This window comes from Schistocerca gregaria, chromosome 11 (assembly GCF_023897955.1).
Source record: "Schistocerca gregaria isolate iqSchGreg1 chromosome 11, iqSchGreg1.2, whole genome shotgun sequence".
NCBI classification, from domain to species: Eukaryota; Metazoa; Arthropoda; class Insecta; order Orthoptera; family Acrididae; genus Schistocerca; species Schistocerca gregaria.
The window spans coordinates 108,725,787-108,869,965 of record NC_064930.1 but is presented as its reverse complement, the minus strand read 5'-3'; the positions used below and the strand labels follow the sequence as shown (position 1 = coordinate 108,869,965).

The 144,179-nt window shown below is 42.1% G+C and overlaps 1 protein-coding gene across 5 annotated transcripts; it reads right to left on the bottom strand.

The window, feature by feature from the left end:
• Window positions 1-24,898: 24,898 nt before the first annotated feature.
• Window positions 24,899-112,082, bottom strand: LOC126295376 (zinc finger protein 239-like). Of its 5 annotated transcripts, none has more exons than XM_049987857.1 (10): window positions 111,732-112,034; window positions 111,435-111,504; window positions 94,157-94,234; window positions 84,555-84,623; window positions 83,552-83,608; window positions 79,059-79,127; window positions 77,589-77,645; window positions 66,712-66,771; window positions 41,742-41,779; window positions 24,899-27,430 (listed from the first exon to the last, which is right to left on the bottom strand). In XM_049987857.1, exons 2-10 carry the CDS (start codon window positions 111,501-111,503, stop codon window positions 26,752-26,754), a joined length of 1,176 nt encoding a protein of 391 aa, XP_049843814.1. In that variant the 5' UTR covers window position 111,504; window positions 111,732-112,034; the 3' UTR covers window positions 24,899-26,751. The 5 variants fall into 5 exon arrangements, with proteins under 5 accessions (XP_049843814.1, XP_049843813.1, XP_049843815.1 ...); XM_049987856.1 differs by having other exon boundaries at window positions 24,963-27,430; window positions 111,827-112,074; XM_049987855.1 differs by lacking the exon at window positions 111,732-112,034 and adding an exon at window positions 111,661-111,686 and having other exon boundaries at window positions 25,479-27,430.
• Window positions 112,083-144,179: the final 32,097 nt, after the last annotated feature.

Genomic DNA, 144,179 nt, shown 5'->3' with positions numbered 1-144,179 from the left:
TGAAGTCAGTGAATCTTCCCACTGAGTTCGGAGCCCTGCGTGACCTGCTGAAGAAAGTATTTGAGAGAAGAGGTGAAGAGTTCAAGCTGGACGAAATTTACGCACAGGCTGTCCTAGCTAATGGTAGAATTGCATCCGACTTTAACAAACCATGGCCTGAATGTTACTTTCACACTTATTTTCCTTAATGACAACCCTAAATTCAATCACGGTAGGGCAGCTAAACACTCATAATAGTCGGCTGGTCATGCAGGAACTCCGGAAAGTAGTGGAGGAGAGGAGACTAGATGTAGTCTGTCTACAGGAGCCATACTACTGGGCCGGGCAAATATCATTCATGTCGACAACATGGCAAACCATCTTTACAGGAGAGGAGCCAAGGGCGTTAATAGTAATAACAAATAAGGCCCTTAGAGCCACAAAAATAGCGCAACTCTCTGATTGCCACTGTAACGTCATCGAGTTGCAGTCACCCGCCGGGATATTATATATTGTTAATATGTACTTTCAGTACGGGGGAAATTTCGAACATTTCATAGAACATCTCTCTAGGGTAATGATGGCGTTACGTGGGCGTAAGGTAATAGTCACAGCAGACATGAATGCGAAATCCCCCCTATGGTACAGCGGCACCAGGGACGAAAATGGTGAAAGGGCAGAGGAAGCAATAATGGCGTCTCAGCTGGTGGTAGTAAATAAAGCAGGGAACCCCCCACCTATGCGGGAGGAGGGGGACAAGGCACCAACATCGACGTGACGTTAGCAACACCGAATGCCATAAACCTCATCCACAGCTGGAATGTGATAGAGCACGCTACCACAAGCGATCACAACTTGATTACTTTTTGCATAGGAGATGAAGAGTGCCGCTGGGGCCTGGGGTGGGAGATTCAATACAACTTTCACAAGACAAATTGGGAATGCCTGGCTCAGGAGTGTGATGTTCCTCCGTTGCCTGAGGGTGGCCTGGATGTCGACAGGTACGCCGAAGAACTGGTAGGCTCCATCGTTAGGGCGGTAAAGGTCGCTGTGCCAACCAGGAGGAGGGCCGTGGCGGCCTCACCATCACCATGGACTGCCGAACTGGAAAGTATGCGTCGGTCTGTTAGACGGGCGAGGAGGTATTACCAGCGAAGTGCCGTCTGGCAAGAGAAGCAATACTGGTTGCAGCGTTACAGAGATGAAAAAGAAAATTTTCAAAGGGAATTAAAGGAAGTAAGAACAAGGAGTTGGGAGAAGTATGTGCTAAATCAGCTCGATACCGATCCCTGGGGAATACCCTACAAACTTGTAAGGGAAAAGGTTAAATCCCCCGCGGTTCTCTCGACCATCCGAGATGGAGACCGAGTGACAGAGTCGTGGCAGGAAACTGCTGAAGTTCTCCTGCGCACTCTGTTACCGGACGATGACGAACATGATGATGATGACTCTCAAAGGCAAATCCGCAGGGAGGATTCTCTAGAATATACCAATGATACTAGAGTGTACCCTTTCTCGGAAGCAGAAGTCGCAGCACACATCAAATTATTAAAGAAGGGGAAGGCGCCAGGACCAGACGGCATTGTAGCGGAGGTGGTACAGTTCCTCGCCCCACAGCTGGTGGCTCCTCTAACGCAGCTCTTCAATGAGTGTCTCACAGCTGGGAAATTTCCGAGAGTATGGAAGACAGCAAATTTAGTAATCATACAAAAAGGAAAGGACAAGGACCCCATGGATCCCAAATCCTACAGACCTATATGCCTGTTAGACATCATGGGGAAGCTGCTGGAGAGGCTGCTGGCGGACAGACTGACCGCACACAGGATGCTGCGTGGAATGAGTGACAGGCAGTTCGGCTTTAGGCCGGGGCGATCAGCGTCTGACGCAATTGCCCTGGCGGCTGAGGTCTGTGGCTCATCCACGTACAAGTATGTCGTAGGCATCATGGTGGACATCAGTGGCGCCTTTGACAACCTCTGGTGGCCCTCGCTCTTCTCGCGCTTGCGTGAGATGGAGTGTCCGGCGCCCCTTTATGGCTGTCTGAGGAGCTATTGCATGGACAGGGAGGTTTGGCTATCATCGCCTAGCGGGAGAGTAAGTAAGACCTGTACGAAGGGGTGCCCCCAGGGATCGGTCCTGGGGCCACTCTTTTGGGACGTAAACATAGAGCCCCTGTTAGACAGATTACAACAATGTAGAGATGTGCCAGACGTGATAGCCTACGCTGACGACCTCCTCCTGCTGGTAGGTGGCCGTAGCCGAGAAGACTTAGAGCCAAAAGTGGAAAGGTCAATACAAGTTCTCCAGGAATGGTGCCGAGAGGCAAAAATGAAAATTGCACCACACAAATCAACATATCTTCTACTAAAAGGCAGTCTGATAAGAAATCCAACTGTCAGGATTGCGGGAGCCCCAGTTCTTCGGCGACGCGAAGTTAGGTATCTTGGAGTAGTAATAGACGAAAAATGGAATTACGCAACGCACATAGAAACGATTGCACAGCGCGCGATAGAAATCCTTAATAACTTAATAAACATAGGACATAAAAGATATCACTTACCCCCCCACCTTATAAAATTATATCACAATAGTATGCTGACTTCCTTAGTAGGGTATGCCAGCGGGGTCTGGGCACACAGGCTCACGAGGGTGGCGCCTGCCATGGCCGTGAGGAGGGTGCAGCGAAGTATGTTACTAAGGTCTGCTGGGGCATATAGAACTACTCCTGGGGGGGGCGCTGCTAGTTATTATGGGATTATGTCCCCTTGATATAAAAATTAGGGAGCAGGCAGCGTGGTATTGGGTAACAAAGGGGAAAATTGAAAAGACTAGGGAAATCATGGGTGTGCAAGTAGGGGACAAATATGCAATCAAGAGAAGGGGGGAGGAACTATGGCAAAGTCAGTGGGAAGGGGAAGGAACAGGGAGACGAGTTTTTGAGTTACTTCCAGATGTCGCAGAAAGGTTAAAAATGGGACACTTTCAGCCAAGTAGGGGTCTGCTGCACTTCCTGACAGGACATGGGCCATATCCGGCATACCTTTGCTGATTTGGTAAACAGGCGACACCAGCGTGTGACTGTGGTGCTCCGGAAGGAACACCCGAACACGTCATCTACAACTGCACGTTGTATGATGGCGTGGCAAGTGAACTTAGAGCGCAACTTCCTAGCCAAGATACATATACCTTGCTGCGGCGTGCCGACACATTCAAAGTCCTCAACAGTCTGGCAAATGAGATCTCGATGAAAGTCATGAGGGACTTTATTAGGGCAAGAAATTAATCAAGTACCAAACCGAACTTGACCAAGCTGCACCTGCACTACCGCCAGGCGCGGATCTGGCCAGCCATTTCGTGGCTGGAATCCGCCGCGTCTTTGGACAAGGACGGCAGGTGCATTACCCGGACTTGGAAATATCGCACAACTCTTTTTGATTAGAAAGTAGCTTTAGCAAGAACTAGAAATACTAACATACTAACAAGGTAGGGACTGCAGTGAAGTAAGAGTCGTAGCCAGCCCAGTGCCAGGGGCACGCCCACTGGGGTTAGCTCGGTGGGCAGGCAAAATAACAGTAGGTTTATATGCATAACTTCTGGCACATACTGTAACACTGCAGATCACACTAGTTAGTCATGTAGGGTAGTCTAACAAGTAGCTTATTAATCATGCCCGTAGTTAGTGCCGTAAAAGTAATACACTGCCAAGTAGTAGTATGTATTAAGGACCCACTAATTATTTGAGGTAGTGGGTTAATAGTATGAGAATAGTTTTTTGTATTTGACTTTTGTATCATTTTTATTTATATATATTAAGATGTTGTATAATTAAAATTAATGTTGTGTCGTATTATTAATAAAGGTTTAAAAAAAAAAAAAAAAAAAAAAAAAAAAAAAAAAAAAAAAAAAAAAAAAAGCTACACTGCTTGAGGACCCTGCCGGGCCAAGACACAAGCGTTAAAAGAATCCAGGAGCTATTCACGACTACTGTGGACCCTGTAAAAGAGAAAATGAAGATCAAAAGAATTAAACCAAGTAAGAATTCAGTAATAGTGGAAGTCGCATCCGAAGAGGACAAAGAAAAAATATTGAACAACCAGAAACTAAATTCAGTAATCAAGTGTGAGCCTCCAAGGAAAAGAAACCCTCTCGTGATTCTGTACGATGTTCCAACAGTAATGAGCAATGAAGAGTTATGCGACACAATCAGAAAACAAAACTTTGAGCATCTGAGTGAAGAAGAGTTCAAAGACTGTTTTAAACTCAGATTCAAGACAGGTCCACGGGGTCGAGATGATGTACATCACGTCGCTGAGGTTACAGCGCGGATGTGGAAAAGCATTACGACAATGGGCAAAATATATGTCGGCTTTCATGCCATCAACACTAGGGACTATGTCGTGGTACCTCGTTGCCACAACTGTGGCGACTTGGACCACATTCTCAGGCTGTGCACCAGGGAGTCGGCCTGCACAAAATGTGGAGAGAACGGTCACAACCGTAAAGACTGCAAGGCAGCGGCAATCTGCATACCATGCAGGAACCGAGGCAAGAAATCATGCGGAGCCACAGGTCGAAACTGCCCAACATACAGGATGCTAGAACAAAGACTGATTTCCAGGATTGATTATGGGTGAGCCCGGCATACTGAACAGGATGCCGAAACATAAGTCCCCGAGCAAAAGGAGGAGGGATGCTATGAGGGCTAACAAGTTTAAGTTGTTCTTAAGGTCGCTTACGAGCACCGAGAAAACTGAAAACAGAGCCACACAGACTGAGATCTATATGATAAATATGGCAATACAGACAGACCCCCCCATAGCTGCAGCTCCCTCCTCCGAAAGCCGGGGAGCAGAGCTGACAGAACACCAGAAACGGCAAGGGCATCCTGTGGCTGTGGCAGTTTCCAGAGAGGAGCAGAAAAAAGTCATTCAACCAATACAGGAAAACTTGGTAACCAGTAGCTCTAGTACAAGTTCTCCGACACAGGGTACTCCAGTAGTTAGACTACCACCTGTGGACCCTGTAAGAGTGTACCCCAACTTGGAGTACACCATGCAATTAGCAAGACTTGAGCAGCCGGCTACCCTGACCACTGCCCTGAGACATGTGGTTCGTGTAGGACACGAAGAGGGACGAAAGATAACCTTCTCGGTGATGGAGGCTGTGGACAGAATTCAACTAAAATCAGTGAATCTCCCCACTGACTTCGGAGCCCTGCGAGACTTGTTAAGAAAGGTGTTTGAAAGAAGGGGCGAGAAATTCGACCTAAACGACATCTATGAACAGGCAGTATTGGCAAACGGACGAACTGCGTTCGACTGGACTAAGACCTGGCCAAATGACCGAGTACACACCTACTTTCCATAATGACCAAAATAAACATAGGACAACTAAACACTCACAATAGTCGACTTGTGATGCAGGAACTCCGAAGGGAGGTGGAGGAGAGGAGATTGGATGTGCTCTGTCTGCAGGAGCCGTACTCCCAAGCTGGGAAAGTCGCATTTGCTGCCGCCACATGGCAAGTAATCAGCAGAGGAGAAGACCCAAGGGCGGCAATTATAATTACAAACAAACTCATGAGAGTTACCACACTCTCTCAGTTTACAACTCCCCATTGCAACGTCGTGGAGCTCCAATCTCCAGCAGGAATCATCACCATCATTAATATGTACTTCCAGTATGGAGATGACATCGAAATACACCTAGACCACCTGATGAGGGTGACCACGGCGTTGCGGGGAAGGAAAATTGTACTAACAGCTGATATTAATGCCAAGTCCCCCCTATGGTTCAGTGGCACAAGAGACGCAAATGGAGAAAAGGTGGAAGAATACATTATGGCGTCGCAACTCGTGGTGGCCAACAGGCCTGGTAATCCTCCTGCCTACACGGCAGGAGGAGGGCAGGGTACAAATATTGATGTCACTCTCGTGACACCAAATGTAACAAACATCATACAAAATTGGAAAGTAATAGGAAACGCCACCACTAGCGACCATAACTTAATAACTTTCACAGTAGGGGAGAGAGAGTGCCGCTGGGCCATGGGGTGGGAAATACAATTTAACTACAGGAAAGCTGACTGGGAACGCCTGGCGAGGGAGTGCGACATTCCTCCATTACCGGAAGATGACATACAACAAGACATAAACGTAGACAACAGAGCAGATGAACTAGTAACTGCAGTAACCAGGGCGGTGAGGGCTGCTGTACCAATCAGGAGGAAGGCCATGGCGGCTTCTCCGTCACCGTGGTCGCCTGAACTGGAAGATCTACGCCAATCTGTCAGGAGGCTAAGGAGGCACTACCAGCGCAGTGTCGTCTGGCAGGAGAGACAAAGGTGGCAATTGCAGTACAGGGAGGCAAAACAGAGGTTCCAGAGTGAACTACGCGAAGTCAGAAGGCGAAGCTGGGAACACTATGTGCTCAGCCAGCTAGCACTGGATCCATGGGGACTCCCCTATAAATTAGTCAGGGAGAAAATCCGCTCTCCTATGGAGCTATCTACAGTCAGGCACGGGGACAGGATGACGGAGTCCTGGCAGGAGACTGCTGGGGTCCTCCTCCAGTCCCTGCTGCCTGATGACAATGCGGATGGGGAGACAGAGGGACAGCGGCAATTGCGAGAACAAGACCGTGAAATATATAATAATGACACGGCGGTCTACCCCTTCTCGGAAGAGGAGGTGGCGACCCACATAAAGCAACTTAAAAGAGGCAAAGCTCCTGGGCCAGACGGCATTGTGGTGGAGGTGGTGCAATTCCTGGCACCCCAGCTGGTTGCGCCGCTTACCCACCTCTATAATGAGTGCCTGAGGCAACAACAGTTCCCAAGAAGGTGGAAAACTGGGAACGTCGTCATTATTAAGAAGGGACCAGACAAGGATCCTGCAGAAGTAAAGTCGTACAGGCAGATCTGCCTGTTAGATTTGTTTGGAAAAATCTTGGAAAAACTGCTGGCTGACAGATTGGCAGCACACAGAGTATTGTGCGGGATGAGCAGCAGGCAATTCGGTTTCAGGCCGGGGCGGTCGGCATCTGATGCAATCGCCCTGGCGGCCGAGGTCTGTGGCTCGACCCCGCACAAATACGTGGTGGGCATCATGGTGGACATCAGTGGCGCCTTCGACAGCCTGTGGTGGCCCTCGCTCTTCTCCTGCTTGTGGGAGAAAGAGTGTCCAGGGCCGCTATATGGCTGCCTGAGGAGCTACTGTGAGGATCGGGAGGTCTGGCTATCATCCCCTAGCGAAAGGGTAGGGAAAGCTGTCACGAAAGGATGTCCCCAAGGATCGGTCCTAGGGCCGCTCTTTTGGGACATCCACATGGAGCCATTACTAGACAGCCTGCAACGAAGTGAAGATGTGCTAGAGGTGATAGCCTACGCTGATGACCTCCTCCTGATGGTCGGTGGCCGCAGCCGAGAGGACATAGAACCTAAAATAGAGAGAGCAATAGACAGACTCCTACAGTGGTGCCACACCACGAAAATGACCATATCACCAAGCAAATCGACATACTTACTACTTAAAGGACAACTAATCAGGAACCCCACGGTCAGAATTGACGGCACACCGGTACTGCGAAGACGAGACACACGTTACCTAGGAGTCATCATTGATGAGAAATGGAACTTCGGAAAACACATTGAAACTGTAACCCAAAAAGCTCTGCAAATATTAAACAACCTCATTTCCATAGGACACAAAAGATTTCACCTACCTCCACATCTCATTAAACTTTATCACAATAGTATCTTAACTTCAGTAGTGGGTTACGGCTCCGGGGTCTGGGCGCACAGACTCACGAGGGTTGTGCCCGCCATGGCAGTGAGAAGGGTTCAGAGAAGCATGGTTCTAAGATCTGTGGGCGCTTATAGAACATCTCCAGGAGGGGCCCTATTAGTCATAATGGGGCTCTGCCCACTTGACATCAAGATTAGGGAGCAAGCAGCCTGGTATTGGGCGAAAAAAGGGAACCAGGGGAAAATAGAAGAAATCATGGGTGTGAGGGTAGAGGACAAAAGGGGGATTAAAAGAAGGGGGGAAGAACTTTGGCAGGGGTCCTGGGAGACAGAAGAAACCGGTCGCAGAACCTTTCAGTTCTTGCCGGACGTGAGGGAGCGTTTAGAAATGAAGCACTTTCAGCCAACACGGGGACTGATCCATTTTCTCACTGGACATGGACCCTACCCGACATACTTATGTCGGTTTGGGAAGAGGGCTACGCCCGCGTGTGACTGTGGCGCGCCGGAAGGCACTCCGGATCATGTGATTTACGAGTGCCCTCTCTTCAATGATGTAGCGACCACACTTCGAGACGGACTTCCGAACCATGACACGTATCAACTCCTCAGACGTGAAGACACTTTTCAGATGATTAATACTCTGGCCAACGAGGTATCACGGAAAGTGTTAAATGAATATCTGAGGGAGATAAACTAAGAACGCGAAAATGAACACCGATATTGTCTAGATCCCTTTTCCCATACCGCCAGCGCGCGGACTGGCCGACTTCACATCTCAGTTGGGATCCGCCGCGCGCAGGATTAGGGGGAGGAGGGGTCAATCTCACCGACTTAGAGATGCACCGGATTTGACTTAGGATAAGTTAGTTTCGTAGGACTTAGAATAGGATATTATGTTAGGTTAGGGAACTGCAGCGAGTTAACATCTTGGCCTGCCCAGTGGCAGGGGCAAGCTCTTTGGGGTTAGCTCGAAGAGCAAGGCTTGCAAAGTAGGTTTATATATCCTACTGGCACATATGTGACGCTGCAGGTGTAGAAATTAGCAATTAGTGACAGTAATAGTTTCTTAACTAGTAGGGATAGTTAGTACAGTGCCCATTGTTGTAGTAACCTGTAGCACATCATATTTTGTAGTATGCTGCATTGTAATAATAATAAATGTATTAATATTATGACCCACTAATGCTATTAAGGAAGTGGGTTAACATTGTATAATTATTATTATTGATGTTGAATAAAGTTTTTTTTTTTTTAAAAAAAAAGCTACACTGCTTCACTCACAATGCGGAGCCAGTGAAGCAGCTGAAGGTGTTTTTCCGCCGCCTCCCACTGAAAATGGAGACCGAGCATCTGAAGAGTGAACTAGCTGGGCTGCTATACATGGCTAGCTCGTTCACACTCATGAAGTCTCCCAGGACGAGGAGACCCATGCCACTGTTCTTGGTCGTCCTTCCAGACAACTTCGAAAAACGGGAGATATTTCAGTTACAGATGGTGGCCAGAATCGGAGTGGAGGTGGAGCCGCTCAAGGCCAAGGGGAGGCGCGCCCAGAGCTTCTCCTGCCAAGGCCTCGACCACGTGGCGCGCTACTGCACGATGCCGGCCCGCTGCATCAACTGCGCCGACTCCCACCAGAGTCGGGACTGCACTAAGGAGGAGGCGCCCAAGTGCTGCAACTATAGCGAGCCACATGTGGCGAGTTACAGAGGCTGCGCCTTCCACGACATCAAGGACGTGCGGTACACGCACGACAGGTGCAACCAGGCACCAGCTCGCCTCTGCCACCAAGGGGGAGTCTTCGGGCGCCCCCGAAATCTGCCTCCTATCCGGGACGCAATACGGGAGAAGAACCGACTCTTCCGGGAGTGGCAGCTCACCCGTCAACCCGCGACGAAACGGCGCCTTAACCGCATGCGGAAAGACATCAAAGCGGCGGCTGAGACGCACAGGAACAAAGTCTGGACGGACTTCGTCGCCTCCCTCAACCCCGAGGACGGCAGCAGGTGGCGGACAGTGAAGTCCTTTCTACGCAGAAGACAGCGCATCCCTCCTCTGCTCGTCGAACAAGACATCGTCTGCAGCCCTGACGGCAAAGCAGGCGACCCGGCGGACCACTTCGAGCTGTCTTTCACCCCGGTGGATGACAACATAGATGAAGAACACCTCCACTGGCTTGAAGAGCAGCTCCCTGTGTTCCTGGAAGCCAGGGACGACGTGGACGAGATCTACCCCATCTCCGACGAGGAGGTGGCCACGCAGATAATGGCGCTCAACACCAAAAAGGCTGGCGGTGATGAAGGCACCACCAACCATCTGCTGCTGAGCCTGCCGGCAGCACCACACCCGTTCCTGGCAGGTATCTTCAATCAGATCCTTCGCTCTGGGGTCTACCCCTCTGTATGGAAACACGCAGAGGTGGTGGCAATCCCCAAGGCGAACAAGGACCCACGGGAGGCCGCCAACTACAGGCCCATCATCCTGCTGCCGGCACTCTCGAAGGTGTTCGAGCGCCTGTACGGCAGACGCCTGCTCCGCCACGGGACAGCAGAACACGACATACCCGACGAGCAGTTCGGCTTCAGGAGGGGACATTCCACCATCCACCAGCTGATGCCGCTGGTAGAAGAGGCCATGCGCGCCCTGGAGACTCGGAAATACCTTGGGGGCAGTGTTCCTGGACGTCTCCAGGGCATTCAACTCGATGTGGCACGAGGGCCTCGTGTACAATCTTTTTGTGCACGGGGTCCCAACATTGCACAGAGTCCTCCTCCGTTCATACCTAGCCGAGCGGTCCTTTCAGGTCAGGCTGGACGACAGGACATCCGCACATCGACACATCGACACATCCGTGCTGGAGTGCCGCAGGGGTCCGTCTTTGGGCCCCTACTGTACTCCCTATACACCGCAAACGCTCCGCGCGTGACGCCGGTGAAGTTGGCGCTATATGCCGACGACACTGCGCTGTTCGTGTGGAGCACGATGGCAGTCGAGATGCGCCGTCTTCTCCGACGAGGTTGCGAGGCCCTTGGCGCCTGGTCGACCAAGTGGCGCCTCAAGCAAAACGGGGCGAAGAGCCAGCCGGTGGTGGTCACGAGACGACCACTGCCACCCGATCTTCCGCAAGTCACCATCATGGGCAGCCCCGTCCCATGGAGCAAGACTGGCCGCTACCTGGGAGTCACGCTGGACCACAAGCTGACATGGAAGCCGCACTTCGAGGACGTCAGGGGCATAGCAATAGGGCGCCTACGTGTTCTGTACCCTCTGCTCAATCCTTCGTCTGCACTGCCGCGTCTCCACGGCATCACGCTCTACCTGGCGCTGGTACGTCCAGTGCTGGAATACGCGGCTGTGGTGTGGGGCAACGCGGCCGAAATACACATCAGCAAGCTGCAGACGGTGCAGAACAGGGCGCTCAAGCTCGCTCTGCACGTGCCGAGGTTCTACTCGACCGCTCGGCTACACGAGCATACCGGAATCTCCCTCCTCCGCGACCGCTTCAAGCAGTCAGCGCGGGACTTCTATGAGCGGGCCGAACGGTCCGAAAACCGGCCCATCAGGGGTTTGGGCCACCCTGCACACCATAGGCCTACAACACGTTGACCTGACCTGCTGCGGGAGTGAAACTTAAGCAACAGAGACAGGACATCTCCATCTAGGAAAACCTGGAGGCCAATCCATGAAGAGAGGCAGTCATACCGAAACGTAAGGTTTGCGCAGGAATAGCAGTAGACTGCTTAGCCTGCTCCTGCACGGGTCAGGGCAGACCCGTAAGGTAGAAGAGTGAGCTACAGCTCAGATGCTGACAAGAAGCCGAAGCAGCCACTTCGGTGGCAAGCTGTCTCCCCCAGCTCTCATCTCCTCTACGAATGGCGAGAAGAAGAGGAAGACTAAGAAGAAGAAGTAGTCGGCGCTGAAGAACCTGCAGCATCCAACCACACAACCTGTGTGGAAAGCAGAATTGTGTCGTGTAAGAGTCTTCTGACTCGCAGGTCCTGCATCTTGCTGCAACTTCTTCCTACGCGACTGCACTTTGTCAGGACAATCTGCAGTTCACTTGGCGCGGTTGAGTTGGGAATTGTTCAGCAACAATTCACAGAGCACCTAGGGACCGTTAGGGAACGACGTGATCTGGGGCCCCCTTCGTGTGGGATCAGCCCGTGGTCTCTAGGCCAGATAGCTCTATTTTCTGTAGCCCCCACCTCTACACACCACCAGACAGGGACACACTAAAACCTCCCTAACCTTCTCCTGATGACTATCTAGAAGACCAGAAACAACTCCTCAGTGTTCCACAGGAAACTGCCGCGACAGAAGAAGTAGAATCACCGAACTGCTTCAGGTACGCCTCGGGGATCTACCCCAACCTGGCGCTTACTGCAGAAGAAGAAGCAGCAGCAGCAGCAGTCACAGAGCCTCGACTGGCGCAAGCCGACAACGGGGCGACCACCGGCACGGACAAGCAGCTTGCAGCTGCCAGCACCAGTCAGCCAGCCAGCTAGCCAGCCAGCCAGAGCCCACAGCCGCAACCCCAATGGACATCGAGAGGGAATCACGAAAAAGGGAGAACGAGAGTGCGCCCGCCGTCCCAGAGATGGAAGACAAACCAGTGGGCAACTGGCAAGAGAGCCAAGGGGACAACCGACTCCGAGGGCTTCACTATGGCCACCAGAATGGCGCCACCCCGGCGCTGTCACGACCGCCGACCCGCCCCCACTTAGGAATGTCTTCCAGCCACTGGACACAAGCGAGCAGACGAACGGCAATACACTGCCGGCTGCAAGCGCACCCAGCAAGTCCAGGACACCCCCCCCCCCCCCCCCCCCTCCCCCAATCATGTTCAAGTACGAGAATCCGTACATTGAGCTACATGAGGTGATCCAGGAACTCATCAACGAACCAATCTGGTTCAAAGTAGCAGGCAATGACATATATCGCCTCTATGCCAGAACGCTAGACGATTTCACTCGGGTCATAGGAGAACTGAAGGAGAAAAAGCTAGAATACTTCACCTACTGCACTGAACCCGTGAAAACAATCTAGTCACGAGAGGGCTCCCTTACAGGTTTACCGTCTAAAAGCTACAAGCTACGAGGGTTGGTCAAAAGTAATGCCTCCCATTTTTTTTCTACTTAAAAAAATTAAGTTAAGTGAAAAATTTGAATTTGGCGCCATTCCTCAAACCTTCTTCTGCAATCCACTGCAGTAGTAACTTTCTGTGTCAACAGGTGGCAGCACAGCAGAAGTTTGTAAGATGGCCGACATCGATGTTCGTTTGAGACAGCGTTGTGTGATTGAATTCTTGAATGCAGAAGGTGAAACGCCCATACGCATCCATGAAAGACTGAAGAAGGTGTATGGTGTTGTGACAGTGGATGTCAGCACTGTTAGACGATGGGTTCGTCGTCGTAAGGAAGCTGAAGGGCAAACACCGTTGACTGACGAAAAGCGGAGCGGCAGGCCAGTGAGTGCAGTGACTCCACACAACATTCAGCAAGTTGATGACATCATTCGTGGTGACCGTCGGGTGACTGCAGATGAAGTGTGTCGCATTATTTCTCTTAGTAAAGGCAGTGTGATCACGATTATTACGAGTAAACAATTGGGGTACTCAAAAGTTTGTGCACGGTGGGTTCCAAGAATGTTAACCGATCAGAATAAAGAGGCAAGGAAAACAATAGCCTCCCAACACTTGCAGCGCTTCCGTTTGGAGAGAGATGAGTTACTGAAAAAAATTGTGACCGGGGACGAAACATGGGTGCAAAAAACTTGAAGCACGTCTTCAGCGAGTTCGCCCAACAAAATCAATGGCAGATGTTGATCTTTTGCATGACAATGCAAGACCACACACCAGTCGTCACACCTCTGACGAGATTGTCAAAATTGGATGGGAAGTTTTGCCTCATCCCCCATACAGCCCTGACCTGGCACCATCAGACTTCCATCTGTTCGGGCCACTAAAAGAAGCTCATCGTGGGATTCATTTTGAAGATGAGGAGGCCGTCAAAACATCCGTGCGTCAATGGCTTAGGAAGCAGAGCTGTGATTTTTACCGTGCTGGGATACATGCCCTTGTTCAAAGATGGACCAAAACTGTAGAGATGGGCGGAGATTACATTGAAAAATGACAAAATGATCCTCAATGTTGTGGTTTTCAACCTATGTAATTGCATTTAAATTTCCTGACAAATGTAGAAAAAAAAATAGGAGGCATTACTTTTTGACTGACCCTCGTAAAGTGACACGTCAAAAAATCCGGACATCCCGGATATTTTTGTCGTAAAAAAACTTCGCTCTCGATGCGACAGTCACTGTGCACCACGAGCTGAACTCCGATCACAATCCGGTCGTTTTGGACATAGCCAGTGTCGAAGACGATGCCGAGAGGATGGCAAAAACAAATGTAATAACTAACTGGAGCCGGTATAAATGCCTGGTGGGTTAGCACGTGAAGGAAATCCCGCTGACGGAGACGACAGAAGACGTAGACTACGCGATAGCGAACTCCACAGACATCCTCCATGGCCGTGCTCGCGCTACGAGCGTCAGGCTCACCACAGAGCCAGGCGCCACGGACCTGTCCCCTGACATCTGGGACCTCAGAGTCGCCACACACAGGCTGCGTAAGCAGTGGCAGCACCACCGCGACCCACCTGACCGCCGCCTGCTGCGGAGGCTCGAGCTCCGGGTGAAACTCCGACTACATGAGCACAGAAACCGCTGCTGGGAGGAAATGTTGCAACTGCCGAAACAGACAGAAGTAAACGCAAGCTCTGGCGGATAACCCGGCAGTGGAAAGCCCCCACCAGAGAGAACAGGCGACTCCACAGAGAGAACGGTCTAGTATACGAAGACCGAGATAAGGCGGAAATAATGGCACAATCACTAGAAGCACAATTCCGAACTCACGTCACCGACGATAACGACAGTGACAGGCAGGAAAGAATAGTCATCAGACAAGTGACTCTTAAGAAATTCGCGGCCAAACACAGAATTTGTGCCGTTAACGAGCCGATAATAAGTGCACTCATCAAGCGACAGGGAAACCGCGAGGCTCCTGGCCCTGACCGCATCCGCACCCCACTCCTGAAACACCTCCCGCCATAAAATTCCTGGCAAGCGTCTTGCCTAAAATTCACCTACTTCCCCTCAGCGTGGAGAACTGCTAAGGTAATCACACTCCCCAAACTTAATAAAAACCTTCTCCTACCCGAAAGCTACAGACCAATTTCCTTACTTACTGGCACGAGTAAAATCCTTGAGCTGCTAATCCTCACACCCCTCCAGCGATTCCTTACTGACAACATCCTGTTGCCTGACCAGTTTGGATTCCGCACTGAGCACTCCACAGTCCAGCAATGCCTGTGCTTGGCAGAGCACGTTTGTCTGGCCAGGGCAAAGACAGAAACCACAGGAGCAGTATTCCTGGACACAGAGAAAGCATTCGACCACGTCTGGCATGATGGCCTAATATACAAACTATATCACATAGGGTACCTAGAACATATAAAGATTATTGACTCATTTCTTGCGGAGAGTCACTTCTTTGTAAGAAATGAGACAAGATCGAGCCAGATGGGACCGATTGCGGCCGGCGTTCCCCAAGGTTCGGTTTTAGGTCCCATCCTGTATTCAATTTACACAAACGACATACCTAAGCAGGTCGGCGGAGAGAGCGCTCTCTACGCCGATGACACATCGATCTAGAGGAGTAGCCGCAACCTCGATTTCGTACGGCGAAAGCCGCAAGCCCACCTCAACTCCGTAACATAGTGGTGCAATTTGTGGAAAATTTAAGTAGATCCGAGAAAAACCCAAGCGATATACTTCACAAGCAGGATAAAACTTCCAGACCGACAACTAACAATTGGTGGTCCGGACCTAGCCTGGCGAAATTGCATTACCTACCTCGGGACAGAGATCGACAACCACCTCATGTGGAGACAACACGTCAATAAAGCGGCACACAAAGGGTGCGTGCTCCTGTCCCAACTGTACCCCCTTCTGAAGGGTGAAGGACTCACCTCGAAATGCAAAATGCTCCTCTGGCGCCAACTCGTGCTTCCGGTTATCTCATACGGCTCGGAAGTGTGGTCAATGGTGTCAGACACCTCACTCGCAAAGCTACAATGGCTACAAAATAAAACCTTCCGTGTAGTCACAGGTGCTGACATATGTCCGCAACACACAAATCAGAGAATTCTTAGATCACCCCACCATTTATTTCCTCATAAAGGAAAAATCTACCAGACTTTACTTAGGCTGCGAACATCCAGACCTTTAGCACAAACGACCTAAACTAACCCTTACACTCCACTTTAGGGACATGTAAAACACACACACACACACACACACACACACACACACACACACACACACACACTTACACAAAAATATGCACACAAACCAAACTATCATCTTCACGAACCCCCTAGCGCATGCCTAGAAGCCAGACGGGCACAGCCCAGTGGCACTTCAGTGCAAGAGAACAAACAGAAAGCCCGTGCCTTGCACTCTCGTGTCGGGCTACCTACTTGCTACGTCGACTTCGCATCCAGGAACAACACTACACTGTGCTACGACTGTTTACCGTACCAGACTTAGTCGAGAGCAGCGACTGGGCTGCAGAGTCCGAGCACCAAGTTGTGTTAGTACTGTGGAACTGTTTGCAATAAACAGATTTTGGAACTCGCTGTGAGGTAACGAGCAAGTTGTGGCACCCTGCAAATATTCTAAGTTCAGAGTTGGCGTGGTCACTTTGCAAGCCGGGGCTTGTCAGCAACCGCGCGGTGCCGAACATTGAGTGGAGTGGGAGGGGTAGCCCCAGCGCACGGTCCAGACCGATCCCGTGGCTGGGAATTCCATGTTGACGCTGTGTCGAGGACTGTCCTTTGTGTCGCTGAAGGTGATTTGTATGCCAGGAGCAGACATTTCGTAGTTCATGTAGAAATTAAATAGCCAGAGGAATCGTGATACCTTCAAACGAAACATGAACATTACCATTATCTGCACAACAATAGTGATGGTGTAATCAGATTTTCAATATCTTTATTAGTTTAAAGTTCACTATGTGACTCTAAATTATACAAGTAACATTGAGCGACAAGTTGCCAAAATCTAAACGGTTGTCAATCGACATGTCTTTAGAAAGCTATTAGTGTAAAACTAAATTGGTATGAATTACAGGCATGTAACTTTAATAGCACATGAGTTATTGGAGGTCAAAGTGGCCAATTACTATTGATCGCGTCAGGCCATAAGTACTCCACAGTTACACAAACAAATGGTAGCAGCACGCTTATAAATGTATTTATTCATCTATGTCTTTGTTTATGTCTGATATATATACTATTCATTAAGAAATTGGTGGTCAATTATTTACGGTGTATTAGAAAGCACAGACACATTAGGCTACTGGCCTACCTTTTGTTCTATGCCTTTGATATATGTTCGTTTAATTTGTTTATGTATTTAATAATGTGTGTTAGAGTATATTTATGGTGCAGCTGTAGGAATATTTATTTAATTTCAAGTTATTTAAATGTAAATCCAGTATTTCATATGGGTTTCAATATGTTTGTGAGTGTGCATTGGCTTGGAGACATGGCGGGAGCAATCTAGTCAGTCACAGCACTACTTACTATGGTAGGCGACTACCGAAGTCAATGGAGAGACTTTGTGGAAGTGGGTGAGGAGCATCGGGTCGCACAGGACACGGGAGTGCTGAGCGGGAATGTGTGATGGATGGCGGCAGGAAATACTTGGAGAGTGTTGAGCAGTTTGTACACAGTCGCGGGAGATATAAATATTGCATAGCGCCGACTTGTGCACTTGTGAGATTTCCGTGGCTTCTGCAGTGAAGACTTGTATGAATTTAGAAGTGATTATCTCACAAGCTATGTTGTTCATAACTAATTACGGGAAGTAGGAATCTATTGTTTCCCTGTTATTCAACTTATCTTTTATTTAATTGCTGGACCATCGACACCAATGAGTGCTTTGCAGTAATAAACGGCATTCTTAAAGGTACTTCTGCTATCGTACTCCTCATTTAAAGTCATTAAAAATAGTACCTGCAGATTTTATTTAATTGCAATCTCTAATTTTAAATTTCTATGTTACGTTGAAAATTCGCAATTGCCGAGTGGTAGGAACCTTCGACCATTCGATTCATGTGTATATTCATATTGTAGACTCGGCAGTATTTGGCTTTCAATGCAGCAACTACATATTCCAGCCCCTAGGCAACAAAACCCGCCAAAACTTAATATTTCAACACTTAGTATGAGGGTCACTTTTTTTTTTGAAAGCTCGCAGACACTTGCAAACACTGAGGTCATTCTTTCACTATTACATTGTTTCTCACAGTGAAAAAGTTAAGCACTAAAGAGGAAACAACATTATAGACAAGATATGTTTCAATTACTAAGCAAGTAATGTCACGAAGAAGAAGAGATTAGAAATCGTGTGTATGTAACTTTGCAGGAACTTCAGAGGCACAGTGGACAGCGAGTGAAGTTTGTGAACCAAACACGACAATGTCATTTGCTTAAGTTCATCTACAAATATGAGAATGCAATTCTCCCTGATTTAGTTCACACAGTGTTGGCCAGGCTTAAAACATCCTTGCTGTAAGACCACATTCCCAGAATTAATCATATTATTTGAAGTCCAAAAAAGGTTGCAGACAGACAGCTCTCTCAGCAAATACTTAATGAAAGATTCCTTTCTATTGAGCTAATGTAGACTGAGCTACTAAATGTAGTAACGGCATATACATATATTGTATTTTTCAAATAGATAGTTATTGTTACAGGCAATGTCAAACTGCTGGATATGGACACGGAAAAACTGCACAATAGACTGCTGTGTGATGCCCATTTTGATGACAAGTCATTCATGAACAGGATGAAACAAGAACTTCTACACACAACAGTTCCTTTAAAATTTACATCTGATACTGGTTCTTCAGAAGTATGTGGGGGAACTTGTGATACGAAAGTAAATATTCCAAGGAGAACACACAGTGCAGTGTGAACCATATCCAGACCTGAAAGAAATCATAAAAATGCCTGCTAGACAAGTTAAAAGAAAACTCTGTATGGTATGTGATGATACTACTAGAAAGAAAAAAATTGAACTGAAAATCCATAATATGAACAGATCATTGAAAAATAAAACTTCCTACTTGTCAAAAGTTAAGCATATATTGTTGCATTGTAGGATCTCAAATAATATTGCACATGTGCTCAGCAGTTTCTGTTTCCCACCTGATACTCCAGGGCACTGGCTGCAATTCAGCGCAAGAGCAAAAAAGAGTCCATGGTCTTCTATTGAGAAAAATCTCTGTAATGTTTTACAAATCTCCTGCAGCATATAAATCTTTACGAAAATTGGGTACCTTATTACCTGGACTGTCCATTATTAGACGATCGATTGGCATCACAATATTTTTACCAGGGTTTAACAAGAACCTTTTTAGTCAACTTAGCAAGAAATCTGAGGCACAAACCTATTTAGAAAAGGCATGTGTTGTATCTTTTGACGAGATGTCAATGTGTCACCTGGAATATGCAAAAGATCTCTATCTAGTAGACGGTCTAGAAGATTTGGATGACAGGGAAAGGAAATCACTTCCTGCAAATTATGCACTTGTTTTATGATTAGACGGCTCTACAGTAACTTGAAACTACCCATTTCATATTTTTTGTCTAATTCAGGAGTAAAACATACAGATTTTGTTGGATCTCTTAGAGGAACTATTTATTTTATTGCAAAATGCAAACCTAGAACCAAAATTAGTCATTTGTGATCAGATAGCTAGTCAGTTAGTTACACCTGAAAGACTTCACTGTAAATGGACAGAGACTGTTTTATATTTACCATGTCACACATTTATTCAAACGCAAACGAAACAATCTGCTTAGTGGCGACTTCATTTTCAACAATTGTGTTGTTTCATTCAAAGAAGTCAGGAAAACATATTACATCAATATGAAGAACAAAGAAAGCAGATTGTTGTTAAAGCTCACCGACAGTCATTTGCATCCCGATTCATTCCAGAAAATGAGTATGAAAATGGCAGCCCAGGCCCTCAGCCACTCTGTTGCTGCAGCTTTCAGAACTAAGAACTAGAAAACGAAAGAATTGCAGGGTGGTACAGCAGCAAACACAGCTACTTTTATAGAATTTACGAACTATTTGTTTGACTTTTGAATAGCGGGACATCATTTTCCTCTACTCAATATAGGAGTATCAGAACAATGTCCAGTAGTAATGGAAATGCTACAGAATGCAAAGGATGTCTTAAGTCCCATAAATAAAATTGACAAAAGGCACTTAAAATAACGACACCACCACGCATTACGGGTTTACTCCAGACTGTTAATGCTATTGCTCAGTTTTTTTCTTGAGGAACAAATTGTTGGCATTAAATTTTTACTGACCAGCAGACTGAATGAAGATGCTCTTGAGAATTTATTTTCTGTGTACCGCCAGAAAGGAGGCTACAACCGTAATCCAACAGATAGAACACTAAGGTGCTTGTTCCGAACAAGCACTATTAACTCACTAATGAAGTGTTCTGATGCTTCAAATTGTGAGAATGACACTGACAAGATGCTGTTACTGAACAACTGTGTGTTGCAAAAAGAAGGTGATGAATCTCAGCTGTTTGAGAGCTCTGGAAACGTCTGAATTCCAAACACTCCTGGTTCCTCTAGGGATGAAGGGAGTATCATCGAGGCTGACGATTATTTTTCTTTCTCACGGCAAGACCTTTCCTCTGTACGGTGTTCAGTAGCAGACTTTGCTGGCTACTTAGCACAAACATGCATCGAAAAGTATGACTGTTTGAAATACACACACTTACTTGCTGTGGTGAGCTTCAAGAGAAGAAGGAAATATGAGGTTCATTCAAATGATACCTGGTCAGTGCGCCTACCTTTGCCTTACACGTAAGGTGGCACCACATAACTGCGGGTATGGTGGTGCCTTCTATTGGCAGGGAGACTGACACGTGTGCACTGTTTGATGTTGCATAGTGCCAGAGTTGTTTCACATCGAAGAGGAGGTGGTCACACAAGTTATCGGCCGCTACCAAATGTGCAGGCGAATTGCAGGAACAACGAGGAGCGATTCGATTTTTGGCAGCGGAGGGAGTTGGAGGTGGTGTAATGTATCGACAGACGAAGGATGTGTATGGTGAGTACAGTCCGAGTTGTTCAAGTGTTGTGGAATGGCGCAAATGATTACTCGAGGGGGCGTGAGTCACTGGAAGATGATGCTCGTCCTGGACATCACAGCAGTTTCAGTGGGAAACTGCTGCAACATCCATTTTACAGTCCCGACCTTTCATCGTGTGACTCGTGTCTGAACCTCTAAAACAAGCTATTCGCGGACATCGATTCGCAATGGACGACAAAGTGTGTGACTGGGTCCAGGCCTAGATCTAACAGCAGCCTACTAACTTCTGGAAGGATAGAATCGACCAGCTTGTGTCACAATGGGATAAATGTGCCAACAATTTGGCAGCTATTTTTGAGTATGTGTACTGTGTATAAGTACATTTTTAATTTAATAAAATTGTTACCGTTACTTTACACTAGTGACCGGGTTTCATTTGAATGCTCTAAGGGATCCATGATCCCACAAACATAGATATTAGTATTAAACACATAGGTCGATGGACTTTATCCAGCTGGATGATGGGCCACGATTCTGAACTTTTGGAGACCAGGCAAACAAAACTGACTGTTTCACCTTTCCATATGTGTCTGCCTCCAACCGTCAGCCAAACGAATACAACAGCATGTCCCACTGGTAAAGCTGCTTCAATCACTAACTAGCCTTTCAAGAAATCACTTTAAGAAGCAATTGCAAGGCCCAACCGACAAGCCTAGACCTAAACCAGGTCAATCAAACAAAATCAGCCAGAGCCCTGTCAGAATGTTCATCTTTGGAAAGGTCAACGCTGCAGATCAAGAACGCCTGAAACAAGACGGAAATAAGGAAACAAAAGGCAGTGTTACTCATCTTGCTCCTCATCTGAGGACAACTGTATTCCTCTCATCTCCACTGATGACGAAGACAGTGTGGACGAGGAGTGCCTATATTGCAATCATACTTACAAATTACACCCAAGTAGTGAACAGTGAATCCGTTGCACAAAATATCTTCGTTGGGCACACGTACCGTGTTCTGGCATTGCCAAGAAGGGATGGAAAGCATTTGTATGTGATCATTGTAATAAATTAAACAAGTACTGCATGGTAAACAAATGAATAGCATCTCTATGTTGTTTAAGTAAGGTTTTTGTATGTTATGTATTAAAAGTATTTATTCTGATATCAAATTGTACTTAATCGTGACTTATCAGATAATAGGTACCCGAATTTAACCCTTTCGCGGCTACGGGCATACATGTATGCCCGGCAGTTAGAAGACCAGACGGCTACGGGCGTAGATGTATGCCCAGCCGGCGGGAAGTCCAGGCGGCTACGGGCATACATCTACGCCCGGCAGGCGGGAATACCAGACGGCTAATGGCATACATATACGCCCGGGCTCGGGAACAGGTAAACGTTCACAATAGAGCGGCTGCTGGCTGTTGTCCACTTTTCAGACAACACTTTCATTGTCTGGTCTTCTTTGTAAAGTGAGAAAGCACTTTAGTTTTCCCCTCCCCTGCACACTTTCTGCTTACGAGTCTAACAATCGGCCAGTCCGTTTTTCGCTTCTGGTGAGACGACAGCGTTCGCGTGTGTAGACTTTGCCATGTCGGGACACAGTTTATCGGACAAGGAAATCATGGATATCCTCATGAATAGCAGTGACGAAGATTGTAGTGATACTTCGGAGCTTTCTTCCGATGAAGAGTTGGATGCTCCTGGACTTATTGCTGAATCCTCGGTATCACGAACAGAAGATTCTTCCTCTGAAGACGGAAAAGAAGATAGAGTAAGTGAAACTTCGTCAGGAAAAAGAAAGTATGACTGGACGGAGAATCATCCTGTGCCGAAACGACACCGTTTTGTGAACACATTTAGCGGGTTAAAGGTGGACTTCGAAGAGTCAGCAAGTCATTTAGATTTCTTTTTGTACTTCATGTCCATGGAATTTGTTTCTGCCATTTGTACACAGATCAATAATTATTATAAATTTATTACTGAAAAAATGACGACAGTGCCCAGTAGATTAGCACGCTGGAAGCATATAGAGCCATCAGAATTTTATTGTTTCCTAGCATGTTCTCTGCTTATGCCTAGAAGTAAAAAGTTAGAAGTGAATGAATATTGGTCGACAGATTCTTTGCTTCAGACACCAATATTTTCTAACATAATGGCCAGGGACCGGTACAAATTGATTCTGCGTTTATTGCACTTCTGTGACAATTCCACCGCGTCTCAAGATATTCTTGTAAAGATACGTCTCATTGTAGGTCACACAAGAAATAAATTCCGCGAGGCAGTAGTACCCTTTGAAAACCTAGTGATCGACGAAAGTTTGCTACTTTTCAAGGGAAGGCTCCGATTCAAGCAGTACATACCAAATAAACGTAGTCGTTTTGGCATTAAAATTTTCGTCCTTTGTGACGTAGAAACGAATTATATTCTGGATTATATTATCTACACTGGTGCTGCCACGGAAATAGAATCTGGAAATTCTGATTGGGGAAAATCAGGCGATGTTGTTGTGAGTTTGTTATTGCCATACCTCAACAAAGGTCATACCATTTATTTGGACAATTGGTACTCGAGCCCAGAATTATTTCTATGGCTCCACAAAAAATGTACAAACGCCGTCGGAACAGTACGAAAAAACAGGAAACATCTACCACCGTTACCAGACAAGCTGAAAAAAGGGGAAGTACAGTTCAAATCTTGTGGAACATTAATGGCACTAAAATGGATGGACAAGAAAGAAGTGTGGATGCTTTCGACCGTAAATGGACCAGAGTTTGTGGAGACACAGAAGAAAGAACATAGAACAGGCCAAAACAAATTGAAACCCACCTGTGTCGTCAGCTATAATAAGTCAATGGGTGCAGTGGATAAGACAGACATGCTATTATCTTCTGTACAGTGCATCCGAAAGACACTGAAGTGGTACAAGAAAGTATTCTTTCATTTGACTGACTTGTGTGTGCTGAACGCAAAAACTGTTTTTGAAATACAAAAGCAACAGAAGATACCACTAGCGAAATACCACTTGGAGCTAATCCGTCAATTGCTTGACAGATTTCATAGTCAAACGTGTAAAAGTGCGATCCCACGGACAACCAAAGAAGAAAGCCCTTTCCGACTGCAGAATAAAGAGGGACATTATCCAGGGTTCCTCGTAGCAACGGAGAAAAAGGAGATTCCCCAGAGACGCTGTGTAGTATGCACTGCTCATTCACAACGAAAAATGACATGCATAAGATGCAAAAAGTGCGATGTGGCTCTCTGCATGGTGCCATGTTTCGAAAATTACCACACGCTAAAGAAATATTAGCACGTTTTAGTAACTTTGTACGTTTCAAATAGATAAAAGTAAAAAATAAAAAAATAAAAATAAAAAGCAGATGATGATGATGAGTCCCATACTCCGTTTACCGAGCGTAGGGGAGCGACGCGGGAGACCCGCGCCGCCATACTAGGCAAGGTCCTAGTGGAGGTGGTTTGCCATTGCCTTCCTCCGACCGTAATGGGGATGATTGATGATGATGATGAAGACGACACAAACACCCAGTCATCACGAGGCAGGTGAAAAATCCCTGACCCCGCCGGGAATCGAACCCGGGACCCCGTGCTCGGGAAGCGAGAACGCTACCGCGAGACCACGAGCTGCGGACAAAAAAAAGCAGATAAAAGTAAAAAAAATGGTTTTTAACTCAGCCAGCGGCAGTCCAAAGCCTGCGTCGAAAATGAGGATGGGAAACCATTAAAGTAAACCGTACTGAACGTGACGGGCTGAAAAAGAAGACAGCGAGCTAGAAGAAGGTAGGCGTTTACTATCCAATTTCTTACTGTGGAGAATCGACTTTAGGTTTTAATTACAAACGAAGGCAAGGGCCTATCGCAAAATGAGTTATGCAGATATATTCCTTGTTTAACTTTTAGTCCGATTGCATGACAAAATTAGGTTTTAAATTTCTGTAATTATTATCTATTTAAGACCGTAGTAAGAATATTGTTCGAGATTTGGGCGTTTTCGCTACGCACAACTCTATTTAAAACTATATATCTTGAAATACATTCATGTGATGATAGTGGAATTTTAATATGTTTTAGGCACATACATTGACGGTGTAAATCTCTAGTTAGAGGATTTTGGAATTACTATTAAAAAAGTTCCTATCATTTTTCTAAACCAACCATTTTTCAGCCCATAATAAACATATAACTGAAAGTGTTGGCTATTTTCGAAGCTCTCTTTCGTTGTTATCAGAAACTATAACCAAAGTGACCATACAGAGTATAGTGTTTTTTTAAGGCGCTGCTGAACAGTGGTTCTGTGCACGCGGCAACACGCGGGAAGCCTGCGGCGGCCGTAGCCTGCAGCGGCCACAGGGCTGCGACAGCCGCCGCCGGCCAGGCGCGCAGTGCGCTCGTCCCTGTCACCCGGCCAGGCAGGCAGGACGCTCAGCCTTCCAGCCGCGAAAGGGTTAAAAACACCAAAATGCTTGTAAGTCAGACAATGTACATTTTGTGACCAAAATAATATCAATAATGAAAATCTTGATAAGATATGTTTTATTAGGATGCTTGTGGCATGCAAAAGTGTATTTTATTTTAAAATAGCATGAAATAAAGTATGTCAAATATAATCGTAAAGAAAAGTAACCGATAATTGGGCACTCTCGCCTATACTGCTAACAGTTAGCAAGCATTTCATTAATTTTCTGCAAATGATATAGGCACTAGAGCAAATTGAGTGAAACACTGCATTCAAATACCACCCAGCTTTGTAAAATACTATGTAAATACTATGTGTAAGCATGGAAACTACTGGCTTTAAGGCTTAGATAAAACCCAAGACTCGGCAAAAGCCATGCTGCTGTGTATGTTATGAATGTAAATTAGTCACAGCTCCAAAACCAAGCACTACAAATACTTTTTTCCCCCTAATTTTGGAAGTTAGAACTAAGGATAGTCCTGGTCCGCCATGAAACAATGGCCAGTGGGAAAAATATTCTTTGAAAAACAGTATGTATCTACTATAACACAGATATACACTGTAGTGCATGTCCCAGTAGAAATTTTACAACCAGGATATCCCTCCCAAAGATAGTGGACAAAACTTCCGTTGCCATTTAAGCAGCACGGCTTATTCACAACCACCTCATCACATGCATTTCTCAATAAGCTGCGATGACAGCCAACACACTCAAAATAGAAAAAATATATAGTTTCTTGTAACAAAACCCTTATTAATTGTAATAAACATACTATTTTATGTTTTGTTTTGCAACCACACTGCCCTCCACACCACTGCTTGAGTGGCACATTATGAGATCCAAGTGAGTGAGTTAAATCACACATCAATTGCAATCTAAAGTAGCAGAATCCCGCCACTTAAAATAACGTGCCCTTTCCGAATACTTAACTGTTGGCCCTTGTTGCTTGGGCTTTGCACAACACGATTTTAATGACATGAATGTAATGAAAATCAAAATACATACTATACTACCATCAGCTACTGGGCAAAGCCTTTACATTGCTACCACTCCAAATTATGGAAACACACATCCAAACACGAGGAGTTTTTGAAGTGATAGTATTACTGTCAATAGGTACACTACGTTCAACCGCACACTGTGCAGTATAAAAAACATTCACTTCACAACAAAATCTCCGACACAAAATCCGAACAATCGGGCACGTTACAAACATCTCTCAGAAACATACAAACGCTTTAGAAGTATCCAGAAGTTTGTAACAACCCTTTGTTACTGACATGTTTGGACCTCCTGAACAAGCAGCGGAGGATGGTGCCATACGATTTTGTGTAAGCTGCGGGAAAATACGACGAAGACCACCTCTCTAGCGCCGCGCCTTCCTCCGCCTCTGGCGAAATCCCGTATGGACGCGCGCGTGCAACTTGAGGTGGGTGCGGCGGTAGAACAGCTTGCCGCAGACCTCGCAGCCGTGTCGCCTCTCGCCGGTGTGCAGGCGCGCGTGCACGCGCCGGTGCGCCGCCTGCGTGAACGACTTACCGCAGACGTGGCAGGCGAACGGCCGCTCTCCCGTGTGGACGCGCAGGTGGTCTCGCAGGTAGCCGCGCACCCGGAACGCCCTGCCGCAGACGTCGCAGCGGAAGCGCCGCTCCCCCGCGTGCAGCAGCGCGTGCCGCTGCAGCTGTCTCGGCTGCGAGAACACGCTCCCGCACACGTCGCAGCCGTAGCTCTCCCCCCCGTGCAGCCGCTCGTGCTCTCTCAAGTTGTCGGAGCGCCCGAAACACTTCCCGCACTGGCCGCAACAGTACCTCTTCGATTCGGAATGCGTAGCCACGTGCCTCCTCAAATATCCGATCCGGGTGAAACCTCTGCCGCATATATCGCAGTACAGCTCGAAGGATTTACCACAGACAGTGCCGCGGTCCGATTTTCTTCTTCTTCCGTCGTGAGAAGAATTCCGTACCCGCACCTTCTTTCTGAATTTGCACACCGGAGATTCGTCGGTGGGGCTTTCCGACAGGTCATCTAGAGAAAAACGTTGACACCTGTGAAATAAAAACAGAGGAAATTGTTTAACAGAGTGCTTGCCTCTTATTCCGGGTCTATACGTGGACAAGGAAAAGAAAATCCCGGATTTCCCGGTTAAAAACACACTTTCTCCCGGATGAAAATACACTTTTCCGTGTTAAGCAACATTATACTTCTCCTCGGAACTGTAAAACTTATCAATTTGTCGACATTTCAACGTGCTTTCGTAAGCCAGTCGTAGCTCACGTCACGTGATCTCGCCAGCCGATACAGCGGGTATTCAAAGCATAGGACACGTCATGTCGTCAGCCAATAGCGGTATCACTTGTAAGTAGCGCGTATACACCAACAGGAAAAGTTAATGCGTTAAATTAATATACATACTGTTGCTACAAGAAAAGCAAAGCTTTCACATACAATATTGGTACCAACGATTAATAAGCTGCAACAGAAGCTAAACTTACAGGTATAACGTTGATCATCTTTGTGCGTGTTACACTAAGATACATCACACGAATGTGCCAGTAAAATTTTTAACAACAACATAAATGTCTGATGATCTGGGCTCGAAATTTTTCTAAATCGTCATTCTCAAAGAGTTGATTTTTAAATGAGAGTCAAACGCTCTGTGATTAAAGAAATTCGTCGCACATAGTTCATCTAGGGTAAACGGAAATTTACTTTGAAAGTAACGCTTTTGAACCAATCATTCGCGATATTTTCCCGCGACCTGTTAGAAAGAGGTTCGTTTCAGCAGTTGCCAGAGGACGCCGGATAACAGGTCTCAAACCGCTTGCGCAGCTACGATGACGCAAGAAGCCCGTATGTTTGTACGTGTAAAACATTAAAAAGATTTTACGTTACGTCGTAAAAGAAACAAGACATCGAGCATCGGAACTTCGTGGGCCATAATAACGTCCATAATTCAGTTTAAAGTGCACACTCATACGTCCAGATTCGGTTGTAAATTTTCTTGGATTACCAGTACTGTATTATTTCATTTTTGGTTCTTTATTATGACATAATGCCATACTTGCAAGAAGATGAAAACATGCTCTTTTGAAATGCAGAGAACAGTTGAAACTGGCCAATAGTGTGGAATTAAATATTTCGTTACAAATAGACTGCCTCAGCTGAAAAGATTAATGAAAACCACATTTCTTTAGCAAACCGACAAAAATAACTTCATTGTTCTACAAAGCGATTAATGCTTGACTGAAATTGCCGCCCGGGGCAGATACACCGGTTCGTTCACAGCGAATATGGCAGCTTGCGCGCGACAGTAAAATTTTTCCGAGTAGCATCTTGCTACTGCCTATACAGCTAACAGCCACACTTTTGTAGCCAGAAGTGGGAAAAGGTACTACACATACGCGACTCAACTGCATGGGCCCGCACGAAACTGCTCACACGAATCCAATGTAAACAGTTTAAACAGTTATGACGTTACGCTCATAGGAGGCAATTTGTTGTCATGAAACATTGCGTAGTCTTCTTAAAACCTTTGACACATTTTGCTGCTGGCAGATGCTTGTGTGAGCACTGTGTTTAGTTGTTGTACATGGCGCATTTCCTTTGCACCTTAATTTTTATTTTAGTTTTTTCTCTTGTTCATGATTTATTGCTGCAGTATTATTCTGCAGCAGTGAGGTACACTACTATCCTTTGTTTGAATATTTCTTACCATTCTAAATAACAAAAATTTAACCGAAAACTAAAACAAAAAAATCCCGGAATTCTAAAAAATTCCCGGGTTTTTCCCAGATGTCCCGGTTCGTATACACCCTGTTATTGTAAATAACTATTCTCATAGTACAGAATCAAGCATCATATAATAAACCTTCGTGCCCAGTACTATGATGTGATAGTTTTCTATCGACCGGAAATCCGAGTCAACGCGACCGAATCTCTCTGCAAACCGCTGTAGACTATAGCGAGTATCTGGGTCTCGCTGACATTCACGTATAGCAAGAGAATGACTACTTAAATTCCTTTTTGCGCACTGGAATTGTTTTATCTTTTAACAGGCCAATAGGAGCAAGACTTATGGAGTTGTATATTTCTACAAGGTGTGTAACTGCTTCCGCCGTTTGCCGATAGGTGCTGACAACGGTAAGTAGCAGTCGAAAGAAACAGATCGCAGACGTCAGGCAGTTAGCTTGGACCTCTGTCAACATAACCGCATTCAAACATTTGTCGATTTGTGTCTGCATAATAAAATTGTTCTTGATTGTAGATGTAAGTTTACGAGCCTAATTCTCGTCATTTGCGGGAGGTGTTACTGTTTTGTTTCGGTGTGAAGAAAACAGCCGCTGAGTCTCATTGAATACTCTCAGATGCGTATGTTACGGACGATATTAGTGAAAGAATGTGTCTTGAGTGGTTTCAACACTTCAAGAACGGTGATTTTAATGTCTTCGACCGGCATAGTGGTGGAAGAGAGAATGTGTTCGAAGATGCAGAACTGGAGACATTGCCGAGTGAAGACTCACGTCAAACTCAGGAAGAATTGGCACGATTAGTGGGAGTGACACAGCAATTTCAAAACGTCTCAAGCCTATGGGCGTAATTCTGAAAGGAGGACTTGGGTCCCGTGTGAGCTGAAACAAAGAGAAGTTGAACGGCATTTGTGTGTTTGTGAACAGTTGCTACAGAACAAAAACGGAAGGGATTTCTGCATCACATTGTTACCGGGGATGAAAAACGGGTTCATTGTGATAGCCCTAAATGCAAAAAATCATGGGGATATCCCGGCCATGCTTCCACGTTGACGGCCAAACCGAATATTCACGGCTCCAAGATCGTGCTCTGCATTTGGTGGGACCAGCTCGGCGTTCTGTACTATGAGGTGTTAAAACTGAGTGAAACAATCACAGGTGCTCGTTATCGAACGCAATTAATGCGTTTGAGCAGATCATTAAAAGACAAATGGCCGCAATACAGCGAGAGGTACGATACACTGGTTTTGCAGCACGACAACACTCGATCTCCCATTGCGAAAGAGGTCAAAACATAGTTGGAAACGTTAAAATGGGAAGTCCTACCCCACCCGCCGTATTCTCCAGACTCTCCAGACATTGCTCCCTCTGACTATCACCAGTTTAGATCAATGGTGCATGGCCTGGCTGACCAACACTTCCGATCTCACGAAGTAGTCACAAATTGGAAAGATTCACGAAGTAGTCACAAATTGGAAAGATTCGAGGATCGCTTCAAAAGATGAACAATTTTTTCTAGCAGGATTAGTACACTCCCCAAAAGATGGGATAAAGTAGTTGCCAGCGATGGAAAATACTTTGAGTGATACACGGGTAACCAATTTGTTTCATTAAAGCCTAAAATGTTCGGGAAAAAGACTTTAGCCCCATTTGGTACAGGTCCTCCACTCTTGAGCAGTAGTCTTAAATGGGCTGCTCCATTGTTTAGTCGTCAGTATACTCCCAGTATCCAACCAATGAAGTCAAGTCTGACAATATTGCTCGACACAATCTACAGAAAATACTCATATAGGAACATTATAAGTAGGGGTTAATCAATATTTACTTAATTTGTCTGCCCAACTGATCTTAGGTGCTTGTATGATGTGTGTCAGGCTCATAGGCATCAGGGAACCAGTTAAATGCAACCAATAGGCATGTAACAATTTTGCTAGTTCTTTTATCACTGTTTACACAGTGGTTACAGGTCACCTACAATGCACTCACAGAAAACCATTAACTACTAACGAGGAAACGACAACACTTCGCCAATTCTATGTTTTAAAAATTCAATCTGTGTTTATCAGTACTATGGGAACAACATGTTACATACCAGACACTGGTTGACAGTCAATATTAGCAGATGAAAAGCACATACACTATGTGATCAAAAGTATCCAGACACCCCAAAAACACACATTTTTCATATTAGTTGCATTGTGCTGCCACCTACTGCCAGGAGTACTCCATATCAGCGACCTCAGTAGTCATTATATATCGTGAGAGTGGAATGGGGCGCTCCACAGAATCGCACACTTCGAATGTGGACACGTGATTGGATGTCACTTGTGCTGTACAGCTGTATGCAAGATTCCCACACTCCTGAACATCACTAGGTCCACCGATTCAGACTTCATAGTGAAGTGGAAATGTGAAGGGACACACCCAGCACAAAAGCGTACAGGCCAACCTCATCTGCTGACTGACGGAGACTGCCGACAGTTGAGGGTCGTAATGTGTAATAGGCCGACATCTAACCAGACGATCACACAGGAATTCCAAATTGCATCAGGTTCCACTGCAACTACTATGTCAATTAGGCAGGAGGTGAGAAAACTGATTTCTTGGCCGAACAGCTGCTCATAAGCCACACATCATGCCGGTAAATGCCAAATGATGCCTCGCATGGTGTAAGGAGCATACACATTGGACGATTGAACAGTGGAAAAATGTTGTGTGGAGTGACGAATCATGGTACACAATGTGGTGATCCAATGGCAGGGTGTGGGTATGGTGAATGCTCGGTGAAAGTCATCAGCCACCGTGTGTAGTGCCAACAGTAAAACTCCGAGGCAATGCTGTTATGGTGTGGTCGTGGAGGGGGGAGGGGGGCCTTGCACCCCTTGTTGTTTTCCATGGCATCACCACAGAGCAGGCCTACACTGATGCTGTAAGCACCTTCTTGCTTTCCACGGTTGTAGAGCAATTCGGGGATGGCCACGGCATCTTTCAACACAATCGAGCACCTGTCCATAATTCACGGCCTGTGGCGGAGTTGTTACACGACAATAACATTCCTGTAATGGACTGGCGTGCACAGAGTCCTGAGATAAATCCTACAGAACACCTTTGAGATGTTTCGAAATGCCGAAACCGTACCAGGCCTCACCGACCGACATCGATACCTCTCCTCAGTGCAGCACTCTGAAGAATGGGCTGACATTCCCCAAGAAACCTTCCAGCACCAGATTGAACATATGCCTGCAAGAGTGGAAGCTGTCATCGAGGCTAACGGTTGACCAACACCATATTGAAATCCAGCATCACCGATGGAGGGGCATCACGAACATTTAAGTCATTTTCAGCCAGGTGTCTGGATACTTTTGATCACGTAGTGTACTATTACAATTCTTGCATGGGGGGTAGGTTATTTTGTATGTTTAAAGTGAGCCCCATTAGCAGGCAAACAATGTTAATGCTGCTGAACTGTTTGCCAAACTGCTGCTGTCAGTTTTGCTGCTTTGACAGCCACACTGGATGCCTCAATAGTTTCTCACAGCTCGTTCAGTGTTCAGTGTAACTGGCTTTGTTGAAACCTTCATTTTTCGAGGTCCCCCACAGGTAGAAGTCAAAGGTGTAACATCTGGAGACCACAGTGGATACTGAACAACTCCTCTTTGATGATCTATCATCCAGGTAGATTTACATCCACGCGAGTTCTGACGTCTCTGGGGTAGTGAGGCAGAGCACTATCTTGCTGTACGTAAAGTCTTATGTTTACAAACACCTCTCGGCTGGTAGGTAAAATGTGTGTTTGCAACATATGAAGATACACCGCAACATTTATGGTACCTTGAAAGCAAATGAGAAAATCAAACCGTGCAATGACAGACCACACCTTACATTAACACACAACTGATTGACTTGTTTGTCCACGTGAACAAGAAAGTTTTCAGGATCCCAGTACATGCAGTTGTGGCTGCTTTCAGTGCTGTTCAGCTTAAATTGTGCCTCGTCAGACGACATAGCCATCCCTGCAGACTGTTCACGCTCACAAAGCATCCCTTCAAACCACTCTCAGTACTCTATCGCTCAATCTGGGTCATCCTCGTTTATAGCATTCAGCAATCTTGGAATGTACACTTTCCACTCAGAATTCATTGTACACTTGATTGGTTTAACCCACTTTCATGTGCGCCCTGCTTTGCAGATTTCTGAGGTGACCTAATAAAATTTTGCAACACAGCAGCACTGGAAGCTGGACTTGTTTATGTTTTTGGTCAGCCACACCTTTCCTTATGCACATCATGAAGACTACCATTGGCTCCAAATTTATCACAAATACGATAAATTGTTGTACATGATGGTGGCCACACACATTTTGCCACTGTCGTACTTCCATTACGTTTTCATGCTTCTAGTAGTCCTTCAATACGACCTTGTCTTCTGCTGAAAGACCCATGTCACCCTCTGATGAGGAAACTACACACTATGTCACAGCACAAAATTGCGATAATATGTCATGTTCCTAAGATATTAACTGTCAAAGAGTGTGTCTACTTAATCTGGACCCCTCTGTATACAAACAACAACCTTTTTATTTACTGCTACTTCTTGTACAAAAGTAGTAGTAGTAGTAGTAGTAGTAGTAGTAGTAGTAGTTGTTGTTGTTGTTGTTGTTGTTGTTGTCTTCAGTCCTGAGACTGGTTTGATGCAGCTCTCCATGCTACTCTATCCTGTGCAAGCTTTTTCTTGTAACGTACATCCTTCTAAATCTGCTTAGTGTATTCATCTTTTGGTCTCCCTCTACGATTTTTACCCTCCACACTGCCCTCCAACGCTAAATTTGTGATCTCTTGATGCCTCAGAACATAGCCTACCAACCGGTCCCTTCTTCTAGTCAAGTTGTGCCACAAGCTCCTCTTCTCCCCAATTCTATTCAATACCTCCTCATTAGTTATGTGATCTACCCATCTGATCTTCAGCATTCTTCTGTAGCACCACATTTCGAAAGCTTCTATTCTCTTCTCGTGCAAGCCATTTATCGCCCATGTCTCACTTCCATAGGCACTACATGGCTACACCCCATACAAATACTTTCAGAAACGACTTCCTGACATTTAGATTTATACTTTATGTTAACAAATTTCTCTTCTTCGGAAACACTTTCCGTTGCCAGACTACATTTTATATCCTCTCTACTTTGACCAGCATCAGTTATTTTACTCCCAAAATAGTAAATTAATTTTGCTATTTCAAGTGTTTCATTTCCTAATATAATTCTCTCAGCATCACCCGACTTAACTCTACTACATTCCATTATACTAGTTTTGTTTTTGTTGATGTTCATCGTACAGTCTCCTTTCAAGACACTATCAATTCCATTCAGCCGCTTTTCCAAATCTTTTGCTGTCTCTGACAGAATTACAATGTCATCGGCAAACCTCAAAGTTTTTATTTCTTCTCCATGGATTTTAATACCTACTCCGAATTTTTCTTTTGTTTCCTTTACTGCTTGCTGAATATACAGATTGAATAATATCGGGGAGAGACTACAACCCTCTCTCACTCCCTTCCCAACCACTGCTTCCCTTTCATGTCCCTCGACTCTTGTAACTCCCATCTGGTTTCTGTACAAATTGTAAATAGCCTTTCGCTCCCTGTATTTTACCCCTGTCACCTTTAGAATTTGAAAGAGTATTCCAGTCAACATTGTCAAATGATTTTTCTAATCTACAAATGCCAGAAACGTAGGTTTGCCTTTCCTTAATCTTTCTCCTAAGATAAGTCTAAAGGTCAGCAATGCTTCACGAGTTTAAACATTTCTACGAAATCCAAACTGATCTTCGCCGAGGAGTTTTTCCATTCGTCTGTAAAGAATTCGTGTTAGTATTTCGCAGCTGTGGCTTATTAAACTGATAGTTCGGTAATTTTCACATCTGTCAACACCTGCTTTCTTTGGGATTGGAATTATTATATTCTTCTTGAAGTCTGAGGGTATTTCACCGGTCTCATACATCTTGCTCAGCAGATGGCAGAGTTTTGTCAGGACTGGCTCCCCCAAGGCTGTCAGTAGTTCCAATGGAATGTTGTCTACTCCGGGGCCCTTGTTTCGACTCAGGTCTTTCAGTGCTCTGTCAAACTCTTCACGCAATAACATAACTCCCATTTCATCTTTTTCTACATCCTCTTCCATTTCCATAATATTGTCCTCAAGTACATCACCGTTGTATAGACCCTCTCTATACTCCTTCCACCTTTCTGCTATCCTTTCTTTGCTTAGAACTGGATTTCCATATCAGCTGTTGATATTCATACAAGTGGTTCTCTTTTCTCCAAAGGTCTCTTTAATTTTCCTGTAGGCAGTATCTATCTTACCCCTAGTGAGATAAGCCTCTACATCCTTACATTTGTTCTCTAGCCATGCCTGCTTAGCCATTTTGCACTTCCTGTCGATCTCATTTTTGAGACGTTTGTATTCCTTTTTGCCTGCTTCATTTACTGCATTTTTATATTTTCTCCTTTCATCAATTAAATTCAATATTTCTTCTGTTACCCAAGGATTTCTACTAGCCCTCGTCTTTTTACCTACTCGATCCTCTGCTGCCTTCACTACTTCATCCCTCAAAGCTACCCATTCCTCTTCTAAAGCATTTCTTTCCCACAGTCCTGTCAATTGTCCCCTTATGCTCTCCCTGAAACTCTGTACAACCTCTGGCTCTTTCAGTTTATCCAGGTCCCATCTCCTTAAATTCACACCTTTTTGCAGCTTCTTCAGTTTTAATCTACTGTTCATAACCAATAGATCGTGATCAGAGTCCACATCTGCCCCTGGAAATGTCTTACAATTTAAAACCTGGTTCCTAAATCCCTGTCTTACCATTACATCATCTATCTGATACCTTTCAGTATCTCCAGGATTCTTCCATGTATATAACCTTCTTTTATGATTCTTGAACCAAGAGTTAGCTATGATTAAGTTATGCTCTGTGTGCAAAATCCTACAAGACGGCTTCCCCTTTCATTTCTCTCCCCCAATCCATATTCACCCACTATGTTTCCTTCTCTACCTTTCCCTACTCTGGAATTCCAGTCACCCATGACTATTAAATTTTGTTCACCCTTCACTACCTGAATAATTTCTTTTATCTCATCATACATTTCATCAATTTCTTTATCATCTGCAGATCTAGTTGACATATTAACTTTTACTACTGTAATACGCGTGGGCTTCATGTGTCTTGGCCACAATAATACTTTCACTATGCTGTTTGTAGCAGCTTACCCACACACCTATTTTTTAAATTAATTTTTAAGTCTACTGCTGCATTACCCCTATTTGATTTTGATTTTGTATTCATAACCCTATATTCATGTGACCAAAAGTCTTGTTACTCCTGCCACCGAACTTCACTAATTCCCACTATAACTTTAACCTATCCATTTCCCTTTTTAAAGTTTTTAACCTACTTGCCTGATTAAGAGGTCTGACATTCTACTCTCCAATCCCCAGAACGCCAGTTTTCTTTCTCCTGATAACAACGTCCTCTTGAGTAGTCCCCGCCCGGGGATCCGAATGGGGGAACTATTCCGGAGGTAAAATATTTTACCCAAGAGGACGCCATCATCATTGAACCATACAGTAAAGCTTTGTAAACAAAGATGCTATAAATTTATTTTATACAACTGAGTGGCAAAAATGTGTTAGGACAACATTTTAGATTATAATTTTGGATGACGTCTGATGGCCCAGAATTACGTATTTCTGAAATTACATTCAATAAAAAGGAAGGTGCCTGTATCGTATATACAGATGGAGGCAGGGTCAGCAAGAGAAACCGATCCAAAAGAAATAATCTTGTGCAAAATTAGAATGTTGGATTGCAATTTCATTCTGGACTAAAATTTAGTTTAGGAACTGCTTTTTGTTTAAATGTGGCTTAAGCTACCAGTAGTCTAAACGTTATTAAAGGTACCAAAGGTACCTGTCCTTTCATTGCCTCCAACATTTATTTAATACCTGATGAGATAATATTTTGAGGGTTTCGGCTGTATCCAGTGATTTTACAGGGTGGCCAAATAAACTGTGTTGCAAAATACTTATAAAACTGACAAGGAATTAACCCTTGTTAATGAATAGGAGATCTGTTTTTAGATCATGGTACATAAGATCAATGATTGTATGGACATTTTCACTGACTAGAGGACAATCAGCCAAGACAGTGCCATCTCTTGGTCACTTCTATTGCCATCTTTCTCTCCCTGGTGATATTTACCACATGACCGGAAGGGGCCTTATCAAGAAATCAAAAAATGTAGGATTCCTGAATACAATTACATTCAGTGGCAAGTGTGAAGAGTTAATTAACTTAATGGATGGGAGGAAGAAAAATTTATTAGGAGTAAGTGGACAAAACGGAAGGGGGTGAAATCACAGTACGTGAGGAATGGTTACAACCTATACAGGCATGTTAAGGAAAAGGAAGCTAAGAATGGAGTTTGTTTTGTGCTGCACAAATATACTGAAACCATAACAGACACTGCATACATAAATGGAAGACTCCTCACAGCCAGAGTGAAATTAGGTGATAATCTCACAGTAATCCACTTATATGCCGCAGTATAGGGTGTGATTGTAGCAAGAAAGAGGAGATTTTTGAAAGTATGAATTGAAGGGGATCACTGTGAGCTGCTGCAGCTGACAGCACGATCCCCTTCCCTTTACATAGAAATGTTTCACAGCTGCGGATTCCGCGTAGTTTGTGTTCTTCCAGACACATTTGAAAGAACAGATGCCACAAATTCATATAACACGGGACATAACTGCTCGAGCTGGAGTCTGCACATCAGACTACGAAAATGTAATGCCCCTTTCAGATGGGAAAGACAATGTTTGAGGCGAGAATGTCAGACTTCTGTGCCAAAAATAAACCAATGGTATAAAATACCTTCTTCAAGATACAAGATGGCCATAAAATAACTAGGTAGGGCTAGGACAGAAGATCTAGAACAGTTACCGACTATGTTATAAGAGACAGATAAAGTATTACACAACACAAACTACTGGAAGCTGTGCTCAAATTTGACGTATAAAGTGCTGAGCATTCAATGCTTCAAAATACCACAAAAGAAGAATTTTTTAGCCACACTGTCACTGGAGATGAAACGTGAACAGCTCCTGTTACATTAGAATCTAAACAACATTCCACAGAATGGAGGCATTTCATATCACTGAAGAAAGCAGAGTTAAGGCAAGCAATGTCAGCCCAAAATAATGTGTACTAGATTTGGGGAAGGCTGGGGATGGTGCTTGTGGATATGCACAGTCCTCGTATGCACCGACATCCCTCACCACAGTACTGTAGCATGCCGCTGAACAAGCCAAAGCAAAATGCCACAGGGGATATCGTGCAGTGATTCATTATCTGCATCTGAAGGGGGACAATGCTGCAACAACCTGTGCCAAGTTGGCACAAGTTTACATTAACTGTGCAGTGGTTAGGTGATGTGGATGCTTCCAAGGAGTTCAAGTAAGTCTGAACGACTAAGAATGAAGTGGCAGACCATTTTACTGTGAAGAACCAGAAGCCCCAACAGAAGTGGAAGCACAGTACTCTATGACTAGCACACCATAAATCAAGGGGGATAGTTGAGAAACTGAAAAATCAGACAGAGGACAGTTTGTTGCACGACATTTTGTACGTTACGAATGTTGGCATAAGCCGAGTTCCATTAATGCTCGCACTCTTTCAAAAAACCCACCACCGATGTAATAACGGAAAAGCGAGCCAATCTAGATTACATCCTCTGCTGCTCGATAATTGTGGGCTAGTTGTGGCTACACCACTGTGAGCGAGAGTCCAATGGGCAGAGGAAGCAGTGGAAATGTGCAAATTCACCATACCGGGGAAGATCGAGACCAAACTGTCATACGACAAAGTGATGCCGGGTGTGTCTTGGGACTGTCGCTATGTGGGGATAACATTATTCCCATATGGGGCAAACTGTCACAGGAGCATACTATCAAAATCTCATCACGAGGTTACGGGAGGCTATCAAGACAATGCGTTACAGGAAAATGACTGAGCGGGAGTTTTATCTCGACAAGAATGTTCCATCTAATTCTGCAATGCACACAGCCTCACAGGTTGCTTGTTTGGGCAATCAAATTTTGTCCCATCTCACACATTCTCCTGACACAGCACCTCAGGCAAAAAGCCATTGCATGACAGCGATTTACCAAATGGTGATTACGTGGCTTTTGGGGTGGAATGTTTCCCAAATAGCAAAATGCAGACTCCTACAACTGGGGCCTCATCAAGTCATCCAGTACCGGGAAAATGTGTTGCACAAAAATGACTCTGTAGAGAGCAACCGACACCCTCAGTGTGTCTCGTGGCTTTAACTCAATATTTCTGATGCGATAATTAAAATTATCAGTACACCTCATTTCGTGAAACATCAACTAAACTGTGCTGGGTAATTGAACAAGATGTTTGGCAAGCTCTAGGGAGGGACTTTTTTGGTTCCCGATAATGACCAGCCACATACAGCTCAGAAACAGTTGAGACCAGCTTTATCACTTCCTGTACAGCCCCGCTCTGCCACCCAGCACTTAAGGAAGCATTTAAGTGGTCAGCAGTGTAATGACAGCCTCACCATGACTGTTGAACAAGTAGTTGCCTAATAAGGTAGCAGCTTTCTTATGATAATGGAATAAAGAAGTTGGCTGGTTGTGATAATATATTCAAAAGCACATTCACGAATAAGCTTCCATGTGGTACTGAAACAGTTTTACACAAATACAACTGTAGGTCTGATGTAAGGAAACTGTTTAAAAACACACATCTGTTAACCCATCACTACCGGTGAAACTCTTACAGCTTCTAATGGAAGCCTCCATCACCCGCGTGTCACCCACACCTCCAGAAATCGTCCCCACAAAACTCTTCTCTTATATTCTATCCATTCCCACCACTGCCATCAATCTGACCTCTACGAAGGTCTCACTTCAGAATAATGGCCTCACAATACGGCACTCCGGAAATACCTGCTTGTCTTCATTTGTTTCCTCCTACAGCACCCAATCTTCAGAGTCAATAGAAGTGAGTAGGTAACAAAAATGCTCTCCATATCTCCATCTTTCGTATCCACAGTGGTTGAGATTACAATCTGGTAAACTACTTTAACCTGTTTAGTATGCTGGAGCTTTGTCCGTAAACTAGTATGTGGCCTGAGTTTTCATTTGTTGAAGTAACATCTCTTAGAGGACCGAAAATGTCTAAGCCGGCTATGACCACATTTTTATACAAAATTAAAATGAACATAGATAAATTAACAGATTTTACACCGAGACATTACACTATAGCGATAAACAATTGTCAGACCATAAAGCCATCATTTAAATTGTTGCGGCGTTCTAGAGAAGCCTTTTTCTCACTTAACACCTGTTTTCAATAATTACCTGCCTCGAGTTGCCACAATCCTGCACAACTCAACGAGATGCTCAACACACTGGTTCATAGGGCATACTCGACATCAGACGAACAAAGTCTGCCCAAAGAACTCAAACACCTAGAAAATGTGTTTCGCGGGAACGGATACAGCAAACGACAGATCCAGACAGCCCTCAGACGACGGAAACACTGCAGAAACCCAGATGAAGAACTGGCTAAAGATGAGGAAACAAGCCTTGCCTTTCTACTGTATTCAGGCAACGTGACATCAAAAATTGTGAGACTGCTAAAACAACACAAAATTGACACGGTCTTCCTACCACCATCCAAGATACAGGCCATACTGGGGACAGTTAAAGACTGATCTGGCCTCAAGAAAGCGGGCGTATATAATATTCCATGTGGTTGCAGCAAATCCTACATCAGTCAAACAATCCGAACAGTCGAGACCACTGCAAAGAACACCAATGCCACACACGCCTAGGCCAGCCCACCAAATCGGCACTGGCAGAACACTGATTGCAAACTGGACACAACTCTAAATACGAAGAGACCAAGATTGTGGCCCTTACCAGTTTCTACTGGGACAGAATCTTCAAGCAGGCCATTGAAATTCACGTAACGGTCAATCTCATAAACCGAGACACAGGTTTTCAACTAAGCAAGGCGTGGCAACCATTACTTAACTCCATCAAGGAGTCACGCCACAAGTGGACACAAGACCCTTCTAAGACGGCTGCAGAGGACACTCCACGGGATTCTGCATCTTTCACCATCCAGCGCGATGCCGCAGATGGTGCGGACCTGGGGCGGCGGCCGTAATCGAAGCCTTGGCACTCACAAACTGAATATCAGCGGGTGCAATCGGACCATCGGCTCAGGGAATCTAAACCTGACTGATGGACATAAATAACGCTGACAATGAGCAGACAGACCATTCCATCAGAACCACTTGATGATGCCGGAAATGTTATTTGCCAAAATATCGTAGGACTTCAACAATCGCGTCCGGCTGGACACACGAGAGCCCTGGAAACAACACAATGGATGCTGACCAGTAGCACGTTTTATGTAGGAGGAAAACTGCTATGTCTAAATTCGACAGCTTGCACCTGCCTCCCAACACCCACCCCCCTAAAAAAAAATTAATATTATTGTCTAGGCACAGAACTTACCTCCTCCTTGATGACCTCCTGAGTGTTGGACCTGGTACCTGCAACAATTTGCAAAATTAGTTCAGTCTTATGATGACAGACAACAAGCATATCTCACTAAAAATGCACATAAGACACGAATGCAGCCTCTCTCCCATGTTCTGGAAGTGAAATTAAAATTCAGGGTGCAAGGACACCAATGCTACTAATTGATGATGGCACTGCTCTGTTCAGTTTTATACAAAAGAATTACAGGATTTGTTAAATAAACCTAACACAGTGAGCACAGGGTACGCAAAGAGTAAGCCACAGAAAGGTGAGTCATGAAAAGTACTAGAAATGTGGTTAGCATTAAACTTAACATTTTTTATTTGTTTTAACATTTCAAAGAAAGAGAGACATTTTTGAAATTACATAAGAAAGTATCAATTTCATTCATTTTTCCATGCTGAACGAACTGTGTCAACACTATCATTTTCTCCACAAAACAAAGTTTGTCTTTTGTAAGCCATACCACACTAGCGGCTAAGCCTTCAGTGCCCAGACTAACAGCAAATGACTGAAGCTTCTCAAGCACACCAGCTCGAAGAGATTTTTTTTGTCCTCCACTCCCATAAGGATTCTTCAGGAAACAAAAACTTCTCATGGGGTTCACTTCCTTGCTGCTTATGATAAACACAGGATTAGTTTGATTTATTGGAGTTTTTTCTAGGGAAGCAATGACAAGTTCGATTAATGATAAATTTCATTTATCGAGGTTTGAATTAAACCAACTGTTCTCTGGAAGGAGCATAATGCATGTCGGATGAAGCAAGGAGAACATAAGAAATACATTAACAGGACATGTACACAAGGGGGAGACCCAAAGGAAATGGAATTTTTGTTATAAAACATTCATTTGTGAACCTTTACACAATTCCTTCAGGCACCTTCAAAGCACTCTCCATCAGATGCCAATGCACTTGTCAATTCTTTTTCCCCACTGCTTGAAGCATGTCTGGAACTCTTTCAACTTTGACATCGTCCAGTGCCATTTGTGAAGTTGTTTTTGCTACCTCCACATCATAACACTTCCTTTTTAACTTTTTCCATTTGCAGGACTAGGAAAAAGTTGCACGGGGCTAGGTGTGAGGAATATGAAAGGTGGAGTGACAGACCATCCATCAAATGCCAAAGAGTGTGACTAGACTGTACTGTGAAACAAAAAGGGACTGTGTAAAAATTGGGACACTGTACAGGTGCTGTTGATCGCGCAGCTGAACACCCCACAAACCAAACATCAACATCATCAAATGCCAAATAGTGGGTCATTCGTAAGGGCATGTGTGTGGGAACAGTGTCACGCCGAACGAACCAGTCACCGAACTGCCAGTGTTTCGAGCATTTCCTCCACACAGCCTCTCGCAGGTGTCTCAAAACTTCCAAATAAAACTAATGGTTAACAGTCTACCCAGAGAGTACAAATTCTCAATGCACAATTTCACGAACAACAAAGAAGACAACGATCATCATCTTCAAATTCAACCTCACTTGCCAAGGTTACTTCTTTGGTCTAGGAGAGTTGGGAGACCTCCACTGGTTTCATGATTGCTATGTTTCTGGGTCATACATGTAACACGAACTCCCATCACCTGGAAAGATTTTGTTCTTTGTTCAAAAAGTTTGGATCACTTTCAGTCTCTTATCAAGTCCTGGTACACATTCAAGTACGTGGTTTTTTGCTCCTGTGTGAGGAGACATGCAACAAATTTAGTGGCAGGTCGTCTCTTGTGCAGATTTTCACTCAAATTTCACTGGCACAAGCTCCAACCCACACACACCTGACGAAATTTGGTCGCTCGTGAAACACTGCTTGCCAATCTTATCAGATTTTTCCAACACTTCCCCTCATTTCGCTGTGTTGCAGGAAATCCAGAATGAGTTTGCTCTTCAGCACTTGTCTCTTCAAGTCAAAAGTGCCGAAAACGTTGATGTGGCTCTTAGAATCATCCTGGAAAGCCACTTTAAGCATTTTGTGAGTCTCCGTTGCCGATTTTTTAAAGCAGGAAACAAAATTTCATACACACTATCGTCTCTTAAAGTTGCCGTAAAATTCATAAGCAGAGTACACCGACAGTCAGAGAAACACTACGCTCACATGTTCAGCTACACACTGATGCTGTCTGTACAGTCAATTTGTAAAGGCCTCTACTAACTCTGTCTGCTGGGAGAACTCTGCACTACGAATGGTATCACACTCTCAGTCCAGTTTTTTTTGTGTTACCTCGTACTACCAAGTGACTACCCCAGTACCTGCAAACCAGTAATAGCTGCAATCACTCTGCCGATCTAATGGCTTCCAGGTGCAACAAATATTTTATTTTCAATATTTTGCATGATTATTGACTGAATTTAAATATTTAAAAGGCTATCATACTTCATGATTAAGAAATTCAGGAGATATGACCTCAGACATTGAGATGCTTGGAAACTAACTACTGCTTAAAATGACTCACGGCAAAACTTCAATGTCAGGAACAAAGTTTTAATTTATTACTTCTTTACTACTAACTGTATTCGCAAAACGCTTTGCATGCAGTATCTACACATCACTGAACAAATCTGAAAAATTATATTGTTGTAAGAGACAAATTAGGAGACAGGACATCAAACAATAAGATGCCTGAAGAATGGGAGAGTAAACTATCCTGACCGTATTATTCATCCAGTGTTTCTAATAAGAGTACTTAGCAACTTTCAACAAACTTTAAGCATAATTTCAAACCTTTTCTAAAGTTTTTTCTCACTCACATGTGTAATACCAAGTATTTTAACACACTGATGCACAGGTTTGAAACTGCTGCTTTGCTGCATAGGAGTCCGACTCTTCAAAGAATTGGGTGGTTCACTGGTTTCCCACTAAAAGGAGTCGATAAGTATCTAACACAGGTCTTAATTACAGAAAGAAATTCCTAAGAACGTATATTTGGAGCACAGCATTAGTGAACCGTGGACTATAAGGAAGAAAGGAATATAGAACTTGTGATGTGGTGTTACAGGAGAATGCTGAAAATAAAGTGAGACTCCTAAGATAAGAAAGGCTCTCCACATAACTGGCAGAGAAAGGAGTGTGTAGACAAGGATGAGCTGCAGGACGATAGGATGTGTTAAGGCATCAGGGAATAACTTCTGTGGTACTAGTGGTAGATGTAGAGGGTAAAAACTGTAGAAAGTAGATATTTGAGCATATCCAACACACACCTGAACATGATGGGCGCAAGTGTTACTCTGACATGATTAGATTGAATCAGACCAGTGGGAAAAGTGATGGTAATTTACGTTTAACTAACGGTTACACATTTCATTATGGCAGCAAACTGCCAATATGTGTTGTCCCAGTAAATGTTGGAAAATGTGACAGAAGCTACAAAATATCATGCTTCTAAGTAACATTTTCCATTGTGGATGAGAGGGGTTAATGAAGAGATAAAAACTAAGATTGAAATTATTTAAGATGTATCTTTAAGTTTTGGTGATAAGCAGCTGGTTAAATACTACTGTTAACAGGTTGTGAAGTGCCAAATCCTAATTAATTCTCTTTTCACCCACCTCTCACGATTTGTTTTCATCATACACTGATTGCACATTTAAGCTACATTTACAATTGCAATTTTGTGTTGTGATAATGTCAGAATTCATCAACAGAACAAATATTAGTGGGCTTTGTCCCCAGTCTTTCCTTTTTAAACCACCTCCAATCTATCCCCATCTCCTCCCCGAAGAAGGAACTAATAGTTCTGAAAGAGAGAACCTTTTCTTGTACTTTTATGTGTGTATTGTTGATACTAAGTTTTTGTCTCTTGAAGATATGCATTGGCTAGCAACTCTGTACCTTAATATTAAAGATAAGTAGCTTTCTCTGACAAGAACATACACACCTTTGCTTACTGTATGTTAACTGCAGCTTTATGATTTCCTGCTGACCTGTACTGACAGGACACAGCTTCATATATTTCAGAACAAATGGTTACTTCTAATTCCCAACAACTGTAGCAATACCAAGGAATTAACGAGGCCATTTCTCATATCTAGTGATATCTGCATCTACAGGGTCTGCCTCGTAAGAGTCATCGAGCACATTTTCTCTAGTATATCAGACAATACACGCAACTGTATTTTTGCAATAAGTAGCTGGAATCAGGCAAGCAAATATTGGTCATCACATCTTACATGCGACGGCCAGCATCTATGGAAAGCAGCGGTTTCTTTCCCGTTTTAGACAAATTAATTTGTAAAGCAGAATTTTACATGTTCATTCAATAGGGTAGTCTCAAATTAATATACCGCAATTTTTGTTATATTAACACGTATTGACAGGGACAGTGAGACACGAGGAATAACCAGTGCTCCACTAGTGACTGGGCAGTGCTGCTGCACGGCGGCAGCAGTCAGTATAGGCCAGGGTGGAGCTGTCACTGCTGGACTACTGGTTATACTTCCCGTTTTTGTTTCCGTTAATACACCAATGGCCATTAAAATTGCTATACCTAGAAAAAATGCAGATGATAAACAGGTATTCATTGGACAAATATATTATACTACAACTTACATGTGATTACATTTTCAATCAATTTGGGTGCATAGATCCTGAGAAATCAGTACCCAGAACAACCACCTCTGGCCATAATAATGGCCTTGATATGCCTGGGCATTGAGTCAGACAGAGCTCGGATGGCGTGTACAGGTACAGCTGCCCATGTGGCTTTAACACGATACCACAGTTCATCGAGTAGTGACTGGCGTATAGTGAAGAGCCAGGTGCTTGGCCACCACTGATCAGACGTTTTCAATTGGTGAGAGATCTGGAGAATGTGCTGGCCAGGGCAGCAGTGTAACATTTTCTGTATCCAGAAAGGCCCGTACAAGACCTGCAACTTGCGGTCGTGCATTATCCTGCTGAAATGTAGGGTTTCGCATCGATCGAATGAAGGGTAGAGCCACAGGCCGTAACACATCTGAAATTTAAGTTCCACTGTTCACAGTGCCGTCAATGCAAACAAGAGGTGACCGAGACGTGTAACCGATGGCACCTCATACCATCACGCTGGTGATACTCCAGTATAGCGATGATGAATACATGCTTCCAAAGTGCATTCACCCCAATGTCGGCAAACACGGATGCGACCATCATGATGCTGTCCAACAGAACCTGGTTTCATAAAAAAAAAAAAATGACATTTTGCCATTCGTGCACCCAGGTTCGTCGTTGAGTACACCATCGCAGGCGCTCCTGTCTGTGATGCAGCATGAAGGGTAACTGCAGCCACGGTCTCCGAGCTGATAGTCTATGCTGCTGCAAACGTCGTCGAACTGTTCTTGCCGATTGTCGTCTTGCAAACGTCCCCATCTGCTGACTCAGGGATCGAGACGTGGCTGCACGATCCGTTGCAGCCGTGCGGATAAGATGCCTGTCATCTCAACTGCCAGTAATACGAGCCATTGGGATCAAGCACGTCGCTCTGTATTACCCTCCTGAACCCACCGATTCCATATTCTGCTGACAGGCATTGGATCTCTACCAACGTGAGCAGCCATGTCACGATACAATAACCCGCAATCGTGATAGGCTACAATCCGACCTTTATCAAAGTCGGTAACGTGATGGTACGCATTGCTCCTCCTTACACGAGCCATAACAATGTTTCACCAGGCAACGCCGGTCAACTGCTGGTTGTGTATGAGAAATCGGTTGTAAGCTTTCCTCATGTGAGCACGTTGTAGGTGTTGCCACCGGCGCCAACCTTGTGTGAATGCTCTGAAAAGCTAGTCATTTGCATATCACAGCATCATCTTCCTGTCGGTTAAATTTCATGTCTGTAGCACGTCATCTTCGTGGTGTAGCAATTTCAATGGCCAGTGGTGTAAATATCAATAAAACAGATATCACACTAGATTCACTTAAGACTGCTCTATTGGCTGGACACATGAAATACTGGCTTAAAATAATTTTGTTTGTAAAGGGAAACAGACCAATACCTTCAGTCAACACTCGGTGACACGTGAAAGATGTAATGAACACTTTGTTTGGGCTTACTCCAGCTACACTACACTACAGAAACAAAACTGCAAATTTCGACGGAAACCCCAGAGAAAATACGCCCGGTGATTCCTAGCCGAGAGACCCTCTGTCCTCCAGAAGATAGCTTACGTAATATGGCAGAGAATACTTAATTTGCCAATACCATCTTCACCCTAGACTGTTCCATTTGAGAACAGTCTACTGGAAATGCATCAGTCAATAAGCCCTCATACAAGCTCTAATTTCACAAATTTTTATCAGCAGCATCGTTCCTGGAGAAATGTGTGGGAGAAAGAAATATGTTACTAAAGTACTCAGAAGGTAGGATCAGAAATATAACATCAAATCTCTGATTTACAGTCTCTGACTAGTATCCCATTAAAAACCTATTCCTCTTTTTTGTATGTTTATCTCCACCAGCAATCCTACCTGGTAAGGCACTAATGAGCAATACTAAAATTTCTGTAACGAACATGGCTCAGAAACAAAATGCACAGCAAACCACCCACAATGGAGATAGCCAGTATTTTAACTTGTGCAGTTCTGCTGAAGTCCAGATAAACCAGCCAACTTATTCTTGCACCAATTACTGTCGAGGTAAAACTTAGAGAAAACTATTAATAGTGGAGTGGGATGTACCTGAAAAATTGATCTTTAATGTATTAAGTATCGAATCCACAGTTTTTGAGATGGCTGTGTTGAATGTTAAGTCCTGATAACAGGAGTGCTGGTAGGAATGAATGGCACCAGGAAATGCTTAGCATCCCAAGAAGTGGGTCTGAGGGCGCAGTACAAAAAGGAGTTACATGTAAGCTCAGCTCTGGAAAGCGTGGAGAAATTTATACTACACTTTGCACACTAAAGTACTATTATGTGCTATATCACACACTTGGTTACAGGACCAAGGATTTCTCGATAGGGGAAAAAAGCAGTGAGTTGACTCGAATGGAGAATCATTGACGTAAGTAGAAATAACATAGTGCTTGGTGCAGGGAAGTGTGTTGGGACCCTTGCAATTCCTGCTGTAAATAATGACTTCCCAGACACTATAGTAGCAACTTCAGACTATTTGTAGGATGCTGTTACCTTTAATGATACTATTTGCATATAATTGCAAAAATATCTAATCATTTCATGATACGATTTTGAAATGGTGCAGACACTGCCATTACAGTTTAAATGTTCAATAATGTAAAATCACGCCCTACACACTACAAAAAGTATTATCTTATGACTACATCATTGAGTCACAATACAAGTCTGATTAACTCATAGGAAATGGGTCAATCACGTAGGCTCAGTTATAGGTAAGGCACAAGGTACGACCTTGCATTATCCCAGTGTCTTGGCAGTTAACCGGACAGTCCACAAAGTAAATACGTTACAAACCACTTGAGGGCCCCATTGTAGGATGCTGCTGCTGATGATTGGTTTTTGGGGTGTTCAACTGTGTGGTCATGAGCACCCATTCAAAGTTTCAATTTTTAAACAGTCCACATTTTTTCCACAGTCCAATCTAGTCACTGTCTAGAATGACGAAGATGAAATGATGAGAACAACATGAACACCCAGTCCCCGAGCAGAGAAAATCCCTAACTGGGCCGGGAATCGAATTCGGGACCCCAAGATCCAGAGGCAGCTATGCACACTAAACCACGAGCTGCGGACAGAATACTGTTGAAGTGTGTCTGACCCGTGTTGGTTACTACCAGCAGCAGATGCAAAACACATAGGAACACTGGCAACACAAATGGTCACAGGTTTGTTACACCCATGGAGGAACGTCATGGAGACCATTAAGAAACAGAAATAGCAGGTTCTTTAAGACAGATGCAAATTATGCGGTAAAAAGATGCCATGGCAAGAGACTAAACCCTAACATGCAGTAACATGCTAATTCCCCTGTGCTAGGCACTATGGTGGTTTACATAGTATGTACAAAGATGTAAATAAACATGAGACTTACTACGTAGGAAAAAATACTGTGAGGCCTGGGATACACTTAGCACTTCAATTTGTGGGATCAAGCGTGTAATGAAAACACCTGCAGTAATTTTAACCACATTTGGTATGTATACAACATATTTTAATACCAAGTGTATAAGGCACCCCTGGCACCATTAGGAATGACAAACGACACACATACGAGTGTGGGCAAGCAAAGAGATGGCTTTCACAAGTAGTAGTTATTTACAGAAGCTCAAAACTTAGCCCAAACTTCAGTGCAAGCTAGTTTGCACTGTGAAATTTTGTTTCGAAAGTTGGCAGAAAATCCAATGAGATTTTGCTGTACGACGTATACCAAATGGCAAGACGGAACCGATACCTTCACTGCAAAGTAGTAACGGTAATGTTACCAATGACAGCATCACTAAAGCGGAATTACTTAAGATGTGTTGCTGAAATTCCACCACCAAAGACGAAGTAGTATATATTCCAGAATTCAAGTCAAGAACAGCTGCTAAAATAACTCCTTTAAAAGTAAATATCTTCAGTAAGCACAGCAACCGAAGTCACTTACACACAAATCTTTTCCAAAGTGTAATCCAATTAGGTCCCTTTCAGAGTGTGGCGATGAAACAATGTCATTTTTAGCTGTTAAATACCACTGCTTGCTCTACAAAATGTGTGTACCCGCTGACTGGAAAGACACACAGGTCACATCAATAAGCAGGAAAGGAAACATGAGTAATCCAGTTAATTACGCATTACTATCACTGACATAAATTTACAATAGTGTTTTAGAACAAAATGTTCAAAGATTACAAAAACTGACTAAGAAAGTTACTGACACATAACCATCATGAATTGCAAAATGAATTGGACAAGATACCAGCATGGTGCAAAAAGCAGTAATTGCCCTAAATATAAGCAATCTGATGTCCTCCATATGAGCACTAAAAGAAATTCCATTAGGAATCATTTACATGTAAATAAAAAATATAATGGTTGTAGATTTAAGTAAATTCCTCAGGATAACTGTTACAAACAACTTTAAACTGGAAGCATCATATACAAATTGTAGGGATGGCATTTCACTGGCAGGGCACTATGATGCTACAAACAACTTAATATAGAGACTGCCTACAATACCCTGGTCTGTCCTCTTCTGGAGTACTGCTGTTCATGTAGTGTGTTCAGTAGATGAGGGCACTGAGAAATTTCAAAGAAGAGCAACTTGTTCTGTACTGCCACAAAGTAGAGGAGAGAGTATCACAGACATGTTAGTTGGTATGACAATCATCAAAGCAAAGAAGTTTCTTGTTGTGGCAAGATTTTCTCACAAAATTCCAGTCGCCAACTTTCTCCCACAAAAATGAAAATATTTTGTTAACCCACATTTATACAGGGATAAGTTGCCATTCGAATAAAGTAAGAGAAATCAGAGCTCTCATGGAAGGATTTAAAATCCTTATGTTTTGAATGCTCCACTCTATAACAGCAAATGGGTTCTAAGAACCCTGTGCCAAGCAAGTAAATGTGAAATGCAGTGAACTTTAGTCATGTAGATACAGAAAATGTAGATAAATTTCATTCTTTTCACCATCTAATGTAACACAAATAGTTAAGAAACTTGACAACTGGCTAAGAATCCAAGATATAGTATTACGAGTGACCTGGATGAAATAGGAGCAGAAACTGGGCACACAAATGTGGGGTTTGTGGAAGTCTTTCAGTGCCGTGATCGGCCCTGAAACACTGAGCTGAACAGGGTTCTCCAGATACCAGCAAAATCTCGCAGAAGTGTTGTTCCTGTTGATTCTATTGGTAGGTGGAAATACACTGCACGCAGCCTGCACCTAAATAGAAAGGGGGAAGATAAGTTAGCTTCTCTACTAGCAGATACAGTAAGGGGGGTCACAGTCACACAAGGGATGATCCCTGTGGTTAATGGGACCAGGCAGACAGGTTTTTAGGTTAAAGCCAAAGTCCACAGAGACAACAGCCAAGGAAAATAAAATAAAATAAAAGAAGCTTTATGTACTCTAAATAGGGACAAAGCAAAGGGTAGTATCAATTCACTTCATCAAAATATCAGGAGAATAAAAAATAAAATAGATGAGCTGTTAGTGTGTTTAGATGATGTCAAAAATCAGAATGACGTTTATATACTTTGTCTGAACAACACTTAACTGTGCGAATGGAAATGACAGTATAAATGGGTATAATTTAGAGTCTTACACTTGCAGATCTAGCGAGGATGAAGGAGGAGTTGCTATTGACGCAAAACGTGGATATAAGTACAAAATTGTAGGAGTAAGTAAATTTTGTGGCGATCAGCACTTTGAAGTTTGTGCATTTGAACTACAGCTACATAATGTAGTGTTGATATTACCAACAGTGTACAAGTCCCCATTAGAAGATTGGAAACTATTCATAAAAAAGTAGACTCCATATTATGCTGTGTGTCAGACAAAATAAAGTTATTAATCTGCAATGATTTCAATGTAAACTTTCTGGGCATTCTGATAGGTAAAGTGAACTAGAAGTGTTATTAATGACCTATAATTTAGAATAAGTGATCAACTTTCCAACAAGTATAGCTCAAGACCGTAGATAATGTATTTGTACAGCATGATGCACAATTTATTAACTTATAAAACCTAGCAGAATGTACAGTTCAGAAACCTAGGATAATGGAATTAGTCTAATTAAATCAGGTGATGCTGAGGGAGTTAGATTAGACAATGAGACACTTAAAGTAGTAAAGGAGTTTTGCTATTTGGTGAGCAAAATAACTGATGATGGCCGAAGTAGAGTGGATATAAAACGTAGACTGGCAATGGCAAGGAAAGCATTTCTGAAGAAGAGAAATTTGTTAACATCGAGTATAGATTTAAGTGTCAGCAAGTCATTTCTGAAAGTATTTGTATGGAGTATAGCCATGTATGGAAGTGAAACGTGGATAATAAATTTAAACAAGAAGAGAATAGAAGCTTTCGGAATGTGATGCTATAGAAGAATGGTGAAGATTAGATGGGTAGATCACATAACTAATGTGGAGGTACTGAACAGAATTGGGGGGGGGGGGGGGGGGGGAAGAACAATTTGTGACTCAACTTGACCAGAAGAAGGGATCGGTTGTTAGGACACGTTCTGAGCCATCAGGGAATCACCAATTTAGTATTGGAGGCAGCGTGCAGGGTAAAAATTGAAAAGGGAGACCAAGAGACAAATACACTAAGCAGATTCAGCAGGATGTAGGTTGCAGTAGGTACTGGGAGATGATGAAGCTTGCACAGGATAGAGTAGCATGGAGAGCTGCATTAAACCAGTCTTTGGACTGAAGAGATCACCACCACCAACAAAGCCCCCACATTCAGGAGAACGAATTTATTCTGTTAACTGACTCTCAGCAAGGACAAAAAAATTACAATGATATGATGAGAATTTTCAAGAAGATGAAGATTTGTCGTTGTACAGTATGAAAGTAATTTTTCCCAAACACACTCTGCTAGTGCTGTATGATATCTATTTTTATCATCAGGTAAGGATTTTGATCAAGAAACTTCAAATCTGTTCTTATCTCATCACGAGATTTGGCAAAATTAAGCATTACACATGGTTCATTGACAACGTGTGATAAGAAAGAATCTTTTATGAATGCAACCCAAGTATGTTTTACTACAGAAATGTTTTGAATCAACACCATAATTGTAAATATGTCACATTCATAAAGTGCGCAAGATGCTCAGAAAATTACTGCTTCCTGTTTTGTCCCAACACGTCTAAACCAACAACTGCAAAATAATCCACATAAATAAAAATTAAATGTTTGTCAGTAAGCACATCAATTGAGAACAGCAGAAAAAGGGTTCATAATAGCCCAATAAGGTTTTTAGGGAAAGAAAAATTGGAGAAGTTGCTCAGAAAATTCAGGAAAACATGAAACGGCTTGTTCCCATTGGATATTTCTATGAACTCAAGGCTAAAACTCACGATTCAAATGATGGATATGTGTAATTCTTTTTTTTATTTTTTATAGTGATCCTGGAAAAGTTTTCAGGGTAATAAATTTGGGACAACGGCAAAGGAATGTCTGAAAATTTGAACAAATTTCTGTATGCACACTAGCTTAACTGATGGGCTACACGATGACTTATGACTTACCTGGTTGATGCTTTTTTTGTTTTGTTCAATGTACTCCTGGAATGGAAATAACTTATCGGAGCAGCTTGCATTCGCAATGACAAACTATTCACAAGGGCAGTCATTGAGTATTTGCGGCATTAACCCGGAAAGTCCACACTTCTCACACGGGCAATTGTATGTTGTCTGCTGCGATGCCAGAAAATCATCAGATTTGTTTGTTTTCACAGCAGACAACAAAACAAAAAAAAATTTGTGTATCATAAAGCACAGCAATGGATGATACGTCAGAGGAAGCCAATCGAAGCAAGAGATTTCTGTGTGTTAGTTATTTATTTTAACATTGATATTGCAGCCCAAATCTGAGTGATATTCATTGAGACTTCATATTTAATGGAAGAAAATAAATCATTTGTTTGACATTAAATTCTGACTTAATTCAATTGAGACTTCAATGAAACAAAATCGTGTGGTTCCAGATTGACCACATCCCAACTGCATGACAAATTTGAAACTGGAATACTTCTGAATGTGCTACTCCTCAAAATGAGTATCCATGGTGACAATCATTGATATAATGATTACTCAAAAATGCTTTTTCCTACATTTTAATTTTGTTTACACATTTCCAATAGCTTTTCACAAATCCACAAAAGACTGCAAATAAATTCACTGAAATTTGGACAGGCCAACGTCTGTTGGGGCAGCTAATCAATACGAAATTCCTGTGTACATCTTTCAATGCCAAATTTTTCTTCATCTTTCCTTTTCATGCCTTATTAAAGAATTACTAAATACAGTACACTGAGGATAATTTTGGTTATTTGTAGTGGAACAGAAAAATTAAATATTAAAACAAAGTTCCTGCACAGTGACTAAACCCAATGACACACTGACTACTGTTCTGTAGTTTTTCTGCTGCACCATCTGCTGCCTACAAACTATGCCAACATAAATGGCTCATGCTTCACCCAACATGCACTAAAAATGTTACTTTCTTGTTTTAAGTACTTGGCCATCTGGAGCTCCCATTTCTGTCACTCATTTCCCACAACTAGTCTTTAGTCCTACCACAAGATTCACCTGCCTCCTGTTCAAGCTCACGATTGCAAGACTTCTCTTCAAACATAGTTTCGGCATCATTGGCTTCCATGTTTTTGGTTTGGGATTGTAGTCCAATATTCCGCATGTTGCCTCCTAATGTGGTTTCTACTTTACCGCTGCCTCAGTGAAGGTTAGGATGTGTTCCAATCTAACAAACTGAACATCTTCCCTGTCCCAACAAGCCTACCAGCTTGTTCACTGCCATGTTTTCCGAGTGACCGGGGACACCACATCAGGTTTACCATGTTGTTTTCCCATAGCCTCACACCGGTTGCGTGGCATTCTGCAACAACCTCTGATCTTGCTGCAGGCGGTGGTGGAGACGTCAGAGTTGCTCGGTTGTCCAAACGAATGTAGATGCCACAATTTTTGTAGAAAAGATGTAGATTTTCCTTCACACAAGCTGACAGCAAATATTTCCACCTGAACTACCGTGCCCAGCTTCTCTAGAGAGACTGCTCTTTCTAGTCTAGGCTGTATCCCCTATCCCAGCCCTGGCACCCAAGTGTGCTTTCCATCTGTCAATAAACCAGAATGTCTTCTGTGTAGTACCATTGTTCATTGCACCACTACACACTCTTGACTGTTACTTAGAAAGATTTATTTAAGCAGCTGGAAGTTACTGTACAGTCACCCAACTTTCCCCGACCGTACCCTATTTCTCACTACCACTATTTTATGTGAGATTCTGGATATCCTACAGGTTTTCAGTTTTTAGCCTGTGTGCCAGTGCTGCCGCCTCAACTGTGGCGACGGCGTAACAGGGACATGTCCGGCCGGCACGGTGTCCGTCCCAGCAGTGGGTGTGCTGTGAATTCCACCTGTTACAGATAAGGAGGCCAGTCTCTGCATCTTCCCAAAATCCTTAGCAGGCACCTGTTGTTCTGTTGTATTCCACCATACTATAGCCCCACGAATTAACATAAGACATATTACAGATGTCAATATCCAGTACATGCTCCTGGTGATTAGAAACCTGTTTTTACCACTTCCCAAAGAATTTAAACATTAAATGGATAACAGAAGATGATACTGAAGGATTTTACACAGCCCAGCAACACTTATCCTTAAGCAGATGCACCTATGTGTGTGCCAACTGAAATAAATTTTCTTGTACCATTCAGTTCTTGTTTGACATTTGTGAGCCCAAAGTTACTCTGTCAGAATTCCAAGTCAGCAGTGGCAATATAAAACAAACAGTGAGATAGGCGAGGAAAAAATTTACAATTTGTGTGAGAAAACAACCTAGATTACAAGCTAGCAGCGCAATCCCATAACCATTCAGTTGTCTACAAGATAATTAGCAATCTAGTAAGTGGTTGGCTGGGATCTGATGCAACTGCACTGTTTAATGCTTCAAGTGGATCAGTGAGTGGTATAACTTTAACGTGGCAAAAGACTGATATAATAAAAGTTTATTTTGTTTGTTATTGTTGTCTTCAGTCCAAAGATCGGGTTGCTTCAGCTCTCCTCCATGCTACTCTATCCTGTGCAAGCCTCTTCATCTCTGAGTAACTACTGCAACCTACACCCTTCTGAATCTGCTTAGTGTATTTATCTCTTGGTCTCCATCTACAATTTTTACCCTCCACGCTGCCCTCCACTACTAAAATGGCCATGCCTTGATGCCTCAGAACGTGTCCTACCAACCAGTCCCTTCTTCTGATCAAGTTATGCCACAAGTTCCTCTTCTCCGCAATTCTATTCAATACCACCTCATTTGTTATGTGACCTACCCATCTAATCTTCAGCATTCTTCTGTAGCACCACATTTCAAAGGCTTCTATTTTCCTCTTGTCTAAACTATTAATCATCCATGCTTCACTTCCATGCATGGCTACACTTCACACAAATATTTTCAGCAAGGACTTTCTGACACTTAAAGCTATACTCCATGTTAAATTTCCCGTCAAAAATGCTTTTCTTGCAATTGGCAGTCTACATTTTATATCCCCCCTACTTTGACCCTTGAATTATTTTGCTTCGTAAATAGCAAAATTCATTTACTACTTTAAGTGTGCCATTTCCTAATCTAATTCCCTCAGAATCACTAGATTTAATTATACTACATTCCTCCCCCCATCAACCATGGACCTTGCCGTTGGTGCGGAGGCTTGTGTGCCTCAGCGATACAGATAGCCGTACCGTAGGTGCAACCACAACGGAAGGGTATCTGTTGAGAGACCAGACAAACGTGTGGTTCCTGAAGAAGGGCAGCAGCCTTTTCAGTAGTTGCAGGGGCAACAGTCTGGATAATTGACTGATCTGGCCTTTTAACAATTACCAAAATGGCCTTGCTGTGCTGGTACTGCGAACGGCTGAAAGTAAGGGGAAACTACGGCCGTAATCTTTCCCAGGGCATGCAGCTTTACTGTATGATTAAATGATGGCGTCCTCTTGGGTAAAATATTCCGGAGGTAAAATAGTCCCCCATTTGGATCTCCGGGCGGGGACTACTCAAGAGGACATTGTTATCAGAAGAAAGAAAACTGGCGTTTTACGGATCGGAGCGTGGAATGTCAGATCCCTTAATCGGGCAGGTAGGTTAGAAAATTTAAAAAGGGAAATGGATAGGTTAAAGTTAGATATAGTGGGAATTAGTGAAGTTCGGTGGCAGGAGGAACAAGACTTCTGGTCAGGTGACTACAGGGTTATAAACACAAAATCAAATAGGGGTAATGCAGGAGTAGCTTTAATAATGAATAGGGAAATAGGAATGCGGGTAAGCTACTACAAAAAGCATAGTGAACACATTACTGTGGCAAAGATAGATACCAAGCCCACACCTACTACAGTAGTACAAGTTTATATGCCAACTAGCTCTGCAGATGACGAAGAAATTGAAGAAATGTATGATCAAATAAAAGAAATTATTGAGATAGTGAAGGGAGATGAAAATTTAATAGTCATGGGTGACTGGAATTCGGTAGTAGGGAAAGGGAGAGAAGGAAACATAGTAGGTGAATATGGACTGGGGCAAAGAAATGAAAGAGAAAGCCACCTGGTAGAATTTTGCACAGAGCACAACTTAATCATAGCTAACACTTGGTTCAAGAATCATAAAAGAAGGCTGTATACATGGAAGAAGCCTGGAGATACTAAAAAGTATCAGATAGATTATATAATGGTAAGACAGAGATTTAGGAACCAGGTTTTAAATTGTAAGAAATTTCCAGGGGGCAGATGTGGACTCTGACCACAATCTATTGGTTATGACCTGTAGATTAAAACTGAAGAAACTGCAAAAAGGAGGGAACTTTAGGAGATATGACCTGGATAAACTGAAAGAACCAGAGGTTGTACAGAGTTTCAGGGAGAGCATAAGGGAGCAACTGACAGGAATGGGGGAAAGAAATACAGTAGAAGAAGAATGGGTCGCTTTGAGGGATGAAGTAGTGAAGACAGCAGAGGATCAAGTAGGTAAGAAGACGAGGGCTAGTAGAAACCCTTGGGTAACAGAAGAAATATTGAATTTAATTGATGAAAGGAGAAAATATAAAAATGCAGTAAATGAAGCAGGCAAAAAGGAATACAGACGTCTCAAAAATGAGATCGACAGGAAGTGCAAAATGGCTAAGCAGGGACGGCTATAGGACAAATGTAAGGATGTAGAGGCTTATCTCACTAGGGGTAAGATAGATACTGCCTACAGGAAAATGAAACAGACCTTTGGAGATAAGAGAACCACTTGTATGAACATCAAGAGCTCAGATGGAAACCCAGTTCTAAGCAAAGAAGGGAAAGCAGAAAGGTGGAAGGAGTATATAGAGGGTCTATACAAGGGCGATGTACTTGAGGACAATATTATGGAAATGGAAGAGGATGTAGATGAAGGTGAAATGGGAGATACGATACTGCGTGTAGAGTTTGACAGAGCACTGAAAGACCTGAGTCTAAACAAGGCCCCCAGAGTAAACAACATTCCATTGGAACTACTGACGGCCTCGGGAGAGCCAGTCCTGACAAAACTCTACCATCTGGTGAGCGAGATGTATGAGACAGGCAAAATACCCTCAGACTTCAAGAAGAATATAATAATTCCAATCCCACAGAAAGCAGGTGTTGACAGATGTGAAAATTACCGAACTATCAGTTTAATAAGTCACAGCTGCAAAATACTAACACGAATTCTTTACAGTCGAATGGAAAAACTAGTAGAAGCCGACTTCGGGGAAGATCAGTTTGGCTTCCATAGAAATGTTGGAACACGTGAGGCAATACTGACCCTACGACTTATCTTAGAAGAAAGATTAAGGAAAGGCAAACCTATGTTTCTAGCATTTGTAGACTTAGAGAAAGCTTTTGAAAATGTTGGCTGGAATACTCTCTTTCAAATTCTGAATGTAGCAGGGGTAAACTACAGGGAGCGATAGGCTATTTACAATTTGTACAGAAACCAGATGGCAATTATAAAAGTCGGGGGGCATGAAAGGAAAGCAGTGGTAGGGAAGGGACTGAGACAGGGTTGTAGTCTCACCCCGATGTTATTCAATCTGTATATTGAGCAAGCAGTAAAGGAAACAAAAGAAAAATTTGGAGGAGGTATTAAAATCTATGGAGAAGAAATAAAAACCTTGAGGTTCACCGATGACATCGTAATTCTGTCAGAGACAGCGAAGGACTTGGAAGAGCAGTTGAATGGAATGGATAGTGTCTTTAAAGGAGGATATAAAATGAACATCAACAAAAGCAAAACGATGATAATGGAATGTAGTCGAATTAAGTCGGGTGATGCTGAGGCAATTAGATTAGGAAATGAGACACTTCAAGTAGTAAATGAGTTTTGCTATTTGGGGAGCAAAATAACTGATGATGGTCGAAGTAGAGAGGATATAAAATTTAAACTGGCAATGGCAAGGAAAGCGTTTCTGAAGAAGAGAAATTTGCTAACATCGAGTATAGATTTAAGTGTCAGGAAGTCGTTTATGAAAGTATTTGTATGGAGTGTAGCCATGTATGGAAGTGAACCATGGACGATAAATAGTTTAGACTAGGAGAGAATAGAAGCTTTCAAAATATTATGGTGCTCCAGAAGAATGCTGAAGATTAGATGGGTAGATCGCATAACTAATGACGAAGTATTGAATAGGATTGGGGAGAAGAGGAGCTTGTGGCACAACTTGACAAGAAGAAGGGATCGGTTGGTAGGACATGTCCTGAGGCATCAAGGGATTACCAATTTAGTATTGGAGTGCAGCGTGGAGGGTAAAAATCGTAGAGGGAGACCAAGAGATGACTACACTAAGCAGATTCAGAAGGACGTAGGTTGCAGTAGGTACTGGGAGATGATGAAGCTTGCACAGGATAGAGTAGCATGGAGAGCTGCATCAAACCAGTCTCAGGACTGAAAACCACAACAACAACAACAACATTCCATTATTATCGTTTTGTTGATGTTCATCTTATATCCTCCTTTCAAGATGCTCTCCAGCCCATTAAACTGTTCTTCCAAGTCCTTTGCTGTCTCTGAAAAAATTACAATGTCATTGTCAAATCTCAAAGTTTTTATTTCTACTCCCTAAACTTTAATTCCTACTCCAAATTTTTTCTTTACTGCTTGCTCAAAATACAGACTGAACGACATTGGGGATAGGCTACAACCCTGTGTCACTCCCTTCTCAACCACTGCTTCCCTTTCATACCCCTTGGATGTTACGACTGTACAAATTATACATAGCCTTTCGTTCCCTGTATTTTACTCTCCCATCTTTAGAATTGGAAAGAGAGTGATATAGTCAACATTATCAAAAGCTTTCTCCAAGCCTATAAATGCTATATAAGTAGGTTTGCCTTTCCTTAACCTATTTTTAAAGTTTATTTTATTATTGTTTGATTAAACAGTGCTTTAGCTCATAATATAAGCTTATTTTATCATTGTTAAATTAGGCTAAGATTGAAGTGTGATTTGTGCATAAATTTTTACCTCGGTAACAAAGGCAGCTATTCTTAACACGAGTACGAATATGCCACGCACCCACACTCTTTACGAAAAAATGGTGCACCTGCTCAAGGATTAATGTGAACCCCCCATTGTCAATGTCAGCATGCAACAATACTCACAGGTGGCAGATGACAGCACTAGCAGGGGATGGTATATGAAGTGTGTCGGGGGATGTGGAAAACAGTGCAGCAATTGTCATAATGCAGGAACACAGCAGTTAATCTGATGACCAAGAGCAAATGTTCATTTGCTTTCAGGCCAAGAGTGTAAGGGTTTTCAAAACAGCCAAGTTTGCAATCCGGTTCCATGCCACCATGGTTAAAGTATCCTGTGCATGGCAAAATTCCAAAACCAGCATTTGGTAACTGTGGTGCACCACAGACAACAGGAGCAAATAACAGCTGAGGAGATATATACAGGTGAGTCAATGAGCAAATGACCACCCAGGTGAACAAAGCGGCTATGGACAGTGTGTCTCCTCAATGATTGTTCAGTGAACACTGCTGCAAATTGGCCTCCACAGTCGGTGCCTGGTTCGTGCACCCAAGTTGTCTTCTGTTCATCGGAGACAAATGCTGGAAATTGCACACAAATACTGCAATTGGAAGTCCAAGGAGTGATGATAGGTGGCCGCCTCAGATGAATCGGCATTTTATGCTCCGTCGGATAGGTGGCCATTAGGGTGTACTATCGGAAGAGTCGAAGTCACAGGAAGGAGTGGTGTTATCTGGGAATATTTTCATGGCATTCCCTGGATGATCTTGCCATTCTGTGGCGGTTCCACCTGCTTTTAATTTTTTGTCGACAGTTGTTTGTTGTCCTCAGTGTCGATGTACTGTGTAGCTACACTGGCTGAAAAATGGGTTGTGGATTCAGACACTGACTACTTTAAATGATGTAGCTGACATATCCACAGTTACGTTTTACAGCACTTTAATTTCATTGTTCACAGCTCCCTAATAATGCACAGTTATACGGCCAGTGCACTACTGTTTAACTTGCAATAAACCTCATTAATATTTTGCCGTCGAAACTCTACATACTCCTACAATAGTTTCTTGTCGAACGTCTATGAGCAGTATAACCGAACCGCAAAGTTCACAGTTTTTTAAGAAAAATCAGGTACGTACGGAGCAGACACTCATCGGTTTACGCACGGCATAATCGTTTAACACTTATTACACTGTTAAGTTGAAGCATTATTGTTATTCTAACCGGTACAGATTACTAGTCCGATTCTCGTCCGTGGACTGACTGTTTCATGGCCAAAAATCGGGCTTTATATATTAACAAATATAGTTATGCAAACAATACTTTTGACAAAACCGTTAATTAGTTTGGAATTAATGAAGAGCAGGTTTTGCTAACATGTTTTTGAAGAGAAGTAAATAGATATTTTAAGATTAATAGCATTTCATCTTCCAAATATTTACAATTATTATAGCATTATATTTGTTTATATGTCAACAATAGAATTTAAGTTACAAAACAATTACTGAGTTTGCCCTATAATGAAAGTTATTAGGAATAACCAAAATAAATTAGAAAATCAAACAAATACATAAAACTAAGCACAAAATTAGATCTGGTATTAAATCCTTTAGAACTGAGGGCCAACCTCTCTCTTATGAAAATACACATTATACTCACGTGCGCTAATGGGGGAACAGTTAAAAGTAACAAAATGAATTTACGGAGAGGCAGATGGCAAAACAAGAGAGGAATTAAAAATATTCCAGCTTGCTTCGTCACAATTCAGGAAGGGACAACAGACCGACAAGTACATATCTATTGTCAGTAACAATGTCAATGTGTACATGCAGTTTGTTTTTTCTCTGACACAATGACATTTACCAGCAGGACAATGCAACAAGTCACACAGCTTACTGCACTGAAAATGTGTGGGTCGAAGAGACCAGGTGAGTTTACCATATTCCCCTGCCCACCAATCACACTGAATTTAAATCCGATATAGAATCTGGAGGACCAACTCAATCGGGCCATTTGAGCCGTGGATCCTCAACCGAGAAAGCGTGCACAGCTGGTCACGGCACTAGAGTCAGCTTAACTCCACATCCCCCTCAACACATTCCAGTACCTCACGGACCCTTCCTGCATGTCCTTTCTGCAAGAGGTGGTTATTCAGGCTTCTGACAGTCGGTAACAATAAAGCGACTGGACTGTTTGTGACTGATTAGAAACTGAATATCCATCCAGTATATCTAGATAACTGACAGTTACTCTGTTACTAGTCCTTAACTATAGAGCAATACAGACAATGTAAAAATAGTTTTGCCCTCTAACTTTGGACGACCAAATCTTACCTCTTAAATGCATACTAAATGAGTATGCTACTCTGTCACATTGTTCATGTAATTTTGATCAGGTTACTTCAATGTCAGGTAAACTGCAGTAACTAACTGTAAATGGTAGTAATAAGTGGGTAGTCCACATGTAACGTTCAAGCTGAGTTCCCTAAGAGCACTGGAAACGGACTTACAGTACAGCACCTATTATCGCAACATAGGTCAACTGAACAACTGCTTAAGCAAATTGACTGAACTGCTACTTGGTCGTATTTTTCAGTTTGTAATTGTCCAAAGCTGTTAATTACAAATATTCTTTGTTTCTTTGTGTAATAAGATGATGATGGCATCATTTGTCTAAGAGGAGCAATATGTGGTGTAATATCACATTGAGAAAGTGGTGTTACCCCTTTTTTACCTAATCGACGAATGGTGTTTGTGACATTTAGAAGTATTTTTATTTGTTAAGAGATGCGTTTGGAAGTGACTCCTGTTTGGAAATTTATTCATATTTGTGGATGTACAAAGGTCTGAATGGAAGCAGTATATTTACAACGTGGGACAATGGTAGCACATTTTCTGCACATTGCAGTACCTGTTGGTTAGGTGGTTTATTCTGTGCCACCATGTCCTGGCTCGGGCACGCTCTATGTGCCACGGAACATTGAATACCGTGACAATGCGGTGACTTCACAGACGACTGCCTGAGATTAGCTTTCAGATTTTGTACCGAGCTGCACACAGTGAACATCTTACAGATTAAGTGTAAAGATCGATTAATGTTCACATAGTTTATAAGAAGTGATTCCATGTTGTAATGGAAAGAGCAATGTATCAGTACCTATGAAGAGGTGCTTTCTATTGTTTAGTAGAGAGATGAAGTTCAAGAAAACTTTGCAAATTCCAACGCAGGAAAAGTTGCAGACGTGAAGAACCCCATAGCACAAAGAAAAAAATTTAATGCCATTATCCTGAATGTTGGGTCAAGAAGTAACAGTTCAGGATATATTTATGATAATCATAATCCAAACACACACACACACACACACACACACACACACACACACACAAAATATAGACGTAGAGATCATTACAAGACCAGCTCAAGGGATGATATGTACTTCAAGTTAAGACAGGAATTGTAGAGAAGTATCTGTGCAAATGGCCCTGTGAATCACTGGTCCATGCTGGAGCAGCATATTATCCAAAAAATAAATGGAGGCAAACATAAATGACTAATGAGTTTGAAAAAACAAATTAACATTTTATTGCACATTTTTTGTCCTCCTGTATTTTTAACTAGTTGTTATATGAAGAATACTATAATGATTTTGAGAACAAATGAAACATGTACAAGAAGTGTCAGTAAAATTACTGAAGGAAAGCAGGAATAGTTTTATGCCATTGCCATCCAACATACGCTGCATGATAAGAAGAACATCTCTTCAATTGCTGCATCTACAATTACAGTCTACATGGAAGACTGAGGTAAGCAGAATAATGAACGATTTCCACCAACTGAGGTAAGCAAACTCCAAACTTCAAAGTCTGACAGGACCGTTACACAACAACACTGGCTTAGCCATACATGTTCACATCGTGGCAACTCTTGTTGCAAATGTCTATTTTTTCTCCTGTCTTTCCCAAGATCCTTACAGTTCAAACCAAGCTAAACGGACCAAATTTAAGCCGACAGCACACTCAAGCTCTACCAGGTGTACAAATAAGAAACAGATTGTTTGGTCTAAAATACATATTAAATTCAGAAGACTGATAAATAGTGCTTTATTCAAAGTATGCTCCATCATTTGTTATACGTTGTCCCATCTTTCGAGCAATTTGTGAAAACTAAATCAGCAAAAATTTTCCCCTTTTGCTGCGAACCATTCATTGAGCCATTTCTTCACATCTCCACAAGAACCAAAGCACTGCTCAGCAAGTGCGTGGCCCTTCAATGCAAACAACTGGTACCCAGAAGGAACCAAGTCTGGTGAGTATGCCATAAGCCGCATGGTGTAGAACATTCAGGCTGAGTTTTGCCATATGTGAACAAGCACTTGTCATGAAGAAAAGTGACTCATCTCTTCAGGTAATGTGTCCTCGTTTCAAGCAGTGAATGGTTCAAATCAGTCAACTATTTCCAGAATGAGATTTTCACTCTGCAGTGGAGTGTGCGCTGATATGAAACTTCCTGGCAGATTAAAACTGTGTGCCGGACCGAGACTCGAACTTGGGACCTTTGCCTTTCGAGCTGTGGCGACGGAGCGCGAGTCGTGCTCGGGTAGCTCAGTCTGTAGAGCACTTGCCCGCGAAAGGCAAAGCTCCCGAGTTCGAGTCTCGGTCCGGCACAGTTTTAATCCGCCAGGAAGTTTCAGTCAACTATTGTTGGTAATGTTTAATATGAACTGTTTCCCCAAGTTTTAACAGCTCTGGTGCTTCCAGACACAAAGCATTGTCTTTCTGCTAGAGTGATTCAGTCCCGTTTTCAATATGGATGGTGTGCTCCCTTCACAATTTTTGGCACTTGGGATTCTCATTGTAAATCCACTTTACATCCCCTGAAGTATACAATGCCAAAATGACTTCCTTTTGTACCGAGCAATCAAAATCACTCAAGTTTTTGTGCTTTTCCTTTTGCCTGTCATTCAACCCATTTCTCGTACCCGATTGGGAACAGCTTGTCGACTAACACCCAATTGCGCAACAAGTTGTCACTATGTTTGTGAATCATCTTCGTTCGATGATGCTCACAATTCCACTTTTTTTTTCTTTCTTTTTTTGGTTTTCCCCATTCTTTGTCTGCAAGAGTGAAGCCACCATTTTTGAAATGTCGAAACTATCACTGACACTTATCTTCTGATGGAGCATGTTTACTGTAAGTTTCTGAAGCAATCACTTTGATTCAACAGCAGTTTTCTTCATACGAAAACAAAAAGTTATTGCTGTATGTGAATGCTCTTTGTTTGGAATAAATTTCAACAAATTGAAAACAACAACACAAGGTTATGCACACACTTTTCCAATTTATCACTTGTGTGCATCTGACACTTGGTGATAACAAAATGGCAGAGTGTCAAATCTTTAACTGCATTGGTGCGACATCTGTTGTCTAAAATTCACATTTAATATTTGTATTCTATGATGTATTTCTGTACTATTTTTAAACTCTTCGGCTTTGTAGAAAGGTTGCATTTTATCTATATCCTACTGAAGACCTGAAATGTGTATCCTGCTTTAATTAGGACGGATCCCATGTGTTTTTACACATTATATCCCCACCAATTATTACAATCAGTTATTTGTATGACTTTACTCTTACTGATGTTCTTTGCTGGCTTGATAATTTTTATTTACAGTTCTATACATAAAATGAGACCAAAACGTTATGCAGCAGTAACCACAGAAAGCCAAAGCAGTTACAGTACATGTAACACACAGAAAAGAAAAGCCTTAAAATAGAGGTCATCAGGGACCTTTCAAATGAGAACTCACCTCATCTGCAAAATGCGGAGAATCCAAGTCGTTGACAGAGCCGTTGTCAATGTCACAATCCTGCAACAAACAATGTCTCAATACATCTAACAACAACCAAAATTTCAGGTGCTTCAACATAAACCCAAACTAGGTTTCTCAGCGGATTGAAACAACTTAAGTGCTATGTATGGAGTGAAAACTTCAAGCGGGTTCAATATTTTTCTTTCAATGGAAGCCGAGTTCTGCACCTTGGATGCAAATTCATGTTTAATTTTCTTCTGGCAAAGAATTCTAATTAAATTGTGTGTCAAAATTCTGGTGAAACATTAGTCTGACAACACTTTTCCAGCTGTACGCGTCACATAGTGCCAGTGTCACATCACGATTTTGCTTTGTAGGAGTATTTCCCTTCAGCTCGACACGCAACAAACAAATGCAAACCATTTGTCGGTTTAGCACAGCAGTAGAAGAGTTATACTACTTCCCTCAAACAAGAAAAGGAAATGGTATCAAAATATGGCCATAAAAATTGGTTGACACAAGCATAGTAAATATAGTTTGCATTTTCAATGACATTTTAAATAAAAGTTGTGTGTTAGTTAGTTCAAAGAATGCACAGATCAAAAGTTAAAAGGTGTTAGCGTAAATTATCACGATATTCACACACAACTACAACAAGTAACGTCCCACCACCCAAAAGACAAGTAGGGAAGATGCTGAAAAAGACGAAAATGTGCAAGAGTCCATGAATATGCAGATAAAATTCTCATTTTGTTTTACTATTCTATTCGAGTGTCACAGACAGATTCAGATGGCAAAAATCCACATCATAACAAGCGCCGCACAAAGCTACTGACACCGTACAGAGTGCTGAGTGGGACATCTAAGTACTCTGATCTCCTCTCTACTTCCATTTAGGTAATACAAATCACGCTTGCTTTCTCTGCTCGGTATCTGTTCCTTCACACCCAAAAGAACAAACATCGAGCATTCGTATAATTGATTTGCCTCTGGGGGCCACAAATCCACCACCTTCAGTGCGGAAGCACAATTACGTCAGACCTCGGCAGAAATCTCAAACTAGCGAGTGTGGAGGACACTGACGAGGACTGCAGATAAGTGGCATCCTGTGGGAACGTGGGTTGGTATTGAGGTGTGCCAAAACAGTGCCTAGTAAGCAGGAGATACTGGGGACAACTCTCAGTCTGGTACACACGTTAACTCGTCGCCGCCAATTTCACGTAAAGCATTGGTGCGACTGACAATAATTCCTACCCTTTCCTTTCTCCCCCCTCCACCTTACTTTACATAATGTCTATTACAGGTGTGGATTCCATGTGATGTCTGTTACTTCAGACATGCCCAAAAGAACAGGCACTGTGCATTCATATACACTACTGACCATCAAAATTCCAGCAACAAGAGGAAATGCAGATGATAAACGGGTACTCATTGGACAAATAGATGATACTAGAACTGACATGCGATTACATTTTCACACAATTTGGTTGCATAGATCCTGAGAAACCAGTACCCAGAACAACCACCTCTGGCCCTAATAACGGCATTGATACGCCTGGGCATCGAGTCAAACAGAGCTCGGATGGTGTGTACAGGTACAGCTGCCCATGCAGTTTGAACACCATACCACAGTTCATCGAGATTAGTGACTGGTGTATTGTGACAAGTCAGTTGCTCGGCCACCATCGACCGGATGTTTTCAATTGGTGAGAGATCTGGAGAATGTGCTGGTCAGGGCAGCAGTCTAACATTTTCTGTATCCAGAAAGGCCCGTACAGGACCTGCAACGTGCTGTCGTGCATTATCCTGCTGAAATGTAGGGTTTTGCAGGGATCGAACGAAGGGTAGAGCCACGGGTCTTAACACATCTGAAATGTGATGTCCACTGTTCAAAATGCTGTCAATGCGAACAAGATGTGACCGAGACCTGTAACCAATGGCACCCCATACCATCACGCCAGGTGATACGCCAGTATGGAAATGGCAAATACACGCTTCCAATGTGCGTTCACCGCGTTGTCGCCAAACACGGATGCAACCATCCTGATGCTGTAAACAGAACCTAGATTCATCCGAAAAAATGACGTTTTGCCATTCGTGCACCCAGGTTCGTCGCTTAAGACACCATCGCAGTAGCTCCTGCCCTGATGCAGCGTCAAGGGTAACTGCAGCCACAGTCTCCAAGCTCTAAAAAGCTAATCGTTTGCATATCACAGCATCTTCTTCCCATCTCTTAAATTTCGCGTCTGTAGCATGTCATCTCCATGGTGTAGTTATTTTCATGGCCAGTAGTGTAATTATCAGGTTACATTATAGCAACTTTGACATTAACTTATGAACTACTGCTACCATAGACGGCATATTTTCACATGTGCACTCATTTTTCTCTTTGCAATGACGTTACCAACTTTTCTGAGCCGTGCCGGCTTTGCAGCTATCTATATTCCTTCAGAGGTGCAAACTTTTCGGCACTTGTGGGTCTGTCGCGAGGCAGTGCGGCAGTGAGCGGATCGACGGGTGAGCGCAATAGCAGTTTTGGATGGGGATAGGAGGTGGTGTCTTATGAGGGGAGGTAACCTGGTCGGCGAAGATGTGTTTTGTAAAGAAACTGTAGAGGTGACAATTGTAACGGCTGTGTCTCGAGACGATCTGCGCAGCCAAGCCGTTGGTGGCCGTTAACCGATTACATTTTATTGCGAGATTGAACTGGTGTCGCACTTCTCTGATGCTGCTGGACAATCATTTCGCTGACCTTATAAGGTGACATCTTTCTATTTATTTCTTTCACTGGCCACGCACCTTCTGCCTTCCGTATTGGAAATGTACCTCACCTGACACTAAACTATCAGTGAGTGCTCACTTATGAAAATCTGTTAGTAATCCATGTTGTGGTCAGACACTATGCAATTTGTTGTACCATTCTGATCGACCCGTTGTTGCTCGGTGTCTAGTGGCTTCACCATTCTGCCTTACTATCCAAGCCGTGGGGATTATTGCATATAATTTTTTAAAACTGAGTGTTCCGTTTGATCCAGACAATATTGTGGAGCTCCAACTGCACGATGTACCCGAGTACGCTAACTCCGTGGTACATTTATGCAGAGGTTCGAATGTTGGCACCCACCGAGGCCTCAATTATCGTGGTGGGTCCGGGCTACAGCTACATCTGCATCTACATCCATACTCCGCAAGCCACCTGACCGCGTGTGGTGGAGGGTACCCTAACTACCTCTATCGGTTCTCCCTTCTATTCCAGTCTCGTATTGTTCATGAAAAGAAGGATTGTCGGTATACTTCTGTGTGGGCTCTAATCTCTCTGATTTTATCCTCACGGTCTCTTCGCAAGATATATGTAAGAGGGAGCAATATACTGCTCGACTCTTCGGTGAAGCTAAGTTCCCAAAACTTTAACAAAAGCCCGTACCGAGCTACTGAGTGTCTCTCCTGCAGAGTCTTCCACTGGAGTTTATCTATCATCTCCGTAACGCTTTCGCGATTACTAAATGATCCTGTAACAAAGCGTGCTGCTCTCCGTTGGATCTTCTCTGTCTCTTCTATCAACCCTATCTGGTACGGATCCCACTCTGCTGAGCAGTATTCGAGCAGTGGGCAAACAAGCGTACTGTAACCTACTTCCTTTGTTTTCGGATTGCACTTCCTTAGGATTCTTCCAATGAATCTCAGTCTGGCATCTGCTTTACCAACGATCAACTTTATATGATCATTCCATTTTAAATCACTCCTAATGCGTACTCCCAGATGATTTATGGAATTAACTGCTTCCAGTTGCTGACCTGCCATTTTGTAGCTAAATGATAAGTCAACTCTCTTTCTATGTATTCGCAGCACATTACACTTGTCTACATTGAGATTCTATTGCCATTCCCTGCACTATGCGTCAATTCGCTGCAGATCCTCCTGCATTTCAATACAATTTTCCATTGTTACAATCTCTCGATATACCACAGCATCATCCGCAAAAAGCCTCAGTGAACTTCCAATGTCATCCACAAGGTCATTTGTGTGTATTGTGAATACCAACGGTCCTACGACACTCCCCTGCGGCACACCTGAAATCACTCTTACTTTGGAAGACTTCAACATGCTACGTTCTGTTATCTAGGAACTCTTCAGTCCAATCACACAGTTGGTCTGATAGTCCTTATGCTCTTACTTTGTTCATTAAACGACTGTGGGGAACTGTATTTTACGCCTTGTGGAAGTCAAGAAACACGGCATCATACCTGTGAACCCGTGTCTATGGCCCTCTGAGTCTTGTGGACGAATAGCGCGAGCTGGGTTTCATAGGATCACCTTTTTCGAAACCCGTGCTGATTTCTACAGACTAGATTTCTAGTCTCCAGAAAAGTCATACTCGAACATAATACGTATTCCAAAATTCTCCAACTGATCGACGTTAGAGATATAGGTCTATAGTTCTGCAGATCTGTTCGACGTACCTTCTTGAAAATGGGGATGATCTGTGCCATTTCCAATCCTTTGGAACGCTACGCTCTTCTGCAGACCTACGGTACACCGCTGCAAGGAGGAGGGCAAGTTCCTTCGTGTACTCTGTGTAAAATCGAACTGGTATCCCATCAGGTCCAGCGGCCTTTCCTCTTTTGAGCGATTTTAATTGTTTCTCTATCCCTCTGTCGTCTATTTCAATATCTATCATTTTGTCATCTGTGGGACAATGTAGAAAAGGAACTACAGTGCAGTCTTCCTCTGTGAAACAGCTTTGGAAGAAGACATTTAGTATTTCGGCCTTTAGTCTGTCATCCTCTGTTTCAGTACCATTTTGGTCACAGAGTGTCTGGACATTTTATTTTGAACCACCTACCGCTCCTACATAAGACCAAAATTTCTTACAATTTTCTGCCAAGACAGTACATAGAACTTTACTTTCGAATTCATTGGACACCTCTCGCATAGCCCTCCTGACACTACATTTAGCATCGCGTAATTTTTGTCTGTCTGCAAGGCTTTGGCTATGTTTATGTTTGCTGTGAAGTTCCCCTTGCTTCCGCAGCAGTTTTCTAACTCGGTTGTTGTACCACGGTGGCTCTTTTCCATCTCTTACGATCTTGCTTGGCACATACTCATCTAACGCATATGGTACGGTGATTTTGAACTTTGTCCACTGATCCACAACACTATCTGTACTTGAGACAAAACTTTTGTGTCGAGCCGTCAGGTACTCTGTAATCTGCTTTTTGTCACTTTTGCTAGCAGAAAAATCTCCCTACCTTTTTTAATATTTCTATTTACGGCTGAAATCATCATTGCAATAACCGCTTTATGGTCGCTGATTCCCTGTTCTGTGTTAACTGTTTCAAATAGTTCGGGTCTGCTAGTCACCAGAAGGTCTAATATGTTATCGCCATGAGTCGGTTCTCTGTTTAACTGCTCAAGGTAGTTTTCAGATAAAGCACTTTAAAAAATTTCACTGGATTCTTTGTCCCTGCTGCCTCTTATGAAAGTTTGAGTATCCCAGTCTATATCCGGCAAATTAGAATCTCCACCCAGAACTATAACACGGTGGGGAAACCTACTCGAAATATTTTCCAAATTATCCTTCAGGTGCTCAGCCACAACAGCTGCTGAGCTAGGGGGCCTATAGAGGCATCCAATTACCATGTCTGAACCTGCTTTAACCATGACCTTCACCCAAACTATTGCACATTTCGGATCTCTGTCAATTTCCTTCAATACTATTGCACTTCTTATCGCTATAAACACACCTCCCCCTGCACTGTCCAGCCTGTCTCTGTGGTATACATGCCAATCTGAGTTTAGGATTTCATTACTGTTAACATCTGGTTTCAGCCAAGTTTCTGTCCGTAGTACTATATGGGTGTTGTGACCGTTTATTAATGACAGCAATTCTGGGACCTTTCTATAGACGCTCCTGCAGTTAACAATTAGCACATTAATATTGTTATTCCCTGTTGCACTTTGCCTACCTTGCCACATCTCAGGAGGCGTCTTCTCGGGCCTAGGGAGGGAACCCTCTAAACTAAAAAACCCACATGTGCACTCCACTACCCTTTTAGCTGCTTCCAGCGTGTAGTGCACTTGCTCTTGCATCTGACGCAATTGAATGTTCCATTAAGGTCTAAGTGCACACAATGACAGCCCTCTGAGTTCACCATTTGGGGGAAGTTACGTCAGATGCACCTACTGTACTTCGCGCCCTCTGTCAGACCGATAAATCAGGCCCGAGCAGCACAACCAGGTGTGGTCCGTGTCGGCTGCTCCGCAGGACATATATGTCCGCACTTTGCCAATGCCGTGAGCTGGGAACTATTTGTAAGAGTAGTGTGTGATGTAAATTACTGCCTGTCTAGTTTGGAGTTCATATGTAAGGTTACTGTTTCTTTTAAGCAAATATATTTGGGCAAGGTTTTGAAACTGCCTGTAAGTAAACTTACAATGGCCCTCTAGGCATCGAGTGTATTCTATTTTCTAAAAAATGGTATTCCCTTTCGCATTTGAGAAGTTGTTATGCTTTGAAACTTCCAGAATGAGAATTTCACTCTGCAGCGGACTGTGAAACTTCCTAGCAGATTAAAACAGTGTTCTGGACCAAGATGCAAACTCAGGACCTTTGCCTTTTGCAGCCAAGTGCTCTACCAACTGAGCTACCCAAGCACGACTCACGACCCGTCCTCACAGCTTTAATTCTGCCAGGAAACACATTCTGAAAAACCTTTGATGTGCAGCATCTTGTACGCTGCATATTTCCGTATTATGAAGGTATAAATTTGAATTCCACCAAATACCGTATGTCACTTTCCAAAGCATTGAAATCGAGATTGTGACGCACTTTTGTAATCCAGTCATAGCTCATGTCATGTGATCTCGCCAGCTGATGACAGCATAGGACACATGACGTAGTCAGCCAATAGCAATAACACTCTTAAGTAGTGCGAACACACAAATAAGAGAAGTTAATTGTTTAAATTAATATACATAGCATTCACATATAATATTGGTCTCTAAGATTAACAAGTTGGAAGAGAGGCTAAGTTTCCGTATATAATGTTGATCTCTTATTGCGCGTGTTACACTTTTAGACAGATCACACAAATGTGCCAGTAAAATTTGTAATAACGGCGTAAATGTTTGATCTTCTGTGCTCAAAATTCTCCTAAATGGTTGTTTTCAAAGAGTTGATTTTTAAGTGAGTCAAACGCTTTGTGATTTTAGAAATTCATCGTACATTCTCGCATATAGTTCATCTTGCATAAAAGGAAATTTGGTTTCAAACCACTGTTCGCAATATTTTCCCATGACCTGTTAGAAATAGGTTCATTTCAGTAGTTGTCAGAGAGCACCAGATACTAGATGTTACCACACTTGCGCAGCTACGATGATGTAGGAGGCCAGTATGTTCGTACGCGTAAAACATAAAAAGATCTCTCATTATGTCATAAAAGAAACAAGACATCAGAGGATACTTCAAGACCATCGGAAATTCGTGAACCATACTAAAATGCATAATTCGGCTTAAAATGCATATTCGTATGTCCAGATATGTAGATTTCCTTGGAGTACCAGTACTGTATTATCTTATGTTTTGTTCTTTATTATGGTATAATGCCATATGAGCACTTTAAATGTAGCGAACAGTTGAAACTAGCCAATAGTGTGAAATTAAACACTGTTTCAAATAAATTGACTACCTGGTGGAAAAGATTAATAAAAATCAAATCTCTTTAGAAAACCGAGAAAAATAACTTAATTGTTCTGCAAGGCAATTAATGCTTCACGGTTAGGAAGGTGGAAATAAAATCTAAAACTAGTAACATACTTTACCTTCCGTAATTATTCGAACGTATTTTACTTCATTTGACAGCTACCTGCCACAAAAATCAGTTTATTATTATTTAACGTGAGAGCAATAAATGAAGAGGAAACAACACAATCATTGAACGTAAACACAGGTCACGTGGAGACGACCCACCTCTCCACAACTCTGACTGCTCTGTGCATCAACCCCAGATTTACTATATTTCCGAACTGAGGCAATATTAGATAGTGGTGCCCAGCCACACTTCTGTAACCAGAAGCGAGAGAAGGTACTGCTCATGTGAGACTCAATTGTGCATGCGCAAGAGGCTGCCCACAACTGCTCAAACGAATCTAATTTAAACAGTTGTCACGTCACGGTCATCGGAGGCAATTTGTTGTTATGAAGCATTGCGTAGTCTTCCTAAAGCTTTTGACACACTTTGCTGTTTTATTTTCGTTTTTCTGTCTCTTGTTCATGTTTTGTTGCTGCAGTATCATTCTGCAGTAGTGGGATACAGTAATATCCTTTGTTAGAGTATTGGTTCTTCCCAGTGAAAAAACAAAAATTTAACTGAAGACTAAACAATTCTACCGTTTTTCCCACTTTTCTCCCGGATGAAAAAATTCCCGGGTTTTTCCTGGATCTCCCGGTTGTCCCAGGTCGTATACACCCAGTCATCGCATTCTGTTGACACCCAGTGGTTCAAATACACTCTTCTATTTAAAGCAACTGTAGTTTCCCATGCAGTTTGCCTTTGCTACAACTATCAACAAGGCACGTGGGTCAATCACCTTGTGTGGCAATATTAAAAAGCCCAAGCAATGCTGGGTACTGCAGCTAGTATTTCTATAAATATGGAAGAAGTTTCGTCAAATTATTTGCACGTTATCGAGAGACATGAAATTTCCAGATATTATGTGTGTTGCTGTCATTAACGCCACGTGGGTATTTCAACGTTAACAAAGTTACTCTTTACCGGATCTTGAAAGAAGTTTTATTGTGAGTCAGTCAATCAATTTGACCCTTCATACTGTAATTTTCAAATTAAATTTTACTTTGTGGGTACACAGACTGACAGCTATGAACTGCTTAGGGAACGTTTTACTTGTCTTGAGTGACTTGCGTATCAAGAAAATTGTTAAGTATACATCTCTATAATCTCATGGAGTGGTGCATATGTTGACTTCAGGCCCACAGTATAAGTAAAAAACCACCTACATATCTGGATGTAATCGCGAACTTTTTCCTCTTTGTTGTCCAATAGCCTAGAAATTTGTTAGATAACTAAGAGGGCAGTTATAGTCTGTTAGTAGCCGAATTTCTAGGAGGGAACATGTTTGAGGGAGCTTGTGTCTGTATATGTGGGGATGGATTATATATCTGTGTGTGTGTGTGTGTGTGTGTGTGTGTGTGTGTGTGTGTGTGTGATATAAAATTTTGAAAGTTATCTTTGCCTGACGGCGACCTTTACTGAAGACCAGAGCAGCTAGCATGATGAGCATAGTTGTAGCTCTGAAATGAGAGCAAAAAGGAGATGTGACCTGTTGTTGAAATATGACGGGTGACCACTGCTGCTTTCACAGTAATTACCAAATGACATTAGTAAGAATCTCATTCTAACTACACCCCTTTTTAAGTCAAAATTATTCTTTGAACACAGTCTGCCATAAGATTAACCTCTTACTGCAATACATCACCAATCTTTTCCAATGACTGTTCCTGGTAGAAGCTATTCTTATTGTTCCATTAATTGTCTTGCATTTTAAAGACATACTGCTTCATAATTACAAGTTCAAACTAATTCAGATCCATTTCCTTAATTAATATTTGGGATTTATACTTAGAAAATTTCTAAATTTTGCATTTATTTCATACTGTTAGCCCTACTGCACCAAAATGGCAGTAACATTGAAGTTTAATGGTATTCCACATGCAAACACACACTTTATGAACCCGAATGCTACTAAGAAAAAGTGTATGAGAACTAATCTATTTAACCCCACTTCATCTGAGGCATGTATTCACTACTGTGTAACTTCCACAAGCAACTTGTGCAACCATTTCCAGACGTGTTTACATTACAACAAAAGCTTGCACAGGTTATGTTCCAGGAACTTGTTGGGAATATTTGCTGAAGTTTGTTAGTCGAATCATAGGTAGACAAGAGCAAGGTTACAGTATCTTTCTGGGAATGTCTTACACAAATTTCAAATACCTCTTCTCCATTTTACGGTAAAATAATTGAAAACAGGACACAAAAATGCAACAAGCTACTGTATAACACCAAGTGATCACCTTTCAATTCTTCATGCATTATGTTTGCAGTAACATATAAAAAATCAACTAACTTTTTAAGACACCTGTACTGCTGTTCTACTGCTTCTTGTAAAAAAAAAGTAATCAGAAATGGCAACGTCACTTCTCACTTCATTGGCTGAACTGGCCATTATGTATGCTTCAGGGTTTCAATATTACATTCATTTTGGCCCATCCAACTTTATGCTTTTCTCCTTTTTGACAGAGAGATGTTCAAACCGATATTGAACTCTCAAATCTTCTGGAAGTGTGAGAGAACTTCCAGCAACTGACAGGTACTTGCAGCAAGAAAACACTTCCACTAACTTGCAAAAGTTAGTTCTGGAAGTCTTGCTGGGGGGCACTTCATCATAAAATTTGGTGAAGCAGCTTGTCTACATGTACCTTGTGGAAGTTTACTTGAAAGACGTCACATGCCTCTACAATGTGTTCCCGACAGACCTCTCTCTGGGATAGTATTCTGATGCCGTCAACAGTCGGTCTATCGACCTCACATCAAAATGCATCATAAAAGGTAGTTTTTAGTTTTAAACTTTTGGTATATTGCCCTACCCCACCCTCCCTCTCTTGTACTTGGCTACGATGGAATCACATGCCACTATACAAATCCTGTACATAAGAGTAGTCTTATCACTAACTTTTTGTATAAAACAAAGGCCCAAAAATCTGTGATGTTCGTAAATACAAGTATGAGCAGTATTTAAGAAAATAAATAAATCAATCAAAAATTTCTATGGGTAACAAACACAAAAGTACTTACAATTTCCTCTTTGATTATTATCTGTGCTGATTCATGATCATTCTGAAATGTAGAAACCTGTGAACAAAACAAATGAGTATGATTAGCCTGCTTCTACAGAATTACAGCTGCTTTAACTGAAATGGAAGCAAATGCTAGAGTGGATAATGGTCCCCATCCCCTGAAATATCTGTTGTGATGACAGCCTGATCTGTCGTCGTAGAGTGGTTGGGTTAAGTTAGCACGTAATAAGTTAGTTATGAGTTGGTGCAGCTACTGAATGTGAATGCCAAATAAAGGTTGTCAGGCTAAAGTCTAGATCAGAGACAGCACTGGTCACAACGGTATTTCCCTACTGCTCATAGGTTGGCAATATGTCAGCTGCATGTACCCAATGGGACGATAGTTTCACATAACCAGCAAGATGTGAGAAAAGACAATGTATTTGTACGAGCTGCTTTGAAATCTATAATCTCGGTTGTTTCTTTCGAGTATGTCACAAAGTCTGAAGCGGTTGTTAGGATGGGACCTGGGAGCACAGATTATTTTTCCATAATGGATTTCACATCAATATTGATGTGAGAATATGGCAATACTCCTCCGTACCTTGCTTGGAAAAATGTAGTCTGCCACTGCCCTCTCACTGGTGGTACAGAGACAGCAGCTAACACAACTCCTTTAGTTCCCCCAGACCCCCTCCCTCCAATACGACCCCAATAAGACACTGAGTGTTGAGAATACTGCTGCATGCACGAAGTATCAAGATAAATTGACATAAGCTGTATTAGATAATGAGTAAGTCCTGAAGGGTACTTTTATGTGTATTATTTACTTATATCGTACGTAAACAATGGAAAATGGATGGGGCAATAGCCCACTAAATAACTTCTTCCAAACCAATGCACAATTCGCAACTTAATAACTTTCTTATACAGGGCATTCATTTTAAGTAAAGACAATGAAATATCTCGAGAACTACACGTCAGACCCAGAAAAGTTTGATATGTTGAGGGAATACAACATTGCGGATGGAATTTCTAATTAGAAGTTATTGAATATTGGCCTGCACTACCCTCACAGCACAGAGGTGGGCCCACGTGCCACTGAATATTCAAGGGCTACTGAGTAACATGTCACAAATTACGACTGCTTATCCATTTCTATTCCTCTACAGTGCCATCTAGGGAAAAATGAAGAAAATGCTTCAGACAAAATATATGTAGATTTTGCTGTAAAAATCTTAATCTGCAATAAAAACAGGGGTTCCCATTGAAGATTTAAAAGCCAGGCCCCTTCCCCCTCCGACCCGCATGCAGGGTGGTGGTGGGGAGTGTGTTATCAGTGGATGTCAACCTCCAAGACAAACAAATTGCAATTATAACTTTTTTTATCTATTTTTTTTTTGTTTCATATATTTCAATGTCTTCAATTAAAATGAACACCCTATAAATTACTTACACAAGTACTATATCTGGAAGGAACATAGCTTACCTTGGCACCATTTGTGTCTGCTGATACATTTGGGAGACCCAATAGCTCTATCACCTTATCACCAAATTCCTGAAACAAAATGTCTTTTCTTAGTAAAGGCTCAATCCTGACGTTGGCTAGTATCTTCAAATTACACACCTTAAAACTGCACACCTTACGTGTGAAAGTTATGATAAATAGTTGATTTATTCATTCATCTGATTAATATTGTTATCACTAAACACACACTTGCAATCATTACTAACAACATACGTGTTTTTGCACAGAAGACAAATATTGGAATAGTAAAAGTAACTGCAAACAAACACACAGTTACTTTGTCCCAGCACCACACTTTAAGTTGACCGTTATTTCTGAATAATGATATTGATCAAAAGCTTATCACTGATTTCAGCCGTATTTACACGTTTGTCAACAAATGCCTTGTCTACTGTGAAATATACCGTTAGTTTCACTTCTTGCATTTTGTGCTCAGTCTAAAAGGAGTTCCACATAACGCCTCTTTATTTCGGCATGACTTCTGAAAAGCTACAACCACTTCACACCAGAGAAAATATACAACTTCAGAGAGCTAAAGACAAACTGGACTGCAATACCCCAATACAGATTGACGTACTGCAAATTCACATAAAATAACATGCTTATAACTTTTTTGTAAACTTCCAATATCTGCTCAGCATTTGCTATGTAATATTTTCAAGTTTCTGAATTACGACTTGTTACTGAAAACCCATTTTACAAGATATCAGAACATTTAAAATAAACATTATCAATATTTCTTAAAGATGTGGAATTGAACTATATGAACCTCACTGTAAAGTTGTTAACTGTACATTTAATGTCTAAACCTATTCTTCTATAAAATGTTAATGGCGAATAAAGAATATAACTGAATTGGATGCATTGTTCAACAGGTGCTGCTACCTTCTTACAGATTAATATATAGTGAAGTATATACCTTTATCACCACCACCACCACCACCACCACCTAAGACTGATTATGCCTTTCAGCATTCAGTCTGGAGCAAAGCCAGCCTTATATAATTCCTCCATGATCCCCTATTCAGTGCTAACATTCGTGCCTCTTCTGATGTTAAACCTATTACTTCAAAATCATTCTTAACCGAATCCAGGTACCTTCTCCTTGGTCTACCCTGACTCCTCCTACCCTCTACTGCTGAACCCATGAGTCTCTTGGGTAACCTTGCTTCTCCCATACGTGTAACATGACCCCACCATCTAAGCCTGTTCGCCCCGACTGCTACATCTATAGAGTTCATTCCCAGTTTTTCTTTGTTTTCCTCATTGTGGACACCCTCCTGCCATTGTTCCCATCTACTAGTACCTACAATAATCCTAGCTACTTTCATATCCATAACCTCAACCTTGTTGATAAGATAACCTGAATCCACCCAGCTTTCACTCCCATACAACGAAGTTGGTCGAAAGATTGAACGGTGCACAGATAACTTAGTCTAGGTACTGACTTCCTTCTTGCAGAAGAGAGTAGATCGTAGCTGAGCGCTCACTGCATTAGCTTTGCTACACCTCGCTTCCAGTTCTTTCACTATGTTGCCATCCTGTGAGAATATGCATCCTAAGTACTTGAAACTGTCCACCTGTTCTAAGTTTGTTCCTCCTGTTTGGCACTCAATCCGTTTATATTTCTTTCCCACTGACATTACTTTCGTTTTGGAGATGATAATCTTCATACCATAGTCCTTACATTTCTGATCTAGTTCTGAAATATTACTTTGCAAACTTTCAATCGAATCTGCCATCACAACTAAGTCATCCGCATATGCAAGACTGCTTGTTTTGTGTTCACATATCTTAATCTCAGCCAGCCAGTCTATTGTTTTCAACATATGCAACAGGTTGCATCCTTGCCTTACCCCTGAAACTACTCTGAACCATGAACTCAATTTACCGTCAACTCTAACTGACGTCTGACTATCCATGTAAATACCTTTAATTGCTTGCAAAAGTTTGCCTCCTATTCCATAATCTCGTAGAACAGACAATAACTTCCTCCTAGGAACCCGGTCATATGCCTTTTCTAGATCTATAAAGCATAGATAGAATTCCCTGTTCCACTCTTAACACTTCTCCATTTGCCGTAAGCTAATGATCTGGTCCTGACAACCTCTAAGAGGCCTAAACCCACACTGATTTTCATCCAATTGGTCCTCAACTAATACTCGCACTTTCCTTTCAACAATAGCTGAGATGATTTTACCCATAACACTGATTAAAGAGATACCTCTGTAGTTGTTACAATCTTTTCTGTTTCCATGTTTGAAGATTGGTGTGATTACTGCATTTATCCAGTCTGATGGAACCTGTCCCGACTCCCAGGCCATTTCAATTATCCTGTGTAGCCATTTAAGACCTGACATTCCACTGTATTTGATGAGTTCTGACTTAATTTCATCCGCCCCAGCTGCTTTATTGCACTGCAGTCTAATGACTATTTTCTCCACTTTCTCAAATGTGATCCTATTTCCATGATCATTCCTATCCCATTCTACCTCGAAATCTGAAACATTACTGATCACATTTTCACCTACGTTGAGCAACTCTTCAAAATATTCCCTTCATCTGCCCAAGGCATCCACAGGATTCACCAGCAGTTTTCCTGACTTGTCCAAAATACTTGTCATTTCCTTCTTACCTCCTTTTTGAAGACTGCTAATTACACTCCAGAATGGTTTTCCAGCAGCTTGATCCATAGTCTCCAACCTGTTTCCAAAGTCTTCCCAAGATTTCTTCTTCGATGCTCCAATTATCTGTTTGGCTTTGTTTCTTTCTTCAACATAACTCTCTGTCTACCTGAGTTCTAGTATGTAGCCATTTTTGATAGGCCGCCTTTTACCTTTTACAGGCTGTCTTAACTGTGTCATTCCACCATGCTGTTTGCTTCATCCTACTTTTACACACTACTGTTCCAAGACATTCTTTAGCCACTTCTAGTACTGTGTCCCTGTACCTTGTCCATTCCTTTTCCAATGACTGTAATCGACTACATTCAACTAACTGGTACCTTTCTGAGATCACTGTTATGTACTTGTGCCTGATTTCCTTATCCTGAAGTTTCTCCACTCTTATCGTCCTACATACGGACCTGACCTCCTGCACTTTCGGCCTCACAATCCCAATTTCACTGCAGATTAAATAATTATCAGTGTCATCAAAGAATCCCCTGAATACACGTGTGTCCCTCACAGCCTTCCTGAATTCCTGATCTGTTATTATACAGTCAATGACAGATCTGGTTCCCCTGCATTCTCAAGTATACCAGCGAATGTTCTTATGTTTAAAAAAGGAGTTTGTGATTTCTAAGCCCATACTGGCACAGAAATCCAAGAGTTGTTTCCTGTTCCTGTTGGCCTCCTTATCCTCTCCAAATTTACCCATAACTTTTTCATACCCTTCTGTTCGATTTCCAATCCTGGCGTTAAAATCACCCATGAGCAGAACACTGTCCTTGTCCTTTACTCTAACAACTACATCACTGAGTGCCTCATAAAAACTATCCATCTTATCTTGATCTGTCCCTTCACAATGCGAATATACTGACACAATCCTAATTTTCTTGCTAGCCACTGTCAAATCTATCCACATCAGTCGTTCGTTTACATACCTTATTGTAACTACGCTGGGTTCCATTTCTTTCCTGATGTAAAGCCCTACACCCCATTGTGCTATTCCTGCTTTGACTCCTGACAGGTAGACCTTGTATTCTCCCACTTCTTTCTCACCCCTTACCCGAATGTCACTAACAGCTAAAACGTCCAGCCCCATCTTACTTGCAGCCTCTGCCAGCTCTACCTTCTTCCCAGAGTAGCCCCCACTGATATTAATAGCTCTCCATCTCATTACCATTTGTTTGCCAAGTCGTATCTTAGGATCCCTTGTTTGTCAGTTAGAGGTGGGACTCCGTCACCTCCAAAGGTCCGAGGCATTTTGCTCTGATTGTTGCCAGCATCATATTTAAAGTACCAGGGAAGTAGGTTGCTTGCCTTACTTGCCCCGAGTCCCATTGGGTTTTACCCTAACGGCTGAGGGACTAACCGGTGGATTTGGTAGTATGAGCACAAAGGTGACCATGACTCAGAATATGTCCCAGATGCCCAGCCTTATTCCAAAGTAACTGGTATGCCGACTGTAGGGACCACTTAGCCACTCATACGTTGCCCGTGGTTCATGAACTAGGACATGACTACAGGAACCCACACCATGAACCACCTTTATGCCAAGAAAATTTGTAAATACACTTAAGTTGCCCAACACCACACCCTTGATGACTGGTGTGTGTATACTGATAATGAGATTGACATTTTTATATTAGGTGGTCATAGAATTCATTTTAACAAAATTTGTCACACACTATTCAGTTGTGTTACATTACTTCACAGGGACCAGAATTACAGAAAGTAAATAAATAGACCATAAAATAAAAAACTGCAATGAGAAAACACAGCTGTACTTACAGTTTCCTCTTTGATTATTATCTGTGCTGAATCTTTATCATTCTGGCGTGTTGAAATCTGCAAAAAACAAAACAAGAGAGTATAGTTAGACTGACACTACAGAATGGGAGCTTCTTTAACTGAACTAGAACCAATGGCAGGAGTAGGGTATCGGACATCAACCCCTGAAGTCCCAGTTTTGGCGACAGAACAATCTTTAGCGTAACTGGTTGTGTAGGTTGTTGGAAGGCAGCATTTGGTAGCCAGTTGGCGAAGCTGCAGATGTGAATATCACACTAACGTTCTCAGGCTAAAGTGTAGATCGGCACCAGAATCAGCCACAGTGGTGTTTCTTTACTGCTGGCAAATTAGCAATCAGCTTCACATACCCAATGGGACAACAATTTCACATAACCAAAGGGAGGCAAGAAAAGAGGCAACTTATTTCTATGAGCAGCATTGGAATCTATATACTTAGTAGCCACTAATATTTGGTTGTTTCTTCCAAGTATGTCACGATTTCTAACGTGGTTGTCAACAGTGCAATCACAGCTTAGCTGCTATTTTCACACACAGCAGATTTCACATCTACATTGATGTGAGAATGTGCCACTATTCCTTCGTCTCTCATTTGGAAACACATCTGCCCACTGTTCCCTCATTGGCTGTGCAGAGCCAGCTACTGACACATCCCCTTCTCCTTCCCATCATACCTCTCTTCTAATGTTCACAACACTGTTGCGCAGAACACTCACGAACACCACTTACCTCAATCTAGAAATTTCACCACTTTACATTGCAAAAACTTTTGAAGTCCAATATAAATTCAGAAAACCTATATCAGATAATGGAAAAGTGTCTGACAAGTATTTTGATGCACATTTTGTACATGTATTGTACGTACATTATAAAAATTGGAGTATTCCCCTATGTAATTCGTAATGAACCAATCTACTTTTCACAACTTAATATGCTTCTTACATATTACATACAGAAGTTTAAATCCAGAAGGGACATAGCTTACCTTGAGACTATTTGCATCAGCCGATACATTATCGAGACCAAACAGCTCTATCACCTTATCCCCAAATCCCTGAAACAAAATGTCTTTCCTTAGTAAAGGCTCACCCCCCTTACATTGGCTAGTATCTAGAAAGTATACAACTTATGTGTGGAAGCAATGGTAAATGGTTCATTCGATCTTATATTTGTATATTTCAACAATTTAACATTCAGAACACACACACACACACACACACACACACACACACACACACACACACACACACACACACACACACACCATTTGTTCTGCATGGAGTACAAACGATGAGGAATGACACTGAGCAAAAGCTCATTGGTGATTTCAGCCTCATTTACATACTTGTCAACAAAATCCACCTCTACTGTGAAGTAACTAGTTAGCTTTACTCCTTATGCTTTGTTCGCAGTCTGCATTTAATGCAGCTCTTCACACTAGTCTGTCCTTTGCAAGCCTCTCCATCTCTGCACAACTCCTGTATGGCACACCAATTAGAAGCTGCTTAATGTATTGCAGTCTCTGTCTCCCTCTACAATTTCTACCACCACACTTCTTTCCACTACCAGATTAAGCATTCCTCAGTGTCTCAGAGTGTGTCTTAGTGACCAACTGCTTCTTCTGGCCACATTGTGCTGTAATGTTGCTTTCTCCTCAGTTTGATTCAGAATGTCTTCATGAACTGAATTGGTTTGTGGGAAAAAGAACTGTGTACATTTTTCTTACTTTTCAGGAGAGACAAGAAACTGTGATTGTTAAACAATTTGACAGACTGAACTGAAATTTGACATTTGTTGCTCGCTACTCATACATACTGTGAATGAAAATAATTTTCGTGTCTTCTAAAAATATCTTATGAAAAAAAATTGAAAATTTATAACATAGATCCTTTCTCCAGTCAACAAGGGACTTTAGCACTTTTATGACTATGTTCAAAATTACACATTCTGAACTAAAGCTCAAATTCATTAACTAACTATTTGAAAATTATTTTCAACTGAACATGAAAACAGCTGCTTCATAGAATTCAAAGTTCTGGATAGTTCATAATTTGTCATGGCAAGTTATCACTTGCAGTCGGTCATTTCAATATATCTTCATAAAAAAATAAAATAAATTAAAAAATCTCAGCATCTTCTCCATCGATGTACTTAACCATTTTCTGAATATCTGCAGTTTTCTTTTTTATTGATTCTAACCTTTTTCCATCACATAGCCTTTGCAAGCCAATTTGAATCAAAGCACGTATAGTTTTTGCCAGATTAACGGAGTAACTGACACAGCTGTTTACAAAGGGCAGCATGTCACGACTCCTGGCTTTATTGCACCATAACGAAATTCTTTGAACATCGCCAAGGAATTTTTTTTGCCCCCCCCCCCCCCTCTCGTGACGAGAGGTCTTGAGATGGGCCGTTTCCCTAGACTGCACACTTCTTTTGTACTGATGAAGCCACCACGTGTCAAGATCCATTATGTCTTCACATTCCACCATAGCAGGAAAAATACTGTTTGCTATTATGTCCACATCTCTTTATGGGTGTAAACTCTGTCACGTTCTTTACAGACTAATGGAAAAAATGGTAGAAGCCTACCTCAGGGACGATCAGTTTGGATTCCGTAGAAATGTTGGAACACGTGAGGCAATACTGACCCTACAACTTATCTTCGAAGGAAGATTAAGGAAAGGCAAACCTACATTTCTAGCATTTGTAGATTTAGAGAAAGCTTTTGACAATGTTGATAGGAATACTCAGTCTCAAATTCTGAAGGTGGCAGGGGTCAAATACAGGGAATGAAAAGCTATTTACAATTTAGTTGTAGAAGTTTAGGGGCATGAAAGGGAAGCAGTGGTTGGGAAGGGAGTGAGGCAAGGTTGTAGCCTATCCACAATGTTATTCAATCTGCATACGGACTATCAACTGTGCTAGATTCCAGTGTGCCGGTCGTCAAAAGGAAGCCATGACGGTGGATAGTATTGGGACAGTTCAAGACGGACAGCTGCGCAGATGCATAAACGAAACAATCAGTCTAGTTTCTAACAGATAAGAGGACGGTACAAACGCAGGAGGGTGGTTCGATCTGTTCCCCAGGAAATACTGTTGAGGACACTTAACATTGAGGGACCACATACAGTGGGCTGCCAGGTAAGATACATGGAAGGACCAAGAAAGTTTCCTACTGAGCAGGAGCCCCAGGAATTTCAGTTTCAATAAATGGAAGAGCACAAGGCCCAACAAGTACAGGAGGTGGAAGAAACCAATTGCATCACCAGAAATTCATACAAACGGTTTTGTCAGTGGAGAAACTAAAGCCATTACGGATGCTCCGTGAATAAAGACTATCGAGACATTGCCGAAGAGGCCGCGAAGTGAGAGAAATCTGGGCAAAAATCGTCAATGAAAAAAGAGTCAGAGATGCCCAGCAGGAGAGCTAGTGGCGATGGCAATGAGGACGAAGGTCGAAGCGGAAACCTGAGGCACAACCCACGTGTACCTTTAAAACTCATTCGTTTAAAAATTCCTGAAGGAAACGAGGGATGCTACCTCAGAAGCCGCACGTGTAGAGTATGGAGGATACCCGTCCTTCGGCAGGTGTCGAAGACTTTGTCCAAATCGAAAAACACAACCACATTCTGTGATTTCTGCAGAAAACCATTCACGACACGGGTGGACAAAGTGACGACACGGTCAACTGCAGAACGGCACGCTCAAAAGCCGCACTGTGCAGTAGTTAGAAAATTGCGAAACTCGAGGCACCGTACCAGTCAGGCGTGAAGCATACTTTGCATCACAGTATTTCATTTAAGTCCACAGACATATCGTGACACAGCACTTAACAGATATTTGAAAGTTGTGCAGCGTTAGTTGAATTTAGTGATACTAAACTTCTAATTGTTGTTGTTTATAGGTCCCCAAACTCCAACCTCAGAGCATTTCTGCTCAATCTAGATAGGGTTCTTGATTCACTTTGAAGGAAGTACCAGAAAGTAGTTATATGTGGTAACTTCAATATTAATTTTGTATATGATTGTACAAGAAAAAGGATGTTGGTAGATCTCCTAAATTCATATGATCGGATGCAAACTGTGTTGGACTAGGGTGCAGAGGAACAGTAGCACTGTCAGACAATATTTTTATTCATTCTTCATTACTAGATGGGTATTCTGTTAGTAAAAGCGTGAATGGCCTTTCAGACCATGATGCACTAATTTTAACACTAAAAAGCTTTCGTACTCAAACCAATGTTATATTTAGTTACAAACTATGCAGGAAAGTTAATCCAACAGCAATAGAGTGTTTTTTAAAACTTGTCAAGGAACAAGAGTGGCAAGATGTTTATCGTGCCGATAATATAGACGATAAAGACAATGCTTTCCATAACACATTTCTCATGCTCTTCGAGAGTTGCTTTCCATTAGCACATTCTAAATGGGGTACGAGCAGTAATGGGTTTGCTCGGGTGGCTGACTAGTGGGATAAGGATATCATGTAGAAGAAATCGGGAATTATATCAAAATGTTAGAAGTAGTCACAATCAAGCTACAGTAGCCCATTACAAACAGTATTGTAAGGTGCTTAAAAATGTTATTAGGAAGGCAAAGAGTATGTGGTATGCAAGTAGAATAGCTAATTCACAGGATAAAATTAAAACCATATCGTCAGTTGTGAGGGAAGTGTCTGGTCAGCAACACAGGGTCAACGATATAAAATCAGTTCACAGTAAAAATATTTCTGTTGCTGATAAATCAGATATATGCACAGTATTTAACAATCATTTTCTGAGCATTGCTGGTGAATTAAATAAAAATTTGGTTTCTACAGGAAATCATATCAATTTCTTGGCAAATGAATGCCTTTCCGAGATTGATGTCTGAAATACTCCTCTGTGATACAGACCAGAGGGAGATTGAGTCAATAATTAAATCACTGAGGACTAAGGACTCTCATGGTTACGATGGAGTGTCTAGCAGAATATTAAAGTACTGTGCTGCACATGTTAGCCCTGTATTTAGCCATATTTGTAATTTTTCCTTTAGGAGTGGTCTGTTTCCTGAGCGATTAAAATACTCCGTAATAAAGCCGGTTTATAGAAAGGGAGAAAGTGATCATGTAGATAATTTTAGACCTATTTCTGTGCCATCAGTGTTTGCAAAAGATATTGAAAAGGCTGTGTATGTGAGGATAATTGATCAGTTTATACCACACAAATTGCTATCAAATGTACAGTTGGGATTTAGAAGTAGTTTAGAAACTGAAAATGCTATAATCTCTATTCTCTGTGAGGTACTGGATGGGTTAAACAAAAGGTTTCAAACACTTGGCACTTTTTTTTTTCCTAACTAAGGCATTTGATTGTGTTGATCACAAAATATTGCTCCTTAAGTTGGACGATTATGGAATACGGGGAGTAGCTCACAATTGGTTCACCTCTTACCTTAGCAACAGATAGCAAAAGGTCATTATTCACAATGTTGAGAATGGCGGTGATGTGAGGTCTGAATGGGGTACAGTCAAGAGAGGGGTGCCCCAGGGATCAGCGTTGGGGCCGCTCCTGTTCCTTATTTATATAAATGATATGCCCTCAAGTATTATAGGTAACTCTAAAATATTTCTGTTTGCTAATGACACTAGCTTGGCAGTAAAGGATGTTGTGTGCAACATTGACTCGGTTTCAAATATTGCAGTACATGACCTCAGTTCATGGCTTGTAGAAAATAAACTAACGTTGAATCACAGACTCATTTCTTACAGTTTGTAACATTTAATTAACCAAAACCTGATGTTTTAATTTCACAGAACTGGCATATGATTAGTTAAACTGAACAGTTCAAATTTCTAGGTGTTCAGATAGATAAAAAACTGTCATGGAAGGCCCACATTCAGGATCTTGTTCAAAGACTTAATACTGCCATTTTTACTATTCGAACGCTATCAGAAGTGAGTGATACTTCGACAGGAAAATTCATCTACTTTGCTTATTTTCATTCGCTTATGCCGAATGGTATTATATTTTGGGGTAACTCTTCCCATTCTACATGGATATTTTTGGCTCAAACGGGTGGTTTGGGCAATAAGTAGTGTGAGTTCACGAACCTCTTGCCGATCTCTGTGCACGAGTCTGGGTATTTTGACATTGGCCTCTCAATATGTGTATTCCTTATTGTCGTTTCTTGTTACCAATATTATTTTATTCCCAAGAATAAGAAGCTTTCACTCGATTAATACTCGGTAGAAATCAAACCTGCTTTTGGATCGGACTTCCTTAACTCTTGTGCAAAAAGGTGTGTAGTATACTGCTACATCCATTTTCAATAAGCTGCCACTCGAATTCAAAAATCTTAGCAGTAACCCACGCAATTTCAAATCGAAACTAAAGAGCCTCCTCACGTGTTACTCCTCCTATTCTGTTGAGAAGTTCCTTGAAAATCAAGCCAATTCCTATTGTACGGCTGACAGCGTTTACTTAAAACTTATGGACCAACTTTTTCCAGGTTCACGAACATTTAGTTTTATCTGTTATTACTTTTATGTCTTAATTTCATGTACTGACATGTTCCATGACCTTTGAGATTTGCTTCTCAATTTGGTCCAACGGAACCTGACGTGTAAATAAATGAAAAGTAAATCACCTTGCAAACACAGCCGATGAGAGAAATAGGGCGGAAGTTAGAAAGATGGTGTGTGTACTTACCGGGCTTAGGTATGGGTACAACAGTGGCTCCACACTAACATCTGGGAAATGTGCCCTCTGCCCAAATGCGGTTGTACGTATGAAGCAGAAAGTGCTTGCCCACAAGAGAAAGGTGCTGCAACATCTGAATGTGAACATATCTGGCCCTGGGACGAAGGATCAGGATGAAGCGAGAGCACAATCTATGTCCCTCATAGTAAAGGCGATATTGTAGTAGTCACAATTCTGAGGAGAGTAGGGAATCGCCTGAGCCACCTGTACTCTTTTCCAACAGAGGAAGGCAGGGCGATAATGGGAGGACCTCAAAATGTCTGCAAAATGGAGGCCCAAGGTGTTGGAGATAGCAATAGGGTCCACTATGGGATCGTCTGCTACCATCAAGCCGGAAATTAAGGAACGGATCTCGGTCCCAGGGAGATGTCGGAGGTTGGTCTACAGGATGGAAGAGGGAGTGGAACCATTGAAAGAAATAGAGGATGAAATTCATCTAGCTTTTTACGTATACCAAAGAATGCAAAGACACTGTGCACCAACTGTTTTAATAAATGCAGTTTGCCATCAGAATGACGGTTAAAAACACAGAGAGCATCTCTGCACGTGTATTGCATTGAGGCTCACCTCATTCCATCAACAGACCAGGACATGGTGTGGTAAAGAGGAACTGTGAGGAACGAAATATTCCACGGCAGTAAGGATAAAGTTTGCAAGATATTCCACCTGGTCATCGCAACTGGGGAAATTTTGTTCGTCGAAAGTTGCCAGGGAGGAGAAAAGCCTCCAGTCGGCTTTAGTAATCTGCCATTTGGGTATGCACATAGGTGAGGTAGGAGTCGGCAAACGGATACTACATGGGAAATGGTCACTAATATGTGTCGGAAACAACAGACGACTCGATATGATGGGCAAGCTGGCAGTGCAGAAGGATAGATCCAGCTGGGAATAGGTGGGTGGAGTCTGAAAGGAATGAGAGTGCTCCTGTGTTAAGGAAGAGGTGGTTAAGTTGCTTGAAATGGTCAGCCGAGAAGGCACTTTTCTGACAGGTCCCGGGCAAACCCCAAAGCAGATGGTGCACATTAGAGTCACCAAGCAGCAGAAAGGGGGGTAGCTGTCCAATGAGTAGGAGGAAATCTGCCATGCTGAATGTCGAATGACAGAGGGATGTAAGTGATGCAAGTGAGGAAAGAAAAGGCGAACTGCAACAGCTTGAAGGCCGACAGTTAGGAGATGAACGTCATCCCATATGAGCAGTAACACTTCCCCACAAGGTTTACTGCAATCCTTGGAGCAGGTGGGGGTATGTGAAAGAAAGCTCAGAGGGGACAATTTTGCTTGCTGTAGGCAGAGAACTAATGGATGTTGCAATTCTAAGAGAAGCCGTACATCCTTGAAGGCCACAAACATTCCATGGAAGGAGTCATAATGAGGAAAGGGGAAGAAGGAAAAAATGAAGGAGTGTCACCTCGGCAGCTGCCAAGTGCCAGGCATCAAAGACACTGTTACATGACACAGAGACTAGAGGATCCTGCTCCATCAAATTGACAGAGGTGTAGGCATTCTCTCTCTGTCGATCTGCGAAGTCCGGGGCAGAAAAACGGTTGGCGGTGCACACCAGAGACAGGGAGGTCAGCCGAGTGAGAGTATCACGTGGTGACACCGTCGAAGAGGCTCTCCGAGTCGGCGAAGGAGAAGACCATTTGCCTTTGACTTCTTGGAGACTTTTGGCTTGGCAGAGGAAGACTCAGATGTTTATTAGCTGGAGGGATGTAAGAAGTCTTTGAGGGAGTATTCGTTCTTTCCTTTCTGGCCAGTCGGTTGTGGAGCAGGAGACTTCACCCTAGGAGGCAAATGTTTGGTGGTTTATTGCACAACTGAACCAGGAGACAACGATACTAGTGTGACACTGCGCAATTTCATGTCAGAGTTGAATTTGAAATCGCACCTCTACACGGCCACGTCTTCCGTGGACCGAAATCCGTAAAGCACAATACTGTAAGTGCCAGATGGTAGGACACAGGGTTTGCAACTAGCCAGTACTTGCGAGTGACCGGTAAGGCACTTTTTCCTTTACCCAGATCACCTGAACAGCCCGTTCATTGAGGTACGCAGGACAATCTTGAGATGGTCGTCATTACAGTTATGTGCAGAAATGGAGGTGGACAACCACCCTCGTGCACACGCCTACCACAGGTTACACATTTGGCCGGGTGTCGACAAGACATTCGAGTGTGGTGGAAACGATGGTAACGGTAGCAGTGCATCAGGTTCGGAAAGTACAGACTGACTGTGGTAACTTTGTAGCCTGCTTTGATCTTTGACAGAAGCACCACTCTATCAAAAGTGAGAAAAGTGTGGGTTGGCACTAAGGAGGAATCTACCTGTTTCATTACCCCATGGACGGCAATGAAAACCTGATCAGAGAGTTATGTTTGAATTTCTGTCTCAGTCAGATCGTCGAGCAGTCTAGTGTAAAATACACCACGGGAAGAATTCAGAGTTCTATGGGCCTCAACGTGATCATAATAACTGTGGAGAAGTGGCAAGCAGTAGTTGTGCTTGAGAATCACAAGTAGTATCCAAAAGCCAAGTGCCATTGGTAAACGAGAGCAAGATTTCACAGGGCTGGCAATTACATGAACACCTTTCTGATTAAGAAACTTATTTTGCAAAAGACTGATGATCTTCAGTATGTGAAACCACGAGAAACCGTGGAGCAGTTGGGAGGGTCTTTGAATCGTTAGCCTCATTCCAGTTACGTTATGTAGCCACTGACGCGTGGGTCAGCCTTCGAGAGAGTACAGGGAAGAAAAAAAAAAAAAAAAAAAAGAGGCACCTCAAACACTGAAGTGGAGGAGGGATAGGAGAAGGTAAATGAAGAAACGAAAAAAGGAATGAAAACTGGTGAAACCGTTCTTATGTCCACTACTGAAAATGGGGAACACATTCCCAAAAATACCCCTGACATGTTTCCCAAGGGAAAAGGAATAGTAAGAGGATAGACGGAAATGAAAAGATGCTGCAAAGGCTGTGGGGCCCCTCGGTAGCCAAGCACAAACGCGACCAAGAGCAGTGAACCCCTTGGGGCAATCAAATCGATGATGATACTGATGTGGGACTTCGAGTTCCACTCTGATGACTGCTCTATTCTTGTGTTCTGTTGTCTCTATGTTGACTGCTTCCAACTTTACATTGTGTTTGGCCACAATTCACCCATTCCCGTCAACACCACTCTAATAGTGGCGTTGCTCAAATTTCAATTTTGAGCATTTTGACAATTACTCCAATCAGGTTCTTTGAGGCTAATTACATGCCCTGTCTCAAAGGGTGACACCTGCATATATTATTCACACATTTGTCTGTGAGGCATAGTTACTGTCCAGCTGAGTACACAGGATGAAACTCACAAAGTCCTTATGCCTTGGTATCAACATGTCCCCTGTTTACTATCCTTGCCAGTTGGGAGGTGAAACTGTGCTGCAGTATCACACATTCATCCATTGGCAACCACAGTGTACAGTTTTACATCTTCCATCAATACCTTTACAATTATCAGTTTGTGACCAATTTGCGTAACTGATTCATAGTGTGTATTTTTTTTTTTTCTCAGAGTAGATTAGATTAGATTAATACTTGTTCCATAGATCATGAATACGACACTTCGCAATGATGTGGAACTTATCAGGTTAATGAAAGATGTCTGTACACAAGTGTAATAGGAAAGAAGCACAGAGCTCATAGTTAAAAAATAATTCAATACATTCCCTGCAAACATACATTAAAAGTTACACGCTAAAGACCTTACATATGTAAACTGATAATCCTACATCTGATGAATACGATTATTAAACAAACAGCAACCTTTTGTGAAAAATTAAAATAAAAATGTAGCGAACACATACCTCTGGTCTGTAATCTTCGAATTCCAGTTCTTCAAATTCCAGACCGAATTCTTTTTTCACCGTCAGAATGCCAGTATCCTAGAAAATAAGTTATTTTTTCCTGTAATTGTGGTGTATACAAACACAGCAGTAACAGCAATCGCATGTCATAATGAACCACAATTGCAGGTACATTTGCTGAACAGTAGATTAAGATACTGCTTTAAAAAATTAATGACTGCACTTTTTCAGTTACATTTTACATGAAGTTTCAAGTCTGAGGTACAAAAAGGTGCCTATGTGGTTAGTGTATTGTACTGAAATATTTATTATAATTTCATTCTTTTGCAGATTTTTCTGTGACACTTCGGAACATTTTTTATTTTTAATTTTAAAAGAAATTAATTATTTTACAGGTACGTATTTCACACTTTACAATATTTTGGTCGCTGTACCTCTTCTAACATTTTATTATCCCTTAAATCAAGAATCGTCATATCTTTCCAAAAGTAAACTCAATTTTTCATTAAAAAAAAAGAACCATCATATAGAAGAAAATACAAAGTGTGTATTAATTTGGTGATGGGACACTGTCAGTGATTTTTACAAAAGCTTTGTTTGAAAGTTACATAGAATAACAATTGTTTTTACAAATTTTCTTATATCAAGAGGAATGTTTTCTTTGTAACTGTTCACTCATGGATGCAAAAACTATGTACGTAAATTAATTTGACCAATTACCAGCTCTGGAACAATCTATAACTTCATACTGAAATACATCATTTGTCATACACACCAATAGCAAGTTAGTCTTTATTTCAGGCTGACATGGGGCATACTCTGTCTACATGTGGAGTTTTATGTTAGATTCCATCATGCTCTGAATGGTATGTGCTCTACATGTCACTTTTTATGTTGAAAACTGATTTATATTGAAAATGCATTTGAAAGGTTTTAATAACTTAACTGAGGACAGTGATTAAAATGATATCTGCAGATGCTAGCAGAAAGACTAGTTAGCGATGTGCAAAGAGCTGATGCATAGGTATCGCTGTTTGCCATGACTAGATGGGAAATAAAATGTGAATAAATATCTTCACTAACATTCAACAGACCTAGACCTTCACATCATCCCCTAGAGAATTTAACATTTGAAGCCACAAATACATCCACAAAAAAAGATGAGCATTAAAATATATCTCTCATTGTAAAACTACTTTAGAGGTTTTTTTTTTTTTTTTTTTTTTTTTTTTTTTTTTTTTTTTTTATATATATATAACTATAGCACTTTTAAAATTAGTTGCGACTCTTTACATTTGGCTACCTGGAGGGGGGACATGACACCGTTGCCTACGAGACAGCAACATTGAGCCAGCTTTCCCTAACAAGCTGCCAGTCGTTCTGCCGGTAAAGTGCCCCTGTTACCACACCACAAATAAACTGTACAACACGGTATCACGCATTATGTGTGTCAACATTCACCAGGTCTCAAAGCCGCATTTTGTGGCATTGGAATGCTCTGTTGTCATCAGGTATTGTGACTAAGAGTTTTGGGTTTGATTTGAATTAATAACAACAGTTCAGTACATCTGAATATGATATTTGCAATAAAAGTGTCCTCCAGGAAAATGTTCACCTGCTGGGAAGATAACATTCTGCTGCGAAACATTCCTCGGAATTCTCTGTCGTGATGTGTAAATCTCCAACAGTGCTGTGGAGGAAAGTGGATATTTTGCTCTGGGTACAAAGAAATGTTCCACGAGATAAAGTTGAAATTAGCATGTACAAGGTGGCATTCATGGAACCTGTAGTGCTGTACAAGCCAAAACTTCACACTACCAGGTCGACGAACTACCTGTAGGCTAACTGTACAGTTTAATCAGGCTTCCTCCGAATCGTGCTCATTTAAATCTGACAGAATATATGGGACTAGGTCAAAAAATATGGTCAACAACAGCACAAAGTTTACATTCACTGAGGTCAAAATGCTGTCGAAAGATGCCACTGCGAATGTTATACGACAGGACTGGTCTTGAGTTGTCAGCCACACAATGAAGATAGTTGCGGAGACTGATTCATGAACAACTGTGACAAGTTTTGAGGGATACATAACTTCTTTTACTGTCATGTTAAATCTGGTTCTTTTGTCAAAACAAACCAGAGTTTAGAAATATTCATCGCTCTAACATCTAACGCAGTTGAAACTGTGACAATGTTGAAATATCGTATTATTAAACAAACAACTGAGTCCAAGTCAGGTCAATAGTTTATGAAACAGCTCATTCTCAGTATAAAAATAAATAGGTGTCATTTATATTGAACAAAACCACAGCACTTCTCACTTCACAAGCTATTGACGGTCCTCAATAATAATGCTATTTCACTGAAAAAATTTGTAGTTACTCGAATGTCATGAGAGACACGGAAGTTTCGCATATTAATCATATGCCGAAACGCACTCGCCTTGCCCACTATCATCTACAAAAAACATTTATGAGATATTAGGAATTTATCAATATTTTATTCTAATTTTTTCACGGCTGCACAAGTTCATGATGAAGCACTTTACATACATTCCATTTTCATGAGATTGGAAACAGACAGCAATATCCTTTCAAGTTTAAAGAATAATTCAATATATTATCTATATCTAATATGCAGTAACATGCAACCTAACAGGTGCCAAACACAAATTCATAGTGATACTTATTTTTCATTACAAAATAAGAATTTCTTGCAGTAGTTTACCTACTATCGAAATATCACAATAACTGACCATTTAAGAAATGAGATAGGGTTCACCACAAAGTTGACGAATTAAACCATAAGATGCACGAGAATAAGAGTTTATTACTACATAGCTTCTTTAAAATTGTTTGAGAAACATGGGAGATCGGCTGGCTTGCACAGCTTACTGTTCACGTAGTCAAGCGAACATGCCTGGTTGTGTGCCAAGTAGGCCTGGCACTATATTAAGAAAAGATATCTGAATGGTCCGAAAGTGCCAGTTGGCACTAAATAATGAAGAGAGTGAGGTCATCCACGTGAGTGCTAAAAAGAGCTCGTGAAACTTTGGTTACACGATAAATCAGTCTAATCTAAAAGCCGTAAATTCATCTAAATACCTAGGTGTCACAATTACGAACAAGTCAAATTGGAAGGAAAACACAGAAAATATTGTGGGGATCGCTAACCAAAGACTGCATTTTATTGGCAGGGCACTTAGAAAATTTAACAGACCTACTAAGGAGACTTCGGGAGGATGACGGTTCAATCCCGCATCCAGCCATCCTGATTTAGGTTTTCCGTGATTTCCCTAAATCGCTCCGAGCAAATGCTGGAATGGTTCCTTTCCATGGGCACGGCCGACTACCTTCCCTAATCCGCTGAGACCGATGACCTCGCTGTCTGGTCTCCTTCCCCAAACAACCCAACCCTACTAAGGAGACTGCCTACACTACACTTGTCTGTCCTCTTTCAGAATACTGTTGCACGGTGTGGGATGGTTACCGGACAGTACTGATGGAGTACATCAAAAAAGTTCAAAGAAAGGCAGTGAAATATGGGAGAGAGTGTCACTGAAGTGATGCAGGATTTGGTCTGGAAATCATTAAAAGAAAGGCGTTTTTCCTTGCGACAGTACCTTCTCACGACATTCCAATCACCAACTTTCTCTTCCAAATGCAAAAATATTTTGTTGACACTGATCTACATAGGGAGAAACAATCACCACGATAAAATGTGGGAAATCAGAGCTCGTACGGAAAGATATAGGTGTTCATTCTTTCCGCGCACTATACGAGATTGGAACAATAGAGAATTGTGAAGGTGGTTCGATGAATCTTCTGCCAGGCACTTTAATGTGATTTGCAGAGTATCCATGCAGATATAAATACTGCAGTCACCTGCTGACATGCCCAGCACACACTGGCAACTACACTTCCCTCCACTCGCACCATACTGGACTTATTGTAAACACACTATACACATATACATAGCTATATGACTAGCTTAAAAATACATTTAATTAGCATCAAATGTTTTATCAATGATTTCTAAATGGACATGGGGAGCTGCGGCATTAAAATGTCTACAGCCGGCCAAATCTTTAATCTGAGAAAGGTTGCATACAACATATGGGAATTCAACTAGCAAACTCATACCATTCACAAACTTCGAGAAGGTGACAACTATTAAAATATGATAGCTTTTAGTAAATAAAAATGGTTTTTTTTTTGGGGGGGGGGGGGGGGTGGAAGGGGGAATTTGCCTTATGGTGCAAAAATGATGAACTAATAAAAAAGGTGCTTCTGCTGAAAAATCTAATCTTAACCGAGAAGTGCTCAATAAATACCAAAAGAAGTGCAGTGCAGTTGCACAAGATGTTGAAAATGTAGTGGTGCACATCAAAGGCAAGAAACTGGCACCATTGAGTACTTCCAGATTCCTCAATTATTCTACAATTATGGGCAACAACAACAACCAACAACATTATCCCTTTGTGACCTTTCATATTGGTAGAAGATTATTCAGTTCTTTCCTATTTTGTCTGAATGCCTCCAATTACGAATTCCAATTTTCTCTAATTCCTCTTTGACACATTCCTCTCACCTCATCTTGCTCTTTAAACCCTTGCGATTCCTTCACACACTGCATTTAATATTGTCTTAATCGTTTTATCCTTAGCTCCGAGTACCACTCGTGCCCTTTCCAGTCTTTTAATCTTAGTGCAACTAATAACATCTCTTTCTCTGCACACATTATTTTCTCCGTATTTGAATCTCCGCCACCACACATTTTTTCCACTGGTCCCAGAATTTGTCTCAAGAACTTTGTTTCAGATATGCCAAGTTGCTTTTCATCAAATTATGATACTGTCCAGATTACGATATCTGGTCTCACTAAAATCTCAACTAGCTTTCCCAAGCAGCAACTTGCCTTTCAGATGTTTTCTGAGGGCATGGTAGACGTTACCTGTTTTTGGATTTTAGAGCTCTCATTTTTCGCAGTTTACGAATGATCCAAATTAAGTGAAACTACGTGCAACATTAAACTTATATATGTGCATTCATTAGGATAATCCTTATGAGGAAATCTTCTACACTGGCCCCAATTTTCACTTGAAGATCAATGCATAGATAGTAAATTCCTAAACCTGTGTGGCAATTCTCAAGACAAAGCGACTTTCAAGCTCTGAAGATTTCTGAGCATTGTTAAGCACACAGCATTTCACACCACTGAATTAAATCACTGATACTGTAATAACCTTCAGGACACTAGTTCACATCTTATCAGAAGTAACTACAAGCAGCAAGCTTCTCGAGTATCAGTATTACGGGATTTACAATTTCCTAGTTTCCAATCCGAGTACTAACGCATGTAAAGATGTGTGTCTTCAAACCCTGCTATATACTGGCCTACATGACAGGTGTATTGTTGGGAGTAATATTGGTTTGCCTCATCAACCTGCTTTGCGAGGCAGTCTACATGTCAGGGACACGAAACAGTTTTCAAGCCCCCCCAACATATAAGATTGCCCTGCACGCCAGGCGTGTTCTGTTGGAGAAGTATCGGTCTGCTTCATCCACACATTTTGCAGTAGCTACAAGCACGCACTGCCACAGCTGGATGAAGACGGGAAGTGGGTTGAAGACCGTATGAGGGCAGGAACAGTAGATGGAGAGAGGGGAAGGAGGGCAGGAAATGAGCAGAGCTGGAGGAGGGGGAGGAGGATAGAGAGAGGGGGGAGTAGGAGGAGACGACTGACTGACAGATGGGGGATTATGGGTCTAAATAGCAAAGTCATCAGTCCCAGGATTCAAAAGTTACTTGTGTAAGAGAGAGGGTCCGCTAAAAGTGGGCAGATCCAGTCAGAGGGGTCAAACTGTAAAGCGAGGAAGTTGAAACCAAACAGAGTAGAAGGCATAAAAGGGTAAGCCAAATCTAAGGACTGGACAGACAGAGGGATACAAAAGCAGTCTTTACAAGACGAGTGGTCATGGGTCCCAGACCCAGAAAACAGAATGCAATTACAATGAAATGAACAATCTTAGCTGCTTACAGGCGTTGACATACGTCAATGGGGACAGACGAAAATGTGTGCCCCGACCGGGACTCGAACCCGGGCTCTCCTGCTTACATGGCAGACGCTCTATCCGTGTCCGAAAGAACGGATACCATCTTAGTAAATATCCAGAGAACAGAGTTTCCAACCACAACCACCCTGCCCCTGCTCCAGGAGTGATGCAAAAACCATATAACTGAAAATAAAAACCACTTTCACGTTGGAAACTGAGGACCAGGTCAACCATCCACGAATCTTTTGCTTATGTTAAAGACGAGGAATCGGGGAGGCTGTGCTTAATTTAAAGGGTCAAAAGTAGGGGACATTCCACCAACATACAGGATACCGTCAGTCTGGTTCCGAAGCCACATTGTGGGGGTGGCTCATTATGCCAGAGAAAACAATGGGTGAGCCGAGTATGACCGATGCATCGACAGCATAAGACAGTGGACTACTGCTGAGAGGAGTGGAAGGAAGAGCACCAAACTGTAATAGCCTCCTTGGATGTGCAGAGTTTATTACTGAAAGCAGTAGCACACTGGATGTCATTTCACTTTTGGGCAGAGAGAAATCTGATGCGTATCCACATACCTGCACCTGGAATCACGAAAGTGAATGGGGGTAAGTATCTGCTTCTCTAAATAGTCAGTCAGTTCATTCCCTGGAATGAACACGTGACTTGGGACCTAGAGGAAGGCAACAGAGCAGACGGCACAGCCAAGTGCAGAGAGAAGGCTACGGATAGCAGAGAACAAAGGGTGACGAGAGTAGCATCAGTCTATAGCCTGCAATCGGTACATATTAAAACACTTTGGAGGACTGCTTGAAAAACAAAATGGAGGGCCCTGTTACTGGCTAGCAGCTCTGCTGAAAATACACTACATGATCCTGCCAGTAAATGCTGTTCTATTCCAGTAGGAGGCAAAATCATCCGCTGCCTTATCTGTAATTTTAGAACCATCAATGTAGAAGCTTGTAGCACTCTGGAACTCTTCACGGTTGGAATGTAAGAGATGCTGGAATATAATATGGGCAACGGAGACCTTAGGCTAATTGAGCAGTAGCTGTCTAGAGACGTTGGGTTCTTGCTGTGCTTAAGGATGGAGATAACCTATGCTGTCTCGCCACTGAGAGGGGAAGGCACCCGTGAGCCAAATGTGGTTGAAGGCCCTGAGGAGATATCGCCTCTGAGTAACATCCAAGCGTCAGATCATCTGGCTGTAGACGGAATCCAAGCCTCAGGTCGTGTCATGCAAAGAAGTCAAAGGCTGAAAGAATTCCCTTTCAGTGAAGGGTTCATTATGGGGCTCGTGCAGTGCCGATTCGAACAGAGGGGGCTGTTAAACTTGGCGTTTCTGCCAAAGAGAGGTCACCGGATAGGAAGAGGACACCGATGCTGTCACATAGTTTGTCGCGAGGTGTTCCCTAAGGACCGATGGGTCAGTACATGGAACACCCTGTAGGATAGACGCTGGACAGTATTTTCACTGGCAGCCCAGAAGGCTTCGGAGCTTGCACCAAACCTGCAATGAAGAGGCATATGTCCCCAGGGAGGAAAAACAGCACTTCCAGAATTCCTTCTTACTCTGGTGAATAAGGTAGCCAGCTTTAGCACAGAGACGCTTAAAAGTGAGAAGGTTTGTCTGATAGGTGTCATTTAAATCACTGCAGCGGCCATCAGCAGTCCAGGATAGACAATGCTACATCCTTAGTCCACCACGGTACTGGTCGATGGTGAGGGGGATCTACTGATACGGGGATAGTTGTGCTAGCGACATCGAGAAGAGTGACACAGACATTTTGCACAACCACATCAATGCAATCCTAGAGAGGTGTCTAAGTGCACAATGGACAAATATAAAAGGTCAATTTGCTCTGCAGAATGCCCAACGTGGGGGGGGGGGGGGCGCCAAGCTGCCTGGCTGTGGCAGGGTAACGATTGAATCACCAGAAAGTGGTCACTGTCACGAAGACCATCATGGAGTGACCAATGTAGGGAAACCACGAGAGCAGGGGAGGGGATTGTGAGATCGATGGCAGGAAAGGTACCGTGAGCACCACTGAAGTGGGTGGGGAACCATCATTGAGAAGACACAAATCAAAGTCTGAAATACGTTGGTCAATTGGAAGACCCTACCCATCGAAACAGCATACCCCACAGGTGGTGGTGAGCACTGAAGTCCCCAAAGAAGAGGTAGGGGGGGGGGGGGGGGGGAGTTGCTATATTAAAGTAGGCAGGTCAACATAATGAAGTGTCCTACTGGGATGGAGGTAGACATTGCAAATAGTGGTTGATGGGGTCGTTCACACTCATACTGCTATTGCTTCCAGATTGGTACAAAGGAGGACCCAGTCACTAATGACATCAGTGCGAACTAAAGTGCAGACCCCCTCCAGATGCTAAACCAGGGCCGGCACGGTTCTGACCAAACACCTGATAACCACGAAATGTTGGAGGGTGGTCACCACAGAAGAGTGTTTCTTGAAGAGCAAGACAGAATGCAGAATAAGGAAACAAGTTGCTATATTTGATGTAGGTGATGGTAATATCAGTTGGTCCTTTGTAGAGATGGCAGCAAGTTAAGTTCTGGTCAGTTCTATTCCTGTAGTATTTACATGCAGTCTATGAGATGTATACCAATCTGTTTCACAGGTAGTCTTACAAACTGGATATTTTGGAAAGATTTCTCTATTTTTGCTATTTTCTTTTTTGTTTGTCTGGTTCCATCACTAACACTATCAGCTTCAAAGATCATGCCAGTGGAGTATCCCAACTAATATTACATTTGTTTGTTGGAGGTTCATTAATGTTGTTGATACAGCTTTTAATGCACTACCAGCTTTGTTTTTGGGTGCATCATTTGACCCACTCCATATCATAGATGTATAATTCATTTAGAGAGTCTGTTAGTTATTTCAGCTTTCTGGTACTCTAGTTAGTTGGTTCACAAGATCATAAACATAGCAAGTTTCTCCCCCTCCCCCATCCCCCTACACATACTACCTGCATGAAATTGCTGAATTTTATACTCACTTTTGCAAGATATACAACTATAAAATAATAGTAAGAAACATGTTAATAAGTTATTTCAAATATACATATTGTGAAATATTCCATTTCTGCCTTACAGGGCAGGTATGGGTCACTTGGCTCTATGTGAAGTACATGAAATCTGAAACTTCCTTGCAGATTAAAACTGTGTGCCGGACCAAGACTCGAACTCAGGACCTTTGCCTTTCGTGGGCAAGTGCTCTACCAACTGAGCTACCCAAGCACGATTCATGACCCGTTCTCACAGCCAAATTTTCCATCCTCTATCCACTTACTACACACAACTCTCCAGACCACAATTTACAATCTGCTTAAACTTTGCCCACAATTCCTCAACACCCATCTTAATGGAACTAAGTGACGCCAATTCACTGTCCAAGTGAGATACTAATAACTGCTTATCAGCTCTATCTAGCAGAAATACTTTCTTAGTCTTCTTGACTGATTTATTAACTTTCATAATTATTGGTGCTATAATGACATCATGATCACTAATCCCCGTTTCTATACTGACATTGTCAGACAGGTTCAGCCTATTTGTAGCTACAAGGTATAAGATATTTCCATCGGATGTGGGCTGCCGAGGTAGCTCCTCAAGACAATTTTCAGAAAACGCATTCAAAAGTCCCCCCCCCCCTTCTTCTTCATGGCTGTGTGTCCCCGCAATGAATCCACAAACATCCCAGTCTAAAAAAGCCAAGATAAAGTCACCTCAACTAGTATTGCACGATCTGGATATTTATGCACTATTGACCGTAGACATTTTGTGACTGTCACAGCAGAATCAGGTGGCCAGTAAAAACATGCAACAATTAACTTTGTTTCTTCTACACCTGTTATACGCGAACATAACTTCACTGTCAATCAAAACTTTGACCTCACTAGAGAATGTTTTTGTCAGGTGCAATGAACACTCCTAAGGTCTGTAATCTGTCTTTTCGATGCAGATTCCACGACTTGCTATATATCTCACAGCTTTCCACTTTGTGTTTCAGCCAGCTCTTAGTCCCAAAGATAAACAGAGTGTGAACTTTTCTAGAGGGCAGTAAATTTGTGAACTTTATTACAAATACTTCGATAGTTTATTGATAAAATTGTGACAGTCTAAGTGCCTTTAGCATTTGACTTCCCTTGCTGCATATCGACTGGCAAGTGTTCAGAGCACCTCAAACTGCTGCCTAGACCAAAAAGCCTTTGTGTGCATTCCACAAGTACTCTGCCACCCAAGTGGCTGCTTCCTTTATGTAGTGCACTCCTGACCTACCAAGGGGAGTCCTACAAATCACCACATGATAACGCAGGTCTAGAAATCTGCAGCCAAGAGCATCACAGAGTTGAAGAAGGCTTTGATTGAGACCCTCCACTCAGTTCCAAACCAAAGGCCCCAATCAACTCTGGGAATGATGCTGCAAATTGTGAGCTCCGCTCGCACCCCACACGAGAGGCCAGCACTCTTCACCACCTCCGCCAGAACTGAGGATCACCTCAGAACCCAAGCAACAATATGTGCGACCAGTAGACAAAAGGGCGTGCCTCTCCAATGGGAACCGAAAACATTTGATCGCAAGGTCATAGGTCAACCGATTCCTCCATTGGAAAGCATGTCTGATACATTCTATATGGCACTGGTGACATCATGTGCGTCACATGACAGGAATATGTTGTCGTCCAACCTAACTTGTACACTTGTAGAATGGGTAAAAAGATTCTTCTACCTTGCCCGATTTAGGTTTTCTTGTGGATGTGATAATCACTCCCAAAAAGTGATGAAAACATGAGAGTGTCACATAAAGTGAAAATAAAGAATTAAACTTTTCACTCGTGGGAAGACTTGAACAAAGGACTTCTCGTTCCGCAGCAGCTCACAGGACCACGGCGCTCTTGAGCTCCCATTGTCCTCGATCTTGCCTATCTTGCTCATGGACTACTCAGTTTGTACATTTTGCTTATTTTTTTCATAGTTCTTCTTGTTTTCTCGATTGATTGTGTTCAGTTTTTCAAGGCCTATCCACTGTGCCAATTTATAACTAAATCTGATAGGGATGCAATGGGGAGGTTCCCTTGTCAGAACCTACTGAAGGCACGGCCACCTGTCCACTCACAGGATGAATGGGCGAGTCCAGGCAGCCAGGCCCCACATTGGTACTCTGCCTCAAGCAATGTGAATGCATTACCACCAGCCACTCACCCTGCTGTGAGGGCGGATCCACCATCCACTGCAACAGGTGCACTAAGAGGTGCCTCAATGGCAGAGCCTGTGTGCAAAACGGGCAGCACCTGAGGTGTCCCGTGCGATGCAACAAATTCTCTGCCATCGGTGCACTGCGAGGCATTGAGGTATCTCGAACAGAATGACCACCTCAGCGACGACCGGTACAAGTTTCAAAAACATCGATCGTATTAAACCCAACTCGCCCTTTTGTCAACAGGAAGCTAGGGATCACGGCAATCTGGAAGATGAAGTATTTCTTGATTTCAGAAAAGCATTTGACTCAGTACCAAACCTACACCTATTGTCAAAAGTACGATCATATGAGATACCAAATGAAATTTATGACTGGACTGAGAACTTTTTGGTACGGAGGGGACAGCACGATATCTAGGATGGAGAGTCATCATCATCATCATCATCATCATCATCATCATCATCTGTAAAAGTAACTTCAGGTGTGCCCTAAGGAAATGTGTTGGGACCTTTGCTGTTCACGCTGTGTATTAATAACCTTGCAGACAATATTAATACTAATCTCAAACTCTTTGCAGATGACGCAGTTATCTATAATGAAGTACTATCTGAGAGAAGCTGCATAAATATTCAGTCAGATCTTGACAAGATTTCAACACGGTAACACGGTGCAGAGGTTGGCAACTTGCTCTACATGCAAGATTTTGCACTTCTCAAAGCAAAGAAACTTAGTACCCAATGGCTATTATATCAGTCAGTCACTGTTGGAATCGGCCATCTCAACTCGTACAAATACCTGGGTGTAACACTTTGTATGGATATGAAAGTGAATGATCACATAGGCTCAGTCATGGGTGAAGTAGGCTGTGAACTTCGGTTTATTGGTAGAGTACAAGGCAGTCTACAAAGGAGATTGCTTATGAATCACTTGTGTGACCAACTCTAGAATGGTGCTCAAGTGTGTGGAACCTATACCAATCAGAACTAACAGGGTATATTAAACACATACAGAGAAGGGCAGGATAAATGGTCCCCGTTTGTTTGATCCATGGGAGATTTTAACAGGGATGCTGAAGGAACTGAACTGGAAGACTAAGACAGAAGTAAACTGGCCCAAGAAAGTCTACCGACGAAGTTTCAAGAACCAGCTTTAAATGATAAAACTAGGAACAAACAGCAACCCATACATATCGCTCACATAGGGATCGTGAGGAGACGATTAGAATAATTATTGCGTGCGTGCCCACACACACACACACACACACACACACACACACACACACACACACACACACACACACACACACACAGAGACATACAGACACAGAGAGAGAGAGAGAGAGAGAGAGAGAGAGAGAGAGAGAGAGAGAGAGAGAGAGAGAGAGAGAGAGAGAGATTCAAATAATCATTTTTCCTGCACTCCATATGTGAGTGAAATAGGAAGAAACCTTAGTAACTTACACGAGTACCCTCTCATGCACCTCACGGTGGTTTGCAGAGTACGGATGTAGATAGATTCTCAAGACAAACGTTTGTTGTTCCAGAAACCAAGCTCGTAAAGATAATTTCAAACTGACAAGCTCCTCCTAACGAACAGCTCCACAGCTTCATGGCTGAAAAGAAGCTTCTTTGTAGGGTATTGATAAGCAAACACACAACTGCACATTGCATCCTGCTTTAATATGCCCATCTTCGTTATCCACATATCTTAATCTCATTTCTGGCCCGCAGTTTCTAGTGAAGAATGAGCTGATGTTCTGTTGTCATTCATATTTTCCTTTTTTTCCTTCTCCTTCCCAATTGTCAGCAATCTAGATTGCTGACTAAGGAGCAGCAGCCGTTCTGTAACATTCAGAATCAGACTGCCACTACTGCACTCAAGTTCAAAATAACTGCACACAGAGAACACAAATTCATGACTTTGTCCACGAATCAGTATCCTGCATCCAATGTTCAATATTTTCGCAGCCGGTGAACGTGTTCTTAGATGACCTCTCTTATTGAGAATCGCACATTCAGACACGCCGCACTGTTGTTACTAACGCAACACCAACACAAAACGCTTGTCCACAACACCTGATGACTGCCAGACAATTCAATGTGAAAATGAACTACTACAGTAGAGCTGTTGAACATAGGTGTATCACTTGGTTCTGTTTATCCACATCATCGCAACAGCGGTGTATTAGCAAGCACACCGACAGCATCACGGTACGGAAAGCAGACATGCCATCAGTGTTACCTCAGCTAAGGCATCTCGTTTCTTCCTGTGAGCCAGAGGTCAAAATTTGGAACTTATGTTAAACGCACTATATAAATTCCCAGGGTTATGTACCGACAATTTGTCAAGCCAGTGAGTGGAAGCAACAGAGGGCAAGGCATCGCCAGAAGAGGGAGAAATAGCAGCAAATGAGATGTGCAGTGTAGCATGCAGGCAAAAGCAGTGGTTCCACCCCATCTTATGGATTTTGTAACCTCAAGCTTAAAAAGTAGGTGACCACCATAAAAAGTACAACTAAATGTTAAACAGTCTTCCATCAAATCATAAAAAATAATGTTCAGCAACGAGAAGTACATTTGTTAACACTATGAACTTCACAAGAAGAAACAAGCAGCCTTAGTTGCAGTATCTTCTGGTAAACTTTCCGGGATGTAAGGTCATGGTCCATGAAACTCTTCAGCTCCTAATGTTTTGTCCAGAGCTGCGTTGGACATCATCAGAGGGGTGTTTCTCCTCCGGTGAGTCTTGCCGACTGACGGGTCGGACGTCTGAGAGCAACTTATATATCGTAGAAAGTGGGAGTGGCCAGAGTTACACGTGATATGCAGAGAGAATCTTTGTCAGAGATAAAACTTAACTATCGATCGTAATCTCGTCACAGATAAAACGGTCTAGGAAATCTGTAGTGTTACTGTCCAAATATCACTAAGTTTCATGGTCTCTTCTTTCCAATTAAAATTATCCCTATGTTTATATATTTCAATTGCTTCTCTACAAAGCCGTGGATATATATATTTTACAGATGACTGCTGTTCTAAAAAATTGCCAATAAGATGCTTACATTAACAGCGAGAACAATCATGGGGAATAAAACGAAAACCATAGCATATAAAGAATACATTGCCATAATGGGAAAGCATGAAAGTACAGGGGGAAGCTCTAATTACCAATTTTGAGCGTCACAAGTAATATTATAGCCAACAACATTGGGCATACCCGAATCTCCCTAAAACCAGACTCTACACCCCTCACCCCTTCCCCACATCACGAGTTAGTGCCACGCTAGCTACATATCACTACTGACTAACAATGTCAATGCTTTGCCCTGATGCCAAGCAAAATACTCATCCATGGGATGCTGATAAATGCAAGTACAAACATACAGTTCAAATTGTACATCTTTTTGACCATATGTGGATAGTAAACAAAATTCTGTATTTAGCTTTAACCTCAAATGAATTCGCATGTTTCTACAGTAGATTCTCCTTGAAAAGTAGGGGTTCAATCGTCTACTCTTACAGACAATGTAGCAACAGGTAAAGACAAGAAAAAATGATATATATAATGGTCAAAATCTAGGGCTGTTAGGTCATCTGCATCAGATATTAAAAGTAAAAATGTATGTAGAAATACGTAGAGTGAGAGGAAGTGTATGTTGAAATAACACAAAAACATGTTTTACTGTGCAAATTTAAATTAAAATTTGAAGAGAAATTTCTCAAAAAAAATGCATTGGATTCCAGCTTCAGAGAGAAATACATGGATGAGTAGACATATCAACAAATACTCAAAACACTTAGTTACCTCACTTCCATGAAAACTAGTCTCACAGACACTGCTTTTTCCAATTTCATGAAAACTTTGGGAGATTTTATAGCAAGCTACTGCTATCCACTAAAAAAACTTACAAACCATCAATACTATTGATAATAGAAACTAAAAATAAAGAAGCCTGCAATATTAGAACATAGGAAATGGCAAGATTGTGCAAACAAAAATTAACAAATTAAAAACAAACACAGTCAAATCATCCAAAAGAAACAGCAAACTATGTGAATAAGCACTTCACTAACATTGTTAAGAAATTAAAACAAATTTTCTGACACGTACATCTTACCCACCATGGACCAGCAACTGAACTCAGTTGTACTCTGTCGAGAAAGAGAAAGAGAAAGAGAAAGAGAGAGAGAGAGATAGAGAGAGATAGAGAGAGAGAGAGAGGTAGCAAGAATAATATGCTAACTAAAAAATCAAAATAAGAGATCAACTGGTGTTGCTGAAATCCCAGTTTGTGTCAAAGAATGCATGAATACCATAAGAGTCCCGCGGACAAGGATGTTACCATGGTCGAAGTAGAGAGAATATAAAATGTAGACTGGCATGGAAAGTGTTTCTGAAGATAAATTTTTTAACATCTAGTATAGATTTAAATGTCAGGAAATCGTTTCAGAAAGTATTTGCATGGAGTTACCCATGTATGGAAGTGAAACATGGACAATAAATAGTTTAGACAAGAAGAGAATAGAAGCTTTCGAAATGAGGTGCTATAGGAGAATGCTGAAGATTAGTTGTGTAGATCACATAACTAATGAGGAGGTATTGAATAGAATTGGGGAGAAGAGGAGATTGTGGCACAACTTGACAAGAAGAAGGGACCGGTTGATAGGACATGTTCTGAGGCATCAAAGAATCACATATTTAGCACTGTCGGGCAGTGTGGAGGGTAAAAATGGTAGAGGGAGACCAAGAGATGAATACACTAAGCAGATTCAGAAGGATGTAGGTTGCAGTAAGTACTGGGAGATGAAGCTTGCACAGGATAGAGCAGCATGGAGAGCTCCATCAAACTAGTCTCAGGACTGAAGACGACGACGACAACAACAACAGATGCTGAGAAATAATACAATTTTCTGATGACAGCAACATAATTATCACAGCTAAAGCTCCAACACAATTCACAGAAAATTCTAATGCAGTCCTGAAAATGGCCTCACCTGGTCACTAAAAAATAACATACCTTTAAATCGAAAAGAAAACTGATTCTATATGCTTCTAGTTCAATTCAGAACACAATGATCATACAAAAAGCAAAAAAGATGATGTATTGGGTTGAATTTAGACTGCTAGACTAACAGAAAATGTAAAGGCTTTGGTAAAAAAGACTATCCACAGAATATTATGCTCTGTGAATCCTTGCACCAGTTTCCAATATTTCATGCCCCAAAGTGACCTATTTTTGTTACAATACAAATACTTCAGTTATACGGACTCTTCAAGATACAGAAAAGGTCTCTGTGTATAACAAATAGTAGCAACAAGGCCATTGTACAGGTTCATTCAAAAAGCTAGAAATTCTGACTGTACCTTGTGAATACATCATCCAAACAGTGGTGAAATTGTACATGAATATTTAACTGTAGACAGCCAGTTAATAATCCTATATACCCCATGAATTAAGCAAGAACACATTATTATAAATACTGTAAGACTAATTAAAGAATCCATGAAACATTTATCAGATAAGAAATATTGCACCCCCCAATTGGTGGCATTCATACAGCCTATGTATTGATCTAAATGTGGATAACTATACCAAAGTTTCTCGTTAAAACACAAATGAGGTATGAAATGTTCTATACCCAAGCATCATATGTTTCCATAGAATATATATATATATATATATATTAGTGTTGAAAGTGGTGGCGCTCTGTGCGTACATGGTTTACTCTACCATTAAACCACAACAAACAAATTTGCTGCTTGATTTTTCAGATTGCTTCGCCAGAGGGGAGTGCGGTCCGTTGCAAAGAAACATTTTATGGTAACAAAGTCAAAATGGCTACAGCCAAGGCGATCCCCATCCTCAATCTAAGCAATCCACCTGTTCATATGCTGTATGTGATTTTCAGAAAGTTACAATGTCCCGCAACCTGAATATCTAAGCCACATAGTTTAATTAAACAAGCTCATCTCGCCACTAAGGATGTGAAAACATACCGTGTGCTCCTGTTTCACATAACCCATAATGCCTTTAGCTGAATGATCGTTCAAATCCGCGTTGAACATTCTGAAACAGAGACAGGTGTAAGTTTATAAATGGGGTTCCAATATGATATACTCGTCTACAAGTAAAAACGTATAATGTTCACAAAACAATCCACAAGTTACTCAACGCCTTGAAACCGATTCCTAAGACAACGCTGATACAACTTATGCATCTTACTGTTACTTGGACATGAAGAAATCTTTAAACGTGCCTCTCATAAAACAGGATTCCAGCTCAACTATACTTACGCGCAAACACGAAAACAACGAACACACAAAGACCTGCAGAAGATATCAGAACAACAAGAAACCACACGAACTCAACCAGTTTTTAAATTTCGAACCTTCTGCTACTCAGTTACGGCATGATCCTAGGAGTTCATTTTCAAGTTAGCCACACTTTGGGGTCTAAATTTCACGGTATACTTCTAAAATTTCTTCGCGTATCAAAAGTACACTGTACTCAAATGAACAGGGAAACAATCACATTTACAAGTATAATGTTCACAAGTATCCAAAACAGATACCAAACGACAAATCTGCTGAAATCATAGAAAGAGATAAAGGCACACTGTTAATTTTTTCTGGCACTGTGTATATAGGTGATATAGTCTCTGACCTGCGGTATACACTCAAAACGTAATATTCGAGGAGGCGCCAAATTTAGTTGCATATGTGAGTAACGCCTTCAGCATAGGAGCTAAGACATTTAAATGTGAGAAAAGAGAGCACAACCCACACGTACTCTACATCTACGTCCACATCTACACTGTGAAAACGACCGTGAAGTGCATGGCAGAGAGTACGTCCCATTCTAACACTTAGGTTTGCTTCCTGTTCTATTCACGAAAAAGCGCAGGAAGACTTATTGAATGCTTCTGTGCTTGCAGTTATTATTCTAATTTTATACTCAATATCCCTATGTGAGAGATACGTCGGGCCTTGTGGCATATTTCTAGAATAATCACTTAAGGCCGGTGTTTGAAACAGACTTTCTCGGGAAAATTTACGCCTATCTTCAAGTCTTCCAGTTCAGTTCCGTCAGTATCTCTGTGACACTATCCCATGGATTAAACAAACCTGTTACCATTCATACTGCCCTTCTCTGTATTCGTTTAATATCCTCTGTAAGCCCTATCTGCTAGGGGTCTCATACACTTGAGCAGTATTCTAGAACCGGTCGCACGAGTGATTTGTAAGCAATCTCCTTCATAGACAAGTATTCTACCAATAAACCGAAGTCTACCACCTGCTTTACCCATGACTGAACCTATGTGATAATTCTATTTCATATCCCTACAAAATGTTACACCCAGGTGCTCTCATAGTTTTTGCGGTGCAGTGGTCACAGGCACAGCCAGGATCATTTTTGTTTCCTATTCGTTTCGCGGGATATCTGGCAGTGAGACCTGATATAGGGGCCATTAGCTTCCTATGTCGCCCATCTGCTATGCCTAACCATTTTTCTTTTGGTGTTTATTGCTGTGTCGACGGAGTGCTCATTATACTCATTTATTAGACCTAAATATGAAAATCAGACAGTCTTTGCATATGCCTACTGCTATTAATACATTCCATTTGAAAACACATGTGGAACTGTGTGCCATAAGTGTACATTTGCACTATCGTTGCTTTAACTTTAATGAATATGTTAATGGTTTAAATACCTACCTTGCAAAATTCACTCAAGTTTGCTATATAAATGACTGGAATGATCAACACTTTGCATCTACTAAATTTTGCTGAGAAAATTTGTCATAAATGCTTACACTTGTGTGCTTAGCGGTAGTGTGCTTGCCCTGTGGTCTCTACAGACGGAATATGCGATTTAGCCACAGCTAGGACGCTAGGCAACAGTACTTCCGCCTCTATCAATGGTAAATAAAGGCGTCGGTGCCTCCGTTGCCAGATCCCACCCTTCCTCCCTTGCCTTGAGTCCGCTCCTGCTTGCCAGCGCCACCAACAACCTTCCAGGCTACATCGCTTCCATAAGTGAAGGCAAGCAGACGTCCCATCTACCAATCGAAATCCTCCCCAAATCCACCCCCTCGTCTCAGCCGTTCACCTGATCTTAATACCTTAAATCCCCCCCCATACAAGTCAACCTCATCCAAACAGTAGCGTGCAACAAAGGACCCGAAGGAGAAGCACTCCAAGGGAAACAAGCACTCCACCACCCCCACCCCAACCACTCCCTCACCCTCTGAGGAACCTGCGCCCCCGACAGCATATGTTGTCACTCTGGGAGGGGACCAGGAAACAACTGCCCTGGAAGGGAACTGCGTAACTGGGCAAGACTCGGACGGTTTCGTGTTGGCGAGGAAAACCTTTCACCAGACGAGGTTTCCGGTGGCTTGAGGAGTGGAACCCACCCCAAACAGTTTCCGGCGGTGGCTGATGAGCCAGAGACATCGCGTAACACAACACAAACACAAAACCGTGTCACCCACCACCTCCCTCCGATTGTCGCAGAGCTTACTCGGAACTATGAGGAACTCTTCGAGATGCTGAAAACAGAAATTGGGGGAAGCAGTTTCCAGGCAAAGCCTGCTGGTGGTGATAAAATCAAAATAACTGTACACACACTTGAAGACTACACCACAGTCAAAACACTTTTCAGCAACAAAAACATGCCCCACTACACATTCCCCACAACAAAAACACGAAACAAGAACATCGTGATCAGAGACATCCCAAAACGACTGTCCATCCAGGCGGTCAAAACAGACTTGACTGTCCAGGGATACGTCGTCAAGGCGGCACAGGAAGCTAATGGCCCCTTTATCAGGTCACACTGCCAGATATCCCGCAAAACAAAAGGGAAATAAAAATGATCCTGGCTGTGCCTGTGACCACTGAACCGCTGCGCCGCAAAAACTAGACAGTGCAGTGCTTCAGGTGTCAGGGCCTGAATCACATTGCAGCACACTGCACCGTGGCAGTAAGGTGCAGAAAATGCACTGAGGCCGATGACACAAGAACATGCACACTAAACACACGGACCCACAAATGAGGTGCGCGCAGGGTGGTAAAAACCACACAGCGGGTTAACGAGGTTTTGAGGTCCACAAAAGACACTCACAGCAGGCAAAGGGCGCTAAGGCCACCCCCCACACACGCAAACAAAACGCCACCAACCCATCCAGTCACAGCCGGCCGTGGTGGTCTCGTAGTTCTAGGCGCTCAGTACTGCCTCGGGCATGGATGTGTGTGATGTTCTTAGGTTAGTTAGGTTTAAGTAGTTCTAAGTTCTAGGGGACTGATGACCTAAGATGTTAGTTAAGTCCAATAGTCCTCAGAGCCATTTAAGCCATCCAGTCACACGAGGAAACAAAGGACGACAACACAAACGGACAAGACTTGGTTAAAACCGAGACCGGACAGAGCGAGGGCAACATACGCGGAAGTGGTTTCTCCTTCGAGAAGCCGTGGAAACGTAGCCCCATCACCACAACACACACAGTCACAAGAACAACACCGGGAAACACGCAGCAACAACGACCAGGTCCACCATGACAGAGAAATCTCTAGGAAACCCCACACTCAGCCCAGGTGTTAGGCATCATGCCCTTCAGGCAGCAGTTCAGCAGTCGCTCCCCTCTGTGACTTCCTCAGTAGTTGCAAAACCCCAAAACGGATAGATGGCCAAACATCCGAGGCCTGACAATGTGCGTCTTTAACGCAGACGGCATTGTTAATCAAGAGGTCGAGTTCAGAGAACTCGTGAAGGAGTTCTCCATCGACATATGCACGATGGGGGAAACCCACCTAAAACCGGGAATAAAAGCGACAGTTCCCAACTACGTTAGCTACCGTAAAGACAGGCCAACCCAAGGCGGAGGAGTGACCATATACATAAAAAGAGGGATCCCCCACCACCAGGTATTCTTACCAGCTACCAACAAAAGCGAAGCAGTGGCGGTGGAAGTAACCACTGCCAACGGACCCCTAACAATTGTTGCAATTTACCGACCCCCACAGGACCAGATAGATGAGGGAGACCTAGCTGCTCTAGGGAAAATCGAAGGCAAACTAATAATAGGGGGCCACTTCAATGCCAAACACCCTGATTGGAATTCTAGAGTAACCTCCAGAGCAGGCGCCAAACTGCAACAACTAGTACGCACCCACCACTTCGAAAAATGGGGTCCGGTCGAGTCCGCACATTTTCCAAAAAATGGAGGCAGGCCCGACGTGTTAGACATAGCTCTCACTAGGAGGATCGCAGGGTTCGTGGCCGCAAGGACAATCAACAGAATGTCCTCCGACCACAACCCAGAGATTCTGGAGGTCGACGTGAGAGTGGTACCAGACGTCTTACAAACGTATGGACTGGGAGCGATACCGAGAAACTCGCCTCTGATATCGCTCGCGCTCCGCCACCTACTGTGTAAACAGTAGAACAAGCGCTACAAGACTTGACACGCACCATCTTGCAGGCAGCGGAAGAAGCCACCCCTCCACAAAGGGATGGCCCTCCACCACAAATACAGAGCTCCCGGAACACTTGCTAGCTCAAATTCTACATAAGAACAGAGTGGCAAAAGAGTGGACGATCGCCAGAAATCAGGCCACCAGGAGGCTGCTCAATCGTCTACAGAGAGAGCTGAAGGTAGCGCTCAATGAGCACAGAAACCAGCAATGGCAAAACCGCCTCACAGCTCTCAAAGTAGACGATCACACACTATGGCAAGCAACCAAACAGTTCACAAAAAGACGCGCTAGGATGCCGCCACTGCGCGGCGAGCGGGGACTGGTCTACAGCCATGCTGGGAAGGCAAACGCCCTCACCGACTCCTCCGAGAAGCAGTTTCAAGCGGCAGAACCCCAGGATGAAGAGCATGAAGAGGTAGTCAGTTGTCAACTGGCTGTCTTACTCAATTCTGAGGATGACCCACAGGACGAACCCCCACTTTTCGCCCCCGTAGACGTGGCAATAGTAATTAGGTCCCTCCCCACAAAAAAGGCGCCAGGACACGACAGTGTCACCAATCAGTTAGTCCCACCCACGGTGATCACACACCTCGCAAACGTCCTCAACGAGATTACTCGATCCCGCGAGTTTCCAGCTTGCTGGAAACATGCAGAAGTGGTTGCGATGCACAAACTGGGGAAAGACCCTCTATTTTCACACCACTACAGGCCGATTAGCCTCTTGCCAGCTCTCAGCAATATCTGTGAGCGCCTCCTGCTAAGACCCGTACAGGAACATATTAACAGAAAGCAACTTCTGCCGGATTTCGAATTTGGATCCCGGCAGAACCACTCTGCCCCACAACAGGTCATGAGAGTGGTAGAAGCAGCCACAGAGGGCTTCAACCACAGAGGCTACTGTGGGATAGTAGTATTCAGTATGGCATGGAGGGCTACTCCACAAGTTGTACACACAAGGGTTTCCCGGGAGCATAGATAAGCTGATCAAAAGCTATCTCATGAATAGAAATTTCTCCGACCACCAAAAGGTGTATTTGTGCTGGGGTGCCACAGGGATCGGTCCTGGGGCCCGTTTTGTAGAGCCTGTACACTGTGGACACTCCAGCAGTACCCTGATGCACACTGCACAGTACGCAGACGACACAGCCTTCTACACGAGAAATGCGAAAAAGGACGGGGTCATCCATAGGCTACAAAGGGTTTTATATGACACGGAAACTTGGGCCCATCGCTGGCACATCACCATCAACTCTGAAAAGACGCTGGCTGTGCTGATTACCAGCAGGCTTGGAAGGCGCAAACCTCCTCAACGCCCCCCCCCCCTCCACCTTCACTTAAATCAGACCCAACTCCCCTGGTGCAGAACTGCCAAGTACCTTGGCGTAACCTTGGACATCTCGTCTTACATGGAAAGCCCACATAGACGAGGTCCACATGGAGGCCTGCATCAGAATTTCCTTCCTGTACCCAATCCTGAATTCAACCAGCTCCCTTCCCAACCCAGTAGGAACAAATGGGTACCAGACCCTGATCTGGACAGTAATGGAATAAGCGTGCCCCATCTGGGGATAGGCGGCAAAGCAACATCTGGACAAACCCTGGAGGCTGCAAAACCGCACCCTCAGGAGCGCACTGCACCTACCCCTCGGATTGCCAACCGACGATCTGCATGCCGCTGCAAAATCCCACACCTCAAAGAAAGATTCCAAGATCTTTCAGATTTGGAAATAACCTTATTCACTCCTTAGGTCAGTACGACATGTCCCACGGCAAGCACAAACGCCCTATGTCGATCTTTGATGACTAAGTCATAGAGAACATCCCTATATCCAAATCCTAATCCTCTTCCCACCCCAAAAATAACAATCATCTCACCAACCTCAGACAAGTACCAGACACAGAACATTCATCACTTTTCACAAAAAAAACTGATAAATCGACACACACACCTACACAGAGGTGTAAAAGCCGCAAGGCTACAAACTCCCCCACACGCTTCCCAAAAGAGGGGAAAGTATTAGAAGAGAGCAGCTGTTGTGAGAGTCACTTTATTATGTAATTAAACCCAACGGAACGATTGTGTACCACTGTACCTATTGTGTGGAGTAGAGAAGCACATTCAGAACACAAATGAGGTTGTATTTTGGCGTTTACTGTGGCACTATAAACTGTAGCAACAATCAAAAATATTATCCAGAAATATCACATTTTCAATTTCCAAATGATGCTGAGCGGTAAGTGAATAATGTTACAAATAACAAATGCTCATATTACGATGGGTAGTTACACTTTAAGGCATGCAAGGAAATGTTTAAAATTTTTGTTCACCTGTAGTATCATCAGCACTTCATCTATTCATTAGATTGGTAAAATGATATTGTTGCTGTGTGGATGTTTTGACTTTTCTGATTTCAAATATCATATCAGTCAACAACTGAATACTTTCTTTCATCCCGAAATTCCGCAAAAAGAGTATGGATACTGGTATAGTTTTGTGGCTACCTGCGAGATTAGGTAAGGAAATGGGCAAGTCGTTTTAAAAATAATGAACATTCCTAGAAATGGTAAAAATTATCAGGTCTTAAGAAAGCACATGAAAGCAAGGAAGGTATTATTCTTAAGTACCGCTATTCAACTTTCTGCTGCTATACAGCAGCAGCAGCAGCACAACAAACCGTGCTGCAAATGAAGAGGTAATTATAATAGTTTATGGGCAGTTTTGTGGTACAATATGCAGGCCTTGTTTTTTCCTGGAGCAATCTATTATTTTCACGCCCCAGGAGCAAGAAATGGCTTATAAATATGAAAAGAGCTGACCTTACTGTATCTGTACAGGAATATTAGGATTTGTGCTCTCCATTTTGAGGTGAGTCAGTTCATGAATGCAGAGAAGAAGAAATTAGTGTGAAATGCAGTGCCGACATTGACGTTTCAAAACAACCACCAACTGATTCACTCAAACGCAAAGCTGCACTGTGCCAGTACGTAAGAGGCAGAAAACACTGTGCTCAGTCATTGCCACGGAGAGAGGTGATTGGTATGCATTAGTAAGTACATCTTCATCTACATATTGAACTGAATTGGATTTATTTGTTTGTAGATGAATGTTATGTTGTATAAAGGAATGGTCATTTGTTACATAATTATACAGTTGGTTACACAAATTTTACAAAAGGTAGATACATAATTCTACAGATGGTTATACAAATGATTATACAAAATGTTAAAATATACAGATACTATTACATAAATATTGCATATTTGTTCTTATCCACAATTAGTTACAATGGTTGCACAGACCAATTTTGTTGTATGTCATAAATTACAATTTCGTTATGTTCACCCCTATAGCTGAGTGGTCAGCTTGGTGGATTGCCATCCTCTGGGCCAGGGTTCGATTCCCAGCTGGGTCAGGGATTTTCTCCACTCAGGGACTGGGTGCAGTGTTGTCTTCATCATTATTTCGTCCCCACCCGGCGCGCAGGTCACCCAATGTGGCGTCAAATGTACTAAGAGCTGCACCAAGGCAGCCGGACCTGCCCCATAAGGGGCCTCCCAGCTAATGACGCCAAATGCTTATTTCCGTTTCAGTTCACAGTCACAATTCAGTTAGTTCACAATCACGTTAATTTTTTGTTATATAAAAGAGCATCATATTTTTCCTTGTATAAAAGAGCATCAGATTTTGTTATTATGTATGAACTCACTTGTACTATAAAATGCTTTCTCTTTCAGCCATGTCTATACCACCATTTTAAAATTATTTTCATGTAACTTCTTTGTGTCATGGATATAGTGTTAAAAATGTTTTGGCAACATGTACAAAATTATTTTGGACTTTACTCAAACGCGGCCAAGCAAAGTCTAATAAGTTCCTGTTTCTGGTTTCATAAGAGTGCACGTCTGAACTGATTTCAGACGTGTGGGCATTCTGTTTGGCTTGCATAAGTGCTCTGAGTATGTATAGACTGGGGATCATAAATATTCTGTGCTCAATAAAATACTGCCTGTAAGAAGTTAATTTGCTCAAACCAAAAATACATCTAATGGCTTTCTTCTGCCAGAGGAAGACATCTTTTACCCCAGCAGAGTTTCCCCAAAGAAGTATTTCATAATGCAAATGTGTATGGAAAAAGGCATAGTACGCCATAAGCAAGCACTCGTTAGTGACACAGTCCTTCAGTTAGCTATGTTGTTGTTGTTGTTGTTGTTGTTGTTGTTGTTGTGGTCTTCAGTCCTGAGACTGGTTTGATGCAGCTCTCCGTGCTACTCTATCCTGTGTAAGCTTCTTCATCTCCCAGTACCTACTGCAACCTACATCCTTCTGGATCTGCCTAGTGTATTCATCTCTTATTCTCCCTCTACGATTTTTACCCTCCACGCTGCCCTGCAATACTAAATTGGTGATCCCTTGATGCCTCAGAACATGTGCTACCAACAGATCCCTTCTTCTGGTCAAGTTGTGCCACAAATTTCTCTTCTCCCCAATCCTATTCAATACTTCCTCATTAGCTATGTGATCTACCCATATAATCTTCAGCATTCTTCTGTAGCACCACATTCCGAAAGCTTCTATTCTCTTCTTGTCCAAACTATTTATCGTCCATGTTTCACTTCCATACATGGCTACACTCCATACAAATACTTTCAGAAATGATTTCCTGACACTTAAATCTATACTCGATGTTAACAAATTTCTCTTCTTCAGAAATGCTTTCCTTGCCATTGCCAGTTTAAATTTTATATCCTCTCTACTTCGACCATCATCATTTATTTTGCTCCCCAAATATCAAAACTCCTTTCCTACTTTAAGTGTCTTATTTCCTAATCTAATTCCCTCAGCATCACTCGATTTAATTTGATTACATTCCAGTATCCTCGTTTTGCTTTTAGGAGATATAAAACTCTTTCCAACTTACTGCAGAACACCCCTGTGCGGGTATTCCAGCATAATTTAGTATCTATATATATGCCTAACAATTTTACTAAATGTCTGTGTTCATTTGATCCATTATTAATATCTCTAAGGGAAAAAAAGGATGTGTTCAGTTTTGTTTTTATTTAATGACAGTCTATTTTCTTGGAACCAATGAGCTGCTTTATCCATCATTGAGTTCTTGATTTGTTTGACTACATTCACCTCACTATATGGTGTGATAAAAGTTGTGTTGTCGGCAAACATTACATATTTATATGGTAATAAACTGGGCAGGTCATTCACATACACAATAAATATGAAAGTTCCCAGTACAGATCCTTGTGGGACTCCATATTTCACCTTGAGATGGTCAGATTTGTTATGTGAGTTTAAAACTACCGTTTGGTTTCTGTTTGTCAAATATGTTTTCAGTATCAGTTACTCCATACTTTCAAGTTTTTTAATTAAAATGCTATGTGGGACAGTGTCAAATGCCTTGGTTAAATCAAGACCACCTACAATAATTGTAGATGGTCTTAGTTAAATCTACTGAAGTTACATGGGTGTGTTCCCTATTTCCCAAACCATGTAATATTGACAATACAACTTCCTGAGTTGCCTTTATTGTTGATAGCCCATTTCGGAATCCATATTGGGCCCTATTTAGGAGGTTGTAAGACTTTTAAAAAAATCATGTAATTGGCTTTTTATTGATGTTTCAGTAATTTTGCATAATGTAGGTACTATTGCAATGGGTCTGTAATTTTGGGGTGAATTTCAGTCTCCTTTTTTTTTAATATGAGCAAGACAATTATCAGTTTAAGGCATATGGAAATGTTCCTGCTGTGAACATCCTATTGATTAGGTAAGACAGTGGATTGCATATATTCTGTTTATGATAAAATTAGATAAACCATAGATTTCCTCAGTTCTGGAGTTGCTCAACAATTTGACTACATTCAGTATATCCTAAGGATAAATAGTTTTCCGTCCTAATTTTGGCAGTTCTACTGGCAACTCTGTTTCCCTCAAATTGGGAAGTCTATATGCATTGTCCTCCAAATTTCTTTCATTTGTTATAGCTAATTCCACAGAATTTATGAAACTATTATTTAGTTGTTTGTCTGCACTTAGAGGGACAGGTAATTTTCTGCAATTGTTTTCTATGCTGCTTTACATTTGTTACAGCCCTGAGAAATATAGTTGTCATTTGCTTTTTTCTTCGCAGAAATGTTATCTTTTCTGTAAAGGTTTTTTAATTTGGCATATGAATGTCTATATTCATTATTTGAGCAAGCACTGTCATAGTAAATTCTTAACAGAATCCTTAAGTTGTTTAAGTAAGGTATATACCAGTCAGTTACATTACTTTTCTGTTTTCCCCTTGCATTTAGTCTATTGTGTTTAAAGATGAGGGTGCTGTATTCATTAAAGACAGTGGTGATGGCATCTAAGAAATAATCAAAAGCATTACTTAAAGGCTTATTCCCCATGGCAGTATTACACCAATCAATGGTCAAAGGTCTTTGTGTGAGGTTTGTTACATTTGATGGATTTAATTGCCTCACTGTCCAGGGTTCTATTGGTTAAACATGATTTCTTTTGAACACCATCAAATTCAGGAAAATTCCATCATGGTCAGAGAGCATTGGTTTAAGAACATTTAAGACTACATCATCTTCGTCAGTATATGATATGACATTATCTAGACAGGTGTTCTGCCTGGTAGGCTTATGGTTAACACAATTTTAACTGGATGATTTGAGGATATCTAGCAGTATCTAAATTAGAATATTTCATCAAAACATAAGAGGTATTACAGATAAAGTTAGTGAACTGCTAATAGATGTTGACTCTGAAATTATTGGTATATCAGAGTACCGCTTAAATAATTTGATAATTCAGGGGCTTCCTTCACCAGGCTGCAGATTAGCTGGCTCTTTCTCAAGGAAATCCTTGTGGGGTGGGGGAGTGGCTCTGTACGTAAAAAACAGTTATTTCATTTGAGTCCATAGATGTATCATGACACTTCAATGAACAGATATTTGAAAGTTGCGCAGCCTTAGTTGAATTTAGTGAAACAAAAACTTCTAATTGTTGTTGTTTATAGGTCCCCTAACTCCAACTTCAGAGCATTTTTGCTCAAGCTAGAGTGGGTTGTTGATTCACTTTGTAGGAAGTACCAGAAAGTAGTTATAAGTGGTGAATTCAATATTAATTTTGTATATGATTGTACAAGAAAAAGGACGTTAGTAGATCTCCTAAATTCATATGATCTGCTGCAAACTGTGTTTTTTTCCAACTAGGGTGCAGGGGAACAGTAGCACAGTCATAGACAATATTTTTATTCATTCTTCATTACTAGATGCGTATCTGTTAGTAAAAGCGTGAATGGCCTTTCAGACAATGATCCACAAATTTTAACACTAAAAGGGTTTTGTACTCAAACCAATGTCATATTTAGTTACAAACTATGCAGGAAAGTTAATCCAACAGCAATAGAGAGTTTTTTAAAACTTGCCAAGGAACAAGAGTGGCAAGATGTTTATAGTGCCGATAATATAGACGATAAATACAATGCTTTCCATAACACATTTCTCATGCTCTTCGAGAGTTGCTTTCCATTAGCACATTCTAAATGGGGTACGAGCAGTAATGGGTTTGCTCGGGTGGCTGACTAGTGGGATAAGGATATCATGTAGAAGAAAGCGGGAATTATATCAAAATGTCAGAAGTAGTCACAATCAAGCTACAGTAGCCCATTACAAACAGTATTGTAAGGTGCTTAAAAATGTTATTAGGAAGGCAAAGAGTATGTGGTATGCAAGTAGAATAGCTAATTCACAGGATAAAATTAAAACCATATCGTCAGTTGTGAGGGAAGTGTCTGGTCAGCAGCACAAGGTCAACGATATAAAGTCAGTTCACAGTAAAAATATTTCTGTTGCTGATAAATCAGATATATGCACAGTATTTAACAATCATTTTCTGAGCATTGCTGGTGAATTAAATAAAAATTTGGTTTCTACAGGAAATCATATAACTTTCTTGGCAAATAAATGCCTTTCTGAGATTGATGCCTGAAATACTCCTCTGTGATATAGACAAGAGGGAGATTGAGTCAATAATTAAATCACTGAATACTAAGGACTCTCATGGTTATGATGGAGCGTCTAGTAGAATATTAAAGTACTGTGCTGCACACGTTAGCCCTGTATTTAGCCATATTTGTAATTTTTTCTTTAGGGGTGGTCAGTTTCCTGAGCGATTAAAGTTTCAGTACTAAAGCCACTTTATAAAAAGGGAGAAACGGATAATGTAGATAGTTTTAGACCTATTTATATGCCATTAGTGTCTGCAAAAGTTATTGAAAAGGCTGTGTATGTAAGGATAATTTATCATTTTATATCATACAATTTGCTATCAAATGTACAGTTCAGATTTAGAAGTCGTTTAGAAAATGAAAATGCTATAATCTCTATTCTCTGTGAGGTACTGCATGGGTTAAACAAAAGGTTCCAAACACTTGGCACATTTTTTTATCTAACTAAGGCGTTTGATTATGTTGATCACAAAATATTGCTCCGTAAGTTGGACGATTATGGAATACGGGGAGTAGCTCACAATTGGTTCACCTCTTACCTTAGCAACAGATAGCAAAAGGTCATTATTCACTATGTTGAGAATGGCGGTGATGTGAGGTCTGAATGGGGTACAGTCAAGAGAGGGGTGCCCCAGGGATCAGTGTTGGGGCCGCTCCTGTTCCTTATTTATATAAATGATATGCCCTCTCAAGTATTATGGGTAACTCCAAAATATTTCTGTTTGCTGATGATACTAGCTTGGTAGTAAAGGATGTTGTGTGCAACATTGACTCAGTTTCAAATATTGCAGTACATGACCTCAGTTCATGGCTTGTAGAAAATAAACTAATGTTAAATAACAATAAGACTCATTTCTTACAGTTTGTAACATACAATTCAACAAAACCTGATGTTTTAATTTCACAGAACTGGCATATGATTAGTGAAACTGAACAGTTAAAATGTCTAGGTGTTCAGTTAGATAGAAAGCTGTCATGGAAAGCCCACGTTCAGGATCTTGTTCAAAGACTTAATACTGCCATTTTGACTATTCAAATGGTATCGAAAGTGAGTGATATTTCGACACGTAAATTAGTCTACTTTGCTTATTTTCATTCACTTATGTCATATGGTGTTATATTTTGGGGTAACTCTAGAAGTATATTTTTGGCTCAGAAATGGGTGTTTCGGGCAATAAGTGGTGTGAGTTCATGAACCTCTTGTCGATCTCTGTATTTTGTCATTTGCCTCTCAATATGTATATTCCTTATTGTCATTTCTTGTTATCAATATTAGTTTATTCCCAAGAATAAGAAGCTTGCACTTGGTTAATACTCAGCAGAAATCAAACCTGCATTTGGATCGGACTTCCTTAACTCTTGTGCAAAAAGGTGTGCAGTATACTGCTGCATCCATTTTGAGCAGAGAGAGGATGGATAGGTTTAGACATGCCCTCACTTATTTCAGTTGGGACACACATTTTATTAGTTTTCAACACTAATCAGCTGATATTGTTTTCACCAAGTTTTTCTCCATATTTTTAAATATATTTGAAAATAACATCCCTCTGAAAAATGTACAGTGAATATTAGTAGTAATTATAAGAAAAGTAAAATGAAGGAATGGTATACTCCACAGTTAGGGCAACTGAAAAATACTGTTATGCTGTATTCTAGTTTGTACAAAACCAGTAAATCAGAACGACATAAAGAACTGTATGCTAAAGCTAAATACAAGTACAGGAATGCAATAAATGAAGCAAAGAAAATGCATAACATAGTAAACATTGAAAAATCTAACAATAAATGCAAAAAGGCCTCGAGAGTAATAAACTCCATTGCTCACACTAAACACAAAGAGGTAATCGCCATAACCCCAGAAGAATTTAGTAAATATTGCATTCAGTCCATTGAAAAAATTAGTAGTTCAATAAACAGATCCCCTGAAAAGGCACCTACTATTATGGACAGCTGCTTTGAAAAGCTTCCCCCCAAGCACCTCACTTTCACAGTAGTGAGCCCAAATAATGAAAAATTTCAAACCTTCAGTTAGTGTTGATTACTATGATATGTCATGTAATTTGTTGAAAGATGTTATTGATTGTGTGATTTATCCCCTAACTTTTTGTATTAACAAATGCCTAGTTGAAAGTAAGTTCCCCAACATACTAAAAATTTCTAAAGTTGTGCCTCTATATTAAAAAAGGGGAAAAGAACAGTCCCGGTAGTTACAGATATATATCCATAACCCCAGTTTTTTTCAAAAATTTTAGAAACAATTATGTATGAGCAAGTAAGTGTCTACTTGGGTAAACTAAACATAATTAGTGATAAACAGTTTGGATTTAGGAAAGGTAAATCCACAACGGATGCACTGGACTCCCTCATAAAATTAGTACTAGATGTGTTCAAGGCTAGGGACTACGCCCAGGCTACATTTTGTGACCTGAGCAGAGCCTTTGACTGTGTAGAGCATGACACTGTGCTGAATAAGCTAGTTTACTATGGTTTTTATGACAACAGTATAAATGTGTTCAGGTCTTTTCTTGAGACCCATCAACAAGTTGTGTGCATTGGTAGGGAGAAACCAAATTTGGTTAATGTCAAGGGTCGGTGCTTGGACCTTTACTGTTTGTACTAATGATTAATGACCTGCCATTATAAATTCTCACACAATATTGTATGCTGATGACAACTTTTCTACATAAAAGCTCTGATCTAGGTACACTGAAAACACTCACCGAAAATACCCTTGGTCAGTTCTCATTATGGTTTAAAGCTAATGGCTTCTTACTAAATAAAAACAAAACCCAGACACATTAGCCTCAAAGAGATTCCAACTACCAAGAATTAATTAGAAACTGTTAAATTCTTAAGTGTTCCTATTGACAATAAATTGATATGGGAACCACACATTAAAAATATATTGGCTAGGCTTTCAAGAGTTATTTATCTAGTTAGAAATTTAAAAAGACATGTTCCCAATGACTCTGTGAGATCAGCATATTTTGCCTTCTTCCAAAGCATCATTTCTTATGGAATCTTACTGTGGGGTAGTAGCTGTCATGTAAATGACATTTTACTTTTACAGAATAAAGTAATAAGAATAATAACAGATTCTGATAAAACAGTACATTGTAAACCTCTGTTTATTAAATTGCAGTGTCTTATAGTAGTAAACTTATTCATCTACGATGTTTTATTGTACAATAGAAACAATGGCTCTAATTTTGTGTTGAGAAGTGATATTCATAGCCACAATACTAGAAACATAACATATGTAGACGTGCCATGTCATAGATTATCAAAATCACAGAACTCCTACCTAGTTCTTGGACTAAGGATGTTTAATGGACTAAGTGCTGACTTTAAAGAACTGCCTGTAAATATTTTTAAAACTAAATTATACAAGCTACTAGTGAACAATCCGTTTTACACCACTGATGAATTTTTTGAAGATGAAAATACCGCATTCTAATTTGTACCTATTTCATGTAAAACACTTTACATCAATATTGTAGTTTATGTAGAAATATATGCTCTTGACTTTGTCTATTGCTGTAATCAGCCGAATGACAATAAAATTTTATTATTATTATTATTATTATTTGATGAAATAGAAAGTGATCTTTTACATGAAGTGTATAATAACAGAGATAATGATTCAGATTTCAGGTGTCCTTCCATTAAGATTAAGACTCATCACTGGGAAGGGAGCTGTTTGATTGATGCAGGTAGCCTTATTTGTGGTGTAACTGAACAATTTAGGGACAAGATCCAGTGCAGTAAGAATATTGTGGAAATGTCCATTGCACATGTAAAGATAAGAGGAGCCACCGTGATAAGCATAGCAAGTAAGCAAAATGTCAAGTGCTGTTAGCTTTCAGTATAGAGGACAAGACCTTTGAATATGGATGCACAATGATCCCTGGTCTAGAAGTAAAGAAACACTACTTTTGTAGATTTATAATACTGTATAATTGTGTTTTATTTGTCATGAAATTAGTATGTAAGATGATGTGATTTCTAAAGTTTTGTCTTATATATTGGCTGAGTTGAAATCCATGATACACTGCATAACGTTTTGTAATGCATTTGTGCTTTAAAATTTGATACGTATATGCCATGAGACTAAGTGAGTAGATACTTCTACAATTCTGAAATGGTACAATGTTCACATAATTGCTTTTGGAATATAAATAAGGAGAGCATATGCCATGTGATGTGAAGAAGGTATTGGACAGCATATTTAGTACACAAAACAATGTTTCAGGATTTGATGTGAATAATAGACAGAAAGTTACCTATTTGTCTGAATGTGTGATGAGAGCTCTTGGGAGGAAACTGAAAGATGTGGGCGGATCCACTCCCCACACTGCTGCATGGCTGTACCCCACTGTACCAGTCAACTGACAAGAGATCATAGATGGTGGATAATGTACTCGAGCATCTGTCAGCTACATCAGTGCTGTGACTGAGATTTGTAAATTTTTAGCCAAAACTGCCAAAGCCAGTGTTATTTCACACAAATGCACCTTTTTTCCAGTAGTGGGATTGACTTTGTAATACATTTTACAACTTTATAACAGTATGTATTTTTTTTTATCAATTGTAAATGAATTTTCTAGGCTCCTATGTATGTAGGTCAGTTTGTAGGGACAATTAGTAAATAGTGTGCAAGTCATTTACCAGTATAGACAATACCACATGACTCTGTTTACCTCTATTTATCTTGAGTACTGCAGTATTGTATCTGATTATAACCTGAGTTGTGAGCAGACTCATGCTTAACTCTGTTTTAGGTTACTGATAAGATAATGACCTTTATTCATTTTTTTGTGTCAAAACTTTTTTGCTAATTTGTACCCAGTGTTTTGGATCCATGGGTCGATCCTCACATCATAAGCTTAGGCTCTAATATTTTTTTTCATAATTTTGTCCTTTCATGAGTCAACATATCCTTAAATACTCTGGTTTGTGTGGGTGGCTGATTCTGTGCTATATACCTACTCATGGTCAAGTATATTCTTCTGGTCTTTACCCTTCGTGAGTTTCTCAAGTTGGCTGACTCGTCGTACACTTAGGCTCTGAATTTTTTTATCTCCTCTCTATAAAATGTTGAAGGTGTGCTTTTAAGGATGTAAACTTGCAAGTTGTAATTCTAGTAACTTACATTGTCTTTCTATATCAGAACGCCATGTTCTGATATATGTATAGATTATGACTTGTTCAGTAGATAGTATTCTTATGTTTCTGTATGTCATGTAGCATATACTTCTATGCATCTGTTTTCTATCTTTCGGAATCATATTGTACACCGATTGGCACAAAATATTGTAAATACATTGTTTCCAAATTTTGTGAGGTGGATATTGCAAAGGGAACCTCCTCTAACATTACCTTTCTTCAACAGAAGTAATCAATACCAAAAATATTTTCGAATCTCGTATATGTTAATACTGTCTCAGCTGTTTAAATAACAGAATTTCATACAGTTTTGTACACGATGTGGTATATTGCAGACTAAAATGTATAAAAAGAAAGTATTTGATTTGATTTGTCATACTAGATATGTATTTGCTCTAGTACAGCTACAATTACTTTTTTTGGAAATATTTCAAATTATGAACTATCTGGCACACTTAAAATTCATATTATTAACTGTGCAATCTGACAATATTTATTGAATTTATTTCTGGATTCATTTATAAAATAATGACATAAATTGGTGGATGTTTATTTGTCAAGAAAGTTTGCAAACTCTTTGGAATATAGTTAGTACCAAAGAATTTGTTAGTAGTCGGGCATGCCTCTGATGTGATTGGGTGTGTTTTTAATTTTGGAAATAATGTAATTTTTAATGTAAAATTGGAGACTCTAAAGACAGCGTGATATATAAAAATGTGATATAATAAAAATTATGGAAACAGAAACAACGGAACAGGCTTACTTCAGAATTATTGTGTCATTTGGAACTTACAATGTCAAAAATTTCAGCCTCAAGAATAAACCCCTAGACGTGACGAACTGGAGCCAACTATGAGAAAAGAAGATAAGTAAAAGAGTTTATTAGTAAATCTTACTCCTTTTGAAGCTTATTAAAAGAAATTAATTAGGAAACGAGTGACAGTCAACAGGCGAGGTGAGGGTGGGTAAGGTTACAAGAAGCAAGTGCTTTTGAAGGAAGAGCAACGCCACAGCTGGTGCCGGTTGGGAGCAGATGTGTTCCGGAGAGCTCTGACACGTGTGAACCCAGAGGGACAGTCTGCCAGCACATCAGTTGAAAAAAATGTTACAGGGGGGGGGGGGGGTTATTACCAGTCATAAAGTGAAATGTATTGCAGCTTGCTCGCCATTACATTCACAACTGCAGCATTCGGTTGAAAGACGTTATAAAAATCTAGGCATGGAGTGGTCTCAACTGCCCAGTGTTGCATCCACACATTCTACATTTTATGGGTAGGCCACAGGCAGCAATGTTGTAGAACTGTTGTAACGAAATTACCACAGCCTGAAGTCTTGCCATATTTTTGCAGATATCAAATTCAGAGAATTTATCAGGATGGCCAGTTTTACTGCCTGATGCGGGGTGGCAGGCAATTAATCTAAATAGTCATCACTTTGTTATGTCTTATAAAAAGACATTTAAATTGTCTGTACTTTCTTTACACCTACCTTTGCCATTTACAACGGCCTGAATGCTTTAGTGCTCAGCCAGAGAGAGAGATGGAGAACATACTGACCATAATTTCCATTTTGAAAGCCCACATTACTCTTTGTGCTCACAGGAAGAAAATGTTCAGTATATTCTCTGAAAGTTCACATGCACAAAATATAACATCATATCTAATCTACATCTACATCCATAACCTAAAAACCACCGTCAGGTGCATGCCAGAGAGTACATCTCATTGCACCATTTATTAGGGTTTCAAACCATTCCATTCACATGTACAATGTAGGAAGAATGATTGTTTGAATGCCTCTGTATGTGTAGTAATTATTCCAGTCTTATCGTCACGATTCCTATGTGAGCAATATGTGCGGGATTGTATGTTCCTAGAGTAATCATTTAAAGCTGGTTCTTAAAACTTTGTTAATAGACTTTCTCGGGAGAGTTTAAAACTTTCTTCAAGATCCTACCAATTCAGTTCCTTCAGTATCTCTGTGGTGCACTCCCACGGATTAAGCAAACCTATGACCACTCATGCTGCCCTTCTCCGTATATGTTCAATATCCCCTGTTAGTCCCATTTTGTATGGATCCCACACACTTCAGGAATGTTCTAGGATGGACCACACAAGTGATTTGTAAGCAGTCTCCTTTGTGGACTGATTGTACTTCCCCAGTAATCTAGCAGTAAACCCAAGTCTACCACCTGTTTTACCCATGCTGAACATATGTGGTCATTCAATTTCATACCCCCTGCAAAGTGTTACAGCCAGATATTTGTATGAATTGGGTAATAATAATGATAATAATAATAATAATAATAATAATAATAACAATCCCCGTGGAGGCCCGGGAAAAGAATAGGCCTCCGGTATGTTCTGCCAGTCGTAAAAGGCGATGAAAAGAACAAACCACTAATAGGGCTAACCCCCCTTTTAGTGTGATTAGTTGGTTCAGGACACAACTAAAGAAGCCTCGGACAAGCACCGTCATGGTCGGGGACGATGCTTGAACCCTATGCCCGCCCACAATGGTAACTACACTGCTAGCCAACTGGAAAATGATTTAAATCCAAATAGAGGTGTTTTGCAGGATATGCTTCCTGCAACCACCCTAGAAGGAAAACTAAGACAGAGGATGAGATGGTCAGATGAAGTTAATCGACACCTCAAGTCTGTTATTACCAAGCAACAAATCTAGGAACCAACACAACTGGATACAGATCACAAGTATACACAACATTTATTACCAGATACCCAGAATTAAAAATTTTAACAGAACAACGACTAGCTGATCTGATCCGTGTAATAATCAAAAATAACAGGATACCCCAGTCAGAATTAGAAAACATCAAACAACAAGTACAACAAATACTGGAACAAAATAATGTGCAATCAGAAGAAGAAGAAGAAAATACAGTAATGGACTCACACATCCCAGAGCAAACAAACAACGAACAACATGCTTCAATTAAACAATCAGAGGAAAACGAAATCTTAAGACTGCCACCAGAACAAGTACAAATAGAACATGAAGTGACACACATGTTAGATATAGAAGAAAAATTTCAGCTGATACATATATAGAATACAAAGACACAAATACAGACATTAGACCATTCTTGTATAGACCGCCAAATAACCCACAAGTCGAAACAACAATAAAAACTATCAACACAAGCATACACAACAAAATAAATGAAAACACAACTATGGAAGAGTTACAACTATGGAAGAGTTACAACTACTGGTTTATATAGGAGCACTCACTACACTAAATATACACACTAGGCAGAGATCAGAACCAACCAACACACAGAAGAAACCCACAAAAATAGCATGGCAACACAGGCTACAGATCAGAATAGAAAAAACTGAGAAAAGACATTGGACAGCTAACACAATTTATAAGACATCAAATGTCAGAAAAAAAACGAAAAAGGTTAGGTAAAATCTCACAACAAGAAGTGATAGAGCAATTAGATGAAAAGAAGCAGAAATTACAAGCATTGGCCAAACGACTTAGAAGATACAAAAAAAAAGTGAAAATAGAAGGAAACAAAACCAAACATTCAACACAAACCAAAAGAAATTTTACCAGACAATAGAAAACACACACATAAAAATAGACAATCCACCAAACATAACAGACATGGAACACTTCTGGAGCAACATATGGTCAAACCCGGTACAACATAACAGGCATGCACGGTGGATAGAAGCAGAAACAGATACATACAAGATGATAACACAAATGCCTGAAGTGATAATTTTGCAACATGAAGTCACCAAAGCAATTAATTCTACGCACAATAAGAAAGCCCCTGGAAAAGATAAAATAGCAAATTTCTGGCTAAAGAAGTTCACCTTAACACATTCACATCTAACTAAATTACGAATGTCTGCTTGTGTCTGTATATGTGCTGATGGATGTGTGTGTGTGTGCGCGAGTGTACACCTGTCCTTTTTTCCCCAAAGGTAAGTCTTTCCGCTCCCGGGATTGGAATGACTCCTTACCCTCTCACTTAAAACCCACATCCTTTTGTCTTTCCCTCTCCTTCCCTCTTTCCTGAAGAAGCAACCGTCGGTTGCGAAAGTTAGAAATTCTGCGTGTGTGTTTGTGTGTTTTATTTATTGTGCCTGTCTACCGGCGCTTTCCCGCTTGGTAAGTCTTGGAATCTTTGTTTTTAATAAATTATTTAACAGTTACATTGCAGACCCATACACATTCCCTGATACACTTACACATGGAATAACTTATATGAAACCTAAAGATCAAGCAGATACAGCAAACCCAGCTAAATACCGCCCCATAACATGCCTACCAACAATATACAAAATATTAACTTCAGTCATTACACAGAAATTAATGACACATACAACACAGAACAAAATTATAAATGAAGATCAAAAAGGCTGTTGCAAAGGAGCATGAAGATGTAAAGAGCAACTGATAATAGATGCAGAGGTGACATATCAAGCTAAAACTAAACAAAGCTCGCTACACTATGCATACATTGATTACCGAAAACCTTTTGATAGTGTACCCCACTCATAGTTACTACAAATATTGGAAATATACAAAGTAGATCCTAAATTGATACAGTTCCTAAACATAGTAATGAAAAATTGGAAAACCACACTTAATATCCAAACACATTCAAATAATATCACATCACAGGCAATACAGATTAAGCATGGAATATACCAAGGAGACTCATTAAGTCCTTTCTGGTTCTGCCTTGCTCTGAACCCACTATCCAACATGCTAAATAATACAAATTATGGATACAAATAAAATAGAAAGAAACTTCCACATGGGAAAAATATATTAAAAACAAAGATTCCAAGACTAACCAAGCGGGAAAGCGCCGGCAGACAGGCACATGAACAAAACACACAAACACACACACAGAATTACTAGCTTTCGCAACCGATGGTTGCTTCTTCAGGAAGGAGAGGCAAAGACGAAAGGATGTGGGTTTTAAGGGAGAGGGTAAGGAGTCATTCCAATCCCGGGAGCGGAAAGACTTCCCTTAGGGGAAAAAAAGGACAGGTGTACACTCGCGCACACACACACACACACACACACACACACACACACACACACACACACACACACACATATCCATCCGCACATACACAGACACAAGCAGACATATTTAAATATGCCTGCTAGTGTCTGTGTATGTGCGGATGGATATATGTGTGTCTGTGTATGTGCGGATGGATATGTGTGTGTGTGTGTGTGTGTGTGTGTGTGTGTGTGTGTGTGTGTGTGTGTGTGTGCGAGTGTACACCTGTCCTTTTTTTCCCCTAAGGGAAGTCTTTCCGCTCCCGGGATTGGAATGACTCCTTACCCTCTCCCTTAAAACCCACATCCTTTCGTCTTTGCCTCTCCTTCCTGAAGAAGCAACCATCGGTTGCGAAAGCTAGTAATTCTGTGTGTGTGTTTGTGTGTTTTGTTCATGTGCCTGTCTGCCGGCGCTTTCCCGCTTGGTAAGTCTTGGAATCTTTGTTTTTAAATTATGGATACAATATTACTGGAACATACCCACACACAATCACACATTTGCTATACATGGATGATCTAAAACTACTGGCAGCAACAAATCCACAACTCAACCAATGACTACAGATAACAGAAGTATTCAGCAATGATATAAATATGGCTTTTGGAACAGACAAATGTAAGAAAAATAGCAATGTCAAGGGAAAACACACTAAACAAGAAGATTACATATTGGATAACTACAGCGACTGCATAGAAGCGATGGAAAAAACAGATGCCTATAAATATCTAGGATACAGACAAAAAATAGGAATAGATAATACAAATATTAAAGAAGAACTAAAAGAAAAATATAGACAAAGACTAACAAAAATACTGAAAACAGAATTGACAGCAAGAAACAAAACAAAAGCCATAAATACTTATACTATATCAATATTGACCTACTCATTTGGAGTAGTGAAATGGAGTAACACAGACCTAGAAGCACTGAATACACTTACACGATCACAATGCCACAAATATAGAATACATCACATACATTCAGCAACAGAAAGATTCACATTAAGCAGAAAGGAAGAAGGAAGGGGATTTATCGACATAAAAAACCGACATTATGGACAGGTAGATAATTTAAGAAAATTCTTTCTAGAACGAGCAGAAACTAGCAAAATACACAAAGCAATCACTCATATAAATACACCCGGCTACACCACTGCAATTTCATAACCACTTCTACAATCCTTTAGATCACATAACATCAACAGATACGAAGAAAGTAAATTGGAAAAAGAAAACACTACATGGCAAGCACCCGTATCATCTAACACAGCCACACATCGATCAAGACGCATCCAACACAGGGCTAAGAAAAACCAATATATACAGTGAGACGGAAGGATTCATGATTGCAATACAGGATCAAACAATAAACACCAGATATTACAGCAAGCATATTATTAAAGATCCCAATACCACAACAGATAAATGCAGACTTTGCAAACAACAAATAGAAACAGTAGATCACATCACAAGCGGATGTACAATACTAGCAAATACAGAATACCCCAGAAGACATGACAATGTAGCAAAAATAATACATCAACAGCTTGCCTTACAACATAAACTTATAAAACAACATGTTCCCACATACAAGTATGCACCAAAAAATGTACTGGAGAATGATGAATACAAATTATACTGGAACAGAACCATTAGAACAGATAAAACAACACCACATAACAAACCTGACATCATACTCACCAATAAAAAGAAGAAATTAACACAACTAATCGAAATACCCATATCCAATACAACAAATATACAAAAGAAAACAGGAGAAAAAATTGAAAAATACATCCAACTGGCTGAGGAAGTCAAGGACATGTGGCATCAGGATAAAGTTGACATTATACCAATTATTCTATCAACTACACACAATATCCACCAGTACATCAACGCAATACAGCTACATCCAAACATATACATACAATTCCAGAATGAGATTTTCACTCTGCAGCGGAGTGTGCGCTGATATGAAACTTCCTGGCAGATTAAAACTGTGTGCCCGACCGAGACTCGAACTCGGGACCTTTGCCTTTCGCGGGCAAGTGCTCTACCATCCTAGCTACCGAAGCACGTCTCATGCCCGGTTCTCACAGCTTTACTTCTGCCATACGACTACAGAAATCTGTAATTATTGATACATGTTCAATTACCTGAAAGTCCCTAAATGCAATGTAACATATACTGTACAGTTAAAAGGAAGTCACGCTTGATCAAGGTCTGCGACACTTTCCATTTTTAACCAGACATAACATCTGAGAAAGGAAATAAATAATAATAATAATAATAATAATAATAATAATAATATCCCTATTGGAAACAGCAGTATTAACAGTTTAAAGCTGACCCCTACAGGAAGTTCCAAGTAAAGTGGTCTATCACCCTGGCATCTAATCGCCAAAAGTTAATTGCTTGCCTTACAAGCGGAAAATAATCTTTCCAATTGTCACTCAGTTTCATCAACACAATCAGTTCCTTCCAATAAATCTAAGTGAGCCATGGTGGTGTGCAGTCCTCACGATTCCACTTCCTACTTTTACCGAAAACACCTTCAACTCTAACCAGCTCTGATGTTATACGAGGCACAATGCAAGGAGGCATTTGACGCAAACAGATTGATATCTCAGAGCTAAGTGTCTCTCTCTGCAATTGCATCTCTGGCTGTATTTATATATGGGCCAAGCAAATCGGCAAAAGGAACATCTGCTGTCGACCGCCATTGGTACAGATAGCAGTGTCTAAACGGCTCCTTTCTCACATGCATATTAATTAATAACGCTGTACTTTAACAGTTTACAATCTTCTTAATTTTTATATAAACAGAGGTATATCTGCCTTCATTACTGAAATTTATTTAGCTCAACTGCATTTAAACACTGCTGGCTAGAATTTGTAGAATGGAACCAATAGTAGAACATGAAATCTGAGCTGCCTCTTTGAGATTCATTGTAACCATTGTTATTTACAGTAGTCTTGAAACTCTGTACAGCTGTATTGTTGCATGAATGTAATCAAGTGCTGTTATCAGAACTTTCTATTACAAATATAAGTGATACTACACCATTAATAATTGATTTTAGTAAATAACTTTAAGATCAATAGAGGTAGTTTATTGGTGTCACATATTGAATGTTTTTACATCAAACTGAGTCTGCATACAAATTTTCATCTTTCCAAGTATAATATCTAGTGCCTTCAATTTTTCATAAGAATGCCGATTTTGACCAAAATATTGCTCCCTTAAAGTTGAGACCTGTAACATTTAATTGTGTCTTACATTCACATGTTTAGTTTTCTAGTTTTATGATTCAGTTACACTTGTCTTTTTCTTGAGATCATACATTTTGCCTAACATATTCATTTGATCATTCCGACACCTTACAATGTTAACATTAATATTCTGAAGCTTGTATTGACAAAGTTTGGAAAAAGTTATTTTAATTTCACTCTTAGATTCTAGTGCAATCCTTTGAATGTTAAGCACAGGCGCGTCATGACGGTCTGGCGCAGGCAGCAGTGAATTGGGTAACCCCCGGCACACGCGCTCACCTCTGTACTTCTTATGATGAAACAGTGCTCATTTTGCCACAGACACATACCCTGCGATGGCTGACCAAGCTTTTTCTTCCCACAGAGTGTGTATCTGTTACCATAAGAACCTCAACAGAGTAAAGGGATTAATTTTTCACCAGGACCCTGCAGATGGACAAAGAATTACACAAACATTTGGAGAGGTGAGGGATCCACTTCATACACTGAGGCCTGGCAGGCAAAAGGCAGACACTGGTGCATTCCTTCTCACTTGTGGAGGGGTTTGCTAGCAGGAAATAACAAATTCATGCGTTAGTGACTGTATTTACCATACTGAGCAGTCTTTAAATGACAGCACTTTTGGCATACGACTACAGTTGTTTGTAGAAGTCTCAACAATATCGAGCTTTGCCACTACTGTGGCCGTGTTGGCAGCAGTACCACATGTATTTACTCCCTCAATATCAATATCTGTTAATCGCACAAATAATCTTCACCGTGGGGACAAAAATGTGAGGAAATCGTCCATGTTGGCCTCTCGCAGGGAATCAGTTGTCCTCTGCTGGCTTTGCATTGGCTGTACGCGGCCAACGCACAGTTACCTACTCCATCGCGAGGACCCACCTCTGTGTTGCTCTGGCTCCGTAATGACTGTTGTCCACCTCTTACCGGACTGCCCACTTTTAGCCGCTCTGCGGCAGACTTTTAACTTTCCCAGCACCGGTGTTGAGTGATAATGCTTCCACAGCAGCTTTAGTTTTACTTTTTATCTGTGAGAAAGGGATTTATACTTCCGTGTAGGTTTTAGCGCATGTCCTTTGTCCGTCTGTGTCTTCCACCCTAGTGCTTTTAGGGTGGAGGTTTTGATGTGTTGCAGCACGGCTGGCTTTCCCTTTTTATTCTCGTGGTTGGCCAGCCACTGTAATCTGCTTTCATGTTTTACTCTCTTCTGTTTCTAGTGTCTCTCTGTTGTTTTCTTGTCCTCTTTTGTTCCTTTTAGTGTTCGTTGCCTTCCCTTCGTTCTCGTGGCTTTTCCTTTCTTTCCGTTTTGTGTTTATGTTTCGTCCATTTTATTCTCACACTTGTGGCATTGTTTTATTAGGAACATGGGACCAATGACCTCGTAGTTTGGTCCCTTCTCCTGCCTTTAAACTAACCTACCAACCAATCCTAGTGTGACCTTTTCTTGCATACTGCTTGAGTGTTCGAGATCCGCACCAAGTCAGATTAAAGGAATATGCAGAGGCAATTCAGAAACAGACTGTCAGTCTTGTTACTGTTAGATTCGAACAACACACTAGTGTAATAGAGATACTTTGGAAATTCAGTTGGGAATCCCTGCGGTGTCAGACAGAATGCAGGTCAGCTTCAGAGATGCCCATCTCCAGAAGCAGTTTCTGCGTCGCCTGTTTGGCCAGCCTGTCAGCAAGTTTGTTGTTGGGGATTCCGACGTGTCCAGGGGGCCACACAAACACCACAGACCAGCAGGACTGTTTCAGGGCACAGATGGAGTCCTGAATGGACGCTATCAGAAGGTGGCGAGGGTACCAGTGGTCCATAGCTTGTAGGCTGCTCAATGAGTCAGTACACAGAAGAAATTACTCGCCAGGGTATGAGCGGTTGTACTCAAGAGCACGAGATATGTCCGCCAGCTCCGCAGTGAAAACACTGCAGCCTACCTACAAGGAATGCTGCTCAATATGTCCTACATGAACATATGCGAAGCCTGCGTGACCATCAGCCATCGAGCCGTCGGAGTAAACCAATTCAGAACCTGAGAACACGTCAAGAATCGAGAGGAAGTGACAGGAGAGAGCGGCGGAGTTAACGGAGTCCTTAGGGCCGTGCAAAAGGTCCAGACAAAGCTGCAGCCGAGGCAAACACTGTGGAGGCGTATGTGAACAGGCCGAAAGCAGAGGTTATAAAGGGAAAAACTCCAGTTCGGAGAGAAGAGACCACACGTGAACTGCAATCATTAGCCCCTGATCTGGGCCGCTGACGCGGGAGACGGACTGCCACGGGTGGGAAAAGCAGACGGATGTACATGGGAACAATGAATGTGTGCTGCATAGCTGGCGAGCAGTTGCGCATGTCTGATCTGGAGTGGAGGGACGCCAGCCTCCAGCAGTACGCTGGTCAGCGGACTCGTCCTAAAAGCTCCTGTCGCCAATCGGATGCCACAACGGGCAACAGGGTCGAGTAAAAGCAATGCTGAAGGCACTGCCAAACCATAAACCGCACTACTACAGTCAATTTGGGATTGGACAAGGGCTCTGTAGAGCTGCAGCAGTGTAGAGTGATCTGCACCCCAACTGGTGTTGCCCAAGCAACGGAGGGCATTGAGGTGCTGCCAGCATTTCTGCTTAAGCTGACGAAGATGAGGGAGCCAAGTCAATTGAGCATCGAAAACCAGTCTTAGGAATTGATATGTCTCCGCTACAGTGAGTGGATCATCATTAAGGTAAAGTGTGGATACCAGATGAACGGTACGACACTGACAGATGTGCACGACACACAGCTTTGCGACTGGAAGCTGTGGGCTACAGCCCACGACTGCCCCTTGTGGATGACTCCCTGGAGGCACCACTCAGCAACAACAGTAGTGGAGCAGCAGTACGAAATGCAGAAGTCGTCTGCATACAGAGAAGGGTAGACTGAGGGCCTGACAGCTGCTGCTTGACCGTTATTGGCCACTAAAAATAGAGAGACACTCAATACAGAGCCCTGCGGGACTCCATTCTCCTAGATATGAATGGAACTATGGGAGGCACCAACTTGGACACGGAAAGTACAGAGCGACAGTAAGTTTTGGATAAAAATCTGGAGGGGTCCCTGGAGACCCCAATCATACAATATGGCAAAGATATGATGTCACCAAGCCCTGTTGTATGCTTTATGTAAGTCAAAAAGGACAGCAATGAGGTGTTGCCGTCTGGAAAGGGCTGCAAGGATGGCAGACTCGATGGACACAAGATTATCCGTGGTAGAGTGACCCTGGCGGAAGCCGCCCTGACACGGAGCCAGCAGGCAACATGACTCCAGCACCCAATCCAACTGCCGACATACCATATGTTCCAGCAGCTTACAAAGAACGTTGGTGAGGCCGGTGGGCCGATAGCTATCCACATCAAGCAGGTTTGTATTGAGTTTGAACACCAGATTGATGTAACTTTCCCGCCATTGGAATGGAAAGATGCCATCACACCAGAGCCGGTTGAAGATGAGAAGGTGTAGCTTGTAGTCAGATGAGAGATGTTTAATCATCTGGCTGTGGATGCGATCAGGCTCAGGAGCTGTGTCGGGGCAATGTGCAAGGGCACTGAGGTGCTTCCACTCTGTAAATGGGGCATTATAGGATTCACTGCAACATGTAGTGAATGAGAGGACGTTCCCTTCCAGCTGCCGTTTGAGTGTGTGAAAGGCTGGGGGGAAATTCTCCGATGCAGAGGCTCCAAAAAGTGCTCAGCTATCACATTTGCATTGGTACATAACATTTATGGTAACACCGGGGACAGCTGTTGGGGCCTAGTGAAAGTTCCCCAGTCGTCCTTGTTCAAATCCCATCTGGGCAGGCGTCCATGCGCCTGACACTGGGGCAGTGACAGAAAGATGGGGAAGTGGTCACTACCACACAGGCCTTCTTGTGCTCTCCAGTGTATAGACAGGAGAAGTAATGGGCTGCAAACTGATAAATCAATGGCCGAGTAACTACCATGAGCCACAGTGAAATGTGTGGCGGCCCCAGTATTTAAGAGGCAAAGGTGGAATTGCGACAGTCAAGTTTCTACAACTCTGCCTCGACCAGTAAGCATTTTACCACCCCACAAGGGGCTATGGGCATTAAAATCTCCCAGGAGTAGGAAAGGTTTACGGTGCTGACCAATCAGAACAGCTAATACATTCAGGGGTACTGCACCATCTGGAGGAAGATATATATTGAAGACAGTTATTTCCTGCACTGTCCTTATTCAGACAGCCACAGCTTCAAGAAGGAGCACATGTTCACTACAGACCGAGTTTAGGAAAATGCAAACTTGACCTGACACTCAATTACAGTCGCTACGGTTCCTGTAATATCTCTTTTAGCCACGGAGGGTAGGGGTCCACATTGCTGGGGATCAGTCCTCCTGGAGGGCAATGCAGATAGCAGGTGTAAAGCTTAATAGTTGCCATAGCTCAGCCAGGCACTGGAAAAAACCACCGCAATTCCACTGGAGGATGACATCGTGAGACTGGGAAGGCACAGAACATTCAATGAGGCAGTTTACACCTCAGTCACCTGCTGCCACCGATTTATTGCCTGATCAGTCTATATCCATTGAGTCTGAGGGTCTGGCGAGATCTAGGTCCTCAGCAGATGCGAAAATCTCCACCCCGTCCTCAGCCACAGAGCTTGTAGGTGGTGGTGGTGGTGGTGGTGGTGGTGGTGGTGGTGGTGGTGGTGGTGGTGTGAGTGCCACCGCAATTCCCTCGGTATTAGGGGTTTTCTTTTTGGATTTTTCTCACTGCTCCTAGGGTTTCCATGGCTGGGAGGACTTCACTGGCTCAGTCTCAGGGACTGAGGATGAGTGTGGAGCCCTACGACCAGCTGATTTTGGACTCTGCAGCCACTTGCGGGTGTCATCTTTCCCACTAGCAGAAGCCTGGGAAGGGAGTGACCCTAGCGAGAGAAGCCAAAGGAGACTTACGTTTCTTTGGCTTAGAAGGGAGGACGATTGTCCCTGATGGTTGGGGGGGATGGTGTTGCTCCAGAAGTAGGTGCAGGAGCAACAGGGCGGGAGATGCCACCACCGTCGAGGAGGCAAGTGCACTCTCCAGCTCTGAGAGGTGAACTGGGTTGGCAGAGTTGACGGTGCCAGAACTGTTGTAGCGGCGGCGAAAGACGATGTCATATGCACGTGTTCAAATTTTCTCTTAGCTTAAGTGTAAGTCAGTCGGTCCAGGGTCTTGTACTCCACGATTTCCCTTTCTTTCTGGAGAATCCTGCAGTCAGGCGAGCAAGGCAAATGTTGCTCTCCACGGACGACACAGATAGGAGGCGGGGCACACGGAGTGTTGGGATCTGATGGGCATCCGCAATCTCGGCATGTGATGCTGGAAGTACAGCGGGAAGACATTTGGCTGAATTTCCAGCACTTAAAGCACCGCATCGAGGGGGGGGGGGGGGGGGTTATAAGGCTTTACATCACACCGATAGACCATCACCTTGACCTTCTCAGGCAATGTACCATCCTCATAGGCCAAGATGGAGGCACCAGTGGCAACCCAATTATCCTTCGGACCCCGGTGGACATATCAGACGAAATGTACACCTCACCGCTCTAAATTGGCACGCAGTTCATGGTCGACTGCAAAAGAAGGTCTCTGTGAAATATGATAACCTGGACTATACTTAATCTCTTATGGGGCATGATGGTTACAAAAACATCCCTCAGCTTGTCACAAGCGAGTAACTCCCTTGACTGGGCAGACAATGCTGTTTTGATTAAGACTGACCCAGATCTCATTTTGGACAAGCCCTCCACCTCCCTGAACTTGTCAAATGCTCAACAAAAAACTGAGGCTTCATCCTCATGAAAGATTCCCCATCAGCTCTCGAACATACAAGGTACCAGGGCGAGTAAGATCCGTTGACATCCTTAACCTGACGTTCCTCCCATGGTGTGGCCAGGGAGGGGAATGACTTGGAGTCGCACTTCTGTGCATTGAATTGAGCTCATGATCGCTTAGAGACTGCTGGTGTTTCACCACCAGCAGGAGATGATGGACTACGCTCCATTGTGTGTCATCCACCCTTGTGTCACCCACTCCAACAAGGGGCCCCCCCTATGGGCGCCACCCAGCTGCAGCAAAGGCCAGCTGCAGCAAAGGTCACCTGGCAGGATGGCCATTGCCAGGAGTCCTGATGCCCCAGGGGGATTGGCATCTACCCCTTGGCATAGGTGGGGAGTTAATGGCGTAGGCATCAGCAGAGTGATCCCTGTGTGGTCAGGGGGTTACAACCAACAGGGTACATGGCGGCACCACCACAACGGACTGGCTACCGTGCTGGATATCCAGTGCAAAGAAGTCAATGCTCACTGTCGACGCAGAAATCGACACTGCACTGTGCGTGGTGGAAAATGCACCCAGGAAGGTGTCTTCGCCCAAGAGATAGAGAATGGGCAGGGCTGCAATGCGACGCTGAGAAAGTGGGCTAAAGATGTCAATGCACGATGGACATGATGCACCTTGTAAGGCGTCCTTCCCCAGTTGGCTCGCTCTTCGCAGAAATTTTGGAGAATGGATTGCCCTGAAAGAACCAACAAGGATGTACATAGTTTGCATGAAACACAAAGTACGAAGTGGAACGACGTTGGTATGCACTGAGTGTAAAGTGGCATTACATCTCTCACAATCCTTTTGAAACTAACATGCCATGCAGGACTATTAATTTGTAGAATTTTAGGTATTTTCCTATTAGAAATTCATTCAAAGTGGGAGT

Coding starts and splice junctions, on each gene's coding strand:
- LOC126295376 (XM_049987856.1), bottom strand. CDS start 111,503: ATGTTCAACGCGGATTTGAACGATCATTCAGCTAAAGGCATTATGGGT. Junction 84,624..94,156: donor TCGAAGATTACAGACCAGAG/GTATGTGTTCGC, acceptor ATTTTGTTTCAG/GGATTTGGGGATAAGGTGAT. Junction 27,431..41,741: donor AGGAGGTCATCAAGGAGGAG/GTAAGTTCTGTG, acceptor TTTATTTCACAG/GTGTCAACGTTTTTCTCTAG.